Source organism: Leiobunum rupestre, chromosome 8, assembly GCF_980474605.1.
Source record: "Leiobunum rupestre chromosome 8, qqLeiRupe1.1.hap1, whole genome shotgun sequence".
NCBI lineage: Eukaryota > Metazoa > Arthropoda > Arachnida > Opiliones > Sclerosomatidae > Leiobunum > Leiobunum rupestre.
In genome coordinates, this window is record NC_143391.1 from 28,641,767 (window position 1) to 28,785,945 (window position 144,179).

At 38.0% G+C, this 144,179-nt stretch overlaps 8 protein-coding genes across 18 annotated transcripts; 4 read left to right on the forward strand and 4 right to left on the reverse strand.

Moving 5' to 3' along the window:
- Positions 1-1,593: 1,593 nt before the first annotated feature.
- Positions 1,594-88,112, reverse strand: LOC149933028 (uncharacterized). Its single transcript, XM_090157224.1, has 20 exons — positions 87,966-88,112; positions 59,625-59,686; positions 59,048-59,242; positions 54,888-54,971; positions 51,299-51,407; positions 49,474-49,545; positions 49,241-49,312; positions 49,097-49,168; positions 46,714-46,785; positions 46,559-46,630; positions 43,782-43,853; positions 19,354-19,425; positions 12,853-12,924; positions 11,759-11,830; positions 6,795-6,866; positions 5,343-5,684; positions 3,908-4,065; positions 2,708-3,046; positions 2,385-2,638; positions 1,594-2,244 (listed from the first exon to the last, which is right to left on the reverse strand). Exons 2-20 carry the CDS (start codon positions 59,683-59,685, stop codon positions 2,221-2,223), a joined length of 2,286 nt encoding a protein of 761 aa, XP_090013350.1. The 5' UTR covers position 59,686; positions 87,966-88,112; the 3' UTR covers positions 1,594-2,220.
- A 5,828-nt stretch (positions 88,113-93,940) lies between these two features.
- LOC149933029 (uncharacterized) lies at positions 93,941-96,803 on the reverse strand (the record flags this gene model as incomplete). Its single annotated transcript, XM_090157225.1, has 4 exons — positions 93,941-94,493; positions 94,567-94,935; positions 94,997-95,380; positions 96,579-96,803. Coding segments are annotated over 4 exons (1,383 nt in total), but the record flags the coding sequence as incomplete, so codon positions are not given.
- Positions 96,804-111,792: 14,989 nt separating this feature from the next.
- Positions 111,793-112,672, forward strand: Rpp25 (ribonuclease P protein subunit Rpp25). The gene has a single exon (XM_090156015.1). It carries the CDS (start codon positions 112,021-112,023, stop codon positions 112,573-112,575), a length of 555 nt encoding a protein of 184 aa, XP_090012141.1. The 5' UTR covers positions 111,793-112,020; the 3' UTR covers positions 112,576-112,672.
- A 5,030-nt stretch (positions 112,673-117,702) lies between these two features.
- Positions 117,703-119,431, forward strand: LOC149933031 (uncharacterized). The gene is made up of 5 exons (XM_090155999.1): positions 117,703-117,861; positions 118,012-118,179; positions 118,248-118,442; positions 118,519-118,601; positions 118,658-119,431. The coding sequence occupies exons 1-5, from the start codon at positions 117,843-117,845 to the stop codon at positions 118,694-118,696; spliced, it is 504 nt and encodes a 167-aa protein (XP_090012125.1). The 5' UTR covers positions 117,703-117,842; the 3' UTR covers positions 118,697-119,431.
- Positions 119,432-119,560: 129 nt separating this feature from the next.
- Positions 119,561-123,661, forward strand: casp (Fas associated factor casp). Of its 2 annotated transcripts, none has more exons than XM_090156990.1 (14): positions 119,561-119,739; positions 119,967-120,035; positions 120,095-120,467; positions 120,531-120,622; positions 120,690-120,778; positions 120,848-121,043; positions 121,112-121,204; positions 121,268-121,528; positions 121,590-121,744; positions 121,806-121,942; positions 122,100-122,188; positions 122,248-122,439; positions 122,513-122,728; positions 123,042-123,661. In XM_090156990.1, the coding sequence occupies exons 1-14, from the start codon at positions 119,695-119,697 to the stop codon at positions 123,120-123,122; spliced, it is 2,088 nt and encodes a 695-aa protein (XP_090013116.1). In that variant the 5' UTR covers positions 119,561-119,694; the 3' UTR covers positions 123,123-123,661. The 2 variants fall into 2 exon arrangements, with proteins under 2 accessions (XP_090013116.1, XP_090013117.1); XM_090156991.1 differs by lacking the exon at positions 119,561-119,739 and adding an exon at positions 119,796-119,836.
- Positions 123,662-123,697: 36 nt separating this feature from the next.
- On the reverse strand, positions 123,698-125,866 carry LOC149933033 (uncharacterized). The gene is made up of 5 exons (XM_090156993.1): positions 125,765-125,866; positions 125,081-125,286; positions 124,823-125,017; positions 124,564-124,756; positions 123,698-124,509 (listed from the first exon to the last, which is right to left on the reverse strand). The coding sequence occupies exons 4-5, from the start codon at positions 124,693-124,695 to the stop codon at positions 124,306-124,308; spliced, it is 336 nt and encodes a 111-aa protein (XP_090013119.1). The 5' UTR covers positions 124,696-124,756; positions 124,823-125,017; positions 125,081-125,286; positions 125,765-125,866; the 3' UTR covers positions 123,698-124,305.
- A 101-nt stretch (positions 125,867-125,967) lies between these two features.
- Positions 125,968-129,601, reverse strand: udt (protein undicht). Its single transcript, XM_090156992.1, has 11 exons — positions 129,354-129,601; positions 129,064-129,253; positions 128,939-129,000; positions 128,778-128,873; positions 128,503-128,715; positions 128,332-128,435; positions 127,950-128,272; positions 127,820-127,884; positions 127,421-127,750; positions 127,095-127,343; positions 125,968-127,016 (listed from the first exon to the last, which is right to left on the reverse strand). Exons 1-11 carry the CDS (start codon positions 129,421-129,423, stop codon positions 126,868-126,870), a joined length of 1,851 nt encoding a protein of 616 aa, XP_090013118.1. The 5' UTR covers positions 129,424-129,601; the 3' UTR covers positions 125,968-126,867.
- A 72-nt stretch (positions 129,602-129,673) lies between these two features.
- Positions 129,674-141,371, forward strand: NfI (Nuclear factor I). 10 transcript variants are annotated; one of them, XM_090157547.1, is made up of 17 exons: positions 129,674-129,692; positions 131,409-131,496; positions 133,789-133,944; positions 134,014-134,205; positions 134,286-134,469; positions 134,756-134,869; positions 134,970-135,032; positions 135,100-135,382; positions 135,478-135,644; positions 136,170-136,487; positions 136,850-136,897; positions 137,093-137,286; positions 137,346-137,496; positions 137,566-137,709; positions 137,767-137,885; positions 137,954-138,194; positions 138,349-141,371. In XM_090157547.1, exons 2-17 carry the CDS (start codon positions 131,431-131,433, stop codon positions 138,453-138,455), a joined length of 2,547 nt encoding a protein of 848 aa, XP_090013673.1. In that variant the 5' UTR covers positions 129,674-129,692; positions 131,409-131,430; the 3' UTR covers positions 138,456-141,371. The 10 variants fall into 10 exon arrangements, with proteins under 10 accessions (XP_090013673.1, XP_090013672.1, XP_090013675.1 ...); XM_090157546.1 differs by lacking the exon at positions 129,674-129,692 and adding an exon at positions 129,849-130,221; XM_090157549.1 differs by lacking the exon at positions 129,674-129,692 and adding an exon at positions 129,849-130,221 and having other exon boundaries at positions 134,982-135,032.
- Positions 141,372-144,179: the final 2,808 nt, after the last annotated feature.

Genomic DNA, 144,179 nt, shown 5'->3' on the forward strand with positions numbered 1-144,179 from the left:
TTTAAACAGACGTGAATGGGTAAAATCCAATGTTCGTAAAAATGCTTGCAGCACTATGGGCCAAATCGGCTGTAGCTTACCATCACAAAAACGCTACATAGATTTCGACCAATCAAAAATAATAGCTCAACTTATAAATGTTGAAGACCGCGAAACAACTTGTTACTCTCGATGATGGCATTAACAATGCCGAAACAAGTGGACAATTTATTAAAATTGTTTTTAATAAATATATACTTACGCAATAATTTCGTGTTTCATTTAAAAAAACACATTGAGAAGTTATTTTCCAAGTATCTTAATTCGAAAGATTATTAAAATAATAAATTAATTGAAATGAACCATACAGCCTCTGGGGACGTGCGTCTTCCATGTCGAAACGAGCTGCTCTGATTTAAGGTGCAAAGGATAATTTTGATGGGCAACCGGGCGTAATTCGAAATTTCATTTGAGGGGTAGGAATTTTTTTTTAAGAGGCACCCCTGTCAGTAGTGAAGCTAGAGTTTTCTCCAGCTATCTCAATACTTTATATTAGCAAACTTGTACCCCAAAAGTAACCACTTTGACGACGCTGTCACCCCCCCCCCCCTCCTAGCTAAGAGCCTGAACTCCAAAGTCGTATCGCATACATTAGTACGATATCTGTGTTGACTTCGAAGCACGTTTGATCAGATTCTCATTTCGCTCTAATTACGAATCCGTAATTCGAATCTCTCTATAAACCCAGACGGTGTATATGTTGTATAGCGGTACTAACTGCGCGCTTGACAGTTGCCTGTAAACTAAGTCAGATTGAAGATAAAAGTTCGTATTGCATATTTCACGCTTCAACCGTCCACTAACCTCACGACCGACAGTACTTTGCGCAACAACTTACTCATTAACTCTAGAACTTTGAAAGCTTCCGAGAACTCGCCCATTTACAAAGAATTTGAAAGTATATCTAAATATGTACTGAAACTTTATAGGAACGTGTTGCGTATACACTCTTTTACGAAGTCGGCCATTTCATTACAGGCCTAATTTCAAATAGTACAGGCAAGGGCGCCTGCACGTGCTCATCAGCTCGAGACGTCGCGTGCACTTGACCGCGTGAAGCGGCCTTGCACGCACTATTTGAAATCAGACCTGTAATAAATGACAGCTCTCACAAATAAGGATATAAAAGAGTGTATATATTTACAGTATTCTCGAGACAAGCAATAAGGTTTCCAGATACATTTAACGGGCATCGATCAAAGGCTGTACCTCATGACGTAATGAGCGATGAGAGAGATTAGATTGTATATTATTATTCCGAGAAAGTTTAAATAAGCCTTTATTGTCCGATGTGGTAACTAACAGTAATTTTTAAATTAAATTTAAATTCCGCTTTCTGTTTGAAAAACGCGAATAAAACCTTTTGTGTTGATTTTGTTTTGGGTAAAATAGCGTGACTTCGTATAAAATAATCTTCTTCGTGGTTTGACTAAGATCGAGGTGTAGAATCAGTTCCACCATGGAAATTGGATACGTTGATTACGTTCCGTAGTTCAATAGCTGTATTGTAAATTTCACTAAATCCAGTTACGGTTAATAATTTATTGCGTAATTTAAACAGTATATTTACAGTATCACTTTTTTAAATATTCAGTTTTCAAAAGGTTTTAGATGAGGTTCAATTGCGGGGAAAGGTCCAAGCTTTAACCAGAATCATGAGCGCTTAAAACCGCGTGGAACAATATTAAGATGTTGGTTTAAAATTTGAATATTCTTCCATCAGCGACGAACAACGACTCTAGCAGCGTCGGTAGCCATGGTGACTCGCCAGCTGCCGCCAGTTTGGTTTTGCATCTTCCACCGTGTAGTTCTTTGGTCTAGAATATTCGTACTAAAATAAAAAGGAGCTGTTTTTATTCAGATGGTTATTGAAATAGAGATTTCTTTTTGAGAATCGTTCTGATGTATTTGATAGTTAAATGTGTTTTTAATATTAATTATAGCCTTTTTATACGCTGTAATTGGATAAAGCTTGGCACTTCCCCTTTTAGGGAATGAAAATAGTATCTCGAGGTGATATTGGAAGTGGCCACAGTAATACCGCGAATGGTGTATCAGCTTCTTCGCAAAATAGGTCATTCGGAATAAATTAAACGCGCCTTCAAAATAAATTGCGAGGATGATAGCTTATTAATGAGTCGTGGGTCGACGATCCGTCCTTTCGTCCACCGGCTGGTTGAATTACAATCTTCTGTTTGTCGAATTCTGCACGGAGAAAATGATACAATTATCTTCGCGCGATTGAAATGTAATACGAATATTTAATTAACCGCGATCGAGCGTGATTCGATATAATTAGAATCGGTATCTCGTATTTTCGTGAAATTATCCGATGGTTAACTTACGTTGCTGCTAGTGCGAGCGGATTTACGCTTGCTCGACCAATTATGAGAAAATGAATTGGTCAGAGTGACCAGCGTGGCGTCTTGAATGGCCGTTCCTTTGCGGCGCCTCTCCCCCGTCCACGTTCGTATCGTTTTCCGGACCTGCTGTTTGAAGACCTTAGTGGTCAGCGTATACAAGACGGGGTTGAGGGCCGAGTTGACCGGTAGTAGAAACACGGCCACCCACCCGTAGAGGTCGTCACCGATTCGGACACCTACAAAGAGATAAATTAAATTTCACATCCGTCGCTTATTTAATTGCGGTTAAAATTCGTTCTAATTACCGGCGAGCGCCAATATTTTGATGAGAACAACGGGCATCCAGCAGAGGAAGTCCGTGGCCACGATAAAGGCGAATCGTTTGGCGATGGCTCGATCTTGTTGCTGTTGGGAAGAGCGCAGTCCGTTCTTGGACGTGGTGATGGTGGCGAACATGGCACCGTAGGCGTAGGCCACCAGCAAAAAGGCCACCGAGTTCAAGCCGCAGAAAATGGCGGTCGAATACTCCCAGGCCCGGGCGTACGGTTCGTGGATGTGTAGAGGCAGGCACACTCCGTTCTGCCCGTAATAATGGTCCCCGAAATACGGAATTCCCACCAGTGGAAGAAGCGAAGCGACTCCAGCTTTAAAAATGCCAAAGTTAATTTGAATTTTTAGCCCTTATACGAAACAGTCGAAACTGCGCGTACTCGTGTTTACTCCAATAGGCCTTTCCATAAAATATTTCTAGGTGCTTTAACTGTTTTTTCTACGTCATACACCACCAATTTTGCTAAAACTAATAATAAGTTGGCTGTACTTTTTGCATTTTCCGGTAAGATTTCCCCAAACATTTTACACGGAGCTCGGGTTAGGCTTAGTGACATCAGAGTTCAAACTGATTTTAATTTCTTTTCGATACTAATTAAATGAATTATTATTGCAATACTCATATCAACTCTGTGAAAGTATTGTTAATACAAAGATATTTTTAGCTAGTATTTTATGATATACAACAATCTTTACCTGATACACTAACTGTGACTGTCAATGAAATAATAAACCTTAGTTAACAAGGCTATAAACTGTTATTTAGAATATTAAAATCCTCTCTTTTGGTGACTAGTGAAGGAAACGAAACACTTTTATACTTTAAACATTGGATATAACAAATTTAACAAAATCACTTGGATTAATTTTAATCCGCCGTTTTTTTAAATACTTACACTCGGTAGCAGACGACATACCGAGATCAAGAGTCGAGCGAAGGTAAAAACAAGGAGTAATATATATAGCGTTGATCTAAATCATCCTTGCAAAAACATTTTTCCTTCCCCCTCTTACCGTAACGAACATTTTATGGAAAGGTCTATTACGCGCAGTATGTACCCCGACCCCGGCTTTGACCTGATTTATCCGGTAATATATACGAGACTAATTTGAAACGCGTAGGCGGGCGTCGATTCTATAATGGTGTAAGTATTTGCGTCCGTTTCGGGGCTTACCAGTAGCCCAGAGCGTAGCCATTGTGAGACGGGCGAAGCTGATGGTCCGGCGCTTCAACGAGAGCGGGTACAGAATGGAGGAGTAGCGGTCCACCGTGATCACGGTCAGAATTAGGACGGACGCTTCGCTGCTCGCCGTATTCAGAAAACCGCATAATCTGAGGATAAGATCAAACATTCTGTTACTTAAAGCGCTCCTACAATACCCACTATTAGTCACCAACGTGTTTATAATATATCTCTTACGACGAAAATTGAAATATGTACCTTCGCGGGCTTAACACCATTTTCAATAGCCACGGGGCATATACCGCTTCACCGCTCGATATTTAGAGCGGATATTAACTAGATAAGAAAAATTACTTATTTATAAACCAAAATACCAAATTTTCTCCATTTAATAACTATTGGTAGTCAGTATTTTATATCTTTAATGACGCACTATTTTCTTCCGATACGTATTTTGAACAAACAACGGGGAAAAATATGAGCAGTATAGGGAGATATATATAGGATTATATATATTTTTTAACATCTATTCCGAAAGTCAGTGGCTGAAAATTCCTATCTTCCAACTCTCGCGAGACCCACTTCCCATAAGTGGCCCGTTCCGTCGTCTTCCCATAAGGCTGGCTGTTACTATGTCAAAAACATTGTTACGGCTGGGTGTAGCATGGGGGTGAGTTGCCGCCACCACCTTTCTCATTACTTCTCACCAGCACCCGCCCACATTAGGCTTCAACCTAACACGCTTCTACCTAGGAGCAACAAACACAAAGACAACGCAGCTAGTCTTTAAACACGCTAACGCAGTGTTGTGTACAAATTTCATTGGACGAGCCTTTACGCTGAACGTTTTACGGATAGGGGGAAGACAATTTGGGAATTTTTCCATTCCGAAGGTACCAGGCGCTAAAGCGTCTAACCAATGAAAAATGTACCCGAGAAAATGCACGACTTTCGACAGTTTGCGTTCTCCTTGTGTGGGGTGCTGCGTTTGTTGCTCCTAGCTTCCACCCTCGGCCCCCTAATAAAACACTCTTCGCAACGCAACCGGCTTGATGTTGAGCTAAAATAGTAACGGGGTTATTTTGCGTCGACGGAAGTTCGCCGTCATAGCGTTTTTTTTCGTAGAGAAATCCAGCCCTTAAGCCTCATTTTCATGCTCGCTGGTAGCGGATAAAAATCGTCAAAATTCGCTTCCGCCACTCGCAAGCGTGAAAATAAACCTAAAATATCTGTTTGAAACAGATCGACGCGGAAAGTGAAAAAGTGTATAGCTGAAGCGGATTGTGACGATTTTTACCCGCTACCAGCGAGCATGAAAATGGGGCTTAATGCTTGGGAGTGTAGGAAAGAAGACGTGGGTCTTCACGCACTGACTTTCAGAAGCGACGCTTACACGTCAGTTAATTCTACGCGCCGGGATTCCGACCTGCACTGCCAGCTAGATCTCCAGTAAAATTCCTTCTGAATGTAGACTCCCCGGTAGGCGACGTCGAAGCCAGCCACGATCAGTAGATAGACGCCCATGGCCATGTCGGCCAGCGCCAGGTTCTTGATGTAGAAGGAATGGACGGCGTTCTTCTCCTTGATCAGCAGACGCCCAACCAGGACGAACAGGTTTCCGAAGCAGGAGACGGTCGACACCAACCAGACACTGACCCTGAGAACGGAGTTGTCGAGGAGGTTGGCTATGCTGCTAATGCCGTCCCCGTGAGGCTCGCACACTCGCACGTGCTGCGCCAGCGAACATAAACTGAAGTCGTCGAAATAGCTGTCAAGAAAAGGAAAAACATAGCTTCCTTATCACCCACTCAAATGGCGAATTATTTGACCTCGTCGTAGACATAACGTTAACCGATCTAGATCTGCCTTGGTCCCAATTTTAAATTTATGTGGTTTGTGATATTCGACGTTAAAATGGGACGCGTGGAAAACAATTTAAATACGTGAATCAGAGCGTGGAGATTTCGCCTATATATTCCACGCCCGCTGATCGATATGAATCGCGCCACGTGAAAAATTAGTTAAATGATGTGACTGATATTCATTCGCTTTAGTCTCGGGTCACTAGAAACCACCGAGTTATTTTACCCATGGTGTATATATTTTTTAATTACGCAAATTTTAAATTTAAATAATATTATGCAAATTAAATTCCATTTTAGTTTTACTGCAGCATTAGCTTTCAAATATTTATAAATTCCAAGCCGTTCTAAAGCCTAAATAGCGAAAGTTTGTCGTTAGGTAAATTACTCGTCCAAATAGGTTCGTCGTTTATTCCTATCCGCTTCTCATTAGACAGTTCCCGCCTGACTTAAGCCTTGACTTTTTCAATACCAAAAAAATACCCCAATTCCGTAAGGGTTTAGTAGACGAATCCCCGGGACTCGGTTAATTAAAGGAAAATAATGAAAAAGTAGGCTTAATTAAAATAGGAATTTGCGAAGAAACCCTCTAAGAAAAAGCAAAAACATTAAAGTTGGACAAAATTATTGGATCGTGAACAAAGGTGACAGCGTGTCGTGTTTAGAAGGAGATGTAAATTGAGCGTAGCGCTGATTGGATTTTGAGCCACGAAGGCTTTTGACAATTTTTTTTTTTTTGGAAAATCCTCAGCCGCGTCATTTTTCGTTGCATATTTGGTTAAAAAAAATATTTTTACGTAAAAAACCCAAAAACCTTTGGGCGGCTCTACGCTGTAAACAGCAATGAGAAGCGAGGGTTTTACTTTCTCTCTTAACAAGTACTCTAAACTTAGACAATACACGAAAGCCGATAGCTTAAATAAGTTAAAAGAATAAAATTAAGAATTTTTGTTTGCTTAAAAATACGGACGTAATAATTAAAAAAAGAAAGAGTGTTTTATTTTCTCTTGTCTTACATGTGATGCAGTTCGCTGGAATTGATAAAAGTCTCTCGCTCCAGCAACCTTAGTCGGTTCTCTTTCAAATTCCTGCGGGCATAAAAACGAAGACGGAATTTTAAGCAGCATCTTTTTTTTGGCCAAAAGGTTATTCAGCCCAAAAATGTATACAACAAACAAGCCAGGGGAGATCTGGGATAAGCCTAAGAAGCGGAATGTATCAAGATGGATGTAACATCTATTCGCAACCAAAAGTTTCAATAGGTGGCGCGACCGTTGCGTTAAAAGTAATAAATGTGCAGGAATCGAAACGGGGGCTCCATTCGAAGACGCGTTAAATTTTCAGACGGAAAAAGGCGCTCACGACATATTCACGTAAATATTTATTATTAAATCTATTAATTTTTAACGCTTTAAGGTTATTTTTTTTTAAAGTGGTTAAATTCTGTTCGGTTATACCTTTTTCCTAAAATCACAAAAGGCCTGGGTAAAAAAATTAAAAAAATTGTCGCGTGTTCTTCTCATTTCTAAGCAAATGATTACGAAACCATTTTTCATTATGAAAATATAGATATTTATCTATACTCTGCTAAATTTTGCCATTTGATACGTGATAATCATTTAAAGGGCTTGTCAATTATCCTCCACTAGGTCAAAGTTACACTTGTAAGTTACTTTTTTCAGCACATAATTTAAAGGCTTAACACGGCTATTTATTTTCCTACATCTGCCAGGTCCTCTTCATTTAAACGTCCATTTGTAAATAACTTAATCTCAACACTCGTATAACTTTAAAAAACTAAAGAAGCAACGAAGTAAGTTCGGAATTGTTAGAATTTCTATAGTCTTTGGTTTCTATGTTAACCTACGAACAAAAATATCTGTCGGTGTCGAGCGTACCTAGCGGGTAATTATTTTTAGAATAGTGGCGCTAAACGTCGATAGTTTATAGCATGGTTTATAGCGGGAAAATCCTTGTTCAAGGAATTTCGGCGAATGGGTTGGCCGCTATTGCGCGAGTGTCAAAGTTGACCGTGCCACTTCAAACTTAGTTCATGTAGATTCCGCTTGGTGGCACTACTAACACTTTTGGTTGTGAACAGAGATTCCCCAATAAATCGCAGCTTTAATTCCAAATTTTGGTCAACACCGGAATCGTATAATGCATAAGATTAGTATCTACCCCTATATTACACCATTCTAAGCCATTTGGGAAACATTTCATTAAAGGGGAACGGTCAAGCTTTAAGCAGTTAGATAGCCCTATAGCCCATTAAAACCTAAATTTATGGCGAAATCTGCATCGAAAAATATTGAGTGGTTAATTTTTAATAAAATAAAGAAATTTAGGGAAATCGAAAAGCGCGCGTCCGCCGCGACACCCGGTGAGAAGTCGGTGAGACAGAAAAACAACGTAAAAGCGCGCGCTGCTGAAGACGCAAAAAATATGTTTTGCACGCGCGGGGCGTTCCAGTTATAATTGACCTAAGCTTAAATTGCGCCATTTTAAAAGTTAGGATAGTTCGCAAATCACTCATACGGTGTTAGGGGCGCTGGCGGCAGCCCCTAAGATGGCGGCGAAAATTCAAACCCAAACACCTGGCGTTATTTTTCGTTTCAACTTTTTGGGACAAATGCTATTTTTTCAAGACAAAAAAGGTACGTGTTAGTATATTGAACGTCTTGTTAATCTTTTGATACGGAAATAAGGCCATATTTGGAAAAGCTAGGCCGTTCCCCTTTAAGAGCTATTCACAACCAGATAAATAAAATCCACCATTAAGGTTACGTGAGAAAAGAGAGCGTATGGACCCAAAATGGCGGTGGCGAAACCCGGTATAGAGTATCTGTTGCAACTGGTTTTCAGTATAGATTTTACACGCGATGGTAGAAAGTACTATACTTGTGGAGCTTATCGGCTTAGGCAATTACATAATAGGTAAATATCTCGTTTCCGTGCCGTAATTGTATCATGTTTACGTGTATGTATCGCCAGGCGGTGTGTTCGGGTTTACGCTTCCGCGGTTTCAGCGAAAATTCACGCCCATTTGATTCTGCAAAGCTACCTCGCCTAGGTATACCTTATATATTTCCGAAAGTTTGTGTGTCTGTCTGTCTGTCTGTCTGTCTCGCTATAAGCCATCACACCGTTAGCCTTATTCGCCTTATAGGGCCCAAACTTTGCAATGGCATACATATTTTTTTTTCAACACTACATCTATTTAGCATAATTCCGGCTTAACCTAACAGTTTTTAGCGTTTTTAAAATTGGTTTGTTATTTGCCGCATTACAACGATTGGTTTATTACCCCACACTTTTCTCTTTCAAGCGTGAAAACTGAAAAATATTTTAATATTATATAACGTCATTTTCGTCAAGGAAGGTTTGCGACTGAGGATCAGACGCGATTATTCCTTTGAAAAGGCCAGTGTTTTCAAAAAATCTAGATTTCATTTCTGATATAGATTTATCAATGAGCTTGTAGTAGGTAGATCTCATCTTATCGATTACGGTTTTGGTTTCCATTTGTCGACTCCCTGTCGGGCACGTAATGACACTAGAATGTACCAATAGGACAAAAAGTCAAAAACGTAAGCGTGGGAGACCTTCAAAGGCAAAGAAGGCTCTCTTGCTTCAATAACTAAATTTTGAAGAAAATGTAATATATAAATTTTTTATTTTTATTTAAGTTAAAAGAAGTTTATTTGGGGTTATGACAAAAAAATGTTTGGGGGTAGAAAAAGAAGGGGTATGATAAAGTTAAATTTTGGGGGATAAAAGAAGTTAAAAATGGGTTTAAATAAATTATTATCATAAGGTAAGTGAAGGATTAAATATCAAATTCATCACTAGCCTTAAGTAAAACATTATGCCAACTGCATTACAGTAGCAAACCTTGAGAGTAGTGAGAGAAACGTATATTTAATAAAAAAAACTTTAAACCATTGAATTTAAATAAATGTTCTTCTCATCAAAAAAAAAGTGTTTCCACTTGGTACGAACTTGATTTTTCATGAACTCATAAATTTGTGAAAAATATTTCACTTTCGACCAATTTAAGCCAATTTAATTGGAATATTTTACAATATGCGCTACAACTTTCTCATTGTAACGCTTTGTTTACCACCTACCCTTAAAATTTTCAAATTAGAGTGTTCCCCATTGAAAAAATTTAACCTGAAAATTTCGTAATTCTAGATAATATACCGTTTGAGAGCAAATTGAGACATCCTGCATATTTTTACTGTGTTAGTCTTCAAATTGAGGATTATGTCTTCATTTTTTAAAAATTAACTTTAATTTTATTTTTTAGCGAATTTGCATTGTGGTAGGTCAATTGTGTTTAAGATCAACCGACTAGGTGGGGCTCCCAGCTAAATTATGTATGATTAAGAGATTTAAGGCCGTATCAAAATTAGTTGTTGATATCATAAGGCATGTTGTCAGAATTTATAGCCCGGTGTACCGGTAAGAAAAGAACCACACCACCGGAGGCCTATCATCAGAATGCCCTACGCCAGCGTCCACAAGCCCGGACAGGTGACAAAACCAGCATGGATAGCAGAACCCCACTACTGATGGTCGCACCCTCGACGCAAGCCGCTCAACCCAGCAGAAGGTGCAACAATGGGACGACCAGCCCGCCACTTCGCACACAGCAGTGGGATAGAGAACGGATGCTCTAGCAACTCCGGCCGACACCCCACCTACAAAGGCAGGGAGCCAAGCCCTTTGGAGAGAGCTCCTAAAGGGGAACGGCGGGCACACAGCAGCCCGCATAACCCGGCACAGCTGGCACCGGAGATCCCGGTGGGAGCCCAAAAGGCCGGGAGATGGGTCCGCCGTGTCCTCATACGGAGGCCCGCAGCCCCACAGCAGGCTACTCAATCCGCCGAGGCGGCCAGTTTGCCCGGCCCCTCTCCATTAGCCTGGGCCGAAGCCCAGTATCCAGCCCACACCTGACCGAAGTCGGAGGTTGGAGATAGGACCCTTTGGACGGAGCTAACATCTCCCAGTGCGCCACCGCCCTTACGGGTTACAAGAGCCGGATCCCGACTCCCCGGTACAGCCACCAGTTATTGCACACTCCGACCCCTTGAGGGCCGATATCATAAGCATTTATATAAGTATGCTAGCTAATCGGAATATTGGGGAAGTTTTGTACTCCGACTACGTTGAAGATGTCGCTGGACTCGCTACACAACTCTTGGGGGCACGTTCCTATTAGCACATAAAAAAATTACTGTTTTTGATCCAATTTTTTAAAATTTATTATTATTTTTTTAAATTTTGAATAATAATTTATATCAAACCATTTCGAAATATTTTTTCAATGTTTGTACTTTTTTAAATTTTTTTTCACATTTTTCCAATTTTAGCACTTTTTGTTCATTTTCACCCCGTTGGTTCAAATTTTTTTCGTTAAATTTTTATCTATTTTTTCTATTTTTGGCATTTTCAAAATTTTGAAAATTGTTAAAATTTTTCATAGGAAGCGGTCAGAATCCCATGTTATTTTCAATAGGAAAATTTACATTTTTTGTTGTCAAAAACATTTTTCGTTGCCATGGCAAAACGGTTGCCCATTGAATAAATTCCCTTTAGAATTTCTCAAGTTACACGAAGGTCTACGAATCCCTCGAGTTTGAAAAAAATCGGTGGGTGAAACTTCGGGATGTCTCCTTGTAAGTCAGAAGTCCTTCATAAATGTGTGCGCATTCTAATTGTAAACTTACGTAACGTCCTGAGCCATACCCCATTCCCATCTATTACCCTATTTTTACTCCCATCCGGAACTTTGGGCATTGCGTGAACCAAAACGAATATCAATTTTTAGAAGGGAATTTACGTCCCACATTCTATTTCTAAGAAGAAGATTTCGCTTCGATTGCTTATAGATCCAATTTGACACGATATGGGACAGAAATGAAAGTATTAAGGGAGGAAAGACGGGAAAGCTATAAATGAAGGAGAAACTCACAACGATTGAAGCTTGGGGAGAAGTGAAAATGCGTTCCGACCCAAGGATTCGAGCGAGTTGCCGTGGAGATCCCTGAAACGGAAATTGAAGTCGAATTACCTGGTTGCGCCGACGCTTCCGGGGTCTTAAAAGTGCCTCGTATTTCAAGGTCGATTCCATTAATGGCGAAGCGAAGTTAAGTCTGAACTCGTTAATTCCCACTCGTTTGCGATATTGCGTAGAGTACGCCTACGCCACTTCAACATTGACCACGTTTCTCAAAACAAGGTCAATGTTGTCACCAGGAAATTAGATATGCACGTATAAAATGTCTAATTAAGATAGTGGGGATTTTTTTTCGTTAAACTCGGTTAACTAGTGTACAAAATTGAGTTGGGAATAAATAGAGGTACAAATAAATCTGGCTGGCGCGGGACCAATTTCCTCCAATAAGGAGGCTTTATCAACTTTATCCGATCTACCGTGGCGGCATCTGTCTCTAGTGGTGGAAACTATATTGCAATTGAATTTTTTCGCGAATCTGATGCGAAATTGAAATGTATGATTACTCGTAACAAACAAACCTTTGAAGTTGTTTAAAAATAATTTTATTCTGTCAACACGATCCTTTTTAACTCGAAGTTACGGTGAGTTAGCTAATAATTATTTATTTTTAGCCATATAACTTTACAAAATATAGATGGCGCTACCGCCTAATTATAAAGATGAATTTCGTACAGTCTTCTCAGAACAGGTCCCGCGTAATCATGGCAACCGAAATCGTAATTGTAATTCTAGCAGTATTATTCCCAATTCAATGGTGTACACCATTCGTGGATTACCCGATAGACGCGCTAGACCTAAAATTGCCTTAAAATTAAAAATATAAAACACTTATATCTAAAGAGCTTTATAACAAATTGCGCCTATAGGGTCAAAAAGGAACATATTTCGCCACTGGTCTTCTATTAGCGAAGGCCGCCAGTCAATAAATTTTTAACTTTTCTTACTAACAGTACGGTGCCAAAGTGTGTACGCAAATAATTTCCGGGTTTTGACTTATTAATCCTTTCAACTTTTCTCGCGGGCAATTTGTACGTATATTTTGTACTTACAATTTTTCCAGATTGGGCAAGCTCCCGAAACTGGAATCATCCAAAATGCGCAGTTGATTCGAACCAAGCGACCTTTGTGCCAGGAAACCCAAGAAGGAAAAAAATAATCAAGTTGCTTAAAAGACTCGGAAACACTGTCTCTCCAGAACCAATTTCGACCGGAACGAGATAAGATTGAAACAATAAAGTGTCATTTATTTTGGAAGCCGGTGATGGTTTTTCGTACTCATTATCGACTAACCTATTAAGGGGTTTAATTTGTACCGCGACTAGAGGTCGGTAACGGTTAATCATTATCCATGTTTAAATTGATTTTTTTCGGGAAAAAAATGTAAAAAAAGAAATTTACCGGTTAATATTTCGGAAAATGATTAAAAAACATGTATTATTCGTAAAATTTGAGCTTTTTATCGAAAAAAACGTCGTTTTCCCGATTAATTTTACAAATTAATCAAAAAATTAATCGGATAATACAGAAATATAAATTTCTTGATCAAAAAGTTTTACGAATAATTTTGAGAGCTTTATCTATTGAATAAAAGTTAACCATCCCCGACCTCTAACCGCGACTTTGCGTGAAAAGCGAATTTTAAAAATAAACACGAAGGGGAAGATCTACTCGATTTTCACCCAGATTTTTAAAATTCGGACGTGCCACACATTAAGAAAAAAAAACCATTTTGACTGATTTGAAGGGGAGTTAAAAGTTTTTTTGGTTTAATTAAGTTACTTATTTGAGGAATTCATTATAAATATAAAAAATACGTTGAATAAGTTCAGTATTTAGATAAGTTCTCTGTACAAATTACTCGGCTACTTTCTTCAAATACTATATCTCAAATCTATGGTCTAATACATATACAAGCTTATAATTTAAGTTGGGTTTGCATTCTAGGTTAGTGCCAGACATCAGTAATGTTTGGGTTTTCACCTTTTAAAAGCTTTCGGGAAAATTCCATATTTTACAAAAATAATAGGCCACTTTAACGGGTTTTCCGCCAACTTCAGCAATCTCTGAGGGCTTTAAGGACATTTTATTGGATTTTCTATCATCTTAAATGGAATTAGTTGTAGTACATTTCACTTTTGATTAATTAATGCCGTTCATTCGTTGATTAGTTCGGCTCCTCTGACGATTAATAGCTAGGGTCGTCTAACAAATGTAAAGCCCGTGCGAGGGAGCCCGCATTTGCACTCGCAAAAAAAATTCTACTTGACACAGGGCCCCCAATAGTGTTAATCTGGCCCTGGATATCATGGCTTAAGTATTAGGTTAAGTTTAGGTTTTCTATATAACTCAAGTGATTTATTCCGCTTTTCGTTTTTTATCTAAGCTTAAATTCGATAGCGGTTGTAACAGCTCTGGAAAATAAAAACTCTTATAACCCCGAAAAGTTCTTGAATATCAAATTAAATAAGAATATTCCCTTAATTGAACATCGTTAGGCCCCTCCCGGACTTGCGCCCTATGCTCAGCTAGTGGGTCCCCTCTCTGATTGAATAAAACAAATATATAAACATGTATATACATTTTATGGGGTCTCATTTTTCTAGCTACGCCAATGATTCTTGGGTTACGTGGCATTTATGGACTCTTTGGTATTTTGGATACTGAAACGAGATTTACTACCACTGTGCATACTACACACTTTTATTTTTATTTACTTCTGATAAGACGCTTATTTCCTACTCCCTGCTCCCTACCTAAGATTCCAAACCTCAAAACCTTCGTAGTAGAAAAGAAATCCACTGGTTGTGTTGATCTTGTTGGTTTTGTTATTTAAAATGGTAATTTTAAATTAATTAAAGGGCAATTGGAATTAACATTCAATTTAAATAACCCTCGATCCATTTAGCTATAATTTATATAGAAGATAGAACATAGCCCACCCCCAATTTGAGATATTAAACCAAATAAATGAATATAATCGTTAACCCTTAATAAATTATAAACTAAATCCCCGCCTTCCACAAGGCAAAGATTAAATCCCTCTCAAGGTGCTAATAATGAAAGTGTTTTTCTCTCCGACCGATGACCATCGTGCAATACATTCCTCTGTGCCAAGCCCAGTTATTGTCCAACCTCTGATTATAATCCCCGAAATCGGGAATCTTGCCAGGGACTAAATAAGTCTATTTGGACAACTATAAAGTAAAATGTTAACATCAAGAAAAACCAAAGAAAAGCTTAGAAGAAAGCGTAAGAAAATTGTGGTCGATAGTAGAATAAACGTATTAAAGGGTAGCATAAAAGCATTAAATAGTAGAAAGAACGAATTAAAGGGTAGCATATAAAAGCATTAAATAGTAGAATAAACGAATTAAAGGGTAGCACAATACATTAAATAGTAGAAAGAACGAATTAAAGGGTAGCATAAAAGCATTAAATAGTAGAATAAACGAATTAAAGGGTAGCATAAAAGCATTAAATAGTAGAAAGAAGGAATTAAAGGGTAGCATAAAAGCATTAAATAGTAGAATAAACGAATTAAAGGGTAGCATAAAAGCATTAAATAGTAGAAAGAACGAATTAAAGGGTAGCATAAAAGCATTAAATAGTAGAATAAACGAATTAAAGGGTAGCATAAAAGCATTAAATAGTAGAAAGAAGGAATTAAAGGGTAGCATAAAAGCATTAAATAGTAGAATACACGAATTAAAGGGTAACATAAAAGCATTAAATAGTAGAATAAACGAATTAAAGGGTAGCATAAAAGCATTAAATAGTAGAATAAACGAATTAAAGGGTAACATAAAAGCATTAAATAGTAGAATAAACGCGATGTAAGAGTAGAAAAAAACGCGATAAAAGGGTAGAATAAACGCGATGTAAGAGTAGAAAAAACGCGATAAAAGGGTAGAATAAACGCAATGTAAGAGTAGAAAAAACGCGATAAAAGGGTAGAATAAACGCGATGTAAGAGTAGAAAAAACGCGATAAAAGGGTAGAATAAACGCAATGTAAGAGTAGAAAAAACGCGATAAAAGGGTAGAATAAACGCGAAACTATTACGAAGGAATAAATATATATAATAGAATAAACGAAGAAATCGATTAGGACAAATGGTTTTTACCAGGAACTTATAGAGGATTTCTAAGAAGATGTGATATTTCTCAGAATGGCCACATCCCAAAACTCCGCGTGTAGGAACGTATGGAGGTCACGTGATGATAGACAGAGCTATGCCTTGGTAACGCCTCAAAACCCGAAAAATAAAAGATCAAAGAATAGCATTGCCTTGGTTCAATGTTCTTAGAAATCCCCTTAAGCTCATGGTTTTACTTTACTTTAAAAGTAGAACATATATTATAAGGTTTCTTTACTATACACTCTTTTTTTTTGGGAATTTTGCTGGGCGCGTCCATGTTGAGTTTACGCCCCTTAACCCCCTTCTCCATGTCCTGGGACCAAAGACCCGAGCCTAGACCCCCCACCGGTGGTTCCAGGTAATGGCCGACTAGCGGGCGGCCTAAAAGAGGGGTCGAAAAGACCGCGAAAAAGAGTGTATAAGCCACTAATAAACTAAGAAACCGTCTCAAATAATATGAGGTCTAGTTCCCATACTAAAAAGTTCGAAAATATATTGATGAATAATTTGAATAAACCGCCACAGATATAGAATAACTTCTCCGTACTTCGAGATCATAAGCAGACTAAATAGAATAAATGGGCTATATTTTTAAAACGGTCGTTTGGAAATTAACGAAACTATCATGATTTGTACCTCTCTACACGGTCTTCGTGATGACGTAAAAATTCCGGTATTCGAAAGGGAAGTAGCGAAAAAGCGATATAATAAATTTTAATTAAAGGGGCTCCAAAGTTCGGTGGCAAAAAATAAAATAAAATTGAGCATGCTTTTCATTCCCCCCAACCTCTCACTCGGTCTTGGCAGAGGCGGGCAGAGTCAACCGTAAATTTCGCACTTTACTGACTTTACACACATTTTGCCACCGAACGTTGGAGTTTGGAGCCCTTTAAGAAGAAAAGCCGTTTGAAAAACGCAGTCTAAATAGAGTAAATGGGCTTTATTTTTATAATCTAAAATAATTAAATCTAAATTTCATTGCTATTAGGTTCGAATAAAGCTTAGAATAAGATTTGATTCCCTGGAGATAAGCCTCGCATAAATACGAAGAAAGAGCCTCGAAATATTTTATTTGAATTACTTTTATTTAAAATTTTCAAAATTACGAAAGTATATCTTAGTTTAATTCTTAATTTCGTAACTATGATGTTAAGGATTAATGTTAAAATTGCAAACAGAATGGCCATTGTTCCTTTAGAATAAATATCGACCTACCTGGCACACTCAGCGTCTCCAGCATAATAGTAGAATAACACTTTTTCCGAATTTTTCTATTTATTTTACTGTATTCTTTTTGGGCAGGCTCCTAATTAAATAGTACGGATCCTTGGTTGATTAATTCGATTCCTCTGGCTATTAATAGGGTCCTCTAGTTAAACAGTACGGGTACTCGGTTAATTAATTCGCCTGCTCTGGCTATTAATTGGGTGTATGTGGCGGACCTATTGTTTAAAATAGCCATCAGTTTCGAAACTATTCCGTTTCGAGTGAAATCAGTTTCGAAACTATTCCGTTTCGAGTGAAATCAGTTTCGAAACTATTCCGTTTCGAGTGAAATCAGTTTCGAAACTATTCCGTTTCGAGTGAAATCAGTTTCGAAACTATTCCGTTTCGAGTGAAATCAGTTTCGAAACTATTCCGTTTCGAGTGAAATCAGTTTCGAAACTATTCCGTTTCGAGTGAAATCAGTTTCGAAACTATTCCGTTTCGAGTGAAATCAGTTTCGAAACTATTCCGTTTCGAGTGAAATCAGTTTCGAAACTATTCCGTTTCGAGTGAAATCAGTTTCGAAACTATTCCGTTTCGAGTGAAATCAGTTTCGAAACTATTCCGATTCGAGTGAAATCAGTTTCGAAACTATTCCGTTTCGAGTGAAATCAGCTTCGAAACTATTCCGATTCGAGTCTGTTCGGTTTCGAGTGAAGTCAGATTCAAGTGAAGTTAGATTCAAGTGAAGTTAGATTCGAGTGAAGTCAGATTCGAGTGAAGTCAGATTCTAGTGAAGTCAGTTTCGAGAGAAGTCAGTTTCGAGTCTATTCCAGTACCGCACATTGAGCTTTCGAGACTAGTCAGTTTCGACGCTAATCAGTTTCATGGTTATTCATTTTCGAGACTATTCAGATTCGAGGCTAGGACACTTTTTACAATCTTTCGGTGTTATTCACATTCGAGACTAATCATTTTCGAGACTATTCAGCGGCCCCTTAAAAGGGTCCTCTATGTAAATAGTAAGGGTCCTCGGTTGGTTAATTCTCTTCTCTGTCTATTAAAGATTACTATGGTTATTCTGAACAATAATACCGGTCCTTCAGCGAATAATACGGGTCCTCTATCTATTATTAGGGCTCTTTCGCCAATAGTAAAGCTTCTTTGACCATTAGTAAGGCCCCTTTGTCCATTCAGATGCCTAATCTTGTCATTCCTTCTTTGGAGATTAATAAGGCTCCTCGTTTTCGTTAATAAAACAAGATCTGTGGACATTATAACTGAAATGCTGGCAAATAGATGATTTCCTACTTTTCAAAGCAATACCATCTAAAATTAACAAAAGCTGGAGGACAACGTAACTGGTCTACAAAGCCATCTAAAGGAAGAACACTACAAAGGTGAAATTACCTGTTAGAGTAGAAGGTTTTTAGTGTACTTGACCTGACGCGAAATCGATTATTCGATTCGCGCGGGGGAGGGGAAACGTCATCGGTGAGCACTTCAATTGCAATGGAAGACGTCAGATTTAAGGAACCAATGAGATATCGATTTGATTTTTCTTTCGCGATTTTACACACAATCCCTAAGGGATTTGTATGTACTAGTTTCACTTTGTACGTAGCCGCCGCCGTTGACGCCCCCTTTAGGGCCTATATACTCTTCACCGGTTTGTAGTAAAATGGTAAATGATACGTCAATTGATAGCCAGTATCAAACCCTCGGTAGCCCAGTTATTTTTTTAAATCGGAACCCAGAAGTTGGATCGTTGTTGCACCTTGGATTAAGAACATATTCTTAATCCAAGGTTGCACTAGGTTGTTGAGATAGTGTACTGATTATATTGAAGGACAAGATGATTGAGTTACTATTGATATTTTCGGTTTGTCTAAAAATTAATTTAAATTAACGTGTTCACGTTTCGATACCTTATTTCCAAAACCAGGTAACTCGAAAAATTCAGTTTGTCAAAAAAAATTATTCAAATTACCGTGCTCGCGTTTCACTACCTTATTTCCAAGACCAGGTACCTTGAAAAATTTCAGTTTGTCTAAAAATTAATTTACATGAAATTAACGTGTTCGCGTTTCACCACCTTATTTCCAAAACCAGGTAACTCGAATGTGGTTATTATACTCATTAGTGGAAAAACGGAATTTAGTTATTTGAATTTACGCGAGAACAGTAAAAGTGTGTGTTTACTTACAGAGAGACCACGTTGTAGAGTCCCTGGAAGCTGTTTTCGCTGATGAAAGTCAGTCGGTTCCTCGATAAGGACCTATTTAGGATTAGACACGTGTCAATATGGCCTTTAGCAGATAGGGTCCCTAAGTAAAGGTCTTGAGCTAGGTTCTTTTCTATGAATACCCATCCGTTATTAAGTGGTACGTATTAAAAAGAGGCACCTTCTAGTGGCTATGGTCGCTACTAGGAATATCCCTCAAGTTATTTGCGCATAAAGGAAGGTTTTTACTGCGACTAAATGCTGAAGATGGTGCTATACAACATTAGGGCCCGGTGGCACAATCTAATTACAACGTGCCTGCACTTACTATTACCGTTAACCTCTACAAGTTTTTATGTAAAGGGGAAACCGAAAAGCTCGGTCGGGAGATAACTTGTAAACTCTACGCATCAGAAGGCGAGTTTTCACCCATTGTCACAAGCTACAGGGGTCAAACCTGGCTCCTCTTGCTGCGAAGCGAAAGTGCTAGTTGTTCCGAGAAACATCTTCCAAGTAAGAGAATACAATTTAATTGGTTTCATCAGAATGTTAGTAGTTTGTAGTAAGGTGTTGTCATCATTACAACACCTCTAATAACCTTTTGTCAGGACTAAACCAAGTTTGATTACTTAAAACTAATTAGCAGTGATTTGGCGGGACTTAAATTAACCATATCCCAAAATTTCTCAAGGGCACTTAATTTAATGAATAAACATGAATGACAACTAGTCATTTTATTATGTAACTAAAGTGGTTTTTAATTGTTTATTCATTACCAAATACGTAAGAAAACGTTCATTTTTAATAGCATCTAATTTAATTTAATTATTTTTAACATGATTTTGGGTCCAAGTAGGTCCCTTACATAGGTATCTAGCTCAAAACAGTAGCGTTGCCATATTTAATATACCTGTTTTTATCTTCGATTCTTCGAAGGTAAATTTCTATTTCTGATTCTAAATTCGCAAACATTATCAAGTGACGGGCTTTCCACTGTCACCCTCCTGAATTAATGGCATTAAAAGTCGCTAGATGACTTATTCCCAAGGGAGGTGCCTTGAGTATTAGCAAGAATGTATTTATTTATACTCAGGGAGAATGAATATGTCGAGACTATCGACGGACACGTTGAGGCACTAACCCCGTCACGCTAAGGGGGGGGGGGGGAGGAGGCGGTCTTATTTTTTGCGTCCTCGCAGCAGCGTTAATCGCGTCGAAAAACGTAAGTTTTAAGAACCAATGAGATGGCAGTATTACTTGATTTTATTAAAGCGGAGGAGCATACTGGGGGCCCCATCGGGTGGAATTGGAGAAACGCTAGAAATGATCTCGGCATATTCATTCTCCCTGAGTATAAATAAATACATTCTTGGTATTAGCCTAGCTGATTATTATTCATTTTTATAAGCGTCATCCCCGTGGCCTTATCGCTTTATTGGTACTGATTCTCTTTATCTAATAATGCCAGTGTCACTCCACAGTTATTATTCAAAGGTGATTTTACGTCCCCCTAATTGAAGTATGACGTCTGGAACGCCGTATGGGCTCCCGCGAAACGTCGCATTCAATATTAGCCCAGGACAGATAGGCCAAAAAAGGGCTTGACCCAGAACATTTTCCCATAAAGATGAAAATTGGTACATAGGTAGTTTTGGACCCCAAAAAAAATATACTAAAAGTCCCCACCTCTAGAACGTGAGCTTCCGACGCCATCTTGGAAAATGGCCGCCAAGCACGCCTGACGTCATAAATTAAATGAAAGTGTCCAAAAATGTTAAAAATTGGTACATTATACATTTAAGGCTTTCTGAATAGTATTGTAATTTTGTTTTGGTGTACAACCGTTATTTTGGCCGCCATCTTGGAAAATGGCAGCCAAAAAGGTTTTCCACGTAACTTTCCACTATATGTTTCAATATGTTTGAAAATTGGTATATAGTTTTATTACGGCCTTTGGAACATGGTTACAAAATCTTATGTATCTGCGACCGTTATTTCGTCCGCCATCTTAGAAAATGGCGGACTGCAATGCCGAATTTCGCATTCAAAATTAAATGATATAGTCCGATTGTTTTCAAATTTGGTAAATTTTTTGATTGTGACGCTGAGAACACTATTACAAAATCTTAAAGGTATCTGACGGTTACTTCGTTCGCCATCTTGGAAAATGGCCGTCTGGAAAATATTCACCTTGTCGATAGCATTCTTATAACTATTTCGAATCACTTTAGGGTTAGATTATTAGCTTTTAAAATCTGGAAAATGAAAACCGGTGATACAAATGTATATGTATACAGTATATAAATAATATAACACATTTAATAATAATAATATAACACATTTAATTAGGAAATGCCCAAAACTATTTATATATTCTTAAAATATTCAATGAAATATTTATCAGTTGCTGCAGCTCGTACCAAGAAACATCCATCTTTCTTTGTCCAAATAATAATAAATGTCGTTGCCCATCTCTCTAGCAAGACATTTCGAAATTAAAACACACCGGTTTATATATGTAGATATTAAAATTTAAAATCTATTAGTCGTTACATGAATAATACTTTGCTAACTAACCATTCTGGAGCAAGTAACCGTTTTCTGATTTCAGTAGTTCATAGAGAGTAAGGAAAGAGTTGCGAGTTACTTCTTTACGGTTACAGAATGGAAACAAATGATATGGTTTCAAATATATCTCTAACGATTAATATCAATTTTTGTGAGCTTAAATTACTTTTAAATTACCCCTTTACGAATGAGCGTTTGCCTGTAAAACGCGTACACACATATTCACACTCATTTCGTGTAACTGTAGAACGACTTGCCCTAAAAACTGCGATTGCAAAAGATCTGGTCTCGTTTGCTATGCAATGTTTGGTATGATCTGAAGTAACCCTTGGAAATATTTGATTGAAGAAGACGACGAGATTATAATTTGCGATTTGTAAATATTAGGAAGTAGCTGGGGAGCCTGACCTTCGACCGGGTCCCACATAGTTGCATTGATCGTATAATTCATAAAGCCATAAATTTAATCACTGATATATTTAAGATTTTGTATATCCATATATTTTCTCATGTATAAAACGACGATACTTATCGTACACCGAGGTAAAGGATTGCACCAAAATTGCTACACAATATCGCGCAGTTTCCTAACAACGATCCAGTGGCGCACCCAGGTTTGTTTTCTGGAGGGGGCCCGTGAAGATCAAAACTCTTTCGACTGCTTTAGTTGTAATAATTAGAAAAAAACCGAGTTTTCTTTTTGTTCTTGGAGGGGGCCCGGCCCTTCTGCCCCCACCCGCGTGCGCCACTGCAACGATTTGAAAGATCAAAATGGCAGGATTGAATAAATATGATTTTTTTCTGGTTTAAATTTAATCACTGATATATTAAAGATTTTGTACCTCCAAAAATAACCGTGTACCACTATAAGAAACACATTTGATCGTTTAGAACCGGTTTATTAGATTGTATAACGCCTTTACTATAAAATTTCGAAGTACTCCTATAGACTCCTCTAAGAAACCTTTTAGACTGCTTTAGAACTCGTACTCATATCAGTAACCTAGCTGACCCCTTTAACGTCGTGTACGGTATACCTCTATAAATATCAGTGTACTCCTATAAGGAGCCCCATGAACCTCTTTAAACTACCGCCAGAGCCGTGCTATTTTTTTTTGGCCCGGGGCAAATGTTTTAGACCCCGGGCTCCACTAACGTTTTCAAAATGTTATTGACTTTCTCCCCCTCCTTGACCTAGGGGCCCCAATCAGTACCTCATGGGCCATATACTGCCAGGACCCGGGGATATAGACCGTTCTCTATTAAATTAAAACACGTGGCCTGTAGAGGGAAAGGAAAGCCCATCGACAGTTCGAATATAAATGATGAAAAACGATACATCGCCAAAGAAAACATCATGTACTTATTATATAGTTAATTAAACAGTTTTGGGTATTTCCCAATAAAATGTTTTCTACAAATAAATGCGTTATATGTGTATCACCGGTTTTCATTTTACAGATTATAAAAGCTAACAATCTAACCCTAAAGTGATTCGAAATGGTTATAAGAATGCTATCGACAAGGTGAATATTTTCCAGATGGTCATTTTCCAAGATGGCGAACGAAGTAACCGTCAGATACCTTTAAGATTTTGTAATAGTGTTCTCAGCGTCACAATCAAAAAATTTACCAAATTTGAAAACAATCGGACTATATCATTCAATTTTGAATGCGAAATTCGGCATTGCAGTCCGCCATTTTCTAAGATGGCGGACGAAATAACGGTCGCAGATACATAAGATTTTGTAAAGATGTTCCAAAGGCCGTAATAAAACTATATACCAATTTTCAAACATATTGAAACATATAGTGGAAAGTTATGTGGAAAACCTTTTTGGCTGCCATTTTCCAAGATGGCGGCCAAAATATCGGTTGTACACCAAAACAAAATTACAATACTATTCAGAAAGCCTTAAATGTATAATGTACCAATTTTTAACATTTTTGGACACTTTCATTTAATTTATGACGTCAGGCGTGCTTGGCGGCCATTTTCCAAGATGGCGTCGGAAGCTCACGTTCTAGAGGTGGGGACTTTTAGTTTATTTTTTTTGGGGTCCAAAACTACCTATGTACCAATTTTCATCTTTATGGGAAAATGTTCCGGGTCAAACCGTATCTGTCCTGGGCTATATCTCCGGAACTGCTACGACGAGAACGGTTTATGATATGCCAACCGATTGAAAATATCGTACCCTCGTGTTTGAAATTGAAATTAGGGCACTAGTGGCACACAAAATTGGCCATGGGTATCTCTGGAACCGCTAAGACCAGAAATGATTATGATACTTCAATCGATTGAAAATATTAGAGCTCGGGGAAACGGATAAATTAACTGCCAAAATTTCAATTAATTCTAAAAATTTCGATTAACTGTTTATTTATGGATATTATTTGCGATTATTATATGATTTAATATGCAACAAATAAGTTTCAATTCGGATAATTTTAGGATATGGATATAAAAGAAATTTCTTATCCGAACGCCGAGCCCTATCGTACTATCGCGTTTTAAATTTAAATTTTAGTGCTAGAGGGCTCGCAAAATTGTGCGTTCAATAATTGTAGAACCTCTACGGCAAGAAATATTTATGATACATCAATGCGCTATCGAGAGTATAAAACCGTAGCGTATAATACGAAAACCATCCAATAAATGTTTATGTTTATAATTCAGTCCGAGTTTTCCATAAACATTATTGTTTGACGTAAAAATAACACTTTTATACCAGTTTGTTCATAAAAGATTTCTACATTTTCTGTGCCGATAATATGACGCCAAATAAAACGCAAAACAATAACGGCCTTGTTGACGTAGGAACCCAAAATGAATTAGGGTGCCTCCGACTGCCTTCAAATTTTTACGATGTGGAATTAATATTCTGGCTGGGCCGACTTGTTTGTTAACTGTGTCCCTTTTACCGCCTTGTCTTACGATATGGTGGATGATGAAATAAAAGAATATCATTTGGACTCTGGGGAGCGATGCTGCCAGCTAGGAGCAACAAACGCAGCTAGCCTTTAAACACGCTAACGCACTGTTGTGTACGAATTTCATTGGACGAGCCTTTACGCTGAACGTTTTACGGGCGGGGGGAAGACAATTTCCGAATTTTCCCCTTCCGACGGCAGCAGGCGCTAAAGCGTCTAACCAATGAAAACTGTACGCAAGAAAATCCACGACTTTTGACGGGTTGCGTTATCCTAGTGTGGGGTGCTGTGTTTGTTGCTCCTAGCTGGCAGGTTCGTGGATGAAAGAAAAGTATTTTCCGAAACAAGTCACTTCTCATTTTCTCTCGAGCCGGACAAATAAGGCGCGGGAGCGGATGGAGGAGGCTGGTAATACGATCACGTTGAATACCGCAGAGATAACTCAGCATTCGTCAAACCCTACTGACAGCACGATAGATCTCATACTCGCCTGTTCAGATATGGCTGCAAAGTGGTACCTGATGCCGTTATCGAAGGGATCAATTCTTCATACTTATAAAGGTAGCGGCACGTGCTAATAGGGTAAGGTATGTCATTTCCAGGTGGCACTCCCCAAGGATTGATGGGGATGACTTGAGGGCAGCCCGTAGCCAGAAAACTTTCGTTAAGGGGCAGTAGCTTTTTGTGAGGGGGCACATTTTTTTCGTTACCTAATTTCGAAAATTAACATAAGTGGCGCCGTGAAAAGCTTTTGGTGTTTAACAAAAAACACCCTTGCTTTCTGAAGCAGACCATTCTACAACTATAAGAAATAGTTACCTATAAATAACGATCTAAGCCTTAGACCAAGACAACAAGTCGAAAAGCAAAATTTCTACGAATAGAAGTTTAAAAATCTAATAAAGATGAAGGGGCAGAGAATATTTTTTGAGGGGGAATGGATTAAATTGAGGGGGCAGGTGGGGGCAAATGAAAACTTCATTTGAGGGGGCAACATTTATTTTTGAGGGGGCATTGCCCCCGAATTGCCCCCCCCCCCCATCCCGTGACTACGGGCCTGCTTGAGGCAAGCCTTTGAGGAAAACAGCGAAATAAAATAATATTCTAAAAAAAACGTGATCAGAGGTACCACCGTACAACGAACAGGTCAATGGTGGGACGCAGTCCAAATAGAAAATTCTAACATATAGGATCCTTGCTGTGACGTAGCTTTCGATAAAAAGCCTGTGACGTAGGTCCCTTACAAGAACGGACACGATTGGAATCGAGATTTTTGGTGGGGGCTCGAGAAAAAAAAAGTGTGTAAATTCAGTGTGGTTCTCCAAAAAAACTGACCACGGTCGAAGACCGCGAGATCGTGAAGTGAATCGGCGCGCAATGTACGTTGGCCGGAGTTCCCTTTTCGAGTGGTGTTAACAAGTGGATAATCAAGAGGTTCAAAAAGACGCGTTTCCCAACGGTGAGAACGAGATGAGACACTGTATCAAAAACCAACCATGACACTCGGAAGAAAGTCTTCTAGATCTACATTGATTGAGTTGACAACGCTTCATTCGCCAGAGGCACTTAAGTACCCTTCCACTTTCCGTGGATCAAAAGTCCATAAACGTTCCTTCGTGGCCAAGAGCTTTAAATCCCTTAATTTATAATTTTCGTCTAATTTTGATTGCTTAAATATAAATTCAATTGTGTCATAAAATTTAATTAATTGTCGGGTTTATTTGTTTTTAATGTCGCGAAATGTCTAGGGAAACTTATATTTGGGTACCCCATAGATTTCCTATTATAATTATTATTATTATTAATTCTTTTAAATAATCGTATTACAATTAAATATTTCTTTGGCAACCTTCATATCTAAATTTCTTTATTACACCATACCCCCTAGACACCTATTTAGATTTAGATTTAAATTTAATGAATATCGCAGGCCCCAATAGTGAAAGTGGCGAAACCCGGAATTTATCGCTGTTGTAGCGTGGGGTCGGTTCTCTATGGTTAGATTATTCTCAAATTTAGTTGAACGATATTATTTTTATTATTGTCCCCCCTTCGTTACATTTTAATAGATTTCGTAAATTCCGCATATTTTGGCGATATCTGAACGAGCTGTAAAAGGCATCTATTCGTAGAAATGAACACCCCAAGAAAGTGACCGCCTATCCTTAGCCCCTATTACAGAAAGAAATTGTTAGACTTCATGGTAGAAATGAATACATTCGTGGTGCCTTCAAGCGGTAAGTTAGGCTCGGTAAGGCGGCTGCACACATGAGAGGCGAAGCGAGCGACGCGACGCGAAATTAGGAAAAATCCTACACTGAGAGAAAAATATGGCGTAGAAATTACATGGAAATCCTGGACGCACAGTAGCCAGGAATGTTCTGTATTTTTTAGAGAAAGTTTCGTAAATATAGTTTACTTGAGATTCCTGTAATTTATACAAATAGCTCATAGTAAAATTTTCAACCAGAATCATTGTATTGTATACAACTGAAATAATAATTAAAATTTCCAACACACCTCTAAATTTTACGGAATTTACATTTATATTATATATTTTATTTGTTCTTATTACCCTTTTTTAAAATAATTTTATGTACACTAAACATTTCCGTAATTAATTTTTAACCAATAAGGTACTTTAATTGGAAAAAATATTCAACAAATTTGCTAAATATTTCGAATATAAGCTTCAGCAGAACTAGAGTCCAAAGCAAGAGCCATAAACACGTGCACAACATAGTAATGCAACTCATTGGCTCGGAATCCAGACACGTATTAAACTTAGTTCAAACCATAAACACTAACGCGATGAATTTGCTTTTAAATGTATAAACATTAATTTGTTTTCATTTGATACGTTATTAAAAATATGACTCCATTGGTGCTTTTACGAGATGTCGCTAAAAATCTTTTCTTCATATTAGTGGATTTACAACCTATAATTAATTTCTATGGATTATTACTGTTTGGTAGCAATTCAACTTCGACCACCATAACTACAGGAACTACCTGTATTTTAAATACCTTAAATCGTCTTCATTTTTTACTGTAAATACATAGTAATGTGTATTGAACAAATATATTCATATATAACATTTCTACCATAGAAACTACATGGCTATCCTCTATTACAAATATCTGAAACAAAAACCTCTAGTTTTTACTCAAAACAAATAGTAATATCATATGTACTGAAAATGTATGTATATATTACTATTATAGAAAAAGCTCAGCTACGCTGAGTAAAGAAGGTGATATATAGGTAGACCTGAGTCATTCGTTGCGGCCAAGAAGGGACAGGGAAAAGGAAAACAGCAATACATAAGATGATATTTGTACATTGGTGTTGTACACTTTGTTAAAACTTGAACAACGTTTTTTTCATTAATCAAATACGCGGTTTACGGGTAATAAACAATTTTGGTTGCCATTACGGTTATGTAGTTTTTAGTGTGTTTTGATATATACATACAGCGTCGGTCACTAGAAGGCGATAGTCAAAAACTACACAATTTTAAAGGCATACGGTAACATCGTAAATTACGTATGTGTGTAACCCCAAAAAAAACTTAATTGGAATTAATTTACAATTAATTTAACTATTTATTATCCATTCAAATACCTGTCCCTTCTTGGCCGCAACGAATGACTCAGGTCTACCTATATATCACCTTCTTTACTCAGCGTAGCTATGTCCCTTTTTAAGAACTATACACACCTATTTCTTGAAATGTTTTATTTGTAATATTTTATATTATATTATATTATATTATATTATATATAATATAACTATATATAGTTATATTATATATTATATATTATATATAATATACTATATATAATATATATTTTCGTGGGATATAAGTTCAATTCAAATTACGAAACACTAAATATAAATTTGTTACGAATTTGAATTTATAATTATTGTTACGAGAGTATGTATAAAATGGTTTTGATTCTGGTGTAAAACTAAGTGCAGAAACGATAATCAATTTAAAATGGACGTATTTAAACGTAGAAATATACAATGAAAAGAAATATTTTAAAACATACATTGACACTTATCATACCAAAACTATATTAATGAACATTTAACAATACATTACCAAAAATTATATTTATTTCCACTAGGTTTACTGTTTAGAAAAATCGTAGACATAGTTCTCCAATTATATTTCTTTACAATAATTTTTTAAGTAGTACAAAATATTTTTTTTTCAAAACATTTTCACGTGAGTACAATACAGCTAGTAATAATTCAGATTTAGTTGGATCGTGTTTCGTATGTTGAACTAGAAAAGGCTTCACGAAACCAGCTCCTTTCTCTAATTTTAATATTTCAGAAGGACCTTTTGAGTTCGGTTTTGTTGGCACACGATAATAGAATCTCGCCCAATCATACAAACAAGTGTTTTCTCGACTGTCAAGGCGATTAGGGTAAATATCATTGACTTGTTGTTTCATAAAAATATCGGTGCTTTCGGGCTCATTCTCTTTCAAAGATAGCAAATCTGTATATCGCTTAAGTAAGCGCTTTCTGTGTTCTTTAGGAGCAGTATTAACGAATACGAAACTATTTGACTTTCCATACAAATGCTAATGTGTTAAACGATCAGCTGGCTGGTAACTGCGGATTTCTCGTACCGATATAGCTTTTAGGCCTAAAGCCCAAAGACGACTACGAACAACTGTATTCGTCAAATCATTCCACAAATTATCTTGATCAGATTTCTCTTTTTTCGTAATGTACGAAGTAATATCACGTGCAATAGCCATTTTATCATCCGCTACAGACTGAATGTCCATGTTACCTTTGAAAGTCAAAAGCAATACAGGGTTATTGATAAAGATACTAAGTCGATAGAAGTAGAGGAAGCAACAAAGAGGAACAACTGTATTCATTTAACTGTCAAACCACAGAATCGTGCTTTATTAAAGAAGAACCACGATATATATATACACAATAAAAAAACTAGATAAGAATTAAGCTTTAAAAAATGATAAATAAATTTATGTTTACGTTTGTTGTTTTTTAACATTTCCCCTTAAACATAATTATTTGTAACAACATTAGTAAATTAGTTAAAGTTGAAGGTCTTTTAGGGATATTAACCCCATCAGCAATCTGCATGTCTGGAACGCTCCCGTGGCTGAAGCCTTGGTTAGAATGTCTGCAACCTGTTGATCTCGTGGAACATGCATCACTTGAAGTGTTCCCGATTGATATCGTTCACGGATTGCGTGATACCGCACGTCTATGTGTTTTGTGCGTTTATGGAAAACCGGATTCTTGATGAGACGTATTGCGCTTAGGTTGTCGATTTGCAGGATGGGTGTCTTCTTTAAAGGGGCGATTTCATTAAAGAGTGCTTGTAACCATACTAGCTCTTTGACGGTCTCGCTTGCTGCGACGAACTCTGCTTCCGTTGATGAAAGAGCAACTACACGTTGTCGACGGCTGGCCCAAGAAATAACTCCGCCACTGAACAAGAACGTCATGCCACTGACCGATCGACGACCATCTGGATCTGCGCCGTGATCTGAATCACTGAACGCTTCAAGAAGACCAGGTTGGAATGCGACTTTGTACAGGATCCCCCAATCCAAAGTGCCAATGAGGTATCTCAGGATTCTTTTCACGATTTCCCAGTGCTCAGCGGTGTAGCTGTCGAGATAGCGAGAGACAACGCCCACTGCAAAGGCAATGTCTGGACGGGAACAAATGGCGATATAGTTGAGGCTACCCACCGCTTCGCGGTAAGGTATCGTGCTAAGAGCGGAAGCTTCAGATCGGGATGTTGGAGACGGCAGCTTCTCAATGAGAGTGGATACTGCTTTGGCATTCTGCATCCGGAAACGCTCCACAATTTTTCGTGCATACTTCTCTTGATTAACAAACAGAGAACCATCGGAAAGCTTCTGAATCTGAGTCCTAGATAGAGGACCGGAGGTTGTATTGTAATTTAAAACTCTGACCGAAGGCCGTCAAGAAATCTAGTCTTTAACTCTTCATGGCGTGCTGCCCCAAGACCATCATCGACGTAAATGACAACAAATAATTCATTAGACGTGTCATAGAAAATACAAGGGTCAGCTGTACTTGCCGTTAGCATAAAGCTGCTCAGGAAATTAGAGAATCGCTTATTCCAACATCTTGGAGCTTGTTTTAGTCCATACAAGCTCCTGTTTCATTTACAAACTCGGTCTGAGACGTCTGGTTGGACGCCATTGAGGAACGCTGTTTTAACATCAAACTGGAAAAGGTTAAGATTCTGATTTGCTGCCAGGCTTAAAAGGGCACGGATGGTCTCGTATCGAGCGACAGGACTATAAGTTTCGTGGTAATCGACGCCTTCTACCTAAAGAAATCCACGAATGACGAGTCGGGCTTTGTAACGTTCGTCGATACCGTCGTGACTCTGCTTTATCCGATATATCCAGCGGCTGGAAAGTATTTTCTTATCTTCCGGAACAGATTTGGACTCCACAAGATCCCATGTATGATTTTCAGACAGAGCTTGCATCTCGTTGTTCATTGCGTCTACCCATTTGTTTGAATCCTTGGAGCTGAGTGCTTCGTCGTAAGTCTGTGGTGCTTCTGCTTCGCATAGCAACGCAACGTATGACTGGGGAGTAGACTTCGTTCGTTCTCGAAGCTTGATCTGATACTCTTTAACTCTTGCCTCAGGTTGTAGAGCAAGCTCATTTGACGGCTCGTCTTTTGTTGACACCGTCTCACCATCCGTGGCTACACTTGGCTGGACTTCGTCGGATTCTTCAGTGGGAACTGGGCTTGATGAATATGGGATTTCAATATGAAAAATGACATCCCTGCTGAGGACCAGTTTGTTTGTTGCTTCGATCCAGACCCGGAATCCGTCAACATCTTCGTTGTAGCCGACCATAATTCCTTTAATACCCTTGGGGTCCCATTTCAATCGCCTTGTATCTGGAACTTTTACATAACATACAGATCCAAATACCTGGAGCCGTTGAACCCTTGGCCGTTTGTTGTGGAACAGTTCGTACGGGGTTTTGTCATCTACTCTACTCGTGCCGACTTGATTCAAAGTAAACACCGCTGTACTCACGGCTTCGGCCCAAAAACTCTTTGAAAGATTCTTTGAACGCTACATTGTTCTTGCTAGATCCAGAATGGTACGATTAGAACGTTCTGAACATCCGTTCTGTTGCTGCGTATAGGGATTTGACTTCCGGAACTGAGCTCCGATTTGTGACAACATTTACTTAACGTCACGATTGTCGAATTCTCCCCCTCCATCTGTGAGCACCGCTTTTATCGGGTAGCCGCTTTGTTTTTCCACAAATCTGATGACGTCGGCAACCGCTTTACGGACTTCGTCTTTACTTTTCAAGAAGAAAACCAGTCGGTAGCGAGAGAAATCATCGGTGAAGCAGACGAAGAATCTTGCGCCACCGAAAGATGATTTTTCCATGGGGCCGCAAACGTCAGCGTGAAGGATTTCGCCAATTTTGGTTGCTCGTTGTGAGCGACTTTGAAACGGACGATGAGTCATCTTCCCTTCTATACAGGCTCCGCACATGACATCTTTCGCTTCATACTGAATACCAAGTTTGTTAAGAACCTCCTTGACTTGTTGCTTGCTAATGTGGCAGAAGCGTTCGTGCCAGAGCTGTAAAGAGGGCGTAAAAGATAAGTGAGCTTCATGTCGTCGAATCCTTACGTTCAAAGTGTAAAACACGCCGTTATAATCCGCAATGAGCTTCGTAGAACCATCTCTATCGAAACGCATCTGACTGCCGACATCGGTGAAGCGGAGACCCCTTTCCTTGGCCGATTTGATAGAATAAAGATTTCGCTGAAGGTCCGGTACGTAGAGAACGTCCGTTATCTGAGACAGTTGCGAATCTGTGCCAATAATAGCGTCTACTTCTATAGAGCCTTTTCCAAGCGCTTGTATCTGTGTCCCATTTCCAAGGGTAACTGGAACAGGCGTGTCGAACTTCTGATACTCCGTGAACCAGGTAAAATTGTATGCCATGTGACTCGTGGCTCCGGTGTCCACAATGAAACGATCACCCAAATCTGAATTAATATTTGCCTCTCCTATCAATAGTTCCGCAGTATTTGCCATATTTCTGGAACCTGGTCTCTTTCGTCTTGGAGCCTTGCACTCACTTCGATAATGTCCCCATTTTCTGCAGTTGAAGCATTGGACATATTTCCGATGTGAAAATTTCCGACTCCCGGTACTACTTGTTCCCGCAGCTGAGTCCACATCGTACGTGCTTTTATCCAACATCTGGGCTTTATTGGGTGAACGCCTGGACGAAGAAAATAAAACTTCATCTTTGACCGTCGGCAACTCCGAGCGCTGACTTGCCCGAAGACTGTGTCTCTTCTCTGCTGTTATGAGGGTAGACGATAGGACATCAAGTGTACGTTGTGCGGCTGGTCTAGTAAACCAAAGTTCGTTGATTGTATCGAATTCTTCAGGAAGCCCATATAGAATTTTGACAATAATGCTGGCATCATTAGGTTTGACCCCGAACTCGCCCATTCGGTCTGCAAGCTCTCTGATACGCATTATGTATTTTAACATCAACTCTGAAGGACTCTTAAACATCGACTTCGACCGTTCAAACTGCAGATTTAAGGCCTCCTGGTCGGTTTTCGGTTCATATGCGTTATGTAATGCGATCCACATATCTCTGGCGTTGGAGTGGACTCGTATTAACGGAAAATCGCTTGAATCAACCATCTTCGCAATTATGACCTTCGCAGCCTTGTTGCCCTTTTCCCACGCAGCACACTGCTTGGTGTACTCAGCCTGCTGTACTGCTGTCGGAGTGCCTGCTAGTGGAGTTGGAAAGTTAAATTCTCCTGTAACAACCTCATGTGCACCAGCTTTCTCCATCAACAATATCTCGACGCCAAACCTCCAGTTTGACCAATTTGACGATCCCCGCAATTTTTGAAACCCAGCTAAGTCCTCTGCCATGATTTCACCTTGTTGAAGAAATATCGCTTGAACAGGAACAACCAAAAGAATATGGTTCCGGAACACCAGCAACCAGGTAACAGCTTCAGCACCCGACCTCTGACTACTCCTATCCTAACCACGCTCTGCTACCATGATAAAGATACTAAGTCGATAGAAGTAGAGGAAACCACAAAGAGGAACAACTGTATTCATTTAACTGTCAAACCACAGAATCGTGCTTTATTAAAGAAGAACCACGATATATATACACAATAAAAAACTAGATAAGAATTAAGCTTTAAAAAATGATAAAAAAATATTTGTTTACGTTTGTTGTTTTTTAACAGTTATAAACATTAATTTGTATTTCAGCCGTTGTTCTAGCCAGCGAATAGGGCTTTTTCAACGATTTTCCGGAGACATGATGTCTTATAGTGGTGTCAACTTCATTCAGTTTACCTATACTAGTAACTTCTCTGGGAAACTTGAAACGACAATGCGTTATAAACTTATCACCAGATTTTTTCCTCCTCAAACAAGTTCGATTGCATTTGTGCCATTGATACTTGGATACTAAATCGTACAACGTTGGGCTTTTAGTCTTGTTTGGCAACGCACAAGTGGCATGTTTTTGGATAAAGTTCATAACGACCTTATTAGGTGCATCGCCAATTTTCGGTGCGTTTTGTATCCATAAAATAAAATGAATATGAGGAGCACCTCGACTTTGTATTCTACCCTGCAAAAAATGTTCAACTTCCCCCAAAACTGGGTTTTCTTTACTCATAATGAGATTTTGCCAAACAGCTTGAAACCTATTATGAAAATGTCGTGTTACGGCAACTGGGTCATTACTGCAAAGATCACCAACTGGAATTTTAGAACCTTTTTCCCTGGATGGGTAAAAAGATCGCAAATGATAACGTAGCTCAATCCAATCGTATTTAGAGTTATAAGACACGTAGGTGGACCATAATAAAAACACATTGTTTTCACTTCACCGCATCGCTTATACCAATACTTTTGAGTGGCTCGCACATTTGGCATGTAAGCTGTCAAACCAGCTTCCAACTCTTTATCATTGCTTTCAATTTGATTAACTAACGAACTAACTGAAAGATTTTTGTTAGCACTCATACGAGACAAATGATCGATACTATTCGACAAACCTTTGATTCCACTGTCATAAAGAAGATGAAAGAGGTTATGTTCATTTTTAGAGAACCTTCTATCCTTGTTTAAAATTCTTTGAGGACAAAAATCTGATTCAGACAGCTTGGCAAATGGTCTTTCAGAGTATTTTCCATAATTACCAGTTACAAATAAGTCCGGAAAGCTCATTAAATCCAGATTTTTTCCCAAATGCTCATTCCACTTTCTTCAATTTTCTTCACTTGGAAATAATCTGAAATACCCTGCGCATTTTTGCTATTTACATGGTGAATTGAATAGCGGTCAAATAATTATTTCGGTTCAACTGCAGAGATTCTGCGAAGCAAAGACTTCTCGTTAGAAGAAATTTTTATATCCTTAGCGTTAGCGCTATATACCATAAAGCAATTCTTCAGTGAACTCCCTAATATCTATATTATTATATAGTGGGTGAATGGTTTTAATTTCGTAAAGCATTCCTAACTAAATTTATATCCACCACTGATTGCCAAACAGTTTTATTCTTGGTAGGCAGCCCATTCACTATAATAAATAATTGATGATCAGTAGGTAAATGTTTAGGAGTCATTTCCACATTTTCAGTTAAGGGAAGAGGAATCCAGAATGGTTAACAATATTTTTTCCCCAATAGTGTATGTAGACGAATAATAGTTTGAAACATTTGACTTTCTGTATTAGCATTTTCTCAATAAAAATTAATTTAGAAATATCATTTGGCACGGGATCTACTTGAAGGCCATTAAGAAAACATTGCGGCGGTGTTTTACCAGATTTAAGATTTTGCGTACATAACACGCATAATCGCTTTTCGTCAAACATAAAACGAACTCTGCAATATTAACCTTTAAAATATCTGCCACTGTAATTTGAGGCTCTTTGAATTGCCAGGCAGCAATTAAAAGCCTTCATTGCTATCTAAATTATATGTGTAAAACAACTTCCCACAGATTTGAGCTTGCTATTCTTACAAAGCTTTTCACAACTATCGCAATGCGAATCATGAAACTCGTACATCTCTTTACAGCAACTTACTAGCTGCTTGCCATACTTAGATAGCAGATCAGACTCGTCTAATGAAGGTTGCACTACGTCTGAGTCAGATTCAATATTCGCTTTCCGTAAACTTACCTTGAACGCCGCAATGTACTTTATTAGACACTGTAGCTCAGGGGCGTAGGAACGTTCTAGAAGTTGGAGGGGGCAAAGTGAAACGAACAGGGGTCTGGAGAATGGTTTCTAATTTTTAATGGAGTGTAGCTTCTCCGAATGCATGTGTACTGTTTAACACTATGTAAATTGGCGGGAAATACTGAAATTTAAACACAGTTGAGGTTCTATAAGCTGTATATGCTTTTAAAATGAGAATTTGAGTCTTTTGAAGATTTCAACTGACCAAAAAGTTGGAGGGGGCAATAACATTAGTTGCCCCTCCTACCAAAATTCTAGGGAGGGGCATTGCCCCCCCTTCCCCTCCCGGTTCCTACGCCCCTGCTGTAGCTTATCAAAATTACCTATTTTAAAGGTCAGACCAAGCTTTAACCTTGTAAATATGTTTTAGAAGAATACGACGCGCACTAAAATGTAGAGCGAATTCCCTCAGAGTTCTCGAATAACTCGTACATTTCTTAGAATCAAGGCAGTGACCCATTCTAACTTGGTTAGAACCAGCACACTTGTCAATAGTGCTAAATATTTCAAGCCAAACATCCTTTTTGGAATTACCTGTTGTCTTGAAAATGTCTACAATTCTTTCTACAGACATAAGCCTAATATAACAAATAGCGCCACAATTCCAAGAATGTTGTTCTCTTTTAGTTTTTCACCATTCCCTTCATCAGCATTTACAATAAGAGGACACTGACCACTCTAAATCGATAATTGATTTTCTAAAGTCAGTTCCTTTTTTTAAGGTATGGAAGGTTAATTTTTTATGTATGTTTTTTTTTCATTAGTTAAATTTGTTGCTGAACAAATTTACGGCCCTGGTTCATTGTATTACCACTAGAATTGCGAACAACTAGTCGTTCAAAATTCCCATTATTATTATAATCAGAATTTAAACTACTGAGGTCATTCCTCGTATGACTATTAAGATTATTTCTTTTACCACCAGTGTGGTTATTTAGCGTACCACCAGTGTTATTTTCAAAGCTATCATTTTCAAAAATATTTAAATCTAAATATTTAAAAAAACCAAGTGGCAAATTATTGAGTGTAGGTTTTTAACGCCATAAAAGATGTCGCTATACCGTAACTACTACTAAATTAGGCGGAGCCGCGGATACTAAAAAACCATTATATTTTCAATAGGGAATGTATCATATGTACAGGGATGTCATTCGGGTGGGGCAAGGAGGGCATTGGTACCTCTGATTTTTACCAGTTAAAAAAGTTAATAAATATGCATTTAACTGCATTAGAAACGCTCTTGGCCCATTCAATCGATTCCCGTGCGATCGAAAAACTCGCCAAATAGGCCGGATTTCAATTTATACTTTATGTGTTACGAAAACAATAAAATTGGGCGAAGTAAAACTGACGAAGAGCTGTTTTATTAGTTCAATATGTACTAATATCAAAACATTTCGTATGGGGGATAACCTAACCTAACCTATCTTATACTACTCCATGTGACAGCACGTAACCCGTGGTACAATATTCATTGCGATGTTCAGTGTCAGCCAATAATTTGTATTTAACCCCCAAAAATTTACATTCTGTACTTGCATACAAACAATATTAAATTTTTGAAAATACCGCCAATTAATAACATTTAAAACGGTCCCGTGTGATGGATGACCTACAAGTTCCACATATTTCCTAAAGTGAGGTGTACTTTAGTCTGAAAAAATTAAATTCGTCACGTACCCTGTTATATCCTTGAAGCTCATAAATTCAGATATTTAAGAAAAATCATACCATGCCAATAAATTGAAATTGTTGCTAGAAAAATTCTTTCAAATGGGATTCGGTTGAATAGGCATACTCCTTAGAAACGTCTTGTTTCTAGTGCGAAAGGAAGATTAAATTAAACATTAACTTACATAGTAGTAGTATTTTAAATACTTTTTCAGTATTTTGTATTTTATTTCAAATACTTTAAAGAAATGAATTTAGTATTATATTTTAAATACATTTTTGTATTTTGAACAAAATACTGATTTTTTCAGCAAAAATACTTTATCCATCAAAATAGTCATTTTAAATACTTTATCGTTTGAGTATTCAGTATTTTTTAAATACCGAAATGAAAGTATTTTACCCAACACTGTGTAGCCAGAAATTCGACAAAGGGGATCTAAGTATGTGAATGTTAAGAGGGGGTCGAGAAGGGGGTGAAAATGTAGTACAGTCAAAGCTAGGCCCAAGGACCGGGAGTCTGGACCTCGAAAACCCCCTTGTCTACGCCACTGAATAATAATAGTATTAATTAAAATAATATGATTCCGTCTTGTATAGATTAAGTAAACAGGATATAAATTAATATGTATTATCAAATTAAAATCTTAACTATAAAGAGATTAACTCTCTTTTGACGAGACTCGAACTCGTTTATCCCTCAACCGCATTTAGGGCAGATATCTCTCATTTAACCATTCGACCACGCACGGACAACAAACAGGAAAGTACAAAAAAATTAATAATCGAAGTGTAAGCCAAGGCTTAGGTAAAACACGAGCTAGTGCATCGTGGCGATACGACATTTTAATTTTTATGATAGAGTAGAGCAGCGGTTCCCAAATTTATTTTGCTATGGAACCCTAAATTATCCACCTAATTCTGGTGGAACCCCAACTAATTTTTTTACTTATCTTAAAAGACTCTTGACACAAACAAAGATGGCCGCGCTGCGAATTCTCGGAGCCCCTGTGATCCTTCCACGGAACCCTAGGGTTCCGCGGAACACCTTTTGGGAACCGCTGGAGTATAGACATAATCAATAGAGGCTAGACAACCAAGGTTAAAATATTAGGAGCTGTAGTTGTATCGACATCTGGTGGTATCAAATTTTACAAGAACGTTTGTAAATTAATTTTTAAAGACTTATTTGGCAATTAATTTAATAAATTATACAAAAGCACACAACCTACTCTCAAACGAAGATTCCGTTAAAAAAATTAAAACAATCGGATAAACCATTCTTAAGTTAAAAATGCGCAAAAAGTAGTTGATTTTGCCATAGCGTGAAGCCCATTAGAAAGTCCCATAGCATTTGGTGGAAAAACGGGTTAATTTTTCCATAGCGTTACGGTGGGGGAAGGAAGAGGTTTTAATGTTAAACTCGAGACTACCTATATATACACACAGACGACCGTCTGTGTGTCTAATTCAACGATAAATACTACATGAAGCCCTTGTATTTTAAATACCTATGAAATATCCTGTAATTTATACTGTAAATATTTCTTGAATATAGTAAATTAAACTGTATAGTACTGTATTTAAAAAAATACAGAACGGGTGCTGTAGAATATTTCTGTAAATTCTACAGCTTTTTCTCTCAGTGCGCGTACTTGGTTCTAAACGACGCTTGCGAGCTTTATGTGTGTATCCGCCTTAACTCGGTTCATTACGGAACCACACGCGATTACGGATTAAAGTGGAGGGATTTTGTGCAGACCAGAGAACTCGACTATCACAGAACGAATCCTTCAAAGCACAACTCTTGGTTTGGAAGGACACTCTTAATGCCTCGTCTAAGCCTACTATGGTGGATTAACTACTAGTCGGGCCTTTAGGATTAAGCTTTATTAGCCCCCCCTCCTGACCTAGCTCTATCCTCGCTCTACCTTTTGGAAAGTTCCGACCATTAAGCCTATTCCACCATTGAGCCTATATCGTTATAAGTCCTCAGCAACTTCTACAAGTTTTACAAAAAAATTAGATGCTAACGGTGGAGCACCATTTATTAAATGCGAAAAAAGCTATGTCATTAGGCAAGGGTTATTCGTTTTAATACTTTTTTTAAATGGGTTTTAGATAATAAACCTCAAAGATGGATAGTTTGGGCAGTCTCTCCTTCTGAACTCTTTCAGCGTGTAATTCTTATTTTGAAAATAAATGGTTGTTGATTTTAAATTTCTGCTAACCTCTCTTCCGTAAAATAAAGGGGAGCGTATTAGTTAGTTAGTAGGCCCAGTTAATACAGATGAGTTTCAGTCCACCTTTCACATTCAAGCTCTCCAATCTGTGACGGTTTTAATCCGGACTCCCAACCTACAGACTGCGAGAGTGTCCCAACCAAACAAACATACGGGGATTATCTTTCGAGCCGACACTAAATATCATCTACCAAAAGGGTTATACACTGTTTAGACTTTATCCCGGGTTGAAATCCATTCGCATAACCACCAATGGTATCACTCGGTGTTAAACTTAAACGTGGTTCAGTTGTTGCCTAGGGGTATGAATATTTCTAGGCTTATACTAAACTGAAAACGAAAAGCTGAGAGTACCAAAAGATTTAATAGTGTAAATAAAAAGTAGAATTAAAATTAAACGTTACGAAAACAAACATATATAATTGGAAGTGCTTCCCTTCGCGACTTAAATAAACTATTAATCATGCAATATATATAACACGCGGGGAATTAGACATTAGGGATTATTAAAATTATATTTACAACATATTAGTCCTTTGTCCAGTTCGATTATTGTGCTGGTAGCCAATTCTTGATTTTCCGACTGATGGGTCGGCGCTGATGCGGACGAGGCGATGTCGTTTTAAGAGAACGGTGGCATTTTATGCACACCCGCGCTTGACCTTACGACCGCACTCGCGATAACATAATTGCGCGCCACGCGCGACTCTTGCTAGCGTCTTTTTAGAATCGGCGTCTCTCTTTCAGAGCCCTCACATTCGACCTCGTTAAGCGAGGCAGAGTTCAATTGTCTTCACTCTCTCGTCGTGACCTTCTTCCCCTTTTGCGCCCATTTTAGTCCGTTTTCTAGTAGCTCTGGTCATGTGACCATTCCCAAGTTACAAACCGCCCACGTATCCTTTTAAATTTTAACGGACCGAGTCCGCATCTCAACCCAAGATTACGAGTCCTTCATACCCACTCTATGTATAGTGGCACTATTTGGTCTCTGTTGGATCCATGGTGCGCTCTTGGATGTCCAAAGATCTAACGTCAACGCCGCACAAAAACATCACAGATGGGGAACACAAACACTCGCCGAAGAGGGGATACAACAATAAAACAACGCTTAAAATAAAATAAAACTGGTAATGGTTCTCGCGTGGCACTCTCAGTCATAAAACGGGGGTGGCTAAACGGGGTTACAATTACTTACAACATTTCAATAAAAGAAGAGAGGGAAGCTTCGCTATCTCCTCGCAGTGGTCGCCCCACAAACGTCGACTTCGGGGGTCCGGGGAGAATCTGGGCAGAAAACTCGCCGCTGAATCCAAGCCCATTAACTTTCACTCGGTGACCAGCACCTTCGGATCGAACATCTGGAACCCATTACTCGAAGTCTTATTAACGAATATAGGCCCACCATAGGTGTTTGTATATTTACTAGGGCGTCACAAAACTCCAACGGGTATTTTTGACAAAAACCTGAGCGGAACGAGCTAGCGACAATATAAATAATTCAAATATTGAACACACATTTAAAGAAATTAAGGTAATAACTTTTATTTTTATGACATACATATCATAGTAGTTTCAGCCTCTCCAGTTCTTTTTTTTTTTTAAAGCTAGCCCGGTCTTACTATTGACTTTCAAAAGTCGTTCTACGTTAAATCCGGGATCGAAAATTATGCCGTCCAATGTTTTTTACGCGCGAAACGGCAACGTATGCCATGCCTAGAGCGAATTCGTTGGGTCCGAGATCAACAACTGCTTGCTCAAGTGTTAAGCCCTGGGAACGATGAATGCTGATTGCGTAAGCAAGTTGCAGTGGGAATTGCTTACGAGTAGAAGTGGCCGCCCCCTTTTTAAACGAAACGGTGACTGGTGGGATCGGTATCAGCTTGTTGTATAACGACGGACCTGAGTATGTTGGAAAATTAACAAGCACACAAAGTGGCAACTCGTTTAAATACTCGCGAGTATCGGTGGAAATATAGATAATATCCATGACTTTGCCTATAGTACCATTGCCAGTTTCCCTATCTCTCAATAAAAAAACCCTCGAAGGGATTCCCCTCATCAATTACTGTTTTCGAGATATTGCGAAATTTCTGCAAATTATCATAGCCCCCATCCCCCTCTACTTCTCTACAAAACGTTCCCGTACAACTCGCTCCTATCCCCGCCGAGCGCTCCCCTCTACCCTCTCGCTCTCTCTCTCTCTCTCTCGCAACCCGTGGCTCATACCATTCCTCTTTCTCTTCCGCCCCCCTCCTTTGAAACTTACTAACGGACGGACGGACGGACGGACAAAACTTTCATATTGAACTCGCTGCTAAGAGAGCTACGCTCGCTTCGCTCGATTCGCTCAAAAATTGAAGAAAGCTCTCTTTGTACGTTAGGCCTATTTTTGGCACTACAACCATTTGAATCCTTCTTATTATTGGCCAATCCAGAGCGATGAAAATCGTGTTATTTCTAACGTTTAACGTTTGTGATATTTTCCGCGAAGTCAAAACTCAAATTTTAATAACAATTATATCGTTTACTATAGTTGTTTCATGACAACATTATCATATCGTGATTGTCTCGGTCGGGTTGTTAATAGTCTTGAGTAATGTCTGTTGTTGCGTTTTTATATTTTGTTTGAGTAATTTAATTTAATTATAGGTAGCTTATGTTGTTTTAAGTAGACTTTTTGAAACTGTGATGGTGCTAGAATCCTTTACTAATCTCAGTAGAATAATAAGTTTTTCTCAAAAGTTAGCTATATTATACACTGTTACAAATTTACAATATAAGTGGTCTGGCTTGGGGTCCCGCATTTAACTTGAGGGGTGATCGATTTGTGGGCCTCCAAGTAAAATAAAAAGTAGGCAATAGCCCGCCTAGCCCACCCCTGACCTCGTCACTGTCTCTCTAAGAATAAATATGTTCTCTCTTGAATCCAGGGCCGTTTTAACCTTTCCGTAGGCCTTAGGCAAAAATCTCTCATTTACCGACTTTTCGGACCTTCGTAGGCCCTATTTTATGGAATCGCAGGCCCTAATGTCTACTAAAATTTTCGTAGGCCCTAGGCACTTTGCCTAGTGTGCCTTATGGATAAGCCGGCCCTGCTTGAATCTTGAAAGATCATTGGACTGACGTTAATTACCTTTGGAATTAAGTGCGAAATTTTATAAAGGTATAAAAAAAATGGCGCTTTTTGGGGAATTTGGTATAAGTCTCCAACCCACCAATAATTTGGCTCAATTATCAATCGAAGCTCAATTATTTGGCTAAGGTGAAAGTGCGAACTCTTTTTTCGGTGCGTTTGAAACCCCTTGTCAACATTAAGAAATATCGCTGCAAATGGCTAATGTTAACTGTCTTCGAGAACAAAGCGTGATATTAAATTTACCAAAATTTATTTCGAAATATTTTGCCATTGACCAAACAAAGGAAGTGTGGTATCAGTTTACAATTTAAAATTTGGCATTCGTTAGAACACGGAAGACTCGTTAGCTCCGTTTGTACATTTGGTCGGATACTCTAAAAAAACAGCGTTCCACCAAATGTCATTTGAGTAGCTAATGAGGGAGCTTCGCTCCAATTATTCGTCAATGCGCGTACAGTGCCAATTACGCGGAACCAGACCTTTATTTAAGGAGGCTTTTGAATCGGAAAATCTTAACGAACCACTTACAGAGTAGTCAGATTTTCCAATTTACGAAAAATTCCGGGTGGAAGAAGTTCCAGCTCGTTGTCGTCCAAAAACCTACAAAATAGAACAAATTAGAGATAATCCGGAATTGTCGAGAAAATCCGTTCAAATGGAGAATGAGAGCTAATGAGATAATTTCAATCTTTCAAATTGTTGTTTGTTCAGTGCCTATTTGCCTGGAAGGACTATCGACCGACGTATCTCGTTTTTTCCCCATTTTACTTCGCTTAATCTCGGAAATGTCAAAAGACGTGAATGTAGCTTTAAGGGGACTAAATTCATTAAATTTCTTTGGGCCGTGAACGTAATCTTAACTAATTTCCCAGCGAATTAACATTGTTTTTCAGTACGAAAACCTTACACATAAATAGTTTTTTACTAAAGAATATTTAGAGTTCTATAGAAACGTTATGGGTCTTTCGAATCTGATTCAATTGGGTTCCTAAGCTCAACGTATTCTATAGTAAATACTGTTAAATTAAGCAGTGTCTCATCTAGAAATTGAATAAAGAGGGGATCGTGAGCTTTTGAAAAGCTCCGATCAAAAATAAGTAAAAATAAACAATGTAAAGTTTGTCTACAGAAACGCTGTAAATTTTATGGTACTAGAGGGCCTTTCGCTTGACATTAACGTTACGGTCAAACTAGACCTTAAAGCAAAGTTTAAATCAGTTTCGTTACCAGTTTTGAACAATGAAACTTAAGCCGTATTCACACTTTTCCTGAATATCGTTTTAAACCGATTCAAACCGTTTTCTACCGCTTACGTGTAAAAGTAACTTTCGACAAACTATCCATGAAAACTGGTTTTAAGCGATAGTGTGACCGACGCTGTAGAAATAATCCAAATAAGAAGCGCGTTAGCTTTATGCAACGTCTTTAAATTTGAAACCTTAATTCTATCAATTTCAAGCTCGACCAGCCAATACCTTCACGGAGACTATAGCAAAGTTTAGAAATATATTTGTTCACAACGAGGGCTTGGACATTCTAAGAAATCCCGAAATCCAACGGGAAATCTTGAAACCCGACAATAAATCCCGAAATCCAACGGGAAATCTTGAAACCCGACAATAAATCCCGAAATCCAACGGGAAATCTCGAAACCCGACAATAAATCCCGAAATCCAACGGGAAATCTCGAAACCCGACAATAAATCCCGAAATCCAACGGGAAATCTCGAAAACCGACAATAAATCCCGAAATCCAACGGGAAATCTCGAAACCCGACAATAAATCCCGAAATCCAACGGGAAATCTCGAAACCCGACAATAAATCCCGAAATCAAACGGGAAATCTCGAAACCCGACAATAAATCCCGAAATCAAACGGGAAATCTCGAAACCCGACAATAAATCCCGAAATCAAACGGGAAATCTCGAAACCCGACAATAAATCCCGAAATCAAACGGGAAATCTCGAAACCCGACAATAAATCCCGAAATCAAACGGGAAATCTCGAAACCCGACAATAAATCCCGAAATCAAACGGGAAATCTCGAAACCCGACAATAAATCCCGAAATCAAACGGGAAATCTCGAAACCCGACAATAAATCCCGAAATCAAACGGGAAATCTTGAAACCCGACAATAAATCCCGAAATCAAACGGGAAATCTCGAAACCCGACAATAAATCCCGAAATCAAACGGGAAATCTCGAAACCCGACAATAAATCCCGAAATCAAACGGGAAATCTCGAAACCCGACAATAAATCCCGAAATCAGTGGCGGCTTAAGGGGGGGAGAGGGGGGCGGTCCACCCTGGGTACCAGGGTAGCCAGGGGTGTTATCGGAGAAGCTCGGGGGGGGGGGTGCAAATCAGAACGATTAAACTTGAAGAAGACGGACCCGTGAAAACTTCTGCACGGTCCTGGGGGGTGTCACAAAACACTGCCGCCGCCCCGGGGACCCAGCCTTCTTAAGCCGCCACTGCCCGAAATCCAACGGGAAATCTCGAAACCCGACAATAAATCCCGAAATCCGACGTTAAATCGAGAAATCTAGAAATCCCGAAACCGACGAGAAATCCCGAAATCCCGAAATCCGAGGGTATAGGTTAACGCGACTTATACATCGTTCAGTGGCGCTCGCAACGTTTCAGAGGGTAGGAGGGAACGCGGCGCTCATCGTTCAGTGCCGCTCGCAACGTTTCATAGGGTGAGTGTGAACGCGGCTTATGCATTGTTCAGTGGCGTAACCAATATTTTGAATCGGGAAGGGGGACAAACCATTAAAAAAAAGTAAAAAAATAAAACTATTTGTACGTACTACCATACGATATTAGTGGCGTAGCCAGGGGGCACAGGAGGCACGTGCCCCCTGGATACGCCACTAATATAGCTAACGTAATTATCCTTTAGTTTTATAAATTAGGTTACCATTTTTATTTGGTCGTTTCTTTAAATAAACTTAAGGTAGTTTATTATAAATGGAACATTTACGCACTCAATAAGATACAATGGTTTGTATCAATATTTAAGTGATGAATGAGTAAGGCTTCGCGCTAATATCTCCGTATTTATCCACGCAAACAGGTTTGCAGGTTTGCCAGGCAAGTAAGATAATTATGTTTCGAGCCTCCCTAGTTTGAGAAAAATGTCTAAACTCTCGCCCCCCCCCCTTTTTTTTCTGAAAGGGGGAAAGCACTCGAGGTGTAATTTATACAATGACCTATTTTCGATTTCGTAAATCCACGCGCCACGTACACGAGCGTCAGCAGTTTTTTGGTTGAAGAAATGAATGAATAATACCTACAGGTAAAGTAGTTTGGTGAGGTCGTCGAAAGTGTCCGTTTGAAGGCTGGAGATGCGGCACTCCCTCAGATCTCTACTCGGAGCACGCGAGAGAAAGGTGCCTAATGAAGGATACTGTTTATGATAGAGAGTGAAATTAAGAACGAGGTTTCTTACAGTTCTAGCAGTTGGCCTAATTGCTGGAAGGCGTAAACGGCGATCTCCGATAAAGGGTTGTACGATAAGATCCTGTCAAAGACAGAAAAGGGACGTAATGAGAAAGATGGACTCCGCGTTCGAAATCTTTCATTAGTAAGCCGCTTTCCAGGCATAATCCGCCTAGGCGTCAGCGAGCCTAATTGGACAGAACTCTGCCTCGAAACTGATGAGCGTGTAGAACACTCTTAATGAATAGAAAATTCGCGACGCCTAACATTTTCAAAAGAAAGTCCGCGTCAAAGACTTTGAGAGTTCATAAATATATTCTAACGCAACCTAAGAATTTGCGTCAGACGGTTCGCATACACCTGGAACTAATTTTGCGCATTGCGTAACGCTAAGCCAAAATTATTCGTTTACTCTGGGCCGAAAAGAGAGTGCACCTTTTGTCATTTTCTAAATTATTCGCACAGTCAAATAGACCCCAACGCCGCCGCCTCCGGTGTTTTCTCGGCGCGCCGCCGATGGTTTATAATTTTTTTTTAACAGGGTTATCAGGTTTTCCGTTGGTATCAGTCTCTTTGCAGCTTTTACAAAAATTTTGTTCTTTCTTTATCACATTTCTATTATTACTTTGATAGTGCAAATAAAAGACAGTTCATTTTCTACGAAATTTCCTATAAACGCCGCGACACGCCGACGCCGCCGTTAAATTTTGGTTCTACGCCTCCGCCGATGTAAAATCACCGGATCGCCGCCGCCGGTCCAAATTTCGCAGCGTCGGGGTCTACCGTCAAGTACTGATTGAGATCGGTGAATACAATTCTTTCGCCGACTCTAATATTTTATCCTTTTAGGTAATTAAATGTTGTCGCCGTTGTCGGATTACAGTCACTTCGAAATTGCTAACCCTATAGGAAATTTTCTTTTTGCTTAGTCACAGTGTCGGATTAAAGATTTTCAGGAGTACTAGGCTCCCAATCTCGCCCCTAAGTTTAAATTGCCGCTGAGAAATATTATCAATTTTCAATTTAATGAGCCTTCAATCAAAGCATATAATAAAATTAATATTCATTATTCGGGCGAGATAAGCGAGCAAGGCTATTGTTATACTTAAAAAATGTTTGATTTGAATCTGCTAAATGGATTTTTAATAGGCGAAAATTCTTTGTTTCCAAGGGGCAAGGACTACGTGGAAAACGAACCCAACCGGACGCAACACGGCGTAGAAAACCACTGTAGTCTATGAAGAGAAAAGCTCTCAGAAAACATGGCCGTCCTATGGAACGTATCACGAAGTTAAAAGCGACGTTTAGCCTTCGCTTGTAGTACCGTTTGGGGTGTATTAATAACAAAGTAAATAGGTCTTTATATCGGCGGAATCACCGTTTTTCCAGGAAAAATAGTAAGTGTTATTTATACGTGGAACATATAGACTTACTTAAAGAACAATATCACATAAAGCTAAATATACAATATATTTATATATAGGTTAGAGACCATAGATAAAATAGGAAACTTCAATGGGGCAAACTGACTCTCACGAGATTACCCTGACATCTAGTGACTGTGCCAGTTGGCTGTGTTCTCAAGAGCGTAGAACGTATTGAGGAATTTGAGGTTGGAGTTTTGTGAATAAACGTATTTTGCAAATATACAAGAAATAAATATAGTGTAACTAACCCTATGCATTAAAATACTGAATAAAGTAAAATCAAACCACTTTTGCATAGTAAAAATTAAAAGAACATTTTATTTAAAATGCTGGTCACGACTAGTTTCGCTTACACACCTGATGATGCTACCGAACGGTAAGCGAAACTAGTCGTGACCAGCATTTTAAATAAAATGTTCTTTTAATTTTTACTATGCAAAAGTGGTTTGATTTTACTTTATTCAATACAAGAAATAGCTTAAGCCTTTGCAATTGGGATTGCGTTACACCAAGGTTCTAGTACGGACTTCGTGTAGTGCGAACTTCACCAAATAATATTATTCGGGTGCCGCCACCAGATGTCGGCCAAAATTCTCGCGTCACTTCTACAACATGAAGTTTCCTATATATATGCGAATTTATTTTATCTATGCTAGAGACTTAACTGTAAATTGTTTCAGTGATATTTATATTTCAAAATGAGGATCATAATAAAACATTTCATTTGGTAATACTGAAATTTACGGGTATAGTATTGAATCTAATATAATATTCCGCCAAATAAATGTAACATTAAAGGGAATATAACCTCAGGTATTTGGTGTGGAACACCAACGTTTGTAGCTCTGGCCGCTCTTGCCTTTGGCTTTAGAAATGTTTGGCGCCACTGTACGGGAAATTTGAAAAATTGAAGGGGTCTTCCATAAAGATTGCTTTGCAGGTTATATTCCCTTTAAGTAAACTCACAGAAGCTCCAATCGGGGGATCCGCAAAAAGGTGCCGTTCTCCAGGTTTTTAATTTCGTTTCCGGCCAAATACCTAAAAAAAAATACCGAAATAAAAAGGAAATACATACACGCCAACACTCGATCCCGAAAGAAGTATACTTACAATTTCTCCAAATTCGGGAACACTTTGAAGGATTCTGTTTTGATGCTACTGATTCCTGAGGATGTGAATATTCTAAGTGATGAAAAAAGTTAAAGAGGAAAATATACCGTATTTCGGTGTGTCAATAAGAAATGGACGCGTTTGGAAAATCCTTAAAGTTTGTCTTTTATCATAAAGAAAATGTCCCTATGTTAAAGAGATGTTCTTTAGAAAAAAAAAATGCGAATATTTACAATGTTTTCAGTGAAGGTAGGATCTTCAGATGAGTTGTTTTCAAAGAACCCAGTCGATTTCCAGATAGATGACTAAAAATAAACAAATATTTTTCAAAGCTTTCGTGTTATTTTTCTACCCTTCGGCAAATTCGTCTCTTTTACGAAACCTTTAAATCAAAACGTCAGTTTAATTCCAAAACATCGTAACTCAGAAATAGGATTTTCTTTGGGAAATTGCGATGCAAGGCCTAACATGGAGATAAAAGCCTAGAGTGTGCGATTGATTTTAGTTCAAAATTTGGTTTCTAGCTAATAAACGGTAAGTTGAAAGTTATTTTCCTCGAAATAATTTTGCTAACTCGAAGTTACAATAATTTTGAATCGAGATTTTAATTTTAAAACTGTTCCTTCAATTTTTTAATTAAACGCGTATTTCAATATTATCGCTGCTTCTGGTGCAACCTTTTAAATTTTGCATTTATTTTCCCCTTAATATATTTAATTTGTTAATTTGAATATTTCATTTACTTGGACCAATTTTTCACAGGGTTGGCTTTGGAGGCTAAATTGACTATCCAAAGTAGATACTTCAAAGATGAATAAAGTGAAGCGTGCTAAGCGATTTCACTTCAATTTGAAAATGTTCGAGTCGGTGGGAAACTTGTGTAATATCAATCGTTTTGAATGCAATTTTAAATGTAATTAGAATCGACCAAGTTGTGAATAACTACAATTTTGAAATTTGTGATAGGAGCTATTTTTAATGATATTCGCTCAAAGTGAGGGTGTCAATTTATTTAGAAAAGTAAAGAAATTGTACACTTCGTCTAAAATTCAACAAAATGCTCAACTTCGGAAATTTTACGTTCCAATTCCATAATTCGTATTTATTTTGCTAAAGTAAGCGTTCTTTTTCCTTTCGAATGCGATTTAATGTATAATAAACCTTCGATACTGTCTCAAATCTCTGAGCGCCCCTTTAAACATTCAACGACCAGGACCATAGATAAAATAACTTCGTATATAGATAGGAAACTTCAATAGGGCAAATTGACTCTCACGAGATTGCCCTGATATCTAGTGACTGCGCCAGTTGGCTGTGTTCTCAAGAGCGTAGAACGTATTGAGGAATTTGAGGTCGGAGTTTTGTGTATAAACGTATTTTGCAAGGTAAATGTCTTCAAATATAAAAGAAATAGCGTTTAAAACAAACTTGAAATCATTACTGAATGCTACTTCTTTAGTGCTATTTTTGAAAATTTGCTCTCAGTTCAAGAAAAAAAGTACTTTTAATACATATAGCTCGCTTAAGCCTTTGCAATTGGGATTGCGTTACACCAAGGTTCTAGTACGGACTTCGTGTAGTGCGAACTTCACCAAATAATATTATTCGGGTGCCGCCACCAGATGTCGGCCAAAATTCTGGCGTCACTTCTACAACATGAAGTTTCCTATCTATATACGAAGTTATTTTATCTATGACCAGGACGATAGGAGTACGAACTCATTCTTTAACCCATAAGAAATTCCGTTTGAAGTCAAATTATTTAGGAATTTCAGTCACTTAGCTAAGCGGACGATTGGCCATTTCTAAACAAAAAACCTTACTCCACTTAGCGGATGAAAATCCGACAGCTAAGCTAGATTCTCGCGTTGGCCGCTAGGTGGGTCTGTGTCAACTGAAGATTCTAATTGGGGCGATACCCCTCGTAGGCTTAGGCTTAATGGGTTTTATTCCTCGGGCAAATAATTTCCTTTGGGTGGTACGGATCTTCAAAGACGCGAAAGTGAGGTTCAAAAAGCTCCAAAAAATTGTTCGTGGCGGAGGTAATCCCGCACTTACAGCTCCAAAATGCGGATATCGGTCAGTAATGGCACTCGATCCAAGTTTTGGTGTTCGCAGTAGAGCTTTCTCTCCGAGCACACGCAGTCTTCAGGGATGTTCGACAGATCTGTATACCGAGATAAAGTATGTTAAAAAATCGATAAATTGGTGACGGTGAAGTCATAGTTCACACTCGAGTGATGTTTGTCGGTCAATTTCTCTAGTAATATTTGTCCACCAACTAATTGCGTAAAGAGTAAAAGTCCTATTTCATTTTCATACGAAGCTATAGAGTAGTTATACTTTTCGTAATTACTGGCAATTAGGACGCGATTTTATTTTCATCGGTAACGCCGTGTCACTCGGGACTGATACAGTTCTATACACGTTTCTACAATCAACAAGTCGAATTTTTGTAGTAAATCGTATGCACTTTTTTATAAAAATATTATGATATCAAGTAGCAAAAATAATATTTTTCCTTATTTGAATATTAATTTAATCAGCTAGACTAATACCCAAGGCACAACCCTAGGTCCAAGTCATCTAGCGACTTTTATTGCCTTTAATTCAGACGAAGTAATAGTTTGTGAACAAATTCTATTTGACAGGTTGACCAGTGGCGTCACCAGGATTTCAAAACTGGTCCAAAGAAGTTTGGAAAGTTGACTTGGAAAAATTTAATTTTTGATGAGAATATATAAGGAAGCATTTCGATGAAACTTTTCGCCACTTGAGTGAATTGGAAAAATTCGGAATTTTAGGAGGCACTTTTTGGAAATTTTAGGTGGCGCTTTAGAAATGATGCGGGTGGCTCAAGCGCCGCCTTAAATACCCTAGCGACGCCACTGATTGGTTGACTGAACTTAGCTTTAACGTAGAAGGATTTATACGTGTACCTTAGAAACTGTTATATCATCTTTGAACGCTCGTAAAATAAGTTGATTTGGCTTATATTCCGCAAAGAACCTCTACAGATGTATAGTTTCAAAACGTTCGTTTACTAAGCCCGGTTTAACCCGGTTTAAAATGCCCCTACTGTAGAGGACATTAGAAAGCCCTCCGTGACCCCTTAGGTTCAATAAGCGTCCGCCTTAAGGTATTTTACCTGTTCCAAATATCACTAAAGGCCTACATGTATTCGCACGAGCCAATAATGTTGACCGAATTTTGTTTATGAGCTTCGTTTTTAGCTCGAATTCGAAACACGTTGCATTTTCAAGATTGTCGATATTTCGCGCTTTAACTATAGTGTCAAACGTACAAAGTTTTTTTTTTTGTATTTTCTAGCGTATAGAAATATACGCTATGGTGTGAAGACTAGCTTCCCCAACGTCATATCTTCTGATATACCACTCGCCCAAAATGATCCATTGTTCAAACTACCACATGGTTCTACCACTGTAAACGGTCAATTTACATTAAAAAAAGTGTGCAATATTCATATTTTCTTTTAATTTTATTCCATCCAAATTAATGTATAAGAAAATTATTGTGTTCAAATATTCGAAGCTAAGCCCGGCCGTTCTTCAAAAACGTTTTTCTCCATGGACACGGAACAACTCGGTTTGCGACTCGCGTTGGACAACAATGTTCTACGATAATGTTGACTAGTGTGAATAGGCCTTTAACCCTTCAAAGTAACTGATCTATTTGGTTGTAAATCCTTCCGAATATGAAAACAAATCCTCCTCGAGAGAGCGTCCTCTCCTGTTACGGTCAAGGATCAGGGCAATTGCTTTATCAAAGACGGGCGGGCTGGGAAGCGAACTACCCGAAATCCTTAAAGCTCGAGACCTATTTTTAGAAAATCTCTCCACTCCCAAGTGCTCAGTTCATTCAACTGAAACCGCCCTTTATACATTATCAATCATTATCGAAACCCCTTTTCACAGTCCGACCTCGATCGCGCATTTCGTCATCTTCGACACCTTAACCCTACGCGTATAATTTTTCATTTTTTATTAGTAAGTGTACGTTGTATCCGGGGAAAAATGTACAAAATTATAGTAGTTTCGCCAAGACGCCATCTGCCGGAAAGAAGGAGAGTAACTACATAACGATTTCCGATAGCGTATTCACCGCGTTCATATTTCCGTGGCTCCCTCTTTATGGAATTATTATACGCAATATCGTTTGAGCGGATCGCTTCGTCGACACCCTCCTCTTCTATTTAATTCAGATTTATGACCGTCTACCTTCGCCGTTTCGCGTCTCCAAATTAATCACCGTCTACCAGCGCCTGCGTAGTAGACCATTAATTATGGGAATGTATCTAAGCGAACGAGCTGGTCCAACTGGATATATCGAGCAATTGCGTCGCGTATTTGTATTAGAGTCCGACGTCGCCGCCAGGGCCGCAGTTTCTTTGGCGCGACGCCGCGCTACTTGCAATTTCTTCCCAAAAAACCAAAACATATCAAAACCAGACAATAGGTGTTTCTATAAAATAAATCAATAAAAATTAAATGTATAAAATGTTTTTCCCCGCGTCACGAGCTTAAGCTTTTTAGTGCTTTATTGGCACGCGCGTTTCGCACGTCGACTTCAAATACCAAAATCTTTTATCGACTCGAGCGTGCACTCTCTATCTTCAATAACTTTAGCTAGTGACGTAGAAAAAACTTTTACACGTGACCTCACGTATTTTATAGAAACACCTATTCTAGTATTCCAAAGCTTTTTAACTCAGGTTACATTTATTTATAGTATTGTTTTTTGTAGTATTTCTTTAAATAAAGAATGCGTGTTTCAGTTCCACCTGTGTTTGTCCCCCCCCCCCCTGAAATATCGTGAATTTGTTTTTACAAACATTAAGAAAAAGATAAATTTGTCGTTTAAAACTTTTAATAACCAAGTAAGAGCGAATTCAAATTCAACTTGGTGCATTTGTCATTTATAAGGACTCATTCGGAGCGTAGTTATAGAAGTTTCGCCCTAATTGCCGAGTTTCAAAATAGCTATATGAAAGCAGACCAAGAATTATAATGAAGACTGTTCATTATAATTCTATGCCTGCTTCCGATTTTTGGTCAAATTGAAGTAAAATTTAAAAATATTTGTCCTTTTTTTATAATATCATATATTGTGGAGTGGCTCGCTCGCTAGGCATGTGAGGCTCGCAATGTACGGCCTGAAGTGGTGCCGTGGGTATTAGCCTAGCTGATTATTATTATAATTATTATGTCTATTATATAAATAAATATAAATATGAGAAACTTCTGGAATCATTGATTGATAATCCAATCTATCGATCGATTGAGGTTTCATCCCAGCGCCCAATATCAAATATCACAACCGAAAACCCTTAGAAAGTAAATAATTCCTCTACAAACATAAATCATGGTTCGTTTTTTCGCTCCTCGGCTTCAAATCGATATCGCCGTTTGTTATTTCTGTGGTCAAACTTCAGGAGAATAACGATCTTCTTGGAAGTAGCTGCCCTGAGATACATATATATCTCTCTCAAAACAACGAGAATGAAAAATGTATGTAAGAAAATCATCTATTTCATTTTTCCTCTTCGACTTTTCGACCTTTCCTAAAAACATGATAAAAAAGTGCGGAGGCAGTAGACGGCTCAAACCGTCGTTGTTATTTTACTCACCGCAAACAAGAGGTTCCTTCTCCCGATCTTCGTCGGGTCTTTTGCGGTAAAGAGTGTTCCAGTAATCTCTCCGATGCTTGTCTTCTGCCGAGAAATAAAAGCACGGAAAGAGGAAGATGAAAAGAATGGATAAAAATAATAGTTCGGCTCGTTAAGCCTCCACCGACTCTTTTCTTGTTCGCCTTTCGAGAAAACTGTAGAGCGTCTCCAGAATGACGCCCTTGACATTTGCGTGAGAGCTAAGCGTCCATCCCGATTCGCGAGGGTCGAGTCTTTTTTACAACAAAAAAAGTGACGCGTAGTTTATCCCTATTTATTCCTCTCGAATAGCGTCCTGATTGATGTCTTTCCCGGGGCGCTTCCTTTTCATTCCAGACCAAACATCGTCCTGACCCCGTCCGCCAATTTTACAAGAACTTTGCGAATTTTTCCGACGATTTGGTTAAGATCAGATTACGCGGCGTTTTTTCTCCATTTAAATAGTCGTCTATACAGGGTGTCCACTCAAAAACGATCCAGAGCTAATAATCGAAAAGATATTTTTCCTAGGAATGTCATATTTTCAGATCGCATAGCACGCGCAGGGGGGTCATTAGGTGATAGAAAACGGTAATATAGTAAGTGTAGGGAGCTGTTGGCTCACGTGGCATGAAGGACTAATTGCCACCCCCTCCTCCGCATTGTAACCCGGCCACCTGTTTAAAGGCATTAAAAGTCGCTCTATGACTTGGGCCTAAGGTGGTGCCTTGGGTATTAGCCTAGCTGATTATTAAAACTCAATGACCTTGAACCATGTCCTCAAGGTCATTCAAAAACTATCTTGGGAATCGTTTGGTTTAGAGACTCCGTTTCAATTAGAAAGGTGTGCGCCATCGAATTTTAAGTCCACGTGGTTCTGAACCGATGTTAATTGACCAATAGGAAGCTAAGTAAATAAACACCAAAAACAAGAAGGTTATAAATGCGTTTGGTATGCCCTAAGATTATTTTTGTAGAATTAAAATTTGTTCAAAAGATGTGACGTAATTTGCGTCACTTCCTTTATCTGATGCTACGCGCGTGATATAATGTTTTTAATCCATCGGGATGCAAATTCTAAATCCGTAATTTCAATCTGTTCTAACCAATTTCCTAATAAACTCTGCTTACTTTTACTTCGTAAACGTAGGCCTATATATTTATTTATTCTTAGGAACAATGACGGTTTTAAGCTTTGCTATCGACTCCCCTCGTGCTAAGTTAAAATATCAATTCAACCGATTAATCAATCAATCTAAAGGAATTCACTGTTCAGGCTTTAAAAAGAATGCGTTAATACTGGGAATAGGAAAATCACGGATAATTACCTCTCCGAGGGGACTTTGTACCCTAGGAGGGGTTATACAACCACCGTGTCTGTCTGTCTGTGGGTCTGCGAACGCGTTCACATTTTCGGGGTAAAGGGTAATCACTGCGTACGCAGTTTCTTAGAATCAGGGAAAAGGTTTTTCCAAAAGCGCCCTTTTTTTGTCATAGGGTGTAGTATAATTTTTTACTCGGCCGGGATTCGAACCCGAGCCCTCTTGCACGACAGGTGAGCGTTCTACCGCAGAACCACGGATACAGTTACGCTTCACTGAATATTAAAAACTGTTCCGAGGAGAGGTATATTTTGGCTTGCCAACTTGTTTTAATTCAATGTGGACAAAGTTGGCGTTGCTGACGTCGATTACCGACGTAATTTCCTCGAGAAGCTGGAGCGTTGACGTTCAATTTTGGGAAAATGGCGCAATTGTTGTCGGTTATATGCTTAGATATAAGAAATGTATATAAAGGTCTAGATAAATTTTGGGGTTTCTAAGCCTAACATAAAATACGGAATTGGCACCTAGCAGACACCAAGGAAGGCACGTGACCAAGAGCGCGAGCTCTCTTAACATTTTGCTTGACCTTTCCGCAGGCCGTAGTCTTTAGACACCATCTGTTGGTGCCTTTTAGTATAATTTTTAAGCAGGGGACAATGGCTCTCGCGACGATAGCACGAGCTTTCTTACCGATAGATAGCGCCTTATAAGGATAGCCTGCAGAAATTACGCGTTTCTGCTAGCTGTCACCTCCGTATTCACTCCCTTTGAAATATTTTATCTAGACCTTTATATACGTTTCCTATATCTATGGTTATATGATTCGGCTTAATAAGTTTTAGACCTTTTATTTTTTGAAATTGGATCTTTAGAAGTTTAATTAATGGCTATAAACCATTGTGTTAAGTTAAAATAACCAGTAAGTTGCGAATGACTAAGGGTTTTTTTATCAAACTCACTGGAATCCATTTCATTTCTAAACTTAAAAAATTTAATGAACTAAGCCTATCCTAAGTTTAGAACTAAGCCTAACCTAACTTTATCGCACGTAGTGTCACCTAAGCTTCGACCGCGGGCAACCCATTCGTTGAAGTTTCTATGTTAACCTATGAGCAAAAGATATCTGTATGATTTGAGCGCCCCTAGCGGAATAATTTTATAATAGCTTTTGCATTGAAGCCAATCTAAAAACGAGCGTGGCGCTGAACTCCTACAGTTTATAGTGGGAAAATCCTTGTTCACGGAATTTCTGTGAATGTGTTGGCCGGCTTTAGCGCGATAGATCAAAGTTGGCCTCTCGTAGTAATAGTTGAAAATGATTCTTGAGGTACTTCAAAGCGTACCTCAGTAAGCCTTACGATTAAGGCTAGGCGCCCACTGGCTCTTTGTTTCGTATCCGTCCTGCCTTCCCAGGGGCGTAGGAACCGGGAGGGGCAGGGGGGGGGCAATGCCCCTCCCTAGAATTTTGCTGGGAGGGGCAACTAATGTTATTGCCCCCTCCAACGTTTTGGTCAGTTGAAATCTTCAAAAGACTCAAATTCTCATTTTAAAAGCATATAAAGCTTATAGAACCTCAACTGTGTTTAAATTTCAGTCTTTTCCCGCCAATTTACATAGTATTAAACAGTACACATGCATTCGGAGAAGGTACACTCCATTAAAAATTCAAAACCATTCTCCAGACCCCTGTTCGTTTCACTTTGCCCCCTCCAACTTCTAGAACGTTCCTACGCCCCTTCCACAATGCATTGTCTCCGTTACGAATCAAAGGCTTGTGAAAGCTAGGACGGAGACGTTACGAAGAGCAGTGAGCGCCTGGCCTTAATATAGGGAACAGTGAGTCCCCTTAGATTCGTGGTCGATGCTAAAACTTATAAATTACGCGAAAAGTCAGAAAATCTTTATGAACTTTTTTGCCTTTTCGAGTGGTTTAGTTATGAACCCTAAAACTGGCGTCTATGCTGGCGTCTTCCGCCGCGATTGAAGCGCACGCCGGTGACGTTTTTCCTTCCCCCGTGTCGTGCCCTCCGCAGATTCATTGCCCCTAAGCATAAATAAATATATTTTGGCCCTTATAAACTCTATTAAGAAAAATTACAAATATAACGTCAAAAGTTTCAAAGAATTTTGTATTATTAATGACAAATTATGAAAAATAAACGAAATTAGAGAATAGAGCTATTATAATAATGTTAAAATTGTTCCCTCGTTTTAGGAAAAACGGTTCTTTCGAAACGAACATCTCCGTAGAAAGTATTGATCAATTCTAGCTATTTCAGTCGCTTCCTGTTTGTATGTTTTCATCCGGTCGTTTCGGAAAAATCGCTGCGCCCATTTTTAATCCCGTTAAAATGGTCGAGTTTAGAATTTCCGTACGCATTAGGCTCGGCATTATGTTTATTACGGGCTTTTCTGAAGGAAAATGCATCCCGAGTTTACCGCGAAATTGCCTCATTCTAAGAAAGAAAAAAGGATTTATAAAGACCAAATGTATAAAAAAGAGACTATAATTCGAGAGGAAAAATAATTTGATGGCGTCCGTAACCAAATAGTTCAGTCGGACACCGGATGCTTTTCGCGAACGCTTGATAGTGGGGCCATTATCTTAATTAGACGGCTCCGCTTCTTCGCTCGTTATTTTTGGATTTTAGAACGACTATTGTTTTTCGGTCATTAGCGTTTACCGGATTTTTCTTTCGGATTCAGTTTCTTCTTTCCGCTACTTTGTAACTCCAAAATTCAGCCTATAGGGCGTTTTCGTTCGCGTTTATACGTGTTTGGAATGGCGAGGAATGTCGACAGATGCGATGAACCTACCGCAATTCCATTCGTCCGAACCATCGGGGCAATTTCGCTGGCTATCGCAATTGTATCGCTGTTCGACGCAAGTGAAGTTGTCCTGGCAAGGAAACGAGCCTTCCTCGCACGAAAGACCTCCATTAGACGGCTCTCCTCCGACGATTAAGGACACGTCGGTGGCCAGCGTTTGTCCCGATTGAATAGTCCACACTCCTATAGAACAGCGTGAATTAATTTAGTCGCTGATGGGGAATATATAATCCAGCTTATACGACTAATTATATTCCGGAGACTTTGACTATAACCTAATTAATACTATCGATAAAGGAGGGTTTATTAATGATAATTTATCTGAAATTATCTAGCTTATAATTTTGAGCAAATGATGATAAAATCGAGACGTTATCAACTAATCAGGCATTAAAAAAAAAGTAATTTATAAAGTGCCGTGGTCAGACGTTTACCGAGGGCGTTGCGCCGATGAAAAATGACAGATGGGGTTGAAAGTGGGTGGTAAGGGGTCCCGGGGGGGTATGAGGGAAGCCGCGAAGCGAGCAATTTCGGTCTCGATTTCATTCTCGACTAAACAACTTACCGAGCTTGAAAGCGAAGATGAAAATGACACCATCGATTTTCCACGCGTTGGTAGAGAACATCCTGCCAAATATATTTGAATATATTATAACAATAACATCATAATAATATCACTACGTACGTTGTAACTAAGGGGATGTCACTAGGTTGATGTCAGTAAATACGATGTCATTAAGGGGGATGGTACTAGGTATGATGTCACTGAGGGGGATGGTTCTAGGTACGATGTCACTGAGGGGGATGACACTAGGTACGTTGTTACTAAGGGGTATGGTACTAGTTCAAGTTCAAGTTTATTTGATATTCAACTTGGTTTTTACAATGGTTGTAGGGCTAAGTCTTTTGGTTGACTAGGTACGATGTCACTAAGGGGTATGGTACTAGGTACGATGTCACTAAGGAGGATGGTACTAGGTACGATGTCACTAAGGGGTATGGTACTAGGTACGATGTCACTAAGGAGGATGGTACTAGGTACGATGTCACTAAGGAGGATGGTACTAGGTACGATGTCACTAAGGAGGATGGTACTAGGTACGATGTCACTAAGGAGGATGGTACTAGGTACGATGTCACTAAGGGGGATGGTACTAGGTACGATGTCACTAAGGGGGATGGTACTAGGTACGATGTCACTAAGGGGTATGGTACTAGGTACGATGTCACTAAGGGGTATGGTACTAGGTACGATGTCACTAAGGAGGATGGTACTAGGTACGATGTCACTAAGGAGGATGGTACTAGGTACGATGTCACTAAGGAGGATGGTACTAGGTACGATGTCACTAAGGGGGATGGTACTAGGTACGATGTCACTAAGGGGTATGGTACTAGGTACGATGTCACTAAGGGGTATGGTACTAGGTACGATGTCACTAAGGGGTATGGTACTAGGTACGATGTCACTAAGGAGGATGGTACTAGGTACGATGTCACTGAGGGGGATGGTTCTAGGTACGATGTCACTGAGGGGGATGACACTAGGTACGATGTCACTAAGGGGTATGGTACTAGGTACGATGTCACTAAGGGGTATGGTACTAGGTACGATGTCACTAAGGAGGATGGTACTAGGTATGATGTCACTGAGGGGGATGGTTCTAGGTACGATGTCACTGAGCGGGATGACACTAGGTACGTTGTTACTAAGGGGTATGGTACTAGTTCAAGTTCAAGTTTATTTGATATTCAACTTGGTTTTTACAATGGTTGTAGGGCTAAGTCTTTTGGTTGACTAGGTACGATGTCACTAAGGGGTATGGTACTAGGTACGATGTCACTAAGGAGGATGGTACTAGGTACGATGTCACTAAGGGGTATGGTACTAGGTACGATGTCACTAAGGAGGATGGTACTAGGTACGATGTCACTAAGGAGGATGGTACTAGGTACGATGTCACTAAGGAGGATGGTACTAGGTACGATGTCACTAAGGGGGATGGTACTAGGTACGATGTAACTAAGGAGGATGGTACTAGGTACGATGTCACTAAGGGGTATGGTACTAGGTACGATGTCACTAAGGAGGATGGTACTAGGTACGATGTCACTAAGGAGGATGGTACTAGGTACGATGTCACTAAGGAGGATGGTACTAGGTACGATGTCACTAAGGGGGATGGTACTAGGTACGATGTCACTAAGGGGGATGGTACTAGGTACGATGTCACTAAGGGGTATGGTACTAGGTACGATGTCACTAAGGGGTATGGTACTAGGTACGATGTCACTAAGGAGGATGGTACTAGGTACGATGTCACTAAGGAGGATGGTACTAGGTACGATGTCACTAAGGGGTATGGTACTAGGTACGATGTCACTAAGGAGGATGGTACTAGGTACGATGTCACTAAGGAGGATGGTACTAGGTACGATGTCACTAAGGAGGATGGTACTAGGTACGATGTCACTAAGGAGGATGGTACTAGGTACGATGTCACTAAGGAGGATGGTACTAGGTACGATGTCACTAAGGGGGATGGTACTAGGTACGATGTCACTAAGGAGGATGGTACTAGGTACGATGTCACTAAGGGGTATGGTACTAGGTACGATGTCACTAAGGAGGATGGTACTAGGTACGATGTCACTAAGGGGGATGGTACTAGGTACGATGTCACTAAGGGGTATGGTACTAGGTACGATGTCACTAAGGGGTATGGTACTAGGTACGATGTCACTAAGGGGTATGGTACTAGGTACGATGTCACTAAGGAGGATGGTACTAGGTACTATGTCACTAAGGAGGATGGTACTAGGTACGATGTCACTAAGGAGGATGGTACTAGGTACGATGTCACTAAGGGGGTGTCACTAGGTATGATGTCACTAAATAGGATGTCACTATGATGAATGCCACTAAGAAAGATGTCACTAAGGAAGATGTCATTAATGAGGATGCCACTAAGGAGGATGTCACTAAGGGGGATTTCACTAGGGTTATGTCCATAGTGATAGAAAAGAAATAGAGGCACTATTGTATCTGGCGAAGTTGACCGCGAGTGCCGACCCCCTTTTCGCCAATGTAGGAAGCCATGAGATGGGCAGATTACGTGGCGCCATCGAAGCGCGGTGAAATGAAATACATTATGCCTTTTGGAAAACAAAAGAAGGATAGATGGCGTTGCGTGGGGGGGATGAATTTTCCCGGTCAAAAACTGGGGTGCCTTAACGTGGTAATCTTCCCTCTATTTCTTTTCTATCTCTATGGTTATGTCACTAAGGGGGATGTCACTAAGGAGAATGTCACTAAGGGAAAAGTCACTAAGGGGGATATCACAAATGAAGGGGGATGTAACTAAGTGGGATGTCACGAATGTAAATGTTACTAAGTACGATGTCACTTAGAGCGATGACACTAGGTACGATGTCACTAAGGGGGATGTATCTAGGTACCATGTCACTAAGAGCGATGACACTAGGTACGATGTCACTAAGGGGGGTGTATCTAGGTACGATGTCAGCAGATACGTTGTCACTAAGAAGGATGGATCTCCTGGAAGGGGATTTTAGGGGGGGGGGGGCAACTGATAAAGTAGCACTCAATTTCTCATATTGGTCGCTGTCGAGCGAGAAGGTTATTTTTGTTCGTTTAGAGGCGGCGAAATGATCTGGAGGTTAAATGGGATTTTTTCGGCGGCGAAGTGAAAAGCGGTGAAACGGGACTACTTGGAGCCAAACCGAAATACACGATGTTTTTTTTTCGCTGGGAGTTTCGCGATGTTTTAAAGAGAATTCGCTCCTGCAATCAATTCCGTTTCCCGGGGGTCAGAGTGTTGCAGACGAAGACATGTTTTACGCCTTCCATCACAAAATTCATACAAACAGAAGTATATAAGATATCTCTTGCGGGACAAGTATCCGTCTAGACCATTCAAGATGAGTACACCCATAAGTAACATAATAACAATATGTAACAGCATGTCAATTTAGAAAATTAACACCGAACTTATTTTCAGAGCTATCGCGTAATCTAGGTTTAGTTCTCAGCACAGAGCCCCCTAGTGTCTAAATATGCCTAAGACGAAATATACTGGCCACCTGTTTAAGGCATAAAAGTCGCTAGATGACTTGGGCCTAAGGTGGTGCCTTGAGTATTAGCCTAGCTTATACTACTACCAAAGTCACACTACTCAGGTCACGTGCAAGTTTAAGTGGCGAGAATTTCAGTGTTGAGAAAGGCTTGGTCAGGAAATTATCATTAAAACAATAGGTAGTGTCATACTTTGACCCAAAACTTACCTAGGTCATTTGTCCGCTAACGAGGGGAAATGTAGAAATTCATTTGGGTAAGTAGGCTACTTACTTATTTGTAAACCATATTTTCTAATATAATGGATTAAGTAATGTACTTCGGAGTACAACACAAATCGCAGTTTCTTAAAACCGTTCTTTACCGACCAATTATTTTTACCTCTCCGAGGGGTATAAGTCGCATGCAGACTTGGCCCTCTAACATCAATGACAAACAAACAAAAATAATAATTGAATTGAATTGAATTGAATTGAATTCAATTTAATTAAATAATTAAGTATGTTAATGTAAAATTTGATAGCGATCAGGAATTGAACTCGGGTCACATTATTACCATGCGGATAGTTCACCGCCGAGCCATTGACTTCCTTAGGGAAAATATTAAAGTAAAGGAACCATTATGATAAGGCGGGTTTTTTTACTAAACGGGTGAATACCATATCTGTGGATATTGTTTATTGAACTTTGTTTTTTAATTTTTGTGAACTTGTTAAAGTCTAAATGTTTTACGTATGAAAATTTAAAGGTCAAATCTTGTTTTAGCGCAGTCAGCAGATAAGATGTGTTTAGCGTATTAGTTTTCAAGGGTAAGAGTTCATTTATGAAAAAAATATCGAGTTGGATACATCGTGCTCTTACACTTATGTTGGTATGGGTTTTTAACTGGGTCGTCATTACTTCGTAATTTATTTTAAACGTTTTCTCGACTGATGAAGATGTTTAATGCAGTTCATCAATTGGGTTCGTTTGTTTTATTTATAAAGAGCCCTAACTATTCCGTCTACGGTCATTTATTGATATACGAGCTGTCGTTTAGTCAAGTGGCTTTCTGTGCTTTGTGAATGGTAAGTTTTTCGCTTCTTGTTAATTCATTTTTTATTGGTGTGGATATTTGGGCATCTACGATTCCAAATGCAGTCATTGATTTCCTGGGTGTGCGAGTCATTATATGATATTGGAAATTGGACGGTATTGGTCTTTTTCATGCGGTATGTGTCACAACGTCAACAGGAAGTCTACGAGTCGTCCACTACCAGATGTCGAATATAGCTATTCTACGGTATCTTCATCAAGGGCGAGTGTTGGAATAAAATGAGCGTTAAAGATGCGGCCAGTATGTCGTAAGCGAGAAAAATGCAAATACCCTCTGTAGATATTTCTTTCATTAAAATTTGCTTCGTATTATATTTAACTGATAATCTTGTTCTGTAAATAGGGTTAAATTCAATTGTGCATTGTTTTAGTACGTCTAACTGTTGTAACTACTTAATTTATATTATTCTGAATAAATTAAACTAGGTTGTTTCGTCTCAATTATTTTAATTAAAATTAAAATTTTATACCGGGCGGGATTGAACCGGGATTACGTTTTTAGTAAATAACTCTGAATTGCGGAGATATCTTTAAGGGACGTCTCGAGAAATTAAAACCACTAGGGACAATTCTTCCGAGGAGAGGTATATTTTGGCTTGCCAACTTGTTTCCTCAGATGCCATTCCAGTTTCGCGAAAGAGAGAATTCAGTTGGAGAAATAGAAGAAAAAGGACTTGTTTGGATCGAAAATTAGTATTCATTCCACTTCTATTTGTAAGCGTTTGCTATTTAAGCTACCCCCCGACAACGCGAATGGGGGAACTTGTAGGGGATTAGATTGTACGTAATACTGCTACGTCTACAACCTTGTTAGTTTCACCTACAGGTTTTAAAGTTTGACTTAACCTCTCTATTTGATTTTTCATATACGTATGTTATATTCATTTAAAACGCGTTGCCATTCGTTTTCCGTAAAATCGTACATAAACCTGATTAGCGTAGGCTAAAATTGTATTCCATTCTTCGCGAGTTCTTTAGTACCAGCATATGTAACATAATTACTAATAAGTATGCCTCTGTATAACATTTCCATTGAAAAAAATTCAATGAGACCTTGTTTCACGTGGAACATACAATGACCGGACCCAAAAGTGCAAAAATGCTTATAATCCTTGCGCTATTGAAAAGGTTACCATGGAAATGAAATCATGTGATCACGAGGCACGAGCTAAACTTGTCATGGGCAAAGCCAGAAACGCGCGAGGAATTCTCACTAACTTCCGTTTCCCATCAGTAAAGTTGATGACGCATATTTCGTCACGGAGTTGTAAGTGACGTAATTTACGTCATATCCCGTGAACAAGGTTTCATTAACGAAAATGCTTATGAGTGATTATGTTACATATGGTACCAGTGATGGCTACTTTTGTTAAAGAACCGCTCGCGCTTGCTAAATTTTTAGCTGTTAAATTTTCGCTCCTCTCATTTCGCTCTTTCTTGAGCAGCGAAATTTTTGCTCCTTCCATTTTCATTTTCCGCTCTTTTTAAAAAATATTTTATTTCGCTCAAAATCACAAAAGCCGCTCGAAATGGGAGGAGCGCGCCCATCACTGTTTAGTACCAATACTTTTATGAAACAAATAAATAGCGAGTTGACGGCTTGGACGCTTTAACGCTAGTCGAAATGGGCAACTGTCTCAAAACTGGTAGAGCCCAAACATCCCGACCCTCGGGGTTCGGATAGAAGAGGGATTCGCGAGTTGGGAACCACTGGAATATTAAATAGAATCTGTCTTTAAAAGTAACTGTCCTAATTCAATATTACTTATAAATTAAGATATTAATTTGCGAAAGTGACATTTCCGCAGACTGGTTAACTCACAGCCGCAGCTTTCAGTCATAAATAATCCCCCGGGTTTATCCAAAGAAGAAGTCTTGGTTTATTGCTCCAGGGCAGACTGTCTCGCGCTTGGCCAAAGCACCCTACGTCCAATGGCATCGACTAAATCCGATTATCGGCGTCGCACCGTGACCTTCGCGGAGGCCACGTTTTATTTGCGTGTATGGTTAGTGGCCTTGTCCCCTCCCTCTTAGCATCCTTGGTGTCCATTTCGTGCCCTTAATGTCAACAATGATTAGGTGCCTTTGCATTCGGATATAATAAATAAAAGAGGCGAATACGAAACTCAAACACACCGCGGAAAAGATCTGTACCGTGTAATACTTGGCCTTACAAACGCGTACCAATGGTAAAATATTAATAAGGATGGGAATAGTATATAGTCTTCTTGCCACGCTTTTGCGTGAGATTATCATCTCTATAGTGTCAATCTCTTTCCCATCCTGCGCCGCTATTGAGCCTTGGTCGCCATCTTGAATAAACTTAAATATTTTTTGTCTTACGTTAGAACTATCCAAAAAAATACATCTCCTGAAAGGAAACCGTAGTTTCCTATAGTGGAAATTGATTGTATTAACGGAATGTTTAAGTCAATTGAGCGCGGAGGGGCGTAATGCGCTACTTTCCATTCCTGGGCTGGATATCGTTTGGTCTAGTAATCATGTTTACGGCGCGAGATGTACGTCCTTTAGAGAAAGGTTCGTTAGTCCCGAAATCGAGAGGCCCGGGTAAATGGACACCCGGGGGACTTTTCGGTCTTTCTCGGTTTTGCCTCGCCTGACGGCCACTCTCGATCAACACCTTTTTCCTCGTTATTTCCGATATCGAAACTAGACGCGTCCAAGGCGGGAGGGAATGGACGCTTTCTTTTGTACCCGGCGCCTTCGAGTCAAACTAGCTCGCATGACGGGAGTAGAGCTAAAAACCTACCCATATAGATGGCGACCACGTAATATTTCTGATACGCCCAATCGAAGGTCAATCAAGGGAGGGAAAGCGATAAAGGTTTCTTTCAATAACCACCCTTTCCCTCAATGGTGAAGCGAGGGTGAGTAGCGGACCTTTCTGGATAAAACGTTACTCGCGGTGAAACGTGTTGATTGGAACGTGCCACTGAACAGGCATCCCGTCACTAAATAGACCAGTGCTCGAAATGGACCGGAACGCCGTTCTGTTTCGTAAAAGTTTTTCCTCATATCGTTCTGGTTTGTAAAGATTATTTTTTATCGCACAGCTCCCGTTTTTCAGAATAATCGGAAGCTTTGAAAGGAAACACGTTCCGGATCGTGAATAAGTCCATTTCGAGCACTGAAATAGACGCGGGAAAGCCGCTATAAGGTGGTTTCTTTTCGCCTGTTCAGTGAAAAACCCTTTTTAGCCTAAAACGTTTTATTCGCCTGTTCCGAGGATGATAATTACTCCGCCTCACAAACTATTCTCTTGTTCCGGAGTATTAGGGCTACTCATTTTACTCCTTCTGAAAAGGACGTGTAAAGGAGTAAATCGGATTTTGTCGTCAAATAAAGAAATTTCTAGAAATCGAAAAGCGCGCGTCCGCCGCGACACCTGGTGAGACACTCCCGGCTCCATTAAAATTGATAAAAAAAAACAGCGCGCGCTGCTGTAGATGCGAAAGCTTTTTTTAATTTGCACGCGCGGCGCTTTCCAGTTATAAAAGACCTAAGCCTAAATTGACGGCTTTTAAAATTCATTTTGCGCGTGAAAATACCTCTACATGTTATGGTCAAAAAAGCACGCAAAGAAGGCTGTGTGCCCAAGACATGTACCGGTAGTGTCGCGCGCTAAAACGTCATTTCAAAATCCGTCAATTGAGCGATTTCAAAAGTTACGCTAGTTCGCAAATCGCTCATACGGGGTTGCTGGCGGTAGCCCCTAAGGTGGCGGCGAAAATTCAAACCCAAACACTTGGCGTTATTTTGCGTTTCAACTTTTTGGGACAAAAGCTATTTTTTCATGACAAAAAAGGTACGTGTTAGTATATTGACCGTCTTGTTGATCCTTAAATAATAACTAAATTCAAATCATGTTTATTTCCTGCAGAACAACATGTTTACAAAACACTTTTTAGAGTCCTACAGGTTAATAATAATAATAATAATAATAATAATAATAACTAGCTAGGCTAATACCATAAGTGTATTATAATGTTACATAAGTGTGACACTTCCTATTCTTCACATGCAAAAGTTTTACTGAGAGCTGTTCACAAGACAGACGGCATTACGGGCTTCGACGCGGTTTCACGTCCACTTGCTAACACTTCACACGTAGCCTTTGACCACGCCTCGCTAGGATCAGATTTTCTTCTTGTGATGACGTCACTCCGTTACTAGCTCTCAGTAAAATATTCCCCAAAGTGACAAACTTATGAAACAATGTTATAGACTTATGCTCGCTTATGCTAATAACCAAGGCACCACCTACGTCATTGATTTACCACCCTCCCCCGCTGATTTTGCGTAGCTTAGTTAAAATTTTCTTTCGGTCATCTAACGAGGGTGTATGATAAAATACGCGAAAAGGTAGAATAGTTCATAATAAAAAGGGGGCAAAAAAGCTAAACCCTAAACAAATTTGAAGAAATTTAAAAATTTACAAATAACTTGTAAACATAAAGACGCGAATCTCGGATCCAATAGTTCTTCGAGTAAAAAACTAAATCAAACTAAATAAAATAGCCAGAAATTCCAACGATTGGTAGGTTTCGTCTTATTTGGGACTCATCAGTACCGTGCGCGAAATTTGGCTCGCGAGTAGCACCGAAAAGATAAACTAAGCCTAAACATTGAAAATTTCAAAACGTGTTGCGTAGCAACGGTAAGCCGAATAGGGGGAGAGTGGTGGAGAATACCACGGCTATGGACTGCATTACAAAGAGTGATAAAATACACGAGATGGTAGAATAGTCCATAATAAAATGGGGGCAAAAAAAGCTAGGCCCAAAACAAATTTGAAGAAATTAAAAAAGTTACGTAACCAAGGTTTGCTCGAACCTTCCTTCTACAGCCACGACTTTAGCTTATTTGAGAAACGACAAATACTTGGGCAGCCCAACACAAAGGAAAAGCTGGGGTTTATGGTTCATTCGCCGTGAAAGAAAAGCCAAAAGCGATTAATAATGGATTGGAAAAGAAAGTTTCCCAATCAAAATAGATTTACGAGCCAAAGAGGATTTATCTATTTATAGTTGGGTTTGATTACAATGGCGAACCAACGGGGGTAGGATGCCCAGCCCTCTTTCAAAACGTTAGCAATTACGCGGACTTATTATTGATAATCCGATACTTCGAGCAGCGTCCACAACCTTTCAATAATTTATGGGTGCGCCAAGGAATAACTACTTTAAAGTGATCCCATTCGCTGTCCAATAGCTTCCAAGAGTAATTATCACGGCTCATTAAAAATGTCATATGTATAACGCCATTATGGCAGATTTTTTTTTTTAAATAACATTTTTTTTATTCAGTATTTTTGTACAAGTAGCCAATAAATTTTAATTCATTAAGAATATTTAATATCGGACATAAGCAACATCAAAATACAACGACCAAAAGTTTAAAACTAAGACATGAAATCAATTACAAATAACAGCACTCACTAACCTATTATCTTGGACGTACTAAAGATGTCGCAAATATCAGAAATTATAGCAATTTTCCCTTTCTGAATGATTTTCATTACACCATAGATATTAGGATGGTATAGAAAAGCTTTGTTCTAATGCCTCGTGTACTTTAGCAGCTGATAATTAGGTGGTCATCAAACAACACCGTATTTGTGGTGCAACTTATACCGGGCAGAAGCTCCAGTATCGTGACTCCGACACATTCAACACAAACACAGAATGCTTTAATAAGTGTCTCCACGCATGACACCGTACCCAATATAACCAACTGGTTAATGACAATATTAACCAATTATACGTTGATTACATAATAATTTGCCTTTTATTACACTGCCTAGTGTCTATAAAAGAAGGCTTTTAAAAAAAATGCAATAATTTAAGATTTTTGTTCGGTTGCATGCCTAAAGAATTTAAAAACTCGGTCTTTTGGCTAAGATCAAGTGTAGTATTTTGTATATAGCGGATATACCTAATTATTAAATTAATTCAAGACGCGTTTTGGGAGCTGAAATTTTCAAACTAAAGACCCTCAACCACGATGAGGTTGTCTAACAAATTTCAGTACTCTAACAAGAGTACTTTTAAAGGTATCAGTTGAACATCGTCTTTAACAGGTTATCAACTTAACGACCTTCTTGATTATGGCCTAACATTGCTCAACTTCCTATTTCGCAAATCAGATCGAGTCAAACCTAGTTAGCCATAAAATGTGACGGGGAACACCTTTCTAATTGGAACCAACTTCGTAGCTCTTACGGTTCTCAAGTTAATTTTCGAACGACCTTGAAGACATGGTTCAAGGTCATTGACATTTTCATAGTTGGTTGACCCCCTGAGCGCTCTATAACATCCTAAAATTTCAAAATCGTAGCTAAAACACATTGTGAGATATTCGCCTTGGTCCATTTTTTAGTTAACACCCTGTATATATAAACACTCATCTTTATATATTAGATATATATAAACACTCATCTTTATATATTAGATATATACAAACACTCATCTTTATATATTAGATTGATGTTAATATCCTGTGTAAACCAGGGAATTTTCCACGATACCCCATGTATACCAGAAAGTGCCCCGTCACCTCAATCTCTTCCGAGAAAATGGAATAACCCACTAATCCCTTATTGTAATAGTAGGAGGTTAATGTAGTTAGATTAAAAATTAAACGAAAATCATTACTCCGATATTCTTCAATGCCGCTGTTTAGAGCGCGAAACTAGTCGTTATTTTAATACTAAAGTGGTTTTAATTTTTATTTATTACCAAATACGTAAGAAGAGGTCAATTTTTAAATATAAAATATCATCTTACAACATTTAATATTTTCATCCATTCTTTTTTGACATCTACAACTTAAAAGGAAAATAAAGGTTTTCGGCATCATGATTTGGAATTTTTCCCATTGAAAATAACATGGGAATCTGAAGGATTTTAAGGGTCCCCCAATTGAATAATCTGCATTTAAACTTGGTTAAATTTAATTTTTTTAATCAATTTAAATGTATTTTTAACGTTTTTGAAATTTAAAAAAATTTTCATTTCTTTAAAGGTTTCACAGGGGGGACCCTTAAAATCCTTCAGATTCCCATGTTATTTTCAACGGGAAAAATTCCAAATCATGATGTCAAAAACGTTTTTGGTTGCGAAAGCCCGTCGCAACTTTTCCCTTGCAGGTTTTTTAAGGTACATGGAGGTGTACACTATACCCGAGTTTGAACAAAATCGGTGGTTATCACCTAGGGTCGTCTCCTTGTCAGTGAAATATGTATTTCGGTACAGTACAGTGGCGTAGACAAGGGGAGGGGTTTCCGGGTCCAGACCCCCCCTTCGGCCTACCTTCAACTGTACTAAATTTCCACCCCCTTCTCGACCGTACCATAGGAGGTTTCCCCAAGTGTACGCAGTGGGGTTTTAGCAGAAGCTTTCTCGGAAGTATAATTTTCCACTAAGCTCGGAGCGGGAAATGAGATGACAGGATTATTTTTGAACAAGTATTATAGGCCTGTACATACAATACTACGAATGCGTTAATGGGCAATAGTTCGGCTGTGCTATCTACGTAATTACAAAGACGAAATAGTAAACCTAACACTGACTCGAGCTGTAAACAGCGTATTGCGCCTACGTGTACTCTGTTTCACTCAAAAATGAACCAAACCATAAAAAGTGTTCTCTTATACGCACACAACAGGAAAGCTAGAAAGGAATATCCTTTAATCTAAACTAGTTGTACAAAATCTAATATTTTGGGAGTTTGGTTTGTTCATGGGTCCCTAATTTCAAATTTGGAGGCCACTTATTTCTTTGGGGGCTCTTTCTTTGAATTTTGTGTCCTCTTCTGAAACTCAAGTAGGCAGCAGCCTTGTCCTATCTATTGGAAATTTGCATAATTCAGTACAAGCTTTTCATCCTAAATGACAACCGTCAGCGCTCCTAGTGGAAAGTACGTGAAATATTTTGATCCACCATTGAAATTGAATCTTTACATTCCCTTTAATGATTCAGAACACCATCGAAAAATATTCTGAGTGAAAGCTGGAATGGTTCACTGAACTCCTGAGCTATGAATTAGTTTTAAGATATGGCCGATTGCTTTTCACTCCTGCGGGAACCCTTATTAGTTACTGGCAAAACGAAAAGCTACGGTACCACGGTACATAAATTCTTAAGACGAACGGAAAATCACACTCCAGAGTTTACCAAATTACGGTTGTGTCATCCATAAATCAAATCTAATTAGCGATACTACTAAAGCGTTTCTACCGATTTTTCATGGACGTTGGTAATAAAGTTCGGAGATCCCTCGAGGGGGAAGTTTTATTATAAGAAAATATTATTAACTTTATTTTCTCCAACAGTAAGAAGTAAAGAGCTAGCTTGGTGTTTTTTAAACGCGTCTATGGGTGAGGTTAAGCGTAGCTCAGTAGACGAGTGAACTTAACACCGTGGTAACCGTTACCTTCGTAACGTCGAATGCAGTGACGCTTAATCTCTAATGTCCCTCTACTCTGGAAAATTGCATTTCATCTTATGGAAATACCTCGAGTACCCGGTATATAGATCATTACATATACTTCATTTATTTAATTAATGGTTTTTCTTGGCACAACTAGCCACCAGCCGATCCGAATAAACTAACCTCTTTTTTTAGACTGGCGCGGATTAAAAATGAAACACGGCCCATGCTAATCATCGGTCTCGTGCTTGTGGAAACGGGGTTAATAAAGGGCATTTCCATTACTTTTCTCGACGTATGGGGCAGCCGTGATGGTTTATTCTTGCGGGCGAGTTTGTCTCGAAGTTTCGAAGTTTCGCGCGCGCCCTGCGGCGCCAGTGTAATTTACTTGTCCCAGATTGATCGCTGGTCTCGGGCGAATTGATTTTATAAGCACGCTGATATATAGCGCGCGTTGAATGGCCCTTGTCCCAATATTTACCTCTTTCGTCTACTTATTTGTCGCGGGCGCGAGTCACTTATAAATTTTGAGCGGAATGAAGGAGGGATCTGTCAATAATGCTATTGATTCGCACTACCAGATTTTGGTGGGGGCCTATGTAAGGAAACATAAAAACTCAAAAATCGCGTGTCCCGAAGCTGAGCTTACGTCACGAGAATAATGATTTTTCAAATAATAAAGTGCTCAACAAGCCTGATATGTTTTTATCTTAAACCGAATCAGTGAAAAATCCATTTATTTCATCAGTCCTGGGGGCCTTCTGTTGGTGGGGGCCCATAGGCCTGTGCCTCGTAGGCCTAGTCCTTAATCCGGCACTGTTGATCCGTACATAAAGGCAGTAAACGAAGATTTGGCCGGACCTTCAATGCGTATAAGAAGCATTCCACTTTCATCGTCTGCTAATATTTCACCAATTTATTTCCGGAAGTAACTATACCCACGGTTAAAACGTTTTAAAACAATGGTTGTCGATTTCCGAGGAGAGTGTATACAGAGTGTATCAGTATTTGATCTAGAGGATAGGCTATCGGTAGGTTATCAAAGCGATAGGATTGCGCTTGTATTTTACTACTTTTAAATGCAACAAAAGTGGGGTGGTAATAGCTACATGTCCGAATCTGCTAAAAGTGCATCGTGACACTGGAGAAAGGGGGACAGTGGCGGACTGGCGATAGAGTGAACCTGCCCTATGGCAGGTGGGCCCCACGGACCGTTCATGAAGTGGGCCCCTCAAACATGATAGCGTTATAGTTGTTAAAGCTGGGGCCCTTTGTCTTCTGGCAGCCCAAAATATTAGACCCAGTCCGCCACTGAAGGGGAGAAAGTACTATAGTATGATATAGTTCAGAAGAAGTCCACCAGTCCTGTGGCACTGCCGTACAACGCCAAAGGTACTAACTTTAATGTTACGGTGCAGTTTGAGCTGCTTTTGCCACGTAGTTTTCTCCACGAAATTTTTGATGCCATTTAACTGCATTATGCATATGATATATATTGCCAGGCCCTACCTACTAGAATTGGTTTGGCCATACCTAGAATTCCGCGATAAAAATAAATAAGCACTTGGCCCTAAATCAAAGGTGGGAGCTGTACAGATTACCTGCGCAGGTCTGCAGATAACTGCAACCTGCACAGGTCAGGTCAGATTGGATCACGATAGAAAATATTTTTTGCCGGTTGCAGGTTGGACAGGTGAAAAGAGTCACAAATGCAGGTTGGACAGGTGAAAAGAGTCACAAATGCAGGTTGGACAGGTGAAAAGAGTCGCAAATACAGGTTGGGTAGATCATATCGCAGATTTGCAAGTTTACCAGCAAACCTGCCATTTATCCGAAAGATCTGCTTTACAATAACATAAAAGAACCAAGAAAACGAGTATGCATACTACGTTGTGACGGACTGGTGTCAGGGGCGGATTAACCCTTTCGGCGCCTTTAGACACAAAAAATTTGACGCCCCTTAGCATTGGTCAGCTAAGGAGGGGCGTATCGGTTTTTAATAACTAAATAATATATTTTCGTTTCCCCAAACCTTTTCGGCGTTATTTTGAGTAGGGGCAAGCCAAGTACATGGACCATGGGGCTTTATAGGAGTTTTGGCGCCCCTAGAACAATGGCGCCCTAGGCACGTGCCTACTTTGCCTAATGGTTAATACGCCCCTGACTGGTGTCTGTCCTCGCTAAAATAACCGCGGGGAGAATGGAAATGTGTAGCTTCTCCGACCCTTCTCGGAATGCGTTTTTCTTAACTCTCTCCACTCCAGCTCCAGTCTCCAGTCTCTAACTCTCTCCACGCGGTGGCGTGCCATACGTCTCGACTTAATTTCGACAGCCGGTTTTGTTTTAGTTTCGTTTTCGACACTTGAGTGTCGTCACTCGAGGGTCTTAGCGGTAAAATACGTTTAATTTTGGAGACCAAGAATTAAATTTATACGGTGCTGGTGACGTTTGATTATTATTTTCTTTGTAGTTTAAAACGTATATTCTGCAGGTGATTTGCGGGTTACCTGCGCAGGTTGCAGGTTTGACAGGTTAAATAGCATGCAGGTGCAGGTTGGGTAGATCATTGGTTTTAGAAAAAATGCAGGTTGCAGGTTGAACAGGCTAGAAACTTGGTAGGTGCCATAGATAATTAGATATAGGAAACGTATATAAAGGTCTAGATAAAATATTTCCAAGGGAGTGAATACGGAGGTGACAGCTAGCAGAAACGCGTAATTTCTTCAGGCTATCCTTATAAGGCGCTATCTATCGGTAAGAAAGCTCGTGCTATCGTCGCGAGAGCCATTGTCTCCTGCTTTAAAATTATACTAAAAGTCACCAACAGATGGTGTCTAAAGACTACGGCCCGCGGAAAGGTCAAGCACTTAGTACTAAAATGCTAAGAGAGCTCGCGCTCATGTTCACGTGCCTTCCTCGGTGTCTGCTAGGTGTCAATTCCGTATGTTAGGCTTAGACACCCCGAAATTTATCTAGACCTTTATATACATTTCTTATATCTATGGTAGGTGTAGTTTGAACAGGTCATCGAAAATTTCTGCAGGTCCCACCTTTGCCCTAAATATAATTTTTGTTTCTCTACATGTACGTTTTTGCACCGAAATTATCAAAATTACACAGCCGTCAAAATTAAATTATAGATGGCTATCTGGACTAAATAGGTCTAGAAAACTATCTTGGTCGTCGTTGTACCGGTGACACAAATGCAATTGCTCGTACAAAGCGCTGCAGCACTTTGATGTTCCAAACTGAGTAGCTACAAGTTAGACATTCGTTTACTTCAAGGTTACTGGAGATTTCACTAATATGCGTTTTCTTAGCGGGATTGTAATGCTGTATACCGCGAAAGTTCTAACTTAAAGTGTAACCTCATTGCTAGATTCAATTAAGATGACAGGCTACCCAGGTAGGTAAGGAACTATTACTAATCTAATTTTTAAAATACAATAGCTGTCAATTATATTTAAAAGATAATATTGTAATGTTTAAAATTAATATCAAAAGCAAATCTATTCAAAATAATACATGTATAAGATATATTACGGCTACTAAGCCTTCCACAAATTTATTTCCAATTTTTCGGCCTAAATTAATTCCGCTATCGGAGAGTTTGGTTAAGTGAAGTCAGCCATGCGTCGCGAAAATGACGGCCTTGCTACATTAAACTCGGAATCTTATGATCATCTAATAGAGTGCTAGCAGTTGATGCGTTTTTAAAAGTTAGTGACGTCACAGCCGTAGCTTCCGTAGTGGTTGTCATTTAAACTCGCGTTTTTTCTCAATAGACGTTTAACATTGGTGACGTCGCAGGGTTTCAAGCTGCTGGCACTCTATAGGCGAAACTATAAAGTAAATTTGGTCTTAACCAGCTTATTAACATGGGAAAACAAAATCACGTGACTACCATATCACAGCCAACTTTGATTCGGTAACTGGAGTGCATAGTTGGCCGTGTGACGGTAAAGAAAAAAATATCCCTTCCAGATACTGCAGACAGCTAATTGACTTCCACCTTTCTATTACAAGATGTTTTATGTAATAATAATAATAATAATTAGATAATTTAGATGAATTGATCAAAATTTAAACCGCCATTAGCAAATAAAACGAATAATAGTTCGTAAATCTTACGATAGATGGCGCTGCAGTTCTCCACAAAGTCACGTGACTACCATCTTTTCAGCCCCCGTAGACTTTATAGTTTCGTGGATCTTAAAATTAATTTTGCACGTGAAAATACCATGTTAGAGTATAAAAGCAGGTAAATAAACCTGCTATACCTCACAAAGTAAAGGTACTGTCACGCGCAAAAACGGAATTTTTAAATCGGTCCATTACTAAAGGTGCGTTAAATGATAACAATATGCCAAATTAATAATATATTATACAGGATGTAAACCAAAAAATTATCCAGTGCTAATAAGTCCAAATCTATTTTTTATACGGATTTGAAATTTTCAGGTCATGCAGCTCGCGCAGCGGGACATTTGAAACGGAAAATTTATTGACTTTGAACAATGTCTTCAAGGTCATTCGAACATTATATCGAGAACGGTCGAGTTTAGAAACTGGTTTCCAATTAGAAAAGTATGCGGCATGACATTTTAGCTTATAAAAAAGCTAAAATAGTGCGACTTTTTTTCGAAAATGGTAGATACACGCGCAGTGCAGCGACTTGGTTTCGGCGAATTCATCTGTAATTCCCAACAACGCATACCACTATTTTAAAAGTTATTAGTCACTTCGCCGCCAACTCTCGCATTAGTACCAGAGCAGCTCTTGTCGAATTGGGACTATCGCGTACTTACACCCGGAAGTTTCTAAAAAGAAACCAAATGCACCCCTACCATGTTGATCTCCATCCAGGATTAACCATTTGTACACACAACCATACTGTCGGGTCCCCCCCCCCCCCCTGACTACGCCATTGATGATCATATCATATTTCAAGATAAAAGTTAAGCACCATATCCCAGTCTCCTGGAGACTACGTCAACTTTGGTATATTCGGTTTCGCTAAAAGAAACGTGTTGAGACGGGCTTCACAACAGCCACAAACTCAGGGACCAAAACATGCTGCAAAAGCCATTGGTACGCCATTAGGTATGTTTCCTTTGTAGCATTGCCGCTTGAAAGTTACTTGCCTACGTGTACATTCCGCATAGCTGAACTCAGAGGAAAGACACTGAAATTGACGCATTTCGTGCCTAATAATTGTAGGTTATAATCTCAGAGAATTACGGCTTTATTGTTGGTCGTTTATGCAGTGAGGCCAATGGTGATACATTCCTAATGCCCACAAAATTGATAAAAGTTCACCAGGCCCTACGAGAGAGAGAGAGATAGAAACTTTAGGTAACCATCTTTAGAGTTCCATCCAGAAAGACGAACGCTATCTCCAGTAATAATGGATCTCTTTTTAACATAAAATTAACTATAATAAACATTCGCTTTCAACGCTTTATTGTTGAAGGTACTGATTTTGAAATTTGAGATGAAAAGTGCGTTTCGACTAGTATTTATTGCCATGAACAACCTGGCAGTCATTAGGTGTTTTTTTTTCGTCTGTTCTGGGTTTTTTTGAGCAGGTTAAAAAGTGTAGAACTATGACATCATTTTACTCCAATTCTATCTTGATGAAAAAAACGAGTTGGAGTAAGAAGGGAGTAGCTAAAGGTTAAAGGTTATTTATTTGCAATAGCAACCGTAGTTTTGTTTTAAGATGGCGACCGGTGGTGAGGTCATCAATATATGACTCATTTTTCTCATTTATTTAATAATAATAATAATCAGCTAGGCTAATACCCAAGTCACCACCTTAGGCCTGAGTCATCAAGCGACTTTTAAAGTCATTAAATAGCATTTAACAATTGGATTTTCGTTATTAAAAGCTCGCCACATGTGAAGATGTTCAAAACCCGTCATGTTTAGGCAGACGAATTTTCTATATAAGCTAGATTACTCCCTCTACACCTCCTTTCGAGGAGAAGAAAAATGTATAACCTTTGAGCTCTGGAACAAGCGAACAAAATTCGGGACAGGGTAAATATTACCCCGAGAACAGGCGAATAAAACGATTTGGGGTAAAAAGTTTACACTTTTTGTCCTCGGACGGGCGAAAAAAACCGCCTAATGTGCCAATTTAAAGTCCATTTAAGATATTTTTAAATTTCGGTAAAAATCAGCGTTAATTAAAGGGAATATAACCTCAGGTTTTAGGTGTGGAACACCAAACTTCGAAAATTTCCCGCTCCCTCCTATGACTTTAGACTTCCCGCCAAAATTGCTTACATAAAATAGCATAAAAAACAAAAAAAAACGACTTGAGGTTATATTGCCTTTAAAGAAAAGCCTAATAAATTAATCCGCTATCTTTATTCTTAACTCCGTCCAGTTAATTTATTAGGAAAAAAAGTATCGAAAAGAATATAGAGTTTAAGCCAGCGGCCGAAAATGGCTCGAAAACATGTAGATAAAACTTGAAGAAGGTGCCGGTAGTACACACACAACTGCAAGTTCCCCGTTTACGTTTCCGGGAGGTGGCTCAACCCTAATAATGAAGGGGATTGTTAAGGAGGCCTCTTGTAACGGTAAATCCTCCAAGGTATATCCTTCGAGCCTGTTACTTCAACTTTCCGATACGTTCCCTTCGACACGGATAGTAGACTCTTTACCGTCGGCTGCTATAAAAGAAAGTGCCCGCGTTTGGACTTTTACCATACGTGTACGTGACAAATATGCAAATTTGCAATCTCCCCCGCTAGTAAGTGGCAAACGCGTATAGTGTTTAGAAGTTTATTAAAGTCTACCCCCCCCCCCCCCCCCCATCGTAAATATTTGAGTAGGGTGCCGTTGTTGATTCACTTTCACTCACATTTTCCCGACTTTTCTACGAGGTCTGTTTACACGCGGCAGTTTATTACGGACAGCTATACCAAAGATTACATAGAACTCGTACCCTAGATTCGAATGTAAAGAAGCGAACCACTTTGGGCACCACAGAAAAATCTAACGACATCGGTTACGGTAGTGCGCCATCTAAAGTTTAAATCCGGAAACTGCCAGATAGGAGCAACAAACACAGCACCCCACACAAAGAGAACGCAACCCGTCAAAAGTCGTGGATTTTCTTGTGTACGATTTTCATTGGTTAGACGCTTTAGCGCTTGCTTCCGTCGGAAGGGGGAAATTCTTAAATTGTCTTCCCCCTTTCTGTTAAACGTTCAGCGTAAAGGCTCATCCAATGACATTTGTACACAACACTGCGTTTGCGAGTTTAAAGGCTAGCTGCGTTCTCCTTGTGTTTGTTGCTCCTAGCTGCCAGTCACCTTTTGATATTTAATTCCCCGCGAAGAGCCGAAAGATTTTCATAAGGCTAGTACTTTTGTCCAGCCCCACGCAGTTTTTGGCCAATTTCATTTTACACTTTTGTCGATTTTAAAACGTTGGTAGCGCTGTAACTCCGGACAGCTTAGGGGAGAGTAATATCTTTCGCCTATTTTTATCTATCCTTGTAATTCAGAAACTCCTTCACACCTGTTTATAAGTAAAAAATAATTATTACGTTATTTTCATAATTAATTTATTGATTTACTTATTTATTTATTAATTGCTCAATGATTAAGGCCCTTCGGAGTTTAACATCAGCTTGATTTAATCTTGGAAACAATGTCCGATTCAAAATAAGTTTTTTAAATTATTCAAATCATCAATATCTAAAAGTTCAACAAATTCTAAAACAAATATATAAAATTATAATTTCAATAAGCCTACTTTTATAAATAATTTATTTGTCGTCATTATTATCTCTCTACCAAGCGTCCAAACAGTCGTACTTTACCTAGTATTTGCATTTCATTGTTTAAATTACTGTCACCTTCCATTGAAGTAATTTTGAGCTTATTTGAAAATGACGGCTTCCGAAAATAAAACATTCTGACCATGTCCTTAAATTGAAAAAATGGGATTGTTGAAATTGAATTTTTAAACGTAACAGTCACGTCCAAAATCCACCCCAAATAAATGTCACGTAGTTCTCCTCCAAAAAATATGTCTTCGCGAATATGTTAAGCAAAAACGACTATATATCTGATCTGACAATTCGGCAGCCGAGTCTAAGTATTCCCAAGAATGTACAGATTTAGACTATGTTGAGATGGTTTTTAGAGCCTAACAGTAAGATCAGCCCCGTATAGCATTGGTTCCCTAAAACGTACGGGATTAATGGATCATGGAGGAAGAGAGAGGAGGCTTTATGAATAACCTTTTTACCCCGAGAGCTTGATGCCAACTCCCACAGGGTAGGAGAGTGGGGGCTGGCAAAAAAAAGGGATCAGCAGCCGTCGGTTTTCGTGTTGTCTCACGCGTTCCCTATTTGGCGCCCTCTTTTAGTGTTTAGGCGTACTCGGTGTAATTTCACAACGGGCAACAATTTCAACAAAAATAGAGGGAGCCAACTATAGAACGCGCAGCCAGGCCGTGAGAGTTGGCGGGTGCTGATCCCCTTTTTTGTCAGCCCCCACTTTCCTACCCTGTGGGAGTTGGCATCAAGCTCCCGGGGTAAAAAGGTTATTCATAAATCCTCCTCTCTCGTCCTCCATGGTTATATGAACAATCTTTTTATTTTTTATTTATTTTATTCAATTGTGAACCAGAATGCTGGCTACACCACACTGACAAGGAAACTCGGGGTTTAATCAGACCTTCATTTCCCTTGAAAGCTCCTAAAAGGGAAAGGTTTCATTTAGTGTTCGGCAGTCGATTAATTTTTATCCGTGAATAAAATAATCTCGGCTATATTTAAGTAATATTTATTTAAATAACCAAAAGTTGAATAAAAATTGTAAAATGTTTAAATAATCGAAGGTGAATAAACCTATTATTTAAATAAAACAAACAATTATTTAAATAAATACCACTTTTATTCAAATTAATGCTTGGTTGCGTAAAAAACATAATTAAATAAGTTAAAATGATATTCGTTTTACCAACGTTTTTTTAAATAAATCGGAAAATTTGTGGATAATGAATAAACAATTCCGAACACTAGTTTCATTGGCCATTCGTTTTGCCATGGCAACCAAAAATGTTTTTCACAACTCAAGTTTAAACTTTCTCTACGTAAAATAGCATGGGAAAATCACGGTTTGCCATTTTCTAAAAATTAAATATTAAAATTTGGCAAAACAATTGGGTAAAGTTGATAAAATTGGGTAAAAATCGATAAAAATCGGTAAAATCAATAAAATTTCGATAAATCTTAAGGGTTTACAACCCGTGATATTCCCATGCTATTCTACGTAGAGAAAGTTGAAACTTGAGTTGTGAAAAACATTTTTGGTTGCCATGGCAAAACGAATGGCCAAAGAAACTTTTCCCTTTATGAGCTTTCAAAGTACATGGAGGTCTACTTAACCCCCGAGTTTGAAAAAAAATCGGGGAGAAACACCTCGGGATGTCTCCTTATAAGACATTCTCCTTAAGTATAAAATATACACATTCTTGGTGTAAATCGGAAGCATATTTCTACTCAGCTTACATTTACTATATTTAGCTATAATGCAGACGACGTTATGGAATAGAAATTCTTCATAATTAATAGAACCGTAGTTACTTAACAATTAGGCAAGTTCTATCCCCACTGGTTTAAGGGGTTTTCCCTCGAGCTCTTCGGTTTCCCCTTCCATAAAAACTTGTTGAGGTTGACGGTAATAGTTAGTGTAGGGAGCTGTTGGCTCGCGTGGCTTGCTGGGCTTGCCACCAGCCTCCTACGCATTGTAACCTGGCCACCTGAATTAAAGACTTTAAAAGTCGCTCGATGACTTAGGCCTAAGGTGGTGTCTTGGGTATTAGCCTAGCTAGCTGATTATGATTTAGAGACCGATAATCTTTCGCAAAAGCTAAGTGGGGTAACTCGAAATGAGTGTTTAAACTAACTTAAAACATAAAACTAGAATGCTTAATTTTTCGTCTATGTACATGTATTTGCAGTCATATTGTTATTATCCAGACCAAATTGTTAGCTTAAAATCGAGTTCTGAACTTTTACATTTGACAATTTGAAAGCTTAGGTTATCCGATATTTTAAACTCCTAACTCGGTAAACATGAAACATTTCTATAAGGGAAGATTGCGTATTGAACGGTTTGTCAGCAAATAAAGATTTTAGCGACACCACTGGAAGGTAACGTAAAAGTAAAATATGCTAATGTACTAAACGATTTTTTTAACAATCCTCCCCCAATAGTGCAACCGGGCATAATATGCCAAGGAATTGTTTAGATAATGCGTGTTTACAACAACCGGTCACCCGATGAAGAATTGTTTTGAACGTCTTTTCATGTGGCAGTCAGGATGTGACTCTAAGGGGGATGTCACTGCGTACGATACCATTTACTACCACCGTGGTTGGTGAAAGATCCTCGGGGATTCCCGCAGGAAGTTAAAGGAGGGTTTTGAGGGCGAAGTCCCTAACAAAACCTTTTCTTCAAAGTCTTCATCGTGTGTCCGGTTGCAAAAACTAGCATTTTTTAAAATTTAGTAATATAGTCTAAAAAATGTTTTCATCGTGTGCTTAGTTGCGGGAAATTCTTAATATCAATATGCATTGGGAGCAGTGTAAAACTTCTGGTCTTAACAACTATAATATAAAGATAAGCAAATGCGTGTACTTTATTTATGCAAACATAAAAGGGTTAGGAAAATATTATTTTTGAATAGAGTAATATCACCTCGTAACTTTGGCCATGGCCGCCATTTTAGGCGCGTTTTTTTCTCTGTAGGAAAAAGCATGGGTGACGTTGCATGATGTAGCACTGATACTACTCTATTGTCAGATTGTTCCATAATGGGGAAAAATACTACAAACATCCATATATCGAGGATACGTGTCTCCTGTACCCTACTGGTTACGCCATTGTTTTTTCAATATATTTCTAGACCAATTGGGGGCCTCTTTGAAGTTGATGCTCGTTTAATATCTGCAGTAGAGTCCGACGCCGATGTAAAAATGATCAGCGGCGGCGTGTCTCATTTTTAGAGCCTTCGGCGGCGGGTTTCAACGGCGGCGGCGTAAGGATAATTTAACCAGCGGCGGCGGCGCTTGCCGGCGTAAAAGTGGCGGATAACATATATATCTCTTATATTTTCAGAAATAACATAATATATCTTATATTTTTTCTGCTAGAAATCATTAATTGAACAATAATTATAATGACTAGAGTAAGAGCCCTGGATTTTTTTTTTAAATAGTACGGCGTCGCGCCGAAGAAACGTCGGCGGCGGCGTGGCGCGCCGAAAAAATCACCTAACGGCGGCGGCGCGCCGAAAATAAGGGAAAAGCCGGCGTGGCGGCGTCGGACTCTAATCTGCAGAATAAAGTCTACTTTTTGTGGGACGCGCGTTTCTATCAGGGGCGTAGGAACCGGGACGGGCAGGGGGGCAATGCCCCTCCCTAGAATTTTGCTGGGAGGAGCAACTAATGTTATTGCCCCCTCCAACCTTTGGTCAGTTGAAATCTTCAAAAGGCTCAAATTATCATTTTAAAAGCTTATAAATCTTAAGAACCTCAACTGTGATTAAATTTCTGTCTTTTCCCGCCAATTTACACAGTAGTAAAAAGTACACATGCATTCGGAGAAGCTACACTCCATTAAAAATTAAAAACCATTCTCCAGACCCCTTTTCGTTTATCTTTGCCCCCTCCAACTTCTAGAACGTTCCTACGCCCCTGGTTTCTATTTCAGATATAGCGTCGAAATCTAATCTAAAAATTGAATAACTCTGGTATTAGAATATTTTCCTAATCCCACACGGAGTTGGTTAGTTCATTAAACCCACCTCCATCTATAGGTTTTAAAAGTAACTTATTAGGTAACAGATTTTCGCAACCAATCTGACGTCATCAGTGACGACTGACGTGGCTATGGCTTCAAAGTAGCAGCTTCATCAGCTTTTCGCTTAACTGCCCGTACGTCGAACGTAATTGAATCTGGCCGGTTCTTTAACTAATTTAATCGGAAAACGATACTATCTAAATTTAGTTCTAGAGGAAATTCGATTTGGAATTTTATTTATTATTTTGGGATTTATTTGCTTTTGCTTTCGTTGGAGGAAAGACCTGCCATGGCAAAGCGGGGGTAAAAAGCGGACGAACCAAAAATGGCTTCGAAGGCAGTTTTTCCTAAACCCTTATATCTCCGGTTTACCCAAGTGACCCAAATGGTCAATTCTTTATCATTAATTCCGCCAGAGTAAGCACCGAATCCGTGGGCTTAAAACTAAAATATACAGCTAGCAGCGAAAGGAGAGAGCCGGCTCGCTTTTCGGTGTGCAGTCTCCACGAACTAATCTTCAACCCGTCCCAGATCCCCGCTGTTTCGGATATTAACAGAAAAATATATTTTTAATTTCAGCATTGTTTTGGATATAGCAAACCCGCCGTAATATATAATATTAGCCGCCGTAATATGAGAGTTATACGTAAATCTGAAACTAGCCGAGAAGCTAACGGTGAGGGGCAGATCACTAAGCTTTAGAGTGGCCTAATAAATTTTTAATAATTAAATCATGATTAAATCATTGTAATGACGATTAAATCATTTTAATCACGTTTTAATCATTTTAATCATAATTTAATCATCTTAATCACGATTAAATCATTTTAATCAGAATTTAATCGTTTTAATCACGTATTAATCAATATAATCACGATTTAATCAATATAATCACGATTTAATCAATATAATCACGATTTAATCAATATAATCACGATTTAATCAATATAATCACGATTTAATCAATATAATCACGATTTAATCTTTTCAATCTCAATTTCATATTTTACTAATTAGTAGTCTAATTTTTAATATCAAAGAACTTAAAAAAAACCCATTTAAATACTAAGAGAAGTAGTGTTTTTCTAAGTGTTTAATAATAATATTTCCGGTAAATATGGAGTAAATATACAATTTTTATAACAGCTAATTAATGACAAATTTTGTACCGAAAAAATATTATCAATTAACTTAATAAAATACTATATCGAGTAAATATACAAACATTTTAATCGTGATTTAATCATTTTAATCACTTTAATCTTGATATTATCATTCTAATCATGATTTAATCGAGATTTAATCCTTTCAATCATGATTTAATCGAGATTTAATCCTTTCAATCATGATTTAATCGAGATTTAATCCTTTCAATCATGATTTAATCGAGATTTAATCCTTTCAATCATGATTCAATCGAGATTTAATCCTTTCAATCATGATTTAATCGAGATTTAATCCTTTCAATCATGATTTAATCGAGACTTAATCCTTTCAATCATGATTTAATCGAGACTTAATCCTTTCAATCATGATTTAATCGAGATTTAATCCTTTCAATCATGATTTAATCGAGACTTAATCCTTTCAATCATGATTTAATCGAGACTTAATCCTTTCAATCATGATTTAATCGAGACTTAATCCTTTCAATCATGATTTAATCGAGATTTAATCCTTTCAATCATGATTTAATCGAGACTTAATCCTTTCAATCATGATTTAATCGGATGTAATCATTTCAAACATGATTAAATCCAATTTAATCATTTGAGAGTGACCTAATAATCATGCTAGTGATCTGCCCCTTGGCTGACGGTTATTCGTAAATACGCCTTAATTACTTTTTAGTGAGGTTGAAAGGACCCATTTCGGAAGATAAAGACCCTAACAACGTGGTATACATTATAGATGGGAACAAGTTTGTAGTTCATATTTTTTATTGGTAGAATAACTACCAGGTTACGTTAATTGCGATAAATACCAGTGAAAATGCGTTTTTTATCTCAAAATGATTGTTGGTAACAGACAATTTTACGTTCCAATAGTTCTTTTTATAAAATAACCTTGGCCATCTTGTTGAAATGTTGCCTCCCCGCTTCAGCTATGGATCCGTTTTCTCTCCCACTAAAGAGCTTATGAACTCATTCTTAGGCATTGGCTGAACTATTCCAGGGCAACATTTCAACAAGTTGGGCAAGCGTAAAGACATTTTATAAAATCAACTATTCAATTATTGGTCATTGTTTCGCCAAAGAGAGAGCCAGTTTTCATTACGAAAGCGTTTTAATTATCAATAATCGAAAATTAGCTTACGAAAGAAAGAGATTGTTCACTATCGTAACCCACGCAGCGCCAAGTTAGCGCAGGGCCTATGCGTGAATTTGAACGTCTAAGGGTCGGTAACGTGAATTTATCAGGCGTATTTTGAGAATCGAATGCAAAGTTATAAATCTCGTTTATTCATTTGTGGGTTTGAAGAAAGTTCCAAGTAGAAATGCCGCTTAATCCGTGTTTCGACCCCGTTAATTACTTCCTACCCCCCCCCCCCTTTAGTGGGCTTTCAAGATCAACCTTGAAGATCAATACAAGACTGGCTTAATGTCTTCAACTTCCCTCAATTAATTTGCTAAATTTAGAAATTACCGCCCGTTTCCCATCGGAGGAAATAAGATCTTCGTGCTTAATGAATGTTTTAACCAAAGATTTCTGATTTTAAAGGATTAAATAAAGTTATAAAATCGAGAAACAGCCCTGTGTGGACTTGGCGAAATAACTCAATTTTCAATATTCTATCGCGCTTGTAGCTGCCGTAACCCACCAGGAAACGGAAGAATCTATTAGAAAGCACGTTCGGATATTCTAATTTTCGTTTCGCACTATACGTTTAAAAGCTTTAATAGAAGATAGATTGGCAAGTTCACACCGCCTTAAGCTCTCCTGGATTTTCTGAAAAAGCTCTGGGTATAAATAAAAATAAAAAAATTGGCGGTAAATTTGTACATTAGCGCCATCTAAAACACCTACCCGAGATAAAATATTAACTCTTGTTATTTTAAAAAGTTTTAAATGGTAGAGTACCCGGTATATTTAATGGAAAGCTTTATATAGTAGAATGCTAATGCGATTCCCCTTTCACCCACGCTTCCTTCCTTCGAGCAATGACCGCCATCTTTACCAAATATCTCGCTAATTTCAATCCAGATAAATTATAAAAGTCAACAACGAAATATTCCCCGCGGTAAAAAAGTCAGAATACGAAATTTTTCTGATTTAATTTATTCAACTTTTCCAACGTGTAAAAGAATGTACTAACTGGATGGGGATTTCTTAATCACGTATTTGATTCGCTATACTAGTCGGTATATTTCTGAAGCTCTTATTCGAGGCGAAAGAATAAAAGAGATTGAGAAGCTGGTTATCTTTTTACCTGGGAATTGATCCTTTTTCCACTCGTAAGAATTATATCCCGTAAAGAAGGTTTTTTTTATTCGATAACTTGAAGCGGCTGAAAGAGACTCGAGTATTTATAAAGAAACGCGATCTCGTAAGCGCGTCCAACTGCAAAGTCAACACAGCGCCGTCCAAATTCGATAAAGAGCGGAAGACAAGTGAGGCGGGCTAGTGAAAACCCGGCCGCGTGCTCGCGAGAAGGCCAATGGAAAAGAGAGGAGGATCGTGTTTTACCTCTCTCTCTCTTTCTGCTCCTTCGAAAAGCAAACTGTGGACGGGATAGCGAAGAGTGCGCAAAAACCCGTATGATTCGACTTACGCCTCTCATAGTGTCCGACTATGTGCCCCCTGTAACGCGATATTTGACATCTTGGTGACCCTTTTTAGACCTTCAAATAAATCGGCGATATTGTAAAACCCTTCCATCTCGCGAACTTGGAAATAGTTTTCAATTGGAATATTTCGGTATTACATTTTAACAAAATGAACTTAAGGTTTCGCCTATTGGTTTGAAAGAATTAAATATTAATTAGTATTAAAGAAGGCGATAATACCGGTGGTAGAAGCTAGGAGCAACAAACACAGCACCCCACACAACAGGGGCGGTTCTAGGAGGTGGTCCAGTGGGCCCGTGCCCACCCAAAAATTTATGATTTATATTAACTTCCATACGAATTCCTCCCCACCCCCTATTATTTCCTGAAGTATGGGCCCACCTAAGAATATTTTTTAAAACCGCGCCTGCCACACAAGGAGAACGCAACCCGTCCAAAGTCGTACATTTTTCATTGGTTAGCTGCTGCCGTCGGAAGGGGAAAATTTAGAAATTGTTTTCCCCCTTTCCGTAAAACGTTCAGCGTAAAGGTTCGTCCAATGAAATTTGTACACAACACTGCGTTAGCGTGTATAAAGGTTAGCTGCGTTCTCCTTGTGTTTTTTGCTCCTAGGTAGAAGAATCCCCGTAACGCGTTTTAAGTTTAAAAAACACTTAATTTTGAAGTTTAAATTTTTCACGTTGTTAATTGATTTTATTATTATCTCGTCACTGCGTTCCGCCTTTTCCTCGGATTGATTGATTTATTAATTAACTGGATGAAGTTCATAATTAAGAAAGCGTTTTAATCTATAACGTTTCTTTCATTAATATTTACATTTACTGAAATTTAAGACTTTAAACTTTATATACAAAAACGAAACACCATACAGAGTTATTATCAGCTAGGCTAATACCCAAGGCACCACCTTAGGCCTAAGTCATCAAGCGACTTCAGCTACTGTAGACAAGCTAGTAGTTTACCTTTTATTTTGACAGAATGACTAGCAGGTTACCTTCCTGGTAAAAGGCCGAGTACTCGAACTCGACCTCCAATAAGTAATTGGAGAATACTCGTCGATTACCGAGTACCAAAAAATTGCATATTCGGGTACCCGAATAAGCTGCTCTCTAAACTCAAAGAGGGGTTTTTACAACTTTTTGGGGGCAATAAACGGTACCTACAAAGTTGTAGAAACTGAGGTCCATTTAAATTAAAGGAATGTTTTTCAGTATTGAAAGTTACTTTATACTCCTTTTAAATTTAATTTCATAATTAATTGAATAAAACCAGCTCCCAATCAAGTACTCGATAACCCGACTCGTGAAAAATATTACTCGATGTTTTTTTTTAGTTACTCGACTCGAATAAGGGAAATTTTCCCCTTAATCAAGTACTCGATTACTCGACTCGACTTCAATATTACTCGACTCGAATACTCAATGAAAAAAAATTTGGTACTCGATACCCCACTCGATTGCCTAAAACCATTACTCGCACAGCCCTACTTCCTGGCGAAAAGTTCGAGTGAAAATGCGTGTTTGATCTCAAATTTCAAAATAAGTACCTTCAAAAATGAAGCGAATGAGTGCTTATAGCTGTCAATTTTGTATTTCGATTCAATAGTTTGTCGTTATTTCGTCGACATAAACGTCAGTTTTCATTACGAAAGTGATTTAGTTTTCAATGGCCCTTGGTCTCAATCAAAAACTAGTTGGTGAAGTAGATTCCTCGCCAACGTTAGTTACCCGGAAGTTACAAGTAGCGCCAAGTTCGCTAGCGGCGTATCCGCGAACTTCATAATCAGGTCGATATTATTCATAGGTGTCTTTTTACGGTTTGGGATTTTCGGGGCTTTTACCGCTAACTGAAAAGCGATCACACGGCGAAAAAGCATTAGTAGGTGCGGAAACACCCTGCTCGTCGGTTTCTCCCTGGACACCGGAGGGTTGCGTGTTCGGCACTTTTACAGGCGCTTCTATATTTACATCGCGCCCATTTTCAAAGACGCGCTTATATACGAAGTGGATCGTTTCGCGTGAGAAAAGGTATTCCATTTCCCGTCTTACGTATGGGTACATTAATTCGACGGAGTACTTTGGCCAGGTTTCAACTTTTGACAATGCAGAGGCGTACCGATAAGGGGCAGAGGGGGGGCATGTTGAACCGGGCGCTGCTCTAGAGGTCTTCTGGGGGGGGGGGGGGGGCACTAAAAGGACCAACATTATTTAATCTATATACGTTGCTTATATTTCAAGGTTCCTAAAGGTCCTTTAGACCCGTTAGACGTTTTGAATTAATGTGCGCGTAGAATTTAGTTTTCAACAGAACACTGTCGAAGGACCAGCTCAGCGGAATTTCGTTGAGAATTTAATCACGCGCTTCGGATTTATAAACCCCCGTACCGTAAATTAATACATAACGGGGGTTCAGATTATTTAATCAGTATATAATTACCAACGACGTAATATGTAAGGGATAAATGAATATTTATTCTTAATTTATTTTATTAATGACATACATCGGGGGCACCATATTAAAATTTTGAACCGGGTGCCACAAGTGTAAGCATTTCAAAGGCATTAAAAGTCGCTAGATGACTTGGGCCTAGAGTGGGGCTGTGGGTATTAGCCTAGCTGAATATTATAATATTTTTATAATTAATATAAATTAAAGGGCCACACCGGTGTTTGAAAATTCAGGGTAGCTCCTCCTCTTCCGTACCTCATAATAACAGATCCAGCCAATGATTTACCCAGCCCTATTGCTGGAGCCAGGAATCCATACCTCTACTTGGAATGCTTTATCCTGCCGTCAGAGTTGCCAGAATAATATTTTAGATCTCGCACAAACCAACTTTAAAACAAGCCCAAATTCCCGCACAAGCCAAAATCGGATTAACCCCAAAAGAGCCCAAATTCCCGCCCAAGAAAAATTACCAATTTCTGCTATAGAACGGGAATTGGCGCGTTATTTGAAAATAATTTTGGATAATTATTGAAAACATCACACTTTGCAAAGCTGGGTCCAGCTTATATTTTCTAGGAACGTTGATTCCCGTTATGAAGGATGGGGTTGAAAGGGGGAAAACCGGTACCCCGTTACTTCGCCTCGAATTTTGGGAACCAGCCCAAAAAACCGCCTCCCGCCCAAAGGTTTTTTCCCCGCAACAGCCTCCGCAAAGCAGCCCAATTTGGGCGGAAAACCGCCCATCTGGCAACTCTGCCTGCCGTATGGCGTATGGTGAGATCACTTTTGACGGCTTTGGCGCCGCCTAAGAGAGAAAAAATCCCCTTTGCGCGCGCTCCCCTCTCACGTTGTTGTTTGTTAAGTTAATTTAGTGACGTCAAAAAAACCGTCAGCCACATCGAGATGAAAATCTGCCGCGATAAGCATTCCAAGTTGTGATGATATTTTATGTAATATCAAAATTATTAATTATTGTAAATATTGTATATAGGCTTATTTGTAATTTTAAAACTTATTGGAAAATTAGATCTGTAGAGGTTACTGGTTTCTAGCCGTGGCCAGCGGGTTTTGCCCATAATCCCTTTTCAAACGCAAAGGACTCTTTTCTATTGTGCGCATTTTTCGTACGCGCGTATTTTTGGCGGCGAACGTAAAAACCATGGCAGGAAATTGGTCGCTTGGTATAGATTCTTTTACGCGCGTGTTTCATGGGAGTCGCCATTACCGTGCTACACGCGAGAGAACGGGTTTTGGGGGAAAGAACTTTCCACGGTAGAGCTAGGTGCAGTGCGTCTATGGCAGCTGCCTGTGGAGCAAATCGTGGGAGGGTCGTTGATGTGGGGAAAGACGCGCGTAAAAGAGTGTATAGTGTGACGTAGTGGAAAATAGGCGCGAGCCCCAGCGTCGTTGTTTGGTGCATTAGCACCGAAGCTGTTAAAAAGAGGGAGACTCGGACTTCCAGGAGCAGAACAGAAACAACTCGTCCGAAGCAACAGTTCACCCCGAACTTTCGACCAAGGTCAAGAACGCTATAGTCGCGATAAAAAATATAGAAGTCTCGTAATTCGTGTGGTGCTAAAGTCGTGTCGTGCCGGAGCAGTCAAAAGTCGCGGGCTATGTAGCTAGCCATTAGCCGCGTCGACAACGTAGACCTTCGAGCGTCAACCGTCAACGCATCCAACTGTTGCATCATAAGAAAGTTTGGATGGCATTTACTATTTTTAGCTGCTTTAAAGAAATTTAATTTCCAGAATTTAAAAAAGAAATTGTTTAATATAAATTGTAACCGATATTGGCTGATACCGGTATTGGAAAAATATTGGAAGAAAAACATTTAAAAATAAGAAAATTCTCGATTAACTAACTAATGATAATATTTAATGTGATTGGTCGTGCCACGGACGCCAGACTTCAGAAGCTAGATCATACCTTTTTTAGACAGGGGATTGCGAGTGTAAACAAATAGAAAACAACGATATTCGATTTGTGATAGAAAATATGTATCACGTAAAATGAAAAGAAACATATTCGGATATGCTCTCGCAAACTTTTTCAGGAAAAATTAGAATAAAATGGTATGACTGTGTACTGATTACTGAACCGTCTTTTACAATGATTTTATATATATTATTGGGGCCCTGGGCTAAATTATTTCTTAAGACCTTTGCCATCCCCAACGGTCAGCCTTTGTATGTCCGTTGTCTAAATTCAACTATACAATAATCAAACCAAAACTTTTAATTTCCAAGTATACCATAGGCCTACTCAAAATAAGATTTTTACTGACAGTGACTCGCTGTTAGGTTTAAGAAATTGTAGGTACCGTATGATACGCGACGTAAATAAAAGACATAATATTAAATGAGCATAAATAATATTTAACCAACTAAAACCTTATCCCTAGAGTAGAGGCTGTAGGGCTGGCCTTTCCGGGGCCCTAAAACTGGCTGGGGGCCCTGGGCTGTAGCCCATTTAGCCCATGCCTTAAGACGACCCTGTGTAAACCACGCCAGTGTCCATGAGAATCAACAGGGCCAACGCAGTCCCCAATAAACCATAATTTTCTGGTTCTATTAGCAACGTCTTATCTTCAGTTTAAAATCTACCACGTTTTTTATAATTGTCTATATTAATAAAAGTGACGAAAACCTTGCCCTTCCCTTACTCTTCGTTCTTTAAAGCAGTCGACCAACTCTTTTGAAAACAATCCAAGGACCCTTAATGCTGTTAAAGTATCTCAGTTTTCGTAGAGAGTTTAAAATCTCATTTGACTTGATTATAGCAGCAACTACGCGTCCACTCCGATTACGAGTTCAGTCATTTAAAGAGGAGATTCGGGAAGCCAAATTATGCAGATTGCGTCTCGCATTTCAATTAGAGCAGCGAATGAGACTAAGGAGACGGGTTTCAAGTTAACGGGACTTTATTCCTTATACGGATTTGATTTTTTTACACAAATTATTAAGCAAAATGTGGAAAAATACCGAGATGGTTTGGCCTATTTATTTAGAAAACGGTAAAAAAAACTTTAAATCCGGAGTAATATCACCCCAGATCGAATTAACACGGAAAAAAGATGAAAAGATTATTGACTAAATTATTGTTGCCCTCCTTTTCGATTGTATTAATATGTACATCTTTGAAACGGAACCTATTTTTTAACGAAAAATTCACGGTATTTACAAGTATTATACACTGGTGTACGCTTCAGAGTTTATATTTCGCATTCCAGAACGATCGCTGACGACATCGCGGATAACATTCGCGAGTCGTTCGGGCTAGATCTAATCTCGCTTTCGAGGTGACTAAGGCTCAATTTAACCCCTGTTTGAAAGGGCCGCTTCTTCTTCCGCCCTGGCGCGTTGTCTCTGTCGTCTCCTCTGAGCTCTGCTGGGACCTCTGGTCGGAGGTGGTTGTTCGTAAACTACTTCCTCTTGAGGTGGTGACGGCGTTGGAGGGGCTCGTCTGGTTTGTTGAGGCGCGGGCGCTCTTCTGGCTGGTTGTTGAGGTTCCGGGGCTCTGGCGGGAGGCGGCGGTTGGGCGCGTCTCCTGGGTGCCGCTGTGGTTCTGTACAATTTATCGTTGAGGCCGTAATACTGGGATGCTTGGCTACAATCGACCCTGTACCACCATTGACAAGAGAATTTCTCCTGGTTGAAGACGGTTCCGTTGGGACACAAGAAGCTGTGTTGAATTCCACCAGCTTGGCAACTATGGACAACCTACGGAAGAAAATACGCTTCAATGTTTACCGTTGATAGAGAATGGGGTGTATAGATTATCCTTAGTTCATACTTGACACGATGTCTCTAAGTCGGCGTAGTATCCGTTATTTTTAACCTTGGAGCAGGAGAATGAGGTTTTGGGAACCTCGCTCAGGATCGGGTAATCGACTCCGCCTCGTCCGGGTATGCCATCGCCATCCATGTCAGACGGGATTTGGGCTACTCCGAGGGTAGCTGGACGGTTACGTTCCGGAACATCCGTTGTCTGCGAGGACGGTCTTCGTTGAGGTCTCGTCTCTTGTCTGGGGGCTACGTACGTTTCTTCTCGCGACACTGGTTGGGGCCTAGCGCGGGGTCGTTGGGTAGGAGCTGGCTCGTAGGCTACTGGTCTCGCTCTGGTCCTCGTTCGCTGGCGCGAAGGACGGCGAGTAGGGGCGGGCTAAACGGGGATTATTTCAAAATATAGCCGCCATATATTAAGACGTTGCGGGATGACTTACTCGGGGGCCTTCCTCGACTCTGTTGTCTTCCGGTGGTTGGTAGGCCTCGTAAGGCTGCTCCGGTTGCAGTTCTTGGTATTCTTGGGCGGGGACTTGGTATTCGGGCTCGGTCAAAGTGGATCGATAGTGGTACTGGTAAGGTTGAGCCGCTTGGTAGTCCTGTTGAGGTTGAGGTGCCGGAACGAAAGGTCGTCCACCGGCTGTGCGGAAGAAAGACGCTTGAGCCGGTCCGGAATTCGGGTCGGGCGCGTTGGAGTAAACCGGAGACTCGTATTGGAAGTTGGTCAGCGGTTGGTGTTCCACTTGCCTGTAAATCACTCGGGGAGCCTCGGTACGCGCCGCTGGTTGGTGGAACGTTTGGTAGCTATTGAAGGGTGAGGACGCCTATTCAAGGATATCACGAACGTTTATATTAAAAATAATAAAAATAATAATGTAATAATCTATGTAAGGTCTATGATCCGAAAGGAGCTTGAGTATACCTTTATATAAATCCCTTAATGTTTAATTATTTTTTCTTTAATTTTACTTCCAAGCTGCATTTTTTTTTGAAAGGGGTAGCAACTAGATTGATATTTTGAATTTAAATTATAATCTTCAAGAATGGTTCGAAAATAATTAATATTATTTTTATGGTTTTCAATTATTACGGAAAACGTTTCCACTTCTATTCACACTAGACACTTTGGAACCGTTCGAAAGATAAAATTGAACATTTTCGGTGTCAACTGTATTAATAGCCATACGATAAATACATTCGATATCAAAATTTTACAATTCGATATTTCGAAACCGTTTTAAAACGGTTCCAAAGTGTCTAGTATGACGGCACTAGCTTCTCCGAGGTAGCGCCAAATATCTAGCGTCTGCTACAGACAAATTAAAAAGTCATAAGAACGTTTTTTTCTTATCAAAATATAAGCAATCGATGCAAAAATTATATTTAAATGTGAGTATCATTATTTATAAAGTCAAATTTACGAATATCGATAAGGAAAAACTAATAGCGTCTGCTTTAGCCGCTACCTATCCAGGTTTCAATGGCGAACCAAAGGGGGCGTAGCGATAGTTTTCGGTCTCGAATAGGTTAATGGCACTGTGAAGGCGCGGGAGGTCACCAATGCTTTTAATACTATGTCTATTTCCTAGAATACGATTGAATTTGTTGTCAACTCGCGGAAGCGTACATCGCATGATGGCCGAAATATGCCTCTGAAATCACTCCGCGCCGGACGATGTATAAGACGGTACACTGCGTATGGATATTATATACCTATTTCTCAAAGTAATAGTTTTAGAAAGTTATTATATGAAGTATGATGTTCGATCAGAAATGTATTTTGAAATTCTAGACTGTGAAGGTACACTTTTCAGGCGATTAAGATATAATACCGAGGTTAAGCCGAAAACGTGTAGGGGGAACTTGAAGCCGACCTTTGTGCCTGCACCTTATACAAGTTTCCCGTACATCTTTCCTTCCGTTTTCCGTTGCTGGCTTAACTCGTCCGCTTACATTAATATCCTAACTTTATTTTCGATTAATTTTCCACGTATCTAATACAAACAAAATTATTTTAATTACCTGATGAGTTTGCGGGTAGGTGGCGACGTATTGGTAGGGAGTGCTGTGTCGGGGTTGATCGGCGTAGAGCTGCTGTCTACTTATTTCGTACTGGTCGGCTTGGTGGACTAAATGGAATTGAGGTTGCGCCACGGGTTCCGGCGGAGGAGGCTGGTAGGTTTGTTGAGGAGGAGGTGGCTGGTAAGTTTGTTGAGGGGGAGGTGGCTGGTAAGTTTGTTGAGGGGGAGGTGGCTGATAGGTTTGTTGAGGTGCCGGTTGGTAGGTCCTCCTGGGCGCTGGAGCCGGGGCCTGGTACTGCTGAGCGGGGGCTTCGTCGCTGTCGACGGATTAAAAGCGATTCGATTAAAAGAGACGTAAAAATAAGCCCTAGTAATGGAAAACAAATACTGACTCTCCGCGGGTAGGGTGGAAGTACTCGCTGGCCGTGGCGAAGGTGCGGGTCGTGATGGACTGCCGCGGTCGGCTGGATGACCGGTCTCGAGAAGGAACGGACGCTGAGCCCACCACCCTCCCGGAAACGGTCGACGCTCCTCCCACGTAATTGGTTCCGGAGTCCCTCTGAATTTCGGAGGGTGGCACGTATCGGAAGGACGAAGGGTTGGATTGAGGGGGCCCATTCGCATCGGCGTCGTAGGCGTACACAAACTGACCCATAGATGGTGTCAGCCCCGTCAAGCCTGTCCAAATATATCACCAAGTTCATTATCAAGATAATTTGACTGACACTTCTTGCCTCTCCATAATCCTATTAATTGCTTACATTTGTACTTTATTGATAATTAAGTAAGTCCATTATATTCTAATAGAGTAATTCCCAAAGGTTTTTTTTTTTTCATTTTTGGAGTATTAATTTCTATTTGAACAGAAATCCGTGAAATCCCAACTGTCAAAGGCTCTAGTTTTGAGCAAGTAAAAAATTTCTAAATTTTCAATTCTCCATTTATTTGTTCATTAAAATATTGGTACTAAAAGTTTCATTTAAACCAAGGAATACCTCTGCGTGTGGTGCCATACCAACGGGTTAAATGTATCCCGTCAATAATGTGAACCAGATCGAGTCATTAATTAATTCGGTGTCCGAGGCCTGATTATTCGTGGCCTCGGTAGTCCAATGGTAGTGGCGTTGGGACGGTAACCCAAAGGTCGTAGGTCGATTCCTGCCCGAGGTAAAGTGATTTTCCTCAATAACTATGGTATGGCACCACACGCAAAGGTATTCCTTGGTTTAAATGAAACTTCTAGGAATAAAAAGTTTAGACTAAAAGTAAGATTTTGTTACCGCCTTATTCTTTTTTGTCAAACTGCGCGCTACAGAGGTTCTAACTGGTCTAATTGACTGTAATTGATCATTCGCGTGAGAAAAAGCGTCTTTACGCTTATCTGCCATGGAATCAACGACCCACTGAACAACATTCTTACACTATTACCAAACGTATTATCTCGTCCTATAGTAATAACGCCGGAAATTCGTAACAAGTGGTTTGAGGTTTCACTTTTCCGGGTATAGTAATTACGAGCTTTCATTATACAGCTCGTGTCGTGCGGGGGCTAGCTACGAGCGAAAAGCCTTGGAAAACACCGATATCCGTAGCTGTACGCGTTTATTGGAAAACACGACGAATAACCAGCTTTTAAAATCCCCCTCGATAAGGAGCTTCGCCGTAAAAGGCATTTCAAAATGTGTTTAAAGTCTATCGTCGCAACTGAAAGCGACCCCTTTCCAAAGCTACCCCCCCCCCCCCCCCTGTTCCGAAACGGGTCCTTTCGTTAACACCTCCAACCATCGCGAGTAAACCTAGTAATCTATTTAAATTAATCCATAGAGAGCCGAATTACGGAAACTGGGTTGGGGCTAAACTAATAACATTTTAATTTATTAAGTTCTAGTTTCGCGAGAATTTACGTAATAAAAAAATTCTAATAAACGAGGAATATTTAGATCCCGTTTCAGGGACAAACTTTAGCGTGAGTTCTGGCGACGGTGAGGTTGACGGTAAAGGCCGCGTTTGATCTCTTTTTTGACTCGCACCGTTGGAGACGCGGTGATGATCCGGATTCCCATTGAGAAATTATTCGAGCCCGCTGCCGTCCCATTCTCTGGCCCGAATATCTCCGCGGGAGTCCCCTAATATCAGCCTTATATTTCGTCACCGGGCGTACGTGGAATGTAGCCCTCGGAGCCCCGAATACGAATCCGTTTCTGCGCGTCTCCCGGGATTTCGTCTACTTACTCCGCCGACGTCAAGGGGGAAATTAACGACTAACTTATAGGTGGTCGTAACCGGGAAGAAAGACCAAATGAATCGCGGTCACTACGGGTTACAAAATCCCGCGGAAAATTTCTAAACATTGGAATCTGCCCACTCACTGACCGTCGCTTATACGTAGGCGGTTAGACCCGGCTCAACCCCTTAATTGCAAATTTACGTCTCATCTAATTTGGAATGCCGCGATTTCTATCCTCTTTATTAACTAAATTACCGAAAAACCAACGTTGGTTTTACGAGCGGTTGTCGCTGACTTTTCCTATTAGTTGCGGGGGGGGGGGTGAGAAACAGTGGTACCCTTTGGCTGCGGAACGATTCGCTTAACCCGTGACCTATAACCGTAAAAATATCTCCCCCTTTCCACCAGTAGGTTTCATACGCCTTTGGACAAAATAATCTAGAAAATGTAGCCGAAAATTAATGAACGTAGATTTTCCGTTCCCGTTTCTCACTTGAAAGAGTTCCCTTTCTAATTCTGCGCCCCTGGGGCCCCCTCCTTCCCGCGTACATTGTATTTGCTCCACTTTGGTCAAAAAATATTCGAGCGTTTTCCGTCCACTTTTCCTTATTTTCGTTTCTTCGAGAATCATAAATGGTTTTCACTTTCGACGTATCCAAAAAGTATTTAGGGCTAAAGCCGATTTCGCGGCTAATACGCTTATGTCTTACAAGTTCCCATTTCAGGCATGAAAAAGATAGATACCTTCAGATTTCTGATATTACATTAGCTTATCTTCGTAGCGAGCTTCACATCCGGAGGCATTTTCAACGCTTTTCGATTATTTCCCCCCCCCTTCCCCCTTTCCGAGGAATTTCGTTCGATCCCCCGTCAACGGGATAAAAAAAATCTTTTTTTTCATAATTTCACTTCCCTTTTTACACACAATCCTTAGGGATTTGTGTGTGTATATTAGTTTCCCGTATGGTGTCCGCCGCTGTTGTGAGACCGGGACCCGGAAGTGGGGCATATGCCCATTTCAGGGATTTTGGGGTTTTTCGCCTTCAAATGTACATTATGCTTTAAATTAAGAGCGGGCTTGGTTGAGTATTATATTTTTAGGTAGTACCAAGAATGTATTTATTTATACTCAGGGAGTATGAATATGTCGAGACTATCGACGGACACGTTGAGCCCCTAACCCCGTCACGCTAAGGGGGGGGGGGGGAAGGAGGCGGTCTTATTTTTTGCGTCCTCGCAGCAGCGTTAATCGCGTCGAAAAACGTAATTTTTAAGAACCAATGAGATTGCAGTATTATTTGATTTTATTAAAGCGGAGGAGCATACCGGGGGGGGGGGGCCAACGGGTGGAATTGGAGAAACGCTAAAAATAATCTCGACATATTTATTCTCCCTGAGTATAAATAAATACATTCTTGGTAGTACTGATCATTTCTGAACTACATTTTCGGTTGCCTTAAGAAATTTTAATTTTAAGTGAGATTGCAGGCCAATTCGCGGGACCCCATAACCATGAGTACGCGCTATTGTCATATTTGAATTTCGGCCAATTGATACAGGCGCCATCTAACTCGTTCGCGTTTCGCTACCTTATTTTCAAAACCAGATAACTCGAAAAATTCCTTTTGTCTAAAGATTAATTTCAATAAACGTGTTCACGTTTCCCTACTTTATTTCCAAACACCAACTTAGAGGTCGGGGATGGTTAACTTTTATTCAATAGATAAAGCTCTCAAAATTATTCGTAAAACGTTTTGATCAAGTAATTTATATTTCGGTATTATCCGATTAATTTTTTGATAAATTTGTAAAATTAATCGGAAAAACAATGTTTTTTTCGATAAAAAGCTAAAATTTTACGAATAATACATGTTTTTTTCCGAAATATTAACCGGTAAATTTCTTTGTTTACATTTTTTTCCCAAAAAAAAATCAATTTAATCGTTACCGACCTCTACACCAACTAACTCGAAAAATTATTTTTCGGAAAAATTCGTTTTGGGTTTATTAAGTTAATGTACATGTACAAGATGATTGGAAATTTTTTTCAAATTTAAATTCAAAATTTGAAATATTTAATCCATCGAGGGGATTGTGTGTACTTAAATGTCCGTGACATCTTGTTTTTTCTTTCAAGATGTCGATGAGATTATTTTCCCGCCATCAATATCGTCCAGCTTTTCTTAACATATTTTGTTCAATGAAAATTCAATATTCCAGTTCTGTATGTCTCTAGGGGGGGAGGGGTTATTTTCTCGAAGTAAAATCAGAAACCCGTTTATCAATCCCAACCTTGAAAAAAAGACCATTATATTTAAATATTGAACTTTTTTTAATTCTTTGAAAATCATATCGTCGCGTATCGAGAATATTAAGGGTATTTTTTAATTTACAAAGAGAGAAAGAGAATTATGCGATGGAGATAAAAAGTGGAATGGTAACTTTATGGATGTAACTTTTTCATCAATGGTTTGGAGAAAATTACTAAAATATTTCACGCCCATTCAAAAAAATCTGCTATGAGATGGTTTTATTAAGGATTGGTTTGTCCCTGAAAAATCTATATTAAAAGTGAGATATAGATATTTTCAAGGAACTATTTGAGCGCCACTTTTCGCGTATAATAATGTAATAATTTAACATATTTAATTGTAAATTGCCCTCGGGTTATTTATAAATTATCTATAACTTTTGGCAGCTGTTGGCAATTCCGTTAACTACGCGAAACACTTTAATCAAAAAAAGAATTAACATAAAGTACTTTCTTTAGCCGCGACATCATACAAAGTTAACCATGCTTTTACGTATAAGCTAATTAATGAAAAGTCAGCTGTTCATAATGGGGAAATAATACTAGTCAAGTTTTAGACGAAAATATTATTAAAATAAGAACTATTTCAAGTTAAGCTTTTTTTCATCCAAACAATTGAAACAATTTAAAAATAATATTAAAACGTTTAATTAAATAGTGATACGAAAATTTACACATAAAAGCTAGTGAACTTTCCCCATTGTCATGGCCTCCCAAACGGGATACTGGGGTGGTTTTCGGGACACTCTCTTTTCACTATTAACAATAAATCTAAATATCGAAATAACTTTCACACTTACCCAACAAAAACAAGAGGATCCACAACATGGCTTCCACCTTAAATTCTTTTACTGAATGGTTTCAACAGAGCCACCGCCCGATTTTTCTAAACCACAGAAAAATAAAAAATTATACATTCAAGGTTATTTTAATGAAAAAAGCGAGGGAACTATGCTACGCAATTTTCGCCAAAACAAGACTTTGAAACAATATAAGGTTGAATTATTTAGAAAGAGAAACCGTTACAAATCAACAAAAATACGTGCCTGGTACGCCTCTCGAGTTTTATTTATCTTCTAAATCCGTTGGTGGAGGCAGAGAACCGCTCCCGAAGGCTGTCGATCAGAATCTGTGGCGCAGTTTGCCACCAACTTCGCACTAGATTAAAAACAAAATGGAACGCAGCCCTATTTCCCCAATGCCCCCACTTTCCCAATGCTAAAATATACTCATTTTTCCATCCCAGGGAAATAACAGAGCCGTTTTTCATTAAGATGCCGTTAAAAGGAGGGAGGGGGGTTGACAATTTTTGAGTAGGGGTATAAATGGCAGTTTCTTACATTTCGGCGAGGTGTGTCTTCGGAACAGGTGTGTTTCCCTCTCCCCCCCTCCCTTAAATTCCAGTTATTATTCAGAATTTAATTTATTATATTTTTTAAATAGGGCGAAAGCGCGTTATCAAGCGCTGGTATGTGTAGAATGTAAGGTTAATTTGTGTTTGTGAGACGGAAATGTAGATGAGGCATCATTTCAATCTTTTAAAGGGAGTTACAAACTCAATTTAACACGTGCTACGACTTTTTTTTAATTACCCCTATCTTCTTATAAACCTGGTGGAAAGTTTAAATTCTTCGTTACACCATAAATCGTCGACTAACACGTGCCCTGATATGTGTGTAACGTAACTAGCACCAATCATCAGTGGTGTACCCAGGATTTTAGCACACCATTGCAAAATATATATAAATATATACGTACGTATGATCATACGTTTCGTGGGGGCACGTTTACTTTGCCCCCCCCCTGGCTACGCCACTGCCAATCAAATCTATCTTGTGATAAACGTGGTGGCGGAAAGGGGAAATTCGTTGTGACATCATACTCCCTTTAAACGGTCGAAACCGGTATTTGGCGTACGGATGTTCACGTTACGAATTAAGTCGCATTGGGATAATTAAAACCAAAAATCGAAAAACAAAACTAACTCGTGATTTAGTTCACTATAGAATATCTTGTTAGCCAAATTATTTGCGGAATGAGCTTTGTCAATGTGATTTTATATTTATCTGGTGCAATCGTGTAAGGGGCCCTTGGAAAGTTAACAATCAATTGTTCTTTTTTCTTTTTAACGAACATCGTTATTTCTCAAAAGAGCGCGGCTAATTAAAATGGGCGCGCTATTCAGATTCAACAATGGCTACGAACTTCTAATTGTTCGATATTTTTAATTGACTTTGATTTCGCGGCACTTTTGTTTCTCTCTTGATCCCCGAGCGTGTTTACTTCAAGGAGACATACTCCGGGAATTTCACTATTTAATTTAATTAGAGAGGTTAGATTATCCCTGGAATACGACTAGATAGAACGTTTAGGAGTTTGCACGCCATAAATTTCCCTAAAATCATTTCTTACCTTTGTATTTCCAATTCACTACTGTAGTATTTTCTTCGTATTAGACGGGCTAAGTCAGCGCCCGAAAACGTGTATGTCGAATTTGTAGGATTGAAGACGTACCTTTGTGCAGCGGCGGCGATCGGAAAATATTTATGTGGGGGCACGGGCCATTATTTTTTCATCCAAAAATGCATATACTTAAAACTTAAGCAAGAAAATGTACAGCTCTAAATTTTTATTACTAGATATATTTTTTAAAGGTGTTCTTTGTTGCAACCCTAATAAAACCCATGGAAACCCTTTTTTCTAACTGTGTATACCTTTGCGCTCTTTAAAATATTTACTGAGAGCTAGTCTCACAATAGACTACATAACCTACTAGTTGGAATGGTACTAACAAGATTACATTTAAGCCACGGTCACACTAGAGCTTAAAACCCAGTTTAGGTCGGTTTGAATTATAGTTTTGACTGCCGAATTTAATTCTTGGTTCACACGTGCGAAATCGCTTCACCCCGGCTAGCTTAAAGCCAAAGCTTAACGCGATTTTAAATTATGACCAGAATTTTGAAAATACTTAAATGTATCCGAAAACAATTAGTTAATCGTGTTTACTATACATACAGTAATATTATTTGACGTTATTTAGAATTTTATTCCCATTTTTTTGGAAAATCCGAGCAATTTTAGTTCCCCGACTTGTCGTTTTGAAAGCGATTCTAAGTGAACCGACTTGAAGCGCTTTCTCACGCTGGTTTTGGAAACTAGTTATCTAAACGAAGTGATTTTAGGGGTAAGTGTGAACCTGGCTTTAGTCTTTAGTCTGGCACAGATGCTTTATCGAGTACTTTATACATCAATGTAAGAATTCGTGCAAAGTTTTAGATCTGTCAATTTTTTGTTCCAAGAGATACAGGTTCGAATAATTTTTCCATCGTTCCATAGAGAATACATGTAATTGCCATTGACAGTGGATTTCATTATGTATATCTAAAACCGATAATCTCCTGAATATAAATGAAAATAAAACTACTCGAGGATGTTGCTTATGATATTTGTAGGCAGTGTTTGTAATTTAGTCATAATCTTTAAGGTCGTTTTCGATATATCACCGGATGTGTGATTGTTCCCATTTTCCCACTGAAAATATAAGGGAAAGGCGAAAATTAAACATTATATCGTACTGACACACTTCGGGCCTTTTATGTCGCTTTTCGTATTATTTGACTTCGGAATGAATTTCAGCTAGCTACACTTCCGAAATCGTTCGAACCAGTGGCGTAGCCAGGATTTTGGTTCAGGGGGCACACCAATGAAAAAAAGTAAAAAATCCCCCCCTCCCCCACCGGCTACGGCATTGTTTCGAACCCTAAGGGTTTATTTACAGAATCACGTGTTTTAGAAGCGGGATGATATGCCCTGAATCGGGTGACGGAAAAGGAGGAGCCTAAAAATTGTCCGGAATTTTTCAAACGATTCTGTGAAGGTAATTAAAACATAAGAACTCGCATAAGAATGACATTGAATGATTCATTTTAAGTCTCTATTCTTTACTCCCTTTATTGCTAAATTTACTGTCAGATTCGTTTGGTGGCGATAATTGGGCCGTATGAAGTATCCGGGGTTAAGGGGCCCCCGTCTTCGAAGTAGATGTTTTTTTTTTTCATTTTTTTTAATATTATCATTTTAAGTCAAAGACAGTAGCTTAGGGCTGTGCTGAACATCATCGAATACTACTCGGCCTTTTTTAAGGTTGAGTACTCGAACTCGACCTCGTATAAGAAATTGGAGAATACTCGTCGATTACCGAGTACCAAAAAGTTGCATATTCGGGTACCTATGTATATAGGGATTGTAGTGTATTAGGTTCACGTACAGTGTAGTCCGCCGCCGCCGTTCGTTCGAATACTCTTGAACCGTTTGCAATACAAAATCAAACGATACGTCGGTCGATTAAACTTAGAAAACCCTCGTCGCCATTGCCAATTATTTTTAAATCGGGTGCTAAGAAGTTAGTCATTTGCCCAATTATGTGGCGATTAAAATTTGAACGGATTTCGCGTTATTACTCTTAATCCGTTTGCGTTACAAAAACACCAAATTTGCCAATCGAAGGGGACTATTAAAACCTAGCTGCCACTGTTAACAATTTTGAAATTGAAAAACAAGAAGATGGTCATTTGCACTTTCCAATGGGACAGAATCCAAATTTCATCGAATTTCGAATTTCCCGCAACACCCAACATAAACCAGATAGCTTTTAAAGAGGTATCAATTAGGTGTTACTAGACTCTTATTTATTTCACGTGTTCCTGTTAATTATGTTATCCGTTCTAAAGTTCACGTTTGCTTTTGTTTTTGCTATTCACGGTGGTTGTTGGTGAATAAGAAGGGCGTTGTAATGAATTTTTTCTTTCAATTTAATAGTCTGATTTGATACGATTTTTTTGCACAGGGTGAATGTTTTATATCGGGCTGTGATTATTTACTATATTGTGGACTTTATGGAAATTCTGGTGCTAATTTTGATACCGGGGGAATGTTTTATATCGGGTTTGATAATTTTTGATTATTTACTGTGTTGCACATTTTCTGGTGCGAATCTTCGTACAGGGTGAATTTTTTATTCGGACGGGGGTTTTGAAATCACAGGGGTTAATGTTCTATTCGGACTGTGATTTTTGAAATCTGGGACAGGGTGAATGTTTTATATCGGACTGTGGTTTTTGAAATCTGGGACATTTAATAGTCTGATTCGATACGATTTTTTTGCACAGGGTGAATGTTATATCGGGCTGTAATTATTTACTGTGTTGTGGACTTTATGGAAATTCTGGTGCAAGTTTTGATACAGGGTGAATGTTTTATATCGCACTGTGATTATTTGCTTTGCTGGAGACTTTCTGGAGCTAATTTTGATATAGGTGGTTTTTTATATCGGGCTTGATTATTTACGGTGTTGGGCATTTTCTGGTGCGAATTTTGATACAGGGTGAATGTTTTATTCGGACTGTGATTTTTGAAATCTGGGACAGGGTGAATGTTTTATATCGGACTGTGGTTTTTGAAATCTGGGACAGGGGTGAATGTTTTATATCGGACTGTGGTTTTTGAAATCTGGGACAGGGGTGAATGTTTTATTCGGACTGTGATTTTTGAAATCTGAGACAGGGTGAATGTTTTATATCGGACTGTGATTTTTGAAATCTGAGACAGGGTGAATGTTTTATATCGGACAGTGGTTTTTGAAATCTGAGACAGGGGTGAATGTTTTATATCGGACTGTGGTTTTTGAAATCTGGGACAGGGGTGAATGTTTTATATCGGACTGTGGTTTTTGAAATCTGGAACATTTAATAGTCTGATTCGATACGATTTTTTTGCACAGGGTGAATGTTTTATATCGGGCTGTAATTATTTACTGTGTTGTGGACTTTATGGAAATTCTGGTGCTAGTTTTGATACAGGGTGAATGTTTTATATCGCACTGTGATTATTTGCTTTGTTGGAGACGTTCTGGAGCTAATTTTGATATAGGTGGTTTTTTATATCGGGCTTGATTATTTACGGTGTTGGGCATTATCTGGTGCGAATTTTGATACAGGGTGAATGTTTTATTCGGACTGTGATTTTTGAAATCTGGGACAGGGTGAATGTTTTATATCGGACTGTGGTTTTTGAAATCTGGGACAGGGGTGAATGTTTTATATCGGACTGTGGTTTTTGAAATCTGGGACAGGGGTGAATGTTTTATTCGGACTGTGATTTTTGAAATCTGAGACAGGGTGAATGTTTTATATCGGACTGTGATTTTTGAAATCTGAGACAGGGTGAATGTTTTATATCGGACAGTGGTTTTTGAAATCTGAGACAGGGGTGAATGTTTTATATCGGACTGTGGTTTTTGAAATCTGAGACAGGGGTGAATGTTTTATATCGGACTGTGGTTTTTGAAATCTGGGACAGGGGTGAATGTTTTATATCGGACTGTGGTTTTTGAAATCTGGGACAGGGGTGAATGTTTTATATCGGACTGTGGTTTTTGAAATCTGGGACAGGGGTGAATGTTTTATTCGGACTGTGGTTTTTGAAATCTGGGACAGGGTGAATGTTTTATATCGGGCTGTAATTTTTTACTGTGTTGTAGACTTTATGGAAATTCTGGTGCTAATTTTGATATAGGTGAATTTTTTATATCGGGCTGTAATTTTTTACTGTGTTGTAGACTTTATGGAAATTCTGGTGCTAATTTTGATATAGGCGAATTTTTTATATCGGGCTTGAATATTTACGGTGTTGGGCATTTTCTGGTGCGAATTTTGATACAGGGTGAATGTTTTATTCGGACTGTGATTTTTGAAATCTGGGACAGGGTGAATGTTTTATATCGGGCTGTAATTTTTTACTGTGTTGTAGACTTTATGGAAATTCTGGTGCTAATTTTGATATAGGTGAATTTTTTATATCGGGCTGTAATTTTTTACTGTGTTGTAGACTTTATGGAAATTCTGGTGCTAATTTTGATATAGGCGAATTTTTTATATCGGGCTTGATTATTTACGGTGTTGGGCATTATCTGGTGCGAATTTTGATACAGGGTGAATGTTTTATTCGGACTGTGATTTTTGAAATCTGGGACAGGGTGAATGTTTTATATCGGACTGTGGTTTTTGAAATCTGGGACAGGGGTGAATGTTTTATATCGGACTGTGGTTTTTGAAATCTGGGACAGGGGTGAATGTTTTATTCGGACTGTGATTTTTGAAATCTGAGACAGGGTGAATGTTTTATATCGGACAGTGGTTTTTGAAATCTGAGACAGGGGTGAATGTTTTATATCGGACTGTGGTTTTTGAAATCTGAGACAGGGGTGAATGTTTTATATCGGACTGTGGTTTTTGAAATCTGGGACAGGGGTGAATGTTTTATATCGGACTGTGGTTTTTGAAATCTGGGACAGGGGTGAATGTTTTATATCGGACTGTGGTTTTTGAAATCTGGGACAGGGGTGAATGTTTTATTCGGACTGTGGTTTTTGAAATCTGGGACAGGGTGAATGTTTTATATCGGGCTGTAATTTTTTACTGTGTTGTAGACTTTATGGAAATTCTGGTGCTAATTTTGATATAGGTGAATTTTTTATATCGGGCTTGATTATTTACGGTGTTGGGCATTTTCTGGTGCGAATTTTGATTCAGGGTGAATGTTTTATTCGGACTGTGAGGATTAACAAATCAGCCGAATTGTGTGTACGGACATCTTGTTTCTATCCTCGTTGCATCAAAGTTCAAAGTGGGTTTTTACAACATTTTGGGGGACAATAAACGGTACCTACAAAGTTGTGGAAACTGTGGTTAATTTAAATGAAAGGAATATTTTTCAGCATTGAAAGTTACTTTATACTCCATTTAAATGTAATTTCATAATTACTTGAATAAAACCAGCACTTAATCAAGTACTCGATAACCCGACTCGTTAAAAATATTACTAGAGGTTTTTTTTCGTTACTCGACTCGAATAAGAGAAAGTTCCCCCTTAATCAAGTACTCGATTACTCGACTCGAATATTCGATGAAAAAATATTTGGTTCTCGATAACCGACTCGATTGCCTAAAACGTTAGCTGAGAGTTTCAAAGACTGTCAGTCGTTATAGTTACGTTATGATTTATATGGTCGTTGGCGAAACAGACTAGAATTTGAAAACAAATGGCGTTGTAAGAATGGGAAGTGTCATACTTAGTACTATTATCATAAGTAACATAATGTCCAAAAGTATACCAATTTACATAAAGTATCACCGATCTGATTTTCAGAGTTCTAGCGAAATCATGCTTTAGTTCTCAGCACAGAACCCCCTAGTGTCTAAATATGCGCGAGGCGAAATACACTATACTACCAAGGACTATAATATACTACTCCAAGTTGGATCTGGGCGAGAGTGTCAGTATCGAAAAATGGTTCGGTTAGAAAATTTGCATTAAAATAATAAGAACTGTCATATATATTTAGGCTATTACGTTACATGTGACATTATTAAACGTTGATACCAATTTTACGTAGAATTTTACCCTCGCACAATATGTTATTATAAATATCGCAAACAAATAGGCTGTCAACCTTGCATACAAATTTCGATTTGAAATACCAAATCTAGAAAAAACGAATAACTAGCGTGGGAAAATAAACACGAACTTTACCAAGTCCCATTTCGCAGGTAAAGTGTCGTTTCCGTAACAAAACCAAAGAAATCTACGTTTTTAATGTTTTTTTGTTTTATAAAAAGTTCTTTAGTAAACGAAAAAACTTAGTTTTCACAGATGTTTTTATTTTGGTAAAGAGACCAATTTTTAAGTTCCTGGAACGGAAACTTTTTTTTACGAACAGATATTCTTCTATCGTTCGTTTATTATAACATGGGCCGAATAATGATAAATCCAGGACATGACTCTGGTACCTTCATACGTACTAAATCGGCCGTCCACTAAAAGACACAGGCGGCCATTTTAGTAGGGGGAAAAAGGAGGAAAAATAATAAAAAATTGGGGGCAAAATCAAGCAAGTTTCCGGTTTCCCGAACGCCATCTAGTGATGACTGAGTCGGAATTTGGAAATAAGTGGCGGTTGTAATTCGAAAATCCTGCCATATTTCGCCCCTCATTTTTTGATAAATTTTAACGATTCTAGGAAAGTATATGTTTAATATTATATAATTATATATATTATACTAATTATGAACTTAGTACGTATAAAAATAAGTACTTACTTTAATAACCACACTATATATGATAACTGTGAATAAATATTCCAGTATATTTACTACGACGACCACGTGTATTATTTTTGAAAACTGTCCCTAAAACATTTGCCCCCAAAATGACGTAGGTCCGCGATCGCGCGTTTTTCCCAATAGGGGGCAATAGTGATCGGGTGTTAGCGCTGTTGGACGTTTTTTTCGCATAGAGTCATGTCCTGGATTTATCATTATTTGGCCCATGATTATAATGACATCAACGTTTAATACGTTCTCCAATAGTTTCGTGAAAACTGGGGTTGCTTAGGTAAATCCGGAACCGGTTTTTAGTGTACACACTCTCTCCTTGGATTACTTATCGCATAGGGATATTCCATTCTCGTAAAAATTCCCCTCTCTGGCTGAAAATCGTGTGCTAATGGCGCTCTATCGGGAAAGATAGGCGTAACAACGTCTGCGCATGCGCGAATAACGGGGCACTATTTTTACGTTAATTACGCCACCGGTTAATATATCTACTTTCATGTTGGACGCGAAAATTAGTTCGAAAAATAAACGCCAGGGGTTCGTCTAGTTTATCAGAAGCACAGAAATTTTTCATTCTGAGAAATTAGACACTTCTTCTGAGCGAAATAGTAAGAATAGTTTCGAGGTACCTTGCCGACAGAAATTTTTTTTATTATTCGATTGTGACGTGTGGGACAATTCAGTCCTCTCGTCCATTTGATTAATCAGGGCGAGATATGTGTAACGGCCACGCCAACGGGGGGATACGTGGGGACAGGGGTGGGGACACCCGTGGCGGAAGTATTCCGACCACCCGTTGGAGGATTGGTGGTCGTCCTCACACGGCCATCCACAAACTCTGCCTCCCGGACGCCTGGGATTACAGGAGTGAGCCACTACTCCCGGCCTTGCCGACAGAAGTCAAATTGACGGGGTTTAGTGCTGCTGATATTGATGTGACACCCAAAACAGATATAAATTATGTTTAACGTGTACAACAGAAATTAATCCAAGCACTCTCTCTAAACTTTTCTACCCGAGAGTTCTTAGAATGTAGATAATTTATCAGGGCCTGTTTTGTTGGCTATGGCTTACCAACTTGTTTGGGTTTCTTGGCGGAAGTAATTGTCAGAGAAAGCCCCATTCATTTCGACGTGTATTGTAACCGAAAGTTTTGTTTTCTCCCGAGAATTTTAATGACTATTCGTGACGAAAAATTTTCATTTCTATTTGTTTAAAAGGTATTATTGTTACTATACTAGTCTTCACTCACCATTTATTTTGTTTCTAAACCTTTGCGAAATGAATGTGGGTTGTTTTGACCCATTTTTTTCTTCTCATTTCCCTTTTTAGGAACCGTTATGTTTTTGGTTTATTTAAAAATCCGAGTCGTTACACGAAAATGTTTATTCCCATTATTTTCTATAATATGACTTAAAATTGTTAGGAATATTTTGAAAACAAATATATATTTATATAATTTAGCAATAAGACCTATTTTTATTTTAGATAGTTTTAGATTTTGTATTATAATAGCGAGTCATTTTATTTATAAACAAAAAATTATATTCGCTGTTTAGCCGTTAGAGAATTGTTGGAATTTCGCTCATTTATGCTGCTGCTGGCGCCATCTCGGTCATATTATAGTCATTATTTTGTGTAGTCTGCAATAGCGTACTTAAAGCAGACGAATACCGTTTTCTTCGACTTTTTCTTTTTAGTTTAACCACTTCTTTTTCAATCACTTTTTGTTATGGAAAATTATACGAAATCTTTGTCGCAAGACATTGAAGATGAGAAACCATCGGAATATTTCAAAAATCTCGCAGAAAACTTTCTACATGTAAGAGTAAAACGAGGAAGTAAGCTAAGAAATCTACTTGGATTTGCTCTCAAAGCCTTTCAAGCCAATAACTCGGTTCATTTAGTGTGTTCCGCGAATGGACCTGCCGTTTCTAAGGCAATAAGTTGCGTCGAAATTATAAAGAGGAAATTTAAAAACTTATATCAAATTACAAAGATTCATTATGTAAAAGTGGAAGATACGTGGGAACCGAATCAACCTGACCTAGACAAACTGAAAGTAATCCGTGAAGTACCGAGTATTCATATGTTATTGAGTAAAGAGAAATTAAATACGGATGAACCTGGTTATCAAGCTCCAGGCAGAAGCAGGTTTCTTTCATTCAACACTTCAGTGATTCATAAAATCCAAGAAGACAGTGCATCACCTTATCCAAAGCCCACATCTCATAATTATAGGCCTAAATCTAGAAAGAAAAATAAGCCAAATGAGAAAAAGGAATGAAACATATTCTCAGTTTCATATTTCAATAAACAATGTATTTTCTGATGTCAACAAATTTTTACATTAAAACCACCTATACTCAATGAATTCCAGGGAATTTGTATTTAAATTAATTTTTTAACACAATTCCATGCGTGTGTGCATGGTGTGTGAGCCATTGGAGGCCTCTCACCCCATCAGGTTACAGAGTAATATTTATTTAATAATCAAGAAATTGGCTTATGTGCGGCTGTACAGTGTGCTATAATGAACGTAGTTACAGGTTAAAAAAATAGAACTAAATAAAAAGAAAGATAAATGTGGTATGGTGAGTTAAAGAAAGGTCATAAAAGAAAGCAAAAAACTTATACAAAGTTAGGAAAAATCGGTGTTTTAATAAGCTAGTGATGCTAATTGTGGTGTCATTTGCCTAGGAGTGCACCCTTGTATTAGTTTTACTAAAGGAGAAGAATGATTGGTGCATAATTATGGTATTGAGGCCTTATTTATGTAAGAATGTTCCTTGAAATTCTTAGAAAAATACTTCTACAAAATCAGTTGATAATCCTAAATAAAGCCTAAAGGTATCTGCTCTTAATATTTTAACCTATTTTCGTTCAATCAAAAAGATGCATATTAAAATTTACTAAATAAATTTCTTGCTAAGACTTCGCAAAGAACCTCTACCCAAGGCAGTGACACGTTGCCCATTAAAACCATTTTTGATACCCCACTAACTAGTACCATTGACAAGAACTAATTTCTTGCCATTGAATCTCATATTTGGCTGCAAATTTTGGTACTATCTTCTACATTCTAGCATTTACGCATACGCAAAATACATTACATTCAATATTCGGTTAAAAAAAATTATGAACTTTAATGTTGAAGATGCTACTGGTAAAATTAGTTTGGAAAACCACATTTAAGTCAGAAAAAATTTTAATTGTAAGTACAACATTCAAATTTCCCGCCTTATAGTCTAGAAAAAATAAAGAGTGAACGCCGTGACCTTGACTACTCGAGAGTGACGAAAGAGTGGAAAATACACTCAAAAAAGAGTGATCTTTCACGCAATAGAGTGTTGTCGTCTGATACGATTTTAAAAACTTGTAACGTCACAGCTGTAGTGTTAATAGTGGCTGCCATGACAGTTACCGTTTTTTATCAATAGAGTGTTGTCGTCCGAAACCCTGCGACGTCACCATTGAAATTTGCCTATTGATAAAAAAAACGGTAACTGTCATGGTAGCCACTATTAACACCATAGAAATCTCATAGAAGGAGTTGTGAACCAGGCTAGATCGTTTTAAACCGATTCAAGCCGTTTTCTACCGTTTACGTGTGAGCGTAGCTGTATTGATGCAAACGCGAGCGTGCGTATCAATTACTTTAGCTTGGTGCGTATGAAGCCTAGTGAAAACTACGCGATGTATTTTTCAGAAAAGAAAAAGAGCCGACGACGTCGAAGACCAGAAAATAAGTAAATGGGCTGGAGACAATTGTGGCTCGGTACTTTGGCCGTTAATAGATTTAGATTCCTTCAGGTATTTATTTGGACACACGTTCTGGGTAGCTTGGATTTATTAATAAATAAAGCTGACATATTGGATAAAAGATATACCCTCGTATTATTATTTTGAGACAAAATCTGCACGCGAGGAAAAAGCTATAGATCGCGTAATTACCTAGGAGGGGTTATACAATCACCGTGTCTGTCTGTCAGGCCTGCGCACACGTTCGCATTTTCGGGGCGTACGCAGTTTCTCGAAATTTTTGCGTTCGCAGTTCCTCGAAAGGTTGGCAAAACCACCGTGTGACGGTGAGCGTTAACGGATTGATTTGCGGTTCGGTTTGGTCTGGTTGGTCTTTTTTCGTCAACGTTCATCGTATATTTCGTTATTGTTAATTGTGAATGTTGTCGTGTTGTGACAGTTGTGGGTGTTGAGTTTGTGTTATGATTGTTGTGGATGTTGAGTCTGTTGTGTTTGTATGGGCGTTTTCTCTCCAACTTCTTCTTAATGACTTTGGGACGGACCGAGTGCTGAGTGTAATGCTACCTCTCAACGTCCAATGGCAGGGTTTCCACCAGTTGTACACGGTATTCGTCTTAGTATCAATTTGCGATCGCATCGGGCGGGATTTGAACCCGAGACCTCCTGATTGACAGGCGGACGTTCTACCACCGAACCACCGACACTAGTTACGCCTTATTGAAAATTAGACCTTCAGCTTTATCGGAAGCGTATTTAATAGAGTACGAAATTTTGGTTTAATTGAAATAGAATTGAAATTGAAATTATTGCATCGAAGAAATTCTAATTTAGCGTTTCTCTTTTGATTAAAAACAAATGCGCCACCCAGGTTTCGAACCCAGACCATTCGGCTTGGCAGTCGAGCGCTCTACCACAGAACCACCGATAGCTGCTTAGGTTCACTGAAATTAAGACACGCATCGTAAGCATAATAGGTAATAAAGTCTTTTTTTATTAATGAATTTATGAAGGCCTAATCTGGTTTTTTTACGAATGAAATTTTAAAGGTTAAATCTTGTTTTAGCGGAGTCAGCCGAGATAAGAGGGTTAAAGGGTAGACCCTGTGGGTGGTCCACTTTGTTAGTTTTTTGTTATTTATTTACGGTTATTATTAACGACCTATATATAGTTGTGTTAATTCAAAGACGATAATTTAACGTTTATTGCTTTAAGAGCTGGCGGTTAGTCAAGTGGCTCTCTGTGCTTTGTTGATGGTAAGGTTTTTGCTTCTTCTAAATATATTTGGTGTGGATATTTGGATATCTACGATTTCTAACGCAGTCAATGATTTCCTGGGTGTGCGAGTCATTATATGATATTGGAAATTGGACGGCATTGGTCATTTTCATGCGGTATGTGTCACAACGTCAACTGGAAGTCTACGAGTGTTGAAATAAAATGAGCGTTAAAGATGCGGCAAGTATTTCGTAAGCGAGAAAAATACAATTACCATCTGTAGATATTTCTTTCATTAAAATTTGCTTAGTATTATATTCAACTGATAAACATGTACTGTAAAAAGGGTTAAATTCAATTGTGCATTGTTTTAGTAAGTCTAACTCGCTGTTGTAACTACTTAATTAATAATATTCTGAATAAATTAAACTCGATTGTTTCGTCTCAATTATTAAAATTAAAATTTTATACCGGGCAGGGTTTGAACCGAGAATACGTTTTTCGTAAATAACTCTGAATTGCGGAGATATCTTTGGGGGTCGTGTCGAGAAATTAATACCACTAGGGACCATTCTTCCGAGGAGAGGTATATTTTGGCTTGCCAACTTGTTTTATGGGCATTGAGGCGGGATCAGTTTAAAAATTTAAGCTTTCTTCCAATTTCTACTCCGACTTTTTTCTTTCAAACACAATAAACGTCACACAAGAGATGAAGGGCTTACGAAGTTACCAGCAACCTTTAGTAGTGGTAACAATAATTAATAGTTAGGTTAGCAGTGCTATATGCGTAGTTAAATTATAACGAAGTTTTTATTTTAACCTACAACTTTAGTAGTGGTATTAAGTTACAATGAATAATGAAGTAAAACCACCAGAAATACATGTATTTCTGGTAAAACACCACGCGGCGCGATTCACGATTCGCGCCTTCTTGAATTATAAACATTTATATGGTTCCTAGAGTCTAGACCTATCCACATTTCACATTTCATAAAAAATAATTTACAATGGGACAAATAGAAAAAAAATCATGGTAAGGGTCACTGGTCCTAAGGACCAGTTTATTTTTGTAGACATTAGGGGTCACTAATCCTGCGGACTAGTTTTAAAAAATTCCTTATTTCCAAGACTGTTTGCAGGCCACCTTTGCGTGCTCAGATCTGCCCCGATTAATTTTCACGTGTTCCGTTTATTGCTCCAGAGCACTCTGATATAGCTCGAATAAGATATGCTGATTTCGACAGTCATATCCATAGCTATAGGAAACGTATATAAAGGTCTAGATAAAATATTTCAAAGGGAGTGAATACGGAGGTGACAGCTAGCAGAAACGCGTAATTTCTGCAGGCCATCCTTATAAGGCGCTATCTATCGGTAAGAAAGCTCGTGCTATCGCCATTGTCTCCTGCTTAAAAATGATACTAAAAGTCACCAACAGATGGTGTCTAAAGACTACGGCCTGCGGAAAGGTCAAGCACTTAGTACTAAAATGCTAAGAGAGCTCGCGCTCTTGGTCATGTGCCTTCCTCGGTGTCTGCTAGGTGTCAATTCCGTATTTTATGTTAGGCTTAGACGCCCCGAAATTTATCTAGACCTTTATATACATTTCATATATCTATGGTCATATCAAAGGACCAAGATCGCTCTCGCGGCCAGCGCCGTAGCAAGGGCTGGGTGGCCGGGGCGGCCGCCCCGGGCACCGTGCGCGCGATAGGGTATAGGGGCACCAAAATTGGGGGGGTATAGGGGGTGCCAAAATAGCAGCTTGCCCCTAGCGCCATTTTCTCAAGCTACGGCCCTGCTCGGGGCAATATTTTTGCGTGTTCCATCGTGCCCGGTCCACTCGGAATTTTTTTTAGATCTATCGATGGTCTCACTGCGATTAAGAAAGAAATGGGATTACATCAGCTAGAGACGCGTATTCGAAGCGAATCTTGGGGAGTCAAATGGAAAACGCAATATTTCCAATAGGGGCTTAGATAAAACTTCCTTCAAGGAAATTGCCAAGAAGTAATATTTTGGTAAGCCAGGATCTGAAAGTTACTGTTTATATAGTGCTTGTTGAAATAATTGAAACTTTTCACCAGAGGTCCTGTAAACAACTTCGTGTTTTTCTTAGCCTTAAAATGACAAAAAAAAGCTACTTGGTTAAAAGGGAACACTAACTTGTTGCATACCGTACAGGTGGAAAGTTTTCATTATTTTAACAAGCACTATATAAACTAAACTAAAGTGGCTTGCAGGTCCTTGCTCTCGGAAATAATTCTTCTTGGTAATTTCTTTGAAGATGTTTTATTGAAGCGTCTATTCGAAAATAAAATTTATTCACTTCAAAACCATGGATGAAGGATTTATTTAATAATCTAATAAATCCTTCATCCATGGTTTTGAAGTGTTCTCCGGGACACGTGATAGTTGGCCATCTCTTAAATTCTCTTTTCGCCGCAAACATTTTAAATAATCTTTGGTGTAACAGTGTATATTTTTAATTTTTGGTTATTCATATAAATGAAAATTTTAAATATTTCTAATTAGATTACAGCCTCTGGGCTCTTAGTATTGTTTTGTTTTATTGCCATGAGCATTGAGAATTTAGGTGAGTGGTTCCACTGGTTTGTGTCAAAGGACAAGTCTTAATTCAAAGAACTTAAAACTTTGACATTTAGGCTTAGTTTTTTTACCATTTGGAATTTTCGTTGTTGGTTTACTTATCTTACTTGATAATGGTTTTGCTTAATTGATACAGAGAAGATAAATTTCGGCATTCCAAGTATTTCTTCTAATGGGGATCAGTTTGCCAGTGGTTTCGCAAACCATCCAAATATAAAAAGGAGAAGAACAGAAGATTATGAAGAATCTTACACTGGAAAGGTCACAACCATGGTGTATTCTGATACACGGGGCTATCCTCCAAGTACGCTTTGTGTTAATTAATAATATTTTTTATTTTCCAAAGTGCCATTGATAATTTTTTTATTACAGCCAGAACATTTTTATCCATAAGACACAATTCATGTGTCTATCACACAGAAGACTGGAAACCCAGGGGCTGCGCTATGTATTTGCCACTAACTGAAGATATCATGATCAATACAAGAAATATTGAGCAAATTAGCTTTGAAAATGATCAGTTCTTTTTAGCAGATGAAAAGGGAAATTATATCGGAGCTAAGCCAGGTTTAAATAGCTGTTCTTTGAATTTTATTTTTTCCTAAATAATTCCAAAACCTGATAACCTAAAAATTAATTTCAGGAAATGCTATTCATCTTTGGAGATTTGACCCTGGAACTAGGAAACTTTTTATCTCAAGATCTATTTTATTTTTGAAAGAACAAGTATGTTTTGAAATTACCGAATGAATTTACAAATTAGTTATCTCTTTTCATTATAGGATTATCAACATGTTCATTATCAACTAGAGACACTTTAGATTAGTTGACTTAAGGTAGACACTTAACTTTAATGTTTTTAATATGGGTGACTAGCTTGAGAAAACTTACACTTGATCTGTTAAAAGCTTTTAAACTGCATGTAACGGTGTGATTTGAAAACATTAGCTGCATATCACAAAATATTCCAGGTTTAATTCTGTAATTTTTTTTAATCATAGCCACCAATTTGTGTCTCAATTTTGTTTCATATGAGGATTATATTGTACCAGAAATATGCTCTTATTTTTTATCATTGCTACTCGACTTTTACCATTTATATGATTTTTTTTGTGGTGTCTTTACTTTTACCCAGATGCCTTTTCTTAAGTTAATTTTGATACTCAAAGAACTTAAGTTTAAAAATACTCTTTTTTATTTTTTACTGCCTTTAACTAAAAGTGAAATGTTTAAACATAATTTTGGGAAAATTTTCACTTCTAACTTTAGTCCAGGCTAGAAAGTAACAAGTGCCATAAGAAAATTTAAAAATAACAAGATAAATTTTAGGAAAAATTTGATTAAACGCCTTTTAAAAAGTATATTTAAAAATATAAAGCTGTTGATGATGAAGTGGTATTTTTGAGATAAAAAGTTTGTGAAAGTATTTTTTATCAGTTTCTTTTCAAAGGTTTTGGAATATTAAGTTCCCAAGTACCTGATTTTAATTTCCCTATCATTGATTTAATTAATTCAATTGCGGGAGCTTTTGATATTCTCGTAAATGTTAAAAATTGTTGATGTGGTATTAAAAAATGTTTCTTTTTTAATTTCGAGAAAAATATTGATTTTATTATGTAGGGGGCTGATTTCATATTGGAAGGGATAAAATTGTAGACGAGATTGCGTGATTTCCATGACGTCATTAACCCCCGAAACTGCAGTTTTGACGGTCGCTGGTTTTTTTATTTCCAAGGAGTTACCATGCGTTTTAGCATTATCTTCTTAGCGAATACGTAGTTTTTATGAAACCATATTTAACTATTTTTGCAATTTGTTAATGAAGATGGAAGAAAACAGGGATCAGATATTGTTAGATTTTCAAGTAAGTTTGAATTTCTGTAATTTAGGCTTAGCGTTTTCCATTGTGTACTGATGGCATTGGAAACATAAGAGAATGCATTGTCAAGTAAGGGACATGGGTAAATATAGGGTTTATTTTAAAAGTTGATTGAAGCTAAGGTAATTTTAAAATTAATTTAAGTCGTAATATTTTTACACCATTTTCTATATCTCAAATTTGGTTCGCTAATATTGTCCTTTTTTCCTCAGTCTTGTACTGGTGTTGACGATATAGCGGAATGTATTATGTACTTGGATGCCACAAATTGGAATCTACTGGTGGGAATTTATTACATGGACAAGTATTATTTACCCTAGCAATCGTTTCTTTCTTATAGGAAGCTATAAATAATGTTATGCCTCAAGAAACTCAAACACTGCCTTCTGAGACGTCTAAAGATGACTCTTATCGAAGGCCTTCCATAGAGGAGGTTACCATGGATGATGAGACGGGTGCAGCCTTTGTCCCCCTAATCCAGACTGAACCACCTATGTCATCAAACTCTTTGTTCTCCCTAATGGAGAGCAACAAGAAGACTTCATCTTCTTCGTCTTTTCCTCACCAATCATCTAGCTCCAAATATGTTGCGGATGCCACTGCTCCGACTACTTCCAACTCATTTTCAGTCAGAAATAAGGGAATACTTAATTTCTCTGTAAAATACAAAGATAAAGTGATTCCTATAGAAGTGCCGGAGAATGAAACAATATGTATATCATCATTATCTTTTTTGAACTGCATAGTATGAAAACTAATTAATGTATCTCTAAAAGCGAGCCTGAAAAATGCACTATTTCAAGAGCTAGGAGTTCCACCATGTAGGCAAGAGTTAAAAGGATTTCAAAGAAATCATATTACTGATGAGGTCTTCAAAGAATTATATTGTTTATTCCCATATCATTAAATATTAATTTACAATTTATATTTTTCAGACTGTTTTATCCACATTAGGTTTAACTCTTAGAACTAATTTAAATTTATGTGTTCCGAAAGAAAATGTGTCCAACTCTGATGATGAACAGTTTAGTTTCTTAAATATCTTATTAATTTTTTTTGCGTATTGCCACTTTGAATTTTTTTTTCTCGATAGGATGGACATTACAGCTAGTTTAAGTACAATGTTTGGTTTCCTCATAAATGATGAGACAAATCATCGCGAAATTAGCCTTAAATTTCCTGGTTCCAAAAGTGTCAGAGAGGCGAAGCAAGATGTTTACGCTGTGACAGATATACCAGTGCGACACCAACGTTGGACTGGTTGGCCCCATTTAGCTCAAGATGAATGTGTAATTATCTGCTTTTATGTTGGTTATTTTTTTTTAACTGGTTAAAGTTAAAATTTTTACTTTTTTAGATGCTTTTAGCAGCTATTCAATTAGATTACCCAGTTCATAGATTTACATTAAGAGACGACAGCAACCAATCTGGCTGTAGTACCAGTAAGAAAGTACGTAAATACTTGGAAAAATGTTGAAATTGTTGACTACATTATATTTTCCCCACTTTGTAGCATCCTATTGTAGATATTAGCGGAAGTAGCGGTGAAGAATTTGAAGATGCTCCTGACTGTTTCGTAGTAGATGATCTGTTTCCTAGAGAGCCTCCCAAAAGAATGCAGCCTCTCATGCCTGATAATAGTACTGATGAGGCAGCCGCTGTTGAACATTTTAGTGGAGAGTTTGAAAACCGGTATGGCATGTGCCATCCTGCATTTTTCCATGGAACTCTCGCCGAAGCACTTCAGTCATCTTGTCATAAACCTGCGAAAGATGTAATCTATTTTGTTTTTACAAAATTTTATCAGTTGTATAATTCTTCTTCTGTTGATTCAGAGAAAACCACTTTTAATATACCTGCATCACGACGCTAGTGTCTTGACGAATGTCTTCTGCACGCAGTTACTTTGTTCGGAGTCAATTGTCACTTTCTTAGCCCTAAATTTTCTCACTTGGGCATGGGATCTCACTTTTGAGTCAAACAAAAGCAGGCAAGATTACTAATCTCATTCCCCAACCTTTTGGCGAACATTAATTTCATCCCTATCGTAGATTTTTCTCCAGCGTTACTCAACATTTAGGAATTGCTGCATCATCTGCAATTAGAAATATCGCAGTAGATAATCTACCTGCTCTAATGGTTATTGGACGAGTTCGATCCACCACAGAAGTGATCACTGTTATTCCTGGTAAAAAGCTTAATTTATTAAACCGTCGGCTGAGAGCAAAATCCACGTATCTCTGTAAGATTTTAGTATATAGTTACGTGGATTTTGCTCTTAGATGACGAAATTGGAATATAAAATGGATGTAAATATATACTGAATGTATTACCAAATTGCTTAGGTAACGTTGGTCTAGATGAGTTAATGACACGTCTTTTACACAGTGTGGAAGTGTTTAGTAGTGGCTTAGCGACTGAAATGAGAGAGGAGGTAGTTATTTCAGTTCTTTACCAATTTAATTTCCAGTAGGTACAATATGTAATTTTTAGGATGAGAGGGAAGCCAGAGAAACAGTGAAACGAGAGCAAGACGCGGCTTACGCTGCCTCTTTAGAAGCTGATAAACTTAAGGAACAGGCTAAACAGCAGAAAAAAGAGCTTCAAGAAATGAGAGTGTCCGCCGAAAAAGCGATAAAAGAGCAAGAGGAACAAGTAAAACAGCAAAATGAAGCTATCAAAGAAGTATGTTCCCCAAAATTTGCCCCAATTTTTGTATTTAAAGTTCTATTTTACTTTGATATCAAATTTCTTCTAGGCTATTCGACTATCTCTTGCTGAACAACTGCCCGAAGAACCTCTGGAAAATAGCCTAAAACCAATAACTCAAATTCGCATCCGTCTGCCTTCTGGAGAAACGCTTGTTAGAAGGTTTCTTGCGTCAGATTCATTGAACGTACTACTACTCTATTTGGCATCTAAAGGATTTCCAAAAACAGATTTCAAGGTTTTGGGTGGTTGGCCCAGAAAAGATGTGAGTAGTATATATCTATATATTGCTTATTTTCTCTTCACCCTCTGTATCTGTCTTATTTTTTTGCGGATGTTGGAGCCAAATCTTTGCTGACAAAACTCAGTCAAATGCAATTTCCACTAACTTTGCTTTTTGACTGGGTTGTCAACTTTGTACTTACCACTATCTTTTTTTTTTGGGTTTTTCATCTACAACATTTTAGCACAAAACTAGTTTTTATAATATTGCACCTAATTTACCGCTTGGAATACTTGGTTTTAAGTTTTTAATATTTATTTTTAAATCTAAGACGTTTTATTTTTGTTTTATAAAGTTGTCAGCCCTTGATCCTGACAAAACATTTCAAGAGCTAAATCTATGCCCACAAGAAACAGTGACGCTAGAAGAGAGATGATTAAATTAATTATGTCCCTATGTATGACCAAAGGCAATGCAGTTTAAAAAACGAAATAGATATAAAAAATAAGAGCAGTTAATTTTCTCCAAGCTCTATGGCAAAAGGAGGCAGTCTGTTCTCTTAGTTTTTGTTGATTCTGAAACATTTTTTGTTTTAAACGAAACAAAATTTCTTTCCTGTTATTTTAAAAATTTTATTTGAAAAAACATATAGATTATCTTTATAAAATTTGGAAAGTTGAGTTTTACTCATAAGGTAGTTTAAACGTTTTTATACTCACAGTGTCCTTTTGTTATAGAAAACCTTTTCAATCTCCATTGAAACTTCAAACTGCCCTTTTTAGAAAAAATTGTGTGTTTCAAAAATTGCTAAAAAAACAGATATAGACATAACGTCAATGCTGATAAATCCTACAATTCTCACAAATTGCTTTAAAAATTAAAACTACCCACGATTTTGAAGAGGTTTAATAAGGCTTCTATCCTTTTTTTAAATAAAACTTGCCTGATGATTGGAGGAGTTTAGCTTTCACAATTTTGTGTATATAAATATAATAAAAAATGACCTATTAATTCATGTTTTGAATACAATTATTTAAACAAGTTTTATTATTATTTGTAACGTAAATACATGAAAGTTGCAAAAACATCAACAAACTAATTCCCATTGGGGTTTCATTAGACTGTATCACTGGCGCAACTTAATTTATATTTCTGATTATATTTTATGTTGATATCTTTCTTCACTGTCATCCGTTTCATTTTCACTTTTCTCTACATGACTGGGATGTTCAAGATGAACTCTTAGATCATTTTCCTTTGAGTATTCGAGAAGGTTCTCATGATCACAATCAATTATCCTGATTGCCAGGTTCCCTCACCTCTCATTTTTTTCAGTCAACTTTCTCTTCTCAAGAGTTTGATCATGGTGTATTTTCGGAAATAGCAGATTTTCACAATCATTTGATTGCTTTCCTTGAATGACCTTTGGGACTTGGTAATCAGAGTCTTTCCTTATGTTCATCATTTTCATTTGGTGTTTCCTTAAGGCATGTGGGTTTTTTGGGTTCAGTCTCTTTTTCGCAACAACTTATAGTTATGGCTATCTTACTGCATCTTTCATTCTTAGTGAAATAGTATCATTTTCTTTTGTTTTCTTGAGCATAATCTGGATTATTGCATCAAATTTTTGCCATTTCTACTCTTCTTTGTGGCCAATTTTCACATTGAACATCTTTGCATTCATTTTCCTTTTCTTCTTCTTCACTATCTGATTCCTTGGAGTTTGTTGGGTTAAAAATATTCTTAACATACGACCATACTTTCCAAAATGTTCCGGTAAAGCCTGATGGTTCTTGCTTTTGCTTAGTACTTTCATCAACCTTCTATAAGATATTTTGTTAATTTGTAATTTTAAATTATTAAATTAAAATTCTTACTAGGGATATATTTTTTCCTTGCTGTTTCCTATTTTCGGTTTTGCATTTGCTGTTGTTGCCAACTGGAGTGCTTTTGCATGGTAGGCCACACATTTCAGTTGTGTAAGTTGCTGCAATGGCAGATTGAACCATTCTTTGCCTATTTTGAATTATACTCAGAGGAAAAGGAATTTTGTATGTTAGTCGCCCACATCTATTCAAAATAAAAATATTTAACTCTTTGTTCAGAAGCATAGACACAAATTTCATAAATTCTTACGTGTCAAAAATGAATACGTCATTGACTTTTCCACCAAAAGTAGAGAATATATTTTTTCCAACATCTTCGTATATATTTAAACTAGACAGTGATTTAAATTTTCTTATATCTTCCTCCTTGTCTCATTCAACGACTGACACAAAACTAATGTTCACCATTCCTATGTTTTTAAAATATTCAAGCGTTGATTCTAACCTGTAACAGTTTCACATATTAATTTTTATTGTTATTTGTTACCAGTCTGCTTTTAACGCATACTTTACAAATTGTTGCTGGCTTAATTTATCTGAAGATTTGAAGAGAGCCACCAATGTTACCATTCCATTTTGTGTCATTTGCTGTTCTGTTTTTGGTACTTGACATGATTCTAGACTTGTAGCATTTGTTGCATTGAATAATGATAAGGCAATTGCGGCCACCACCAAGGCAGCAAAATTTGCCGCCTTGGTGGCCTTTTTGACATTCTGGAAAATCCCAATTTACAAAAATTAAATAAGCCTTTAATTTTACTGCTATTTTTGTTATCAAACTCTCATGTTTTTATCATAATTGATTTCTGATAGTTGCTAAATTAGATTTTTCTTTAAGTGGTTATGATAAACAGTAAGTAAAACCGGAGAATTTAGAAACTATCGTGCCTTATCTTCAAACTAGAGTTTATCAACTCATTGTTGGAGATGAAGTTTTAAATTCTTTTCATTTGAAATTTTTATTTAAAATTTTAGGTTTTAAATTAATAACTAAAGCGACAGTCATGAGACTTTGTTTTTTTGAGTTTAAGTTAGTTTGAATGCCAGTTTTGACTAACGAAAATTTTGAACTAGCCATGAAACCTGGTTTCAAGAAAGTAGCTTTAGTGACTGACTCTACTATAATCTTGTTTAATTTTATTTCCTATTTGCTTAGATTAAAAAATAATATTTTATTACCACAATAACTTACCTCAATTTTGAAGTTCCAAATAAGGGAACAATTTTTAGCAATATCGTTCCACACTAAGTTAAACTTTTGTCTGAACCCGCTTTATAAGCATAGACTATGAGCCTGCAAAAATCTCTTAAGCATTTTTTACAAAGATAAGATTAAATCACTTGAGGAAAACGCTAACTTGTTAGGTCAAATTGATTAAACTACTTTAGTTCAACAACTCTGTTCTTTACTGATAAAAAAAAACCCAGTTCATGCAACGTTAACAACAAATATACATTGTGAGAAGTGTAAAAGATTCTAATGAAAATGTCCTTGGATAAAATATAAAAATATAGTATATAATGTATATACAAAATATGAGATGAACTAATGGACGGAATGTTACGAGATTCTCCTCTTGTCAATTCCACAAATTTAAATATAATCCGACAGTTTTTTCAAAGGCAAGGAGTAATTTGTATATTTTATATAAAAGTAAATATTAAATTAATTGGTGCATATATAGACCATTCCATCAATGATTATAAAATTTTATAGGGAAATGTTAGGTGATTTCTTTTTGCTTGTTTCCGGATTTCAGAATAGGGTAAGAAGAGAAACGCTATGACGTCATTTTACTTCGATTCTGTGGTGGTGAATAGTTCGAGTCTGAGTAAAAACGTTTTTCCAAAATTTAGGTGGTTTATTTTTGGATTAAAAGTGAACTCTTTTTACCCTAAAACGTTTTATTCGCCTGTTCCGGGGCTGAGAATTACTCCATCTCATAAATTATGTGCTTGTGTAAAAAACCAATTTACTCTTTTTACACCTCCTTTTCCAAAATAGTAAAAAGAGTAGCCCTAATACTCCAGAAAAAGCGAAGAGCTTATTGGGCGGAGAAATTCTCAGGCGAATAAAATGATTTAGGGTAAAAAGAGCACACTTTTTGTCGAGAACAGGCGAAAAAACCACCTATTGAAATTACTGTTCATCAGCTGCATACTGCAGGTGATGGCTTTTAAAGGTGTTGATGGAAGGGTCTATGGCAACCAAACACTTATAAATTCAACCCTTTGTATATAACCCAATGTAAAAATAACTCGCTAGTTCCTTTAAATTAAGTCAATATTACACAATCAGTAGAAAAAGAAAATTAATAATCCTATCAAAAATTGGAGAGAGTTAATTTGAATGGAAGTTGCCGAATCACCAAGTTGCAACGCTTGCTCTACAATAATTCTGTATGGGTTGCTCCCATCATCAAAATACATTGGGCAATCGTCATCTAAGAAAATTTAATTTTAATACATTAATTTGTAGATAATAATAAATGAAATTTACAAATTATAAATTTATAACCTACTCTCTCTTTCGTACTCAACCATAGCAAGTGAAACCTGGGCCCCATCAATGGATTCGTAACTGATCACATCCTGTTGTAAGAAACAAAATGCACCCACGGATAATGACATTAAAACCCTGTTTAGATCAGCTCTTTGGTAAACCCAGCATCTATATTTTGAATAGGCATCTTCCTCGTCGTAAGTAATTAAATAAGATTTGAGATTTTCTTTCCAAAACCCTATACATTGCATTTTGTAGTCAGGTTCACCTGCAATTAAACAGATTAATATTACTTAAAAACAATATTACATTTATTGGCCATAGAAAAAAGGGGAATTTTCCTACTGTAAATGTCCACTGGTTGCCCGGCGTAATTTACCGATATGCAGTAATCAGAATCAATGTAAATTATTCTCTGATCTTTATCACAAACTGAGAAATCAGAGATATTTTCTTTGCAATATACGTTAGGACGAGGTCGGTCCGTGACACCACCCCGAATTCTAGTTTCGAAGAGTACGTCCCCTTTCTGTTCAAACTTAAATTTGCCAGCAACAGGACATTTAACTGCCACCGGGTTCTTTTTAATAAACATGTCATATCTCCACTCAGTTTTCCCAGGGAACATAGCCCAATTGCAAACTGTTGAAAACTCATCTGTAATCATGGCTTTTCCTAAATTCCAAACAATTGTTCATTATTGACCCTTTTGTTTTACAAATACACTGCAAATAGGATAGTTACCTCTTCTATATCGGATAATATTTTGATGTCTTGGGACAAACTCAAAACATACGTAATCTTTTTGGCTGTATTTTTTTTATAATAGAATTACAATTTTTATTACAATTAGAAAAATATTAATTTTCTTTACCATCCGTTGATTCCCATACGGGCTAAGACGAATCTCGAATCTCTCCGTTCTTGACATACATAAACTTCTTGTTTCTCTCTGCCTTGATCAGGTTTCCAGTGTTCCACAATATGCGTAACATTTATTACAACTTCAGCGTCAAAATTCGCTGTATTAACCCATTGTCCAGTGAAATTAGCTGGGAGTTTGCATTTAGGCGGAACTATGTCAGTCTTTACTGGCTCTAGTCTTAAACGTTCAGGACCTTCTTGGGGAGTTTTTAGAGTGTTGCACTCTGGAGTTATTGATACTGCTAAAAAGAAATCATCATCTCGATTTCCAAGCTGTAAATTTGGAAGGAATTAGCTTAGATTTGACAGAATATATTGATATTCATTCTTACAAAACATCTATATTTTTCATCAATACGAGATTCTCTGGCATTTACAACAGCAAAGAAGTGGTTTTTTCCTATGTACCAATCACCAAGACACTTAAATTGCACCTCTGTAAGAAGGAATCATGATGCTAACTAAATTATATTCAAAAAAATTTCTAGTGATATATATATAACCTCCATCTTCGGTAGCATCCATTCCATCGCATTTTCGATAATTGAGGTTGAATTGTTGGTTTAGAATAAAGAATTGAGTTCCTGGTGTTTGACAAGATGTAATATTGGCTTCTGGATGCTTGCATTCACCCGTGAATTTATAACGATTCTGATATGCAAACTTCCAAACTCCTTCTAAACTAGAACGGCAATTCTTTGGTGTTGGATTTTGTGCTAAATCATTTGAAAAGCTAATTAGTCAACTTAAAATGACATATTTCACTTTTGACTCTTACAAAATAAAGTAATAAGTTCGTTGTTGATATCTAAGCCACGACAAACTGTTTTAATATCTGGAGTATCTTGAGATGTATTTAAGTTTACACATCCAGCTAAAAGAGGGATGAAGTACATGAGTCCCACGTAAAAATTGAAATTTCCAGACAAATTTATTTACTTTCAATTTTTTCTAGAACATTTAATGTTCTTAGGTATAATCGAACGCAGTGGTAACAAGAACTATAAAATAATTAATAGGTTAAATGTTTGTCTTAAAAGATGTTACAAATTATATAATATTACTCTTTTTGGAAAACCAATGTAAAATTATCATTGTTGGTGTCTAATATAGCAAGGCAACGGCCTCTAATGTTCATGCTCTCAGATTCTATTGTTGTATATGTGTTTTCACCATCTTCTCTACTGTACCATTCCCCTTGCAAAGTTTCGGGAATGTAACATCGATTTTGAGGCCCCTGGGCAGAAACTGAAACTAAAAAATTAAATAATGTTTTGGATTGAACTTTTCATAAAATAACAAAATAAGTTTTAATAAAAAATGTATTATCATTCATATTGATAAATATTCCTACTTTGAAATGCTAGTGAAAGAAGCCAAGCCCATAAACAATACGCCAAATATGTGTGCCTTTGCATGTGCATTTCGGCGGAATTTCGTTATATATATAATAATACGAAATGTATTTTGGTTGTTTTATGAAAACTAAATTTAAAAAACTTAAACTTTATTACTTAAACAAAAACTTTCATTATTAAGTTAAAAAAATAACTGAAAAATAAAAAATAAAAGCTGAAGATTTCATTGTCCACACCCAAACATGTTGCATTTCGGATTTAAATTCCACAAGGATTAATGCAAATTGGAAAGAATGGAAAACAATTTGAAGAAAACGAAATTTCCCGCTTTTAAGGTAAATTCCCAATGGTCAAAATAATCTATTCTCATTGGCACTTGATTTCTAAAAAAGGCGTAAATATCCAATCTTTTTTATGATTCGTTAAAATGGGTTTTTGATGACCATGCGCAGTAAATAATGTTTCTCTATTTTTGCCCCTTGGCGTTTTTGCTGGAGTCGCGATCCATTAAAGCGGAAGGTGGTAAGAACGTTAAAACAAATTTAAGTTGCTTTGAAGTGGATAAATAAGTCATAAAAATTAAAAAAAATCCAAAAGTGATCTTAATGACACGCTTAATTCAAATTATAATTCAATCAAACATCCCTTTCGGTAAATATTTTATGTTAGACGCAAATCTGTGATTAGCGAACCCCGGTTTTTAGGCGTGTAAAATAGCCAAGGGTTAACTTAAACAAGATCAGTTACTGTGCTGCTGGAAAGTCCTTCTTACAGTTAAGAAAGTTGCGAAGGCAAGAGTTAACTTTGCTCGGTTCCAACCACTCGTCCTCAAATGAATGAAATGTGTTCAGCTCATTGATTATGGTAAGCTGATTTTGCATGCCACTAACATTTAAAGGTTTTGTTTCAACAAAATCGTTTGCATTCATCACACCTCGGATGTATATCTACCATAAATCTATATTATTAAATTGTTCGAGTCTTAGTATTTAAACTGTGTTAGTTGCTGTAACTAGAGTTATGATACAGCCATGGAAAGAATGCAGATAGTTAACCTAAGGTTAAAGTATTTCAATTTAAAACTATTGTAATCTTACTTGGAAACTTAAGATGTTTGAAGGAGACCACTTTCACTCGCTATTTGAAAGTTTTGGGTTGATCTGATGCTTGTTGTGCCAGTCGTATAAGACAGTCTGCAAAACATTTGGCTGCAGGCCTACACATGATGCTGCACTATTTTCATCCTGATTGAGGGCCTCAGTTTGGTCAAAGCATAAACTTGTGCCAAGAGCTTTCTTAAGTAGGGGGACTCTTGGCTTATGATCTGACCAAGAATACTGCTAGCCAAATACTGTTGTTGGGCTAAGGCCATGTTTACCTAATTTATTTGAGGTTATTAACCCTGTAAAAATCATTGGGCCAAAGAATAGATTTTTTTTATTTATTCAATTTAATCAAAGGAAATTACTTTATTGTTATTATAAATAATGTCACTTGTTATATGTTTTAAGTGAAAGAATTTATTTGTAAAACTTGAAAAAGTAAACCTGTAGCTCATTTTATATTTAATTGAGATAATCCCACACAATGACCGATTTATCCACAAATTGTATAAACCTTTCATCCTTATACCCATGTATCAGTAATTAAGACGATGTTTTTAACTTCCGGTACATCTCTTACCACATTTTATCTAGCAAGTGTACATGTATAGCCCTAGATTGCAATATTTTTAGATCAACTATCCCAGAGCCCACCACCCATGAAAGTTGTCTCTTAAAATAGACTCATGTTCTCCCTCAATTTAAAAATAACGTCATGCGATCCCCTCCTAGGGTCTTTTTTTTACCTCTGCAGTAGCTCTACTAAGAAAAATTGAAAACTGTACAGTGGCCTACCTCTGAGACTTAAAAAAATCTTTCTTTTACAGTATTAACTTTCCCTTGCACTTTTTGTGAGTTTATATAGTCTGTTAATTTTTGTTGTTTTACTATAATACACTGTGCAATTAATTTCAATAATTCTAATCTTTATTAATCCTTTATTTTTAGGAATGCTTTTCCTTTTTAGCCCATGGTAGCCTCAGGATCACCTTGGTGTAGCCTTCCCACCAACTCCAGCCAGGACTGCATGCCTCTGGTCTGTGTTTTTCATGTTTAAGTATTTTCTGTTGGTTAAAATTCCATAAAATTTTAGTCACTGAAGGTCAGAAATAAAGTAGCCGGGTACATAAGCTTTTTTTAGATTTTGTTTCATATTTTAATTTGGGGGATGCAAAGCTTTTTCTATGGTATAAAGGTTACACTTAATTTTACTGATAATATATGGTAGGCTTAGTTTATCTTCACATAAATATTATTAGCTTCTTCAGTCGACTATACCTACATAGTTTGTCAATGGAAGCAGGAGAAGATAATTTTGTTGAAATAGGCAAACTTCACCACTGAACTATACTGTCAGGTGATCTTTTGACTTCATTATAGACTGGTGAACCTACTATTTCCCCCTTTCTATAAGTTTAAAGGGAAAATTACTTTTTGTGTGCCTTCTCCTGGGAAAGAGTAGATGAAGAAAAGGGAATGAGAGAAAGAGAGGGGAGAAAAAGGAAAAAAAAACGGTTTGGGAGCTATCTTTAGGATGCCCCATGCTACATCATCTTTCACTTTAGCTTACTTCGAAATTGCTTCTATATTGCGCACTATTTTTAATACAATGATAGAGAATTGTCATAACTTATTTGTTCTACCCAAAAAAAAATGTTTTAAACTACATTTAAGTTGAAATAATTAAGGTTAGATTTTACATAACACTTATTTAAATAAGAAAAATTTCTTTGCTTGCTATTAAACAGATTGTTGAGGAGAGTTGATGCTAAGTGAACTGAAATTTTACTTTTTATGGATAGTTCAGTTACAACAGGTTTTACTGGTAAAGATATAGGGGCATATTGCAAAAAAAAATTGTCGGTATAATTCAAAGGTAGTTATGACTCTAAATGTTAATAGATTGAGTTGTACATTTTGGAATATAAAATGTAGGTGCGTAAAGTTGACCTTGAAAGTGAAAATCTCTTCCGGTATCTTTTCTTTTCCCTTTAGTTATTATATGAAAAGGCTGGTGGGTTGCCCCTTTGCCTCAAGGCTATATGATTATTTAGGTTTATTTAGGTCAGCCATCATTAAACTAAGACCCATGTGTAGGCCAACAAAATAGACCAAATCCGGTTTTATCTTCCGTACCCCTACCATACTTATGTATGATTAGTACCTATAATTAAACATACAGGTTAACAGTTTTATTCTTTATTTAACTGGGCTAGAGCTCCCACCTCCCCTTCACATATAAATTTGTATATTAATTTAACATTGACGAAGGTACAGAATAGGTGTGTGTTTTGCTCATTTTGTACTAGGAAGCTAGTTATTCTGTAATTGGCTTTAACATTTATGGGTCACTTCCTCTTGACTACCTTGATTATTCAAGTTCAAGCCTTTTTAAAAATTATAATGTACATGCGCCCGTGCGGTAATGAAAGCGGTTGACCTTGTTTGGACCGAGTATTTTTCCTTTCCCTTTCCTTCTTTGCTGAAATGTTGAATTCTTTTCCCCCTCCTTCGCAAGAAGCTCCTTTATACCCCTTTTCTTAGTCTATTCCCCCGAAACTCATTTTTATACTCCTTTGACTTTATTCCTTATTCAACGATGTTATTTAGTAATAGAAAAAAGTGAATGCGGTAGTTCGTTGAAAGTGGTTGGCCATGACAACTCCCTTAGTACTATCAGCTGTTAGAGCTGCCCTAGTTCCTGGTACCAGTGTCTACTTCCTAGGTTTTCGCTTTAGCGTACATAAAAATAAATTATTAAAAAATTAAATTGTAGACCTACCTGTTTTGTTGTTTTCCCTTTCTCTTTCCCCCGAACATAAACATTTGACTTTGAAAGCCTTGTAGCTTAGTGTCTTGAATATATTACCTTTCTTTTTCACCTTAAAATTTTGGTTGAAAAAAAGCCGAATTGTTAAATTTGCCCCGTGCTAGAAATTCAAGGCCAATGACGACAACTTTCATTAACTAGCATCTATAGGGTCCATTTAACAAATTTCTGGAGTTCAAAAATTTAAGTCTCGTTTATTGATAGCTCGGTAAATTGAGTGAAAATCATTTAGAACTTTTAACTTAATTTCACGGGAAAACTTTAAAAAAGATCTTGTAATTAAAGGGTTTTGATATATATATGTATTAGACTATTTGGTTATCTTGCCATTATTAGTTTTTATGTAAACAAAAAGCTGTTGGTCATGTTGGTAAGTTATATTACTGGTTGTCTTTAGGTTTTTGCGTTGCACCAAAATTTGGTTACAACTTTCTTCTTTTGATTATCATTTAAAGTTTAACTGAAATTATTCTATAAAGCAATTTATTTTTATTTCAGGATGAATTCCATCCATTTATTGAGGCTCTACTGCCTCACGTTAAAGCCTTCTCTTATACTTGGTTCAATCTTCAAGCGGCCAAACGAAAGTATTATAAAAAGCATGAGAGGCGTATGAGCTTAGAAGAAGAAAAGAGGTGCAAAGAGGAGCTACAGGTTAGCCATTGCGAGAAAATACTCAGTATTTTTGAAAATGCTTGGTTGACCTGGAAATGTTTACTCTAGAATGAACGTTCGGAAGTGAAAACCAAATGGGCTTCGAGATTACTGGGAAAATTAAGGAAGGACATAACCCAGGAATGTAGGGAAGATTTTGTTCTTGGTATCACGGGGAAGAAACGTGCAACATGTGTTCTCAGCAATCCTGATCAAAAAGGGAAAATGAGGAGAATTGACTGCCTTAGGCAAGCTGATAAGGTATTTGTCCATTAGTGCACACCACAATCCTATCTTTTGAAACTTAGCTGCAATAATGAATTTCTTTTAAATTTTCTTAGGTTTGGCGTTTAGACCTTGTGATGGTGATATTATTTAAAGCAATCCCATTAGAGAGCACCGATGGGGAAAGGTTGGAGAAGTCACCCGAGTGCCTTCATCCCAATCTCTGCGTCAACCCTTATCACATTAATGTGTCCGTCCGTGAACTTGACCTTTACTTAGCCAACTTCATTCTCAGTCATGGTAAGTCCTCCTTTCCCTCATAATGGTCTGCTATCCATTCTTACAGGCCAATTAAAGCTATTAAATAAGGTGCTCCACCCATTTTTATTCGTTTTATTCGTTTTATTCGTTTCATTGCCAATGAAGTTTTCAAAATGGCCTTCTGAATTTGTAATTTATTAAGCTTCTATTTTTAATAATTGGAGTTTTAAAACTACTTATTAATTTATTAAGCTTTCTTATCTATTGTTATACCAATTGCTTAATTTTAAATGCATTTTTTCTACTAAATAATTTCTATCTATAGGAAAATTGAAGGCAAATTTGCATTGTGTGTTTACAGAGACACTAAGTGGCCTGCATGTAAGGGAAAATCCCTGTGATGATGATGAGGATGAAGAGGAGAGAGATGACAGTAGAGGTTAGTCCCGTATTCTTTTTTATAAATCAACTTGCAAAGTTACTGGTATGGCAAATTACTAGTAACTTTGAAGCAAATATGACAAGAATTATATTTTTAGCCTCTGCCTCAGTTCTTTCAACAGGTGTCTTTACTTCCGCTGATTTGCACAGGCTTTCTAAAGGTAAACTGCCTTTTGTTAAATATTTTTCCCATTTGTAACTGCGACTTGTTTTCTCTGAATATTTCAGCTTCTATTATAAACCCAGCAAATGGCAACCAGCAAAACCCGGTTAATATAATAAAAATAGAATCCCCATCTTACTACTGCAATAGTTATCCTTCACCACCGGAACATCAACATCATCACAGTCAGTCACACCAGCAGCCGCATCAACACATAAGGCCTCTTTCGGCTTCCAACCAGTCAGTTGGCGCCATTGTTTCTCACAATAGCCATCAAGGCGGCCTGATTGTACCTTCATCCGTTGTACAAACCACATCCCAAGCCTCTCAGCAGCTATCGCATCACAGGTCTGTATAGTTTCTTTTTCTTTTATCACCTCAGGCTCGTGTTATTTTGCCACTCATTAATTTTTGGTTCCTAAATGTTAGCTTTTTTACCATAGGTCCTCGAGTCCATCGGAGCCAAGGCAAAAAAGATTAAGAAGAATCTCATCCAACGAAGATGACGTTGACAAAAACCCCGGGCCGGCTGATGTAAATACTTACTATGGTCATAGCCCGGCTAGTCTGAATAGCCAAGCTTCCTCTTGGGCCAGTGACATAGATCCAGGTAATTATAGTTAACTTTTTATGTAATAAAGTTTTTCTTCAACTAACCAGCTTGAGTTTTATCATATATATTGCCTGAAATAATATTTGGGTTTTAATTTTGAGAATTTTTCAAATTAGCAAATCCTTCCATCTAATGTTACAAAATATTTGACATGGCAATTTTTAGTAACTATCGCTGCTATTCTCAGTTTAGATTATTTTGGCAAGATTTGTTATTTTTCTCTTTGTGATGGTTTTTATGGCTCTTAAAAAATATTCAATTTTAGATTTCTTGGTTAAATTGGTTTTGGTGATGGGAAAATTCGTTCGGTAAATAAAATTCAAATTGGTACAGATTTCAACCTACTGGTTGATACCCTGTTTAATGACATCGATGAAACGTTATAAGCCTTGAAATAAAATATTTAATTATCTACCCTATGTTTCCCTTCTACTCGTGTATTGTTAGTCAACTGAATTCACTTCCTGTCTAGTGAACTAACAGGTTTCCAAATCCCAAAGTATGTAATATTTATTCACGCAGGTCCTGGCAATACCGCTCCTGTTCCCCCACCTCCTCCTTCAATACCACAGCCGCCTCCTCCTCCCTCTGTCCCTTCGTCCTCTTCCTCCTCCTCATCCTCTTCGAATTTACATCACCCATCTCCCCACATAAATCATCCACCAGCTCCTGTTTCTTCCGCATCCACTCTTATCAAAGTGGAGCAACATTCGACTAGCCACAATTTTGCTCCAATTGTGGTAGCCATCTGTCATTCTTCCAGTTCCAAGGAAGTGATTCTGAGCACTGATGAGGATTGTCGGTCTTCACCCTCTGGCCTTTCTCCTCACGATGATGAGGGTACGTTCATCAGAAAGTAAAAAGACACCAGATAAAAAATGCCATGGCACCCTTGTACGTTACCCTCTGTGTCAGTCCTACCTCTTGCATAGTTTTGAGTCCTCTCAAATATTATCAACTTGGTGTTTCTTACGCGAAAAGAGGCTTACATTATAGTTCATTTTGAGCTTTCGACCAGTTTTTCTTTATTAGGTTAATAGTCTGTTTCTTGAGCATGATTTGAATGCCTTTTTTCATTCACGATTGAGATTATGGTGTTTAACTCGCATGATGGCTTATCTTTAAATAATTTTATATTTTCACTTTTTCTTTACAAGTTTACAATAATCCCAAAGAGTCTAATTCAAAATATGACCTTATAGCTTTTATGTTGGAAAGAGCTGGGTTGTCTTCTATGCCCTACAAAGATGGTAATTTTTATTTCCATTTATTTTGGATACTGTGTTTTTTCCTTTAAAACTAACACTGCTTTTGATTTTTTTTTTTCAATACCCCTATAAATAATTACGTAGTGATAATACACCTAGCTCTTTCTTTCTGTGTTACTGTGGGTTTTACTATTTAGTTGTTGAATATTTCTAAAAATACATTGACATTTTTTTTAGCTGGTCTGTCTTCTCAACAACAACAGCACGGTGGTATGACCATGACGTCTCCTTCATCCAGCATTCAAGCCCAGTTGCCTACAAGTGCCGCGTTTTACATGGCGGCTGGAAAATATCAAGAAAATGGAGATACTCTCTCTGATTTTGTGAACCTTGTTTGTCAGGAGGCTCAAAACAATGGGGCCCCACCTCAGGTACGCTCTTCTTTTCTGCAACGAAAAACTTTAATAATCAAAGATTTACTTGTGTATAGAGTCCCACTGAATCTGGGGTTCGTAGTCCAACAAAGTTGCCTCAATTCTACCACAGTTCTATGCTTCCCCCACCTCCCCCAGCTCCTATGGCTAGACCCGTTGCCATAATCAGATCTACCGGTTCACATCCATCCATTCAACTCTCTCTAGGTAAGGCTAGTTCAAATATAACAATACGCTAGAGGCACTACCAACCCTTATTTTATTCCCTTTTGTTAGATCTAAGTTCTACAACTCCAGGGTCTCCAAACGGAGGTGGAACGATAACTGCTGGTGGGGCAAACGATAATGATGCACCTGGTCAAAGTTCAAATATTAGAGATACGAGAGAACAGGAAAGTTCTTCCCCGATTCCCACTTCTGGTATGACTTTTTTTTGTTTCCTTTAAAACATTTGGAATTTACCATCATGTTTTATAGTTATTTCATCATCAAGTGGAGCTGAAACATCGACAGTTAGTCGCTCAGTTATGAGCAGTCCTTTTGCCTTATCAAGGCCAGAACACACTTTTGCCCACATTCATCCTCAGACGCCACAAGTAAAGCTTGCTCTTATTTCAAGCAGTCTAAAAATAAGTAGTCAGACTAAGTAGTAAAACATTTTTAGATGTATACATACCCAAACATCAGTCCCGTAAGTGCCATGAGTGGGGTTATTAGCCCTACAAGTATGAATATGTTTACATCACCCGTTACAACACCTCGTACTACGCCACGAACGACGCCCATTCCAAGGTGGAATGCTCCATTTATATCGTTGGATGAAAACATGGACTACAATATGATGGCAGGACTTATACCTGGGGGAGCTCCTGATTCTGATCCCCCACACATCATTGGAGCTGATGGTAAGGTTTACATTAGGCACCAGTTTAGAGAAACTGATCTTCCAAGTTCTTGTTGGAATAGGAGATTATTTGTTTGAGTGGCTTGTTGTTCTTGTAATTTGTTTTAGCTCTTGGGTAAGTGCTCCTGTAATAAACTTTTATTTTGCTATTGTAGAAAGGTATTTCACGGTTGTGCACAACAACGAAAATGTGGATGATAATAGCCAAACAACGGGGCCTGGAACTGGGCCCCCAACCCCGACTAAGTCTCAGCCTTCCTAAAAAAATGACATAAATATTAATAACAAAACAGTGTTGGTAAATTTACAAATTGCTCAAACTAAGAAGTAACAATTTATGCAAGAAAGTAGATCAGCAAAGTAGATATTTTTTTCTGCGTATTTACATTGTGTGGTTAGCGGAGAGCCCCATCGTCTCTGATCAGAGTTATCAGGACTCCCCTCAACGAAGACTTTTTTCTACTCAATTGGGTTGATAGGTATCAGTTACCAATATTCTACTTTGTTCTTTTTCACTCGTGGTATGCTTACCGGGCAGTGTTTGTACAGTTTTTGTAAATCAGTGAAAAGCCTTTGGTTGCTTTTTAGACAGAATCAATACCCCAAATTTACCAATAGGCTTTAGTTAGAAGCTTCCATCTTAGTTAAGACAGGTTTTGATTTATGAATTAAGTTCCACTCGGAGTGGAACTGATTTTGACTTCTGTACCCTACTATAATAATATTTAGCCAAGATTTAATCTTAAGTCGTGTGTATCTCAATTTTCGTAGTTGTTTTTAAAAGAAAAATTTGCTAAATTTGAGACTCCAATTGACAAAAAACCATTATGTCACTTTTTATTACATCTAATGGTAAATTTGTGATATTTGATTCTGCATGGTGTGAAGCTTTATTACGTTAAGCAAGGACAGCGACTATGTTGCCCTATAGTAATATAAAGGACATGTGAGCCAGTTTTCTCAATTTTTTTAAATCCCACCGTTAAACGATGTATAATACTTGCAAATGTGTTATACTTTTTTTTTTGCAGCAATGTTTTTTTGTTGTTTATTGTATAGAGAATTAATCCCTATTGGAAATTATATAAAATTATCTACCCTATTGGATAGGAAGTTAATAGTTATTAAAAAATATAATGTGAAACGATTTATAAGAAGCTAGTCAATGTTGACCCGAGTTTGGGTTGAGAGTATAGGAGTTTCTAATTTTTGAAACAGGGTTATTTCCCATTATTTTTTTTTTTATCTTTTGTCTTATGAAATTGAAAAAATATCGCCAGATTCTTAACCAATGTTACAAAAATTTTCAATTGAGCCCTCGCTTTATAGAATTATTTGAATGCAAACTTCATTTAAAATATTTTTAATAAATTAGACAAAAAGAACTTAGTCAAATTAAAAGCTATTTGTCTAGTCACTATTAGTAAGAATTTAAAAAATATAGAGAAACTTTAATAAAATTAAGAGAGTGTAGTTTTAAGTTTTGAGCTTTAATTTTTAACCCTGTTACAACTTAAGAATATTGGGAACGATTAAATCGTTGAGTTTGAAAATAGGGGAGTCTGTGGGGAAAATGAAATGAAAGTTGGGGGTAATACATAGGCTAACAAGTGAAACGCAGGTTTTAATATTTGTCGTTTTGGTAATCTTTCAAATATTTACTGGCCTTTATAATGACGCCTTTAAGACAAAGAAAAACATGAAACCTGGCTTCCCTTGTTTTTGGCCTTGGTAATAATGACAACCTGTAATATAGATATATATGCTTTAAGAAAAATATAGATTTTAATAATAGTTTTTAGCGTGTTAGCGTCGAAATATATAGCTTTATATAATATTATCATTTATTGTCAAGATCACAGTTATATATAAGATCATTATTGTAGAATTGTAATTACATTTAACAGAGCTATGCAAAAAAGCCCGTGTTTCATAGGCTCTCGAGCATTCTTTACATTTGTTAGGAATTTTTTAACAAAGTATTTAATGAAATGAATAACTTTGTTTTTCGTACGAAGTCTTTTTATAGTCACGTTTAATAAAGCCATCTTGGTTGGCAGTTAGGTCGCTTTTCTTGAGTGCCTCTATTGACATTTTATATATCATTTGATAGAGTTTCACTCAAAATAGATAAAAAAATCTCTTTTGGGTATCCAAATGCCAGTAAAAGCGTCTGTTCGTTGCGGAAATTATTTTTCTCACTACACAAATAATTATTTCTTGATTGTGTAGTAGTTATATTTACCTAGTAAAGTCTTCCCAGAGTTATTTGATTATCATTTGAAAATGAATATCACGGTGAAAAATCTTGAGTGTGGTAAAATTAAATATTATTATGATTAACAGCTTTATATTAACCGTATGAATCGTGTACATAAACTCTGTGTACAGTTAAAACTTAAGGAGGTTTAAATCAAAAATGGGCTTTTTCTTAAATCAGCGCCTAACAAATATTAAATATAGTCTTCCAAACTTTAGTTCTATAAGATTTTATTATCATTAATATTAAATGAGGAGGTTAAGAATCTAGTCAGTATTGAATGTTATAAAAGAAAATGGTATTCTATGTTTCTTCCGTCAAAATTTCTAAAAGTGCTTTTTCAATATTGAATTAACGAAGTTTTTGATGCGTGGATAAATCAAATAGCTAATATTGAAAATACTTGTAAGGAAGCTAACCAAAGAAATTTCGTATATATTAAATTAGTTTTGAAAAATTTGTTTTTGCAAGACAAGCTATGTTGAATTGAGGCAGCTTATATTTAGTTTAAAATGAAACTGTGTGACGTTATAGTTTTAGTTTGCAATTTCATGGGAGAGAGCGAGTCATTGAGGTGTTACTTTATTTAAACAAAAAAGTTTGCCAAAGTTAGATTTTCTGATATAAATTATTTTTAAATGGTTAAAATGAAGCCCATTTTATACCTCCATGATGCTGTGATATAACTAACTGTGAAGATTCATACATGTACCATAATAAGTTTAATCTGGAATTTGTAGAATGTCTATGAATTTCTGGTTTTGAAAGTTTATAAGTCGGGTTATAAAACAAATTGACAACATTATAATGAGATGTTATTTTACAAACGGGTTTTTAAAAACTGCTAACGATCTATAATACTATGCTTCTATTTGTTTTATTTTTCATTATGACTACTAATTAAATTATATAACGACATTGGGTATGTTTATAGCTTCAATGTTTTGCGGTTTAAATATAGCCTGAAACTCTTACTAAGCTTATTTTATAAATAAATTTAAGTGAAAAAGAATATATATAAAAAAATAATCAACCATTTAATTCCATCATTAATATTTAATGATAAAACGTTTCTTCATCGTAGATAGACGAATTAAATACAAATTTCTAAATCTTTCACTTTTTGCGGAAAAGAAAAAATATTTGACTATCATAATTAGATTTTTATTAAAAAATTCCAATCTTGAAATTTAAAAATTACATAGAGAAAGATAACTGAAAATCAAGTTGAGTTTAAAAGAAATAGGCATTTTTTTGCCAAAATGAAAGTTTGGTTTTATAAAAACAAAAACTGCTTTTTTGTTATTTTATTTGTGTGTTGCTTAATAAGATATTGAGTTGTTGAAAATAATAGTTTTTAAGTATCGGCATTGTTTTTAGTGTAATATATTACAAGATACTTTGTATAATTATTTTGTATCCTCCCCATCGTCTATTATACCCCAAATATCCATAAACAGTAATTATAGTTCAATTGCCAATCATTTACACGAGATACGCGAAGAAAGTTATTGCTTTTCAAAATAAAGATGTTAAATCTAAAAGTCCATGATTCATTGAAATACAAAGTTTAGTCTCTTTAAATTGCTCTGGTGAATTTTTAGTCTATAATTATTTTTAATTATTAGCAGGGCTCCCAGCGTTTTTTTTTTAAAATATTATAGGAATTATAGGAAATTTCGTAGAAAATATAGGAATTTATAGGAACATTTTAGCTAAAAATAGAAATTTATACGAACAATTTTGAAAAAAATAGGAAATTATAGGAGTATATTGAAATTATAGGAGTTTATTGAAACTATAGGAATGGATTATTATTATTATTATTGAGTGGGGTGGCAAGCCAAACACTTCGACCTAAGGTCCATTGTGCATCCCCAAACTGGGTGACTTAATTAAGTCCTATTGCCAACATAAAGCTTAAAATCTGCCCGGCCGTGATATTAGAGACGTCATACGTCTCCAACCGATGCATACCCAAATGCTCAAACCTCTGGGCTGCATAGTAATCGCAGCTACAGAGTACATGTGAGGCAGGTTCCTCCTCAGCTAGACAAGATCTGCAAATCGGGTCATCACTGACCCCAATAAGCGTTAAATGTCTGTTAAGATGGCAGTGGCCTGTAAGTAGGCCAGTAACAATCCTAATACTGGACCTAGAGAGCGAGAGTAATTCTCTAGCTCTCTCCCTAGATGGGCCAAGAGTGAACTCTTTAGCCTGCCTTTGACCCTCAATTTCAGACCATTGTCTGAGTTGACGATCCGACATAAACTTGGAGATTAAGCCGCGTACAAGTCCTCGGGAGATGGGGAGAGCAGGTTCTGGACCAATGAACCCAGCCCTCGCACCTTCCTTGGCCAAGGCGTCGGCCCTTTCGTTCCCAAGATGCCCCTTATGCCCAGGTACCCAACAAAGTTGAACTTTATTGTGCAACTCAAGAGTGCAGAGGAGATCTAAGCAGCTAAAAACCAGTTTAGAAAGAATACTATACTGGCTGAGAGCAGCCTGGCTATCTGAATAAATCTGGATATGGCAAAAATTTCAGCCTGGAATACACTAGTGTGTATCCCTAGGCTTTCATAAAAGCCAAAATTATTAGTAAGACAATACATCCCCGAACCAGTGCCATAGTGGGTCTTAGACCCATCAGTGAACCAGACCATCTCTCCTCTGGTACCGAGGGTCAAGTGACTCCACTCCGCACGGCTAGGGAAGTTGACCTCAAAAGGTTTACTAAAGTGGAGTTTAGTAACCATCAGATCAGAACCCATTGTTAAAATCGGCATCTGATTGGAAATATCTCGGAAGAGCTTGTTGTGGCTATGCTCCCAATTATTAGCCTTCCACCAGCCATTTTGGTTAAGCCTATAGGCACCTAAAAGGGCAGCTTCCTCAATAAAAAGGTGAAGAGGAAGCATATTCAGGAGTATTTCCAGAGAAGCGCTTGGGGCTGTTCTCATGGCTCCTGTAATGCCGACACAAGCCAGCCTTTGCAGAGTGCGCAGATCAAACTGCACAGTCCTTAAAGTAACCCTTGGCCACCAGACCACAGCTGCATAAGACAGGATAGGTCTGATGATCATGGTGTACAGCCAGTACACAGCCCTGGGGCTTAAGCCCCAGGTCTTGCTAACTGCACTTCTAGTTCTCCAAAATAACATTTTGCCCCTCTTGACTATGTAGTCAAGGTGTGGTTTCCATGTTAGTTTGCTATCCAGGATGACCCCGAGGTACTTAACCTCGGTGCTCTCCACTAGGTCCTTTCCAAATAAGGAAATACCCTCAAACATACCTTTTATCCTTCTACGAGTAAAAGGAACCAAGACAGTTTTATTAGGATTAACCATGAGGTTGACCTCCCTGCACCAGCTCTCAACTGATGCTAGGGCCCTCCTCATTACGTCCTTCACTGTTGCCGGGAATTTCCCAGTAATGATGATAGCAATATCATCGGCGTAACCGAAACAGCGGCATCCTCCCCTGTTCAACCTCCGAACGAGTTCATCCACCACCAGGCACCACAGAAGGGGAGAAAGAACGCCCCCCTGTGGGCAACCACGACTGGTGGAGACCATAAGGGAGTCACCCAGCAAGGAGAATGTCACTTTCCGGTCAGTTAACATAGATTTGATCCAAAGGCACAATGTGTCATTGATACCAAACCTTTTCGCAGCCTTAAGTATAACTGCGCTGGAGACCTTATCAAAGGCTCCCTCAATATCAAG

Excerpts from the sequence above, each read along its gene's own strand:
- LOC149933031 (XM_090155999.1), top strand. Across the intron at positions 118,180-118,247 it reads TACACGGGGCTATCCTCCAA|CCAGAACATTTTTATCCATA; the intron begins GTACGCTTTGTG and ends TTTTTATTACAG. Across the intron at positions 118,602-118,657 it reads TTTTATTTTTGAAAGAACAA|GATTATCAACATGTTCATTA; the intron begins GTATGTTTTGAA and ends TTTTCATTATAG.
- LOC149933028 (XM_090157224.1), bottom strand. The coding sequence starts at position 59,685 with ATGTTCTCTACCAACGCGTGGAAAATCGATGGTGTCATTTTCATCTTC. Across the intron at positions 43,854-46,558 it reads CTCACCAAACTACTTTACCT|GTTTTTGGACGACAACGAGC; the intron begins GTAGGTATTATT and ends TCTATTTTGTAG. Across the intron at positions 12,925-19,353 it reads CTCTACAACGTGGTCTCTCT|GTCGCTTGGTTCGAATCAAC; the intron begins GTAAGTAAACAC and ends CCTGGCACAAAG.
- NfI (XM_090157547.1), top strand. The coding sequence starts at position 131,431 with ATGGTAGCCTCAGGATCACCTTGGTGTAGCCTTCCCACCAACTCCAGC. Across the intron at positions 134,470-134,755 it reads CAACTTCATTCTCAGTCATG|GAAAATTGAAGGCAAATTTG; the intron begins GTAAGTCCTCCT and ends TTCTATCTATAG. Across the intron at positions 135,383-135,477 it reads CAGCAGCTATCGCATCACAG|GTCCTCGAGTCCATCGGAGC; the intron begins GTCTGTATAGTT and ends TTTTTACCATAG.
- udt (XM_090156992.1), bottom strand. The coding sequence starts at position 129,423 with ATGCACATGCAAAGGCACACATATTTGGCGTATTGTTTATGGGCTTGG. Across the intron at positions 128,716-128,777 it reads CGAACTTATTACTTTATTTT|CACAAAATCCAACACCAAAG; the intron begins GTAAGAGTCAAA and ends CAAATGATTTAG. Across the intron at positions 127,885-127,949 it reads CGTATGGGAATCAACGGATG|CCAAAAAGATTACGTATGTT; the intron begins GTAAAGAAAATT and ends AAAAAAATACAG.
- LOC149933033 (XM_090156993.1), bottom strand. The coding sequence starts at position 124,695 with ATGGTTCAATCTGCCATTGCAGCAACTTACACAACTGAAATGTGTGGC. Across the intron at positions 124,510-124,563 it reads AAGGAAAAAATATATCCCTA|AAGGTTGATGAAAGTACTAA; the intron begins GTAAGAATTTTA and ends AATATCTTATAG.
- casp (XM_090156990.1), top strand. The coding sequence starts at position 119,695 with ATGAAGATGGAAGAAAACAGGGATCAGATATTGTTAGATTTTCAA. Across the intron at positions 119,740-119,966 it reads AGATATTGTTAGATTTTCAA|TCTTGTACTGGTGTTGACGA; the intron begins GTAAGTTTGAAT and ends TTTTTTCCTCAG. Across the intron at positions 122,440-122,512 it reads AAAATGAAGCTATCAAAGAA|GCTATTCGACTATCTCTTGC; the intron begins GTATGTTCCCCA and ends AATTTCTTCTAG.
- Rpp25 (XM_090156015.1), top strand. The coding sequence starts at position 112,021 with ATGGAAAATTATACGAAATCTTTGTCGCAAGACATTGAAGATGAGAAA.